The sequence below is a fragment of the Danio aesculapii genome, chromosome 21 (genome assembly GCF_903798145.1).
Source record: "Danio aesculapii chromosome 21, fDanAes4.1, whole genome shotgun sequence".
Taxonomy (NCBI): domain Eukaryota; kingdom Metazoa; phylum Chordata; class Actinopteri; order Cypriniformes; family Danionidae; genus Danio; species Danio aesculapii.
The window spans coordinates 46,192,928-46,337,106 of NC_079455.1; the positions used below are offsets into that span (position 1 = coordinate 46,192,928).

The window sequence follows — 144,179 nt, forward strand, 5'->3', positions numbered from 1 at the left end:
CACACCAGCACCACACTCACAACACTACTGTCAGAACACCATAATTGCAACACCAACACCACAATCACACCAGCACCAGCCCAATCACACCAACAACTCAATCACAACAACAATGCCACAATCAGACCAACACCACAATCACACCAGCACCATCGTTACACCAACACCACAATCGCACTAACAGCATAATCATACCAATGGCACAATCACACCAACACCACAATCACAACACCACAACAAAACCACAATCAGAACATCTCAACTCCACCAATACCACCAGTTACACCAACACCACAATCACATCAGAATCAGAATCAGTTTTATTGCCAAGTGTGCTTCACACACACAAGGAATTTGTTTTGGCTACAGAAGCTTCCAGTGTACATAAAGTGACAAGTGACAACACAAAATAAATATGAAAAAAAAAAGATGAACATTAAACAGATGCGGTTAGTCAAGAAACCTGGATGTTGAGTTGTATGTACAGATTGTTATAAATATACAGGTTATAAGGTGCTGTGTACAAGTGCGAATGTAGAAAGTATTGCATTGTATATTGATATAAGGTGCTGTGTACAAGTGCGTGTGAGAAAGTATTGCACATATTTATTGCACAGTAGGGGAATATTTAACTGTTCATAAGGTAGACAGCCTGAGGAAAGAAACTTTTCCTGTGTCTGGCTGTTTTTGTGCTTGGTGCTCTGAAGCGCCGACCAGACGGTAACAGTTCAAACAGGTAGTGTGCTGGGTGTGAGGCATCCAGAGTGATTTTGCGAGCCCTTTTACTCACTCTGGAAGAGTACAGTTCTTGAAGTGTAGGAAGGGTTGTGCCAGTGATTCGTTCAGCAGTCCGGACTATTCGCTGTAGTCTACGGAGGTCGGTTTTGGCAGCTGAGGCGAACCAGACGGTGATTGAAGTGCAGAGGATGGATTGGACGACAGCTGAGTAGAACTGTATGAGTAGCTCCTGTGGCAGGTTGAACTTCCTCAGCTGACGAAGGAAGTACAGTCTCTGCTGGGCTTTCTTCACAATAGAGTCTATATGAATGTCCCACTTCAGATCCTGAGAGATGGTGGTGCCCAGGAACCTGAATGACTCTACTGCAGCCACAGTGCTGTTCATGATGGTGAGTGGGGGGAGTGCAGGGGGGTTTCTCCTGAAGTCCACTATCATCTCCACTGTTTTGAGCGTGTTCAGCTCCAGGTTGTTGTATCTGCACCATAACGCCAGCCGCTCCACCTCCTGTCTGTATGCAGACTCGTCACCGTTCTGGATGAGGCCGATAACAGTAGTGTCGTCTGCAAACTTAATGAGTTTGATGGAGGGGTCTTTTGCAGTGCAGTCGTTGGTGTACAGGGAGAAGAGCAGTGGAGAAAGAACACATCCCTGGGGGGCACCAGTGCTGATGGTGCTGCTGTCGCATGTGATTTTGCCCATTCTGACTAGCTGTTGTCTATCTGTCAGAAAGCTGGTGATCCATTGACAGACAGAGCTAGGAACAGAGAGCTGGGCCAGTTTGTACTCAAGCAGTGATGGGACGATGGTGTTAAAGGCAGAACTGAAGTCCACAAACAGAATCCTTGCGTAGTTCCCTGGTTTGTCCAGATGTTGTAGGGTATAATGCAGTCCCATGTTGACTGCATCATCCACAGACCGGTTTGCTCTATAGGCGAACTGCAGGGGGTCCAGCAGGGGTCCAGTGATGTCCTTCAGATATGCTAGCACCAGTCTTTCGAATGACTTCATGGCCACAGATGTTAAGGCCACAGGTCTGTAGTCATTGAGTCCTGTGATCTTTGGCTTCTTCGGGATTGGGATGATAGTAGAGCGCTTAAAGCAGGATGGAACTTTGCGCTGTTCCAGTGATCTATTGAAGATATGGGAGAAAATGGGAGTCAGCTGGTCAGCGCAGGTTCTCAGACAGGCTGGTGAGACACCATCTGGCCCTGGTGCTTTCCTTCTCTTCTGTTTACTGAAGATCTGACGCACATGATCCTCACTGATCTGAAGTGCAGGGGGGGAGAGGAAGATGGCTGGAGGTGTTGATGGCTGTGTAGGGAGACGGTCCGGGCTGTGTTGATGTGGTGTTGATGGCTGTGTAGGGAGATGGTCCGGGCTGTGTTGATGTGGTGTTGATGGCTGTGTAGGGAGATGGTCCGGGCTGTGTTGATGTGGTGTTGATGGCTGTGTATGGAGATGGTCCGGGCTGTGTTGATGTGGTGTTGATGGCTGTGTAGGGAGATGGTCCGGGCTGTGTTGATGTGGTGTTGATGGCCGTGTAGGGAGACGGTCCGGGCTGTGTTGATGTGGTGTTGATGGCTGTGTAGGGAGATGGTCCGGGCGGGTGTGAGGTGTCTGGTCATAGGTGTCAAACCTACAGTAGAACATATTCAGCTCGTTTGCAATATGTTTATTGCTGTCGATACTGGGGGACGGTGTCTTGTAATTAGTGAAATCTTTTAAGCCTCTCCACACTGATGCAGGGTCGTTAGCTGAAAACTGGTTTTGCAGCTTTTTGGCATAGCTTTTCTTAGCCACACCAATCTCCTTTGTCAATGTGTTCCTGGCCTGATTGTACAGGATCCTGTCACCACTCCTGTAAGCATCCTCTTTGGCCTGACGAAGCTGTCTGAGTTTTGGTGTGAACCATGGTTTATCATTGTTAAATGACAAGTAGGTCCTGGTAGGGATGCATAACTCCTCACAGAAACTCCTCACAGTTACACAAATACCACAATCACAACACCAAAACCACAATTACACCAACACCACAAACACAACAGCAAAACCAGTTACACAAATACCACAATCACAACACCTACATCACAGTTACACCAACACCACAAACACAACACCACAATCACACCAACACCACAAACACAACACAAAACCAGTTACACAAATACCACAATCACAACACCACAATCACACCAACACCACAAACACAACACAAAACCAGTTACACAAATACCACAATTACAACACCACAATCACAACACCACAATCACAACACCACAATCACACCAACAACACTATCACAACACCACAATCACAACACGCACACCAGTCACACCAACACCACAATCACACCACCAAAACCAGTGTTGGGTCATTGCATGTGCTTGACATTTAAAATGTGTGTGTAATGTGTGTAAAATGATTTTTAAGCGTCGTCTTAAGTGTTGTTGTTGTTGTTCTTGTGGTCCAGAAAGCTCTGGTTCATCCATATTGATCACACAAACACACACACATTCCCAGTGTTTCTGCAATGCGTCTAGTTTTTACAGCCACTTCCACTTTCTGTCAAAATACATCAGGACGCCTGGAGCACAAAGTCGCGCTTTTCATTGAAAAGATTTTAAATTGCATTCAAATTACACAGCAGGAGCCTCTTGTTGTGGGTTTTGTAATTTCTTTTTGATTTGTGTCTCACAGATTGTCAAAAGCGCGAGTCGCTCTCGAAATCAGCCGTCGTCAAAAGACCAAAACAGTCCCGAAGGCTGGTGGACGCCGGGCGTAATCTTCCTGTTGATTCCTCATCATAAATCATTTTTAAGAGGCCATTATGGATCCTCCAGCAGCTCTTAAACACACCGGCGCATTAGGAGCAAACACACGATGTATTCATCTCTACAGTCAGATTCAGCAGCAGATGAGAGTTATCCAGGTGAGTTACAGTAAATGGTGCAGTGATGTTTACCTCGTTACCGCTTGACCTGAGGTCAGAGGTCACTAATAATGTCTTCATTTATGAGTGCTGTCTTATTGTCAGCTTCTCTGATTGGCCAAATAAAGTCAGCATAATTCACAGTAATAAAGTGTTCATGTTGCAAAATTAATCAATTATTAAATCAATTCATTTCCCAGTGATGGGTTGCAGCTGGAAGGGTATCCACTGCATAAAACATGTACTGGAAAAGTTGGCGGTTCATTCTGCTGTGGCAACCCCAGATTAATAAAGGGACTAAGCCGAAAAGAAAATGAATGAATTAATCAATAAATCAATTCAGCTGCGCATCAATGCTGGTTATATTTTTTATAGGTGGTTTGTCAGGCCCACTCACCTGTGAGAAGCATGCCAAGAATTGCACAATGTTTTCCACAAACATGAAGTGCTTATAAGAAAGTTTCTGGTGCAAACGGGTAAGAGAAAGTGTTTCTATAAAAAACACTTGTGTGTTTGTGTGTGTGTGTGTGTGTGTGTGTTTACTGTGTATTGTGTGTATATTATGTATATACACTCTCCTGCCACTTTATTAGGTACACCTGTCTAACTGCTTGTTAACGCAGATTTCTAATCAGCCAATCACATGGCAGCAGCTCACTGTATTTAGGCATGTAGACATGGTCAAGACGATCTGCTGCAGGTCAAAGCGAGCATCAGAATGGGGAAGAAAGGGGATTTAAGTGACGCTGATCGTGGCATGGTTGTTGCTGCCAGACGGGCTGCTCTGAGTATTTCAGAAACTGCTGATCTACTGGGATTTTCACACACAACCATCTCTAGGGTTTACAGACAAAGTAACCATCCATCTCTAGGGTTTTTGGTCCGACAAAGAGGAAATATCCAGTATGCGGCAGTTCTGTGGGCGCAAATGTCTCGTTGATGCCAGAGGAGAATGGCCAGACTGGTTCCAGCTGATAGAAAGGCTCAAATAAGCACTCGTTACAAGCGAGGTCTGCAGAAGAGCATCTCTGAACACACAACACGTCCAACCTTGAGGCGGATGGGCTACAGCAGCAGAAGACCACACCGGGTGCCGCTCCTGTCAGCTAAGAACAGGAAACTGAGGCTACAATTCACACAGGCTCACCAAAACTGGACAATAGAAGATTGGAGAAACGTTGCCTGGTCTGATGAGTCTCCATTTCTGCTGCCACATTCGGATGCTTGACTCACAATTTTGCCTCAACATCATGAAAGCATGGATCCATCCTGCCTTGTATCAGCGGTTCAGGCTGCTGGTGGTGGTGTAATGGTGTTGGGGAGATTTTCTTTGGGTCCATTAGTACCAATTGAGCATGGTGTCAACACCACAGCCTACCTGAGTATTGTTCTGACCATGTCCATCCCTTTATGAGCACAGTGTCTCCATCTTCTGATGGCTACTTCCAGCAGGATAACACACCATGTCATAAAGCGCCGATCATCTCAGACTGGTTTCGTGAACATGACAATGAGTTCACTGTACTCAAATAGCCTCCACAGTCACCAGAGCTCCATCCAATAGAGCACCTTTGGGATGTGGTGTAACGGGAGATTGGCATCATGGATGTGCAGCCGACAAATCTGCAGCAACTGTGTGATGCTATCATGTCAATATGGAGCAAAATCTCTGAGGAATATTTCCAGTAGCTTGTTGAAGGGCAAAAGGGGGTCCGACCTAGTACTAGTAAGGTGTAGTGTGTATATATAATGTGTGTATGTTTTTTTATATATATATATATATATATATATATATATATATATATATATATATATATATATATATATATATATATATATATATACTGTATATCTGTGTATGCTTATTTATATTTTGTGTATGTGTATATTTATGTGTATGTATATACGTATATTGTGTGTTTGTGTGTGTGTGTGTGTGTGTGTGTGTGTGTGTGTGTGTGTGTGTGTGTGTGTGTGTGTTTGTGTGTGTGTGTGTGTGTGTGTGTGTCCTGCAGTGGGCTGAGCTGCTGCTGATGGATGAATTCTCTCTCTCTCTCTCTCTCTCTCTCTCTCTCTCTCTCTCTCTCTCTCTCTCTCTCTCTCTCTCTCTCTCTCTCTCTCTCTCTCTCTCTCTCTCTCTCTCTCTGTTGATTCAGCATTTGGATTCAGCAGTTTCAGGAAAATGAGCTCGTCTTCAGGATGGATGAAAGCAGACCATCAGTCCAGCATTCCCACAACACTCTCTCTAACGGTGTGTAAAGATTAAACATGCACAAAAATCATACACCTGCACAATGTTCTTATTAAGGTAAACCCAGCAAACAGGGAACATCTTTAGTGCATTAAGTAAAGGTTATGTCAGGGTTATGAACAAATGATCTTTCATTATCATTACAAGAGCGTCTTCTTCAAAGCTGATGTTCTCCAGAAGTAGCTGTACGATAAAAATGTAATATTTTTAACATTTAAAAAAGTGTATGTTTTAAATATACAGAGCCCATTCAAATATAATGTTGTCATAATTTAACTTGATCATAGGCAAAGTGTGTTTACTTCATAAACATTCTCATAACATTGAGAAAACATTTTGTGGACATTCCTGGAACGCTCTTATGATGTTATTGCTGAAAGTAAAGAAATTTGTACTATTTAAAGAGTGTAAACTTTAAGTAATCACATCATAAAAGCGTTCCAGAATGTTCAAAGAATGTTAAAGTATGAGTAAAAATAAGTTTAGAAAGCTGTTGTTCTAATGCTGTTCTAAAAACCTTTTATAAACATTTCACCAATGTTACTACAGTGCATCTGGAAAGTACTGATAGAGCTTGACTTTTTCCACATTTGTTTATGTTCCAGTTTTATTCCTAAATGTATTAAATTGATTTATTTCCTCAACATTCTACACACTATCCCCCATAATGACAATGTGAAAAAAAGAGTTTTGAAATTGTTGCACATTTATTAAAAATAAAAAAGCTGTAAAGTCACATGTACATCAGTATTCACAGCCTTTGTCGTGAAGCTCTAACTTTATCTCAGGTCCATTCTGTTTCCTCTGATCATTCTTGAAATGTTTCAGCAGCTTCATTGGAGTTCACCTGTGGTCAATTCAGTTGATTGGACATGATCTGAAAAGGCATACACCTGTCTATATAAGGTCCCAGGGTTGACAGTGCATGTCAAAGCACAAACCAAGCATGAAGACAAAGGAACTGTCTGTAGACCTCCGAGACAGGATTGTCTGGAGGCACAAGGCTGGGGAAGGTTACAGAAACATTTCTGCAGCTCTGACAGTTCCACTGAGCACAGCGGCCTCCATCATCCGTAAGTGGAAGATGTTTGAACCAGCAGGACTTTTCCTAGAGCTGGCCGGCCATCTAAGCTGAATGATTGAGGGAGAAGGGCCTTAGTCAGGGAGGTGATCAATAACCCGATGGTCACTCTGTCTGAGCTCCAGTGTTCTTCTGTGGAGAGAGGAGAACCTTACAGAAGGACAACCATCAGTGCAGCAATCCACCAACCAGGCCTGTATGGTAGAGTGGCCAGACGGAAGACGGAATCTGTCAAAAGGCGTCTGAAGGACTCTCAGACCATCAGAAACTAAACTCTCTGCTCTGATGAGACTCAAACTGAACTCTTTGGAGTAAATGCCAGGCGTTACTTTTGGAGAAAACCAGGCAGCACTCATCACCAGGCTAATACCATACCTAATGTCATTGAGTGGCCCAGTCAGAGCCCAGATCTAAATCTTATTGAACATCTCTGGAGAGATCTGAAAATGGCTGTACACCGTCGCTTCCCATCCAACCTGATAGAGCTTGAGAGTTACTGCAAAGAGAAACGGGCAAACATTCCCAAAGACAGGTGTGCCGAGCTTGTGGCATTATATTCAAGAGGACTTGAGGCTGTAATCGCTGCCAAAGGTGCATCAACAAAGAATTGAGCAAAGGCTGTGAATACTGATGGACATGTGATTTTACAGCCTTTTTATTTGTTTCAGCTTTTTTATTACTCTTTTTCACATTGTCATTATGGAGGATTGTGTGTAGAATGTTGAGGAAATAAATGAATTTAATCTATTTTGGAATAAGGCTATAGCATAAAAAAAATGTGGAAAAAGTGAAGCGCTATCAATACTTTCCGGATGCACTGTAAATGTCCCCACAAGTATAGCAATACCAGTGTGTTTTTTACCTTTGTGGGGAAATTTTTGGTCCGCATGAGGAAAACGGCTCATAAATGACAGAGAATTTAATATTTTTAAAATGCTGATTATTTCCTGTAAGGGTTGATTTTAGGGTAGGATTAGTGTGTGTTTGTGTGTGTTTTAATAAATGATGAAGTCTTGTATTAGACGTACAGTAAAATGAAATGTATTGGTTCGTGTCTGAGATTTTTGAACTTGAGACTGAAGGATCATTTCATTCAGTGAGATCAGATGCTTTATGCTTTAAGTTTCATTTAAAAGCAGATCGCTCCATTAAATGACTCTCAGACAGAGTGTGTGTCTGTGAGTGTGTGTGTGTGTGCGTGTGTGTGTGTGTGCGTGTGTGCGTGTGTGTGTGTGAGTGTGTGTGTGTCCTGTAAATCGATCTGGCCACTGAAAGACTGTGAGCGTCACATGTAGTGCTGACGGAGGTGCAGTGAATATATTTGCATCCTCGTGTGCTTTTATTTTCTGTCTTCTTGAAGTCCAGAACCTGCAGACCAGCCCCAGCAGGACCATCTGAGTGTCTGACGTGTGTTTGTCTGTTTTTAGCTGCTCTGGAGGAGAATCTGGCTGGGTTTCCCCGGTGCAGTCTGTCCTGCTCTCCCGAATTAATCAGATTTAGTGAGCCGGCCATATGTCGAGCAGCGTGTGTCACCTGGCCAGCCTGATCCCAGAACAGCTCTTTAGAGACAGCAGCACTGGCTCAGATCAGCCCAAACAGAGCTGAAGAACACAGATCTCAGATCAGCTCAGAGCTGAAGAACACAGCTCTCAGATCAGATCAAACAAACCTGAAGAACACAGATCTCAGATCAGCTCAGAGCTGAAGAACACAGATCTCAGATCAGCCCAAACAGAGCTGAAGAACACAGATCTTAGATCAGCTCAGAGCTGAAGAACACAGCTCTCAGATCAGATCAAACAAACCTGAAGAACACAGATCTCAGATCAGCCCAAAACAGATCAGCCCAAAACATCTGACCCACACAGATCTCAGATCAGCCTAAAACATCTGACCCATACAGATCTCAGATCAGCCCAAAATATCTGACCCACACAGATCTCAGATCAGCCTAAAACATCTGACCCACACAGATCTCAGATCAGCCAAAAACATTTGCCCCACACAGGTCTCAGATCAGCCCAAAACATCTCCGATCAGGTCAAAACATCTGACCCACATAGATCTCAGATCAATAAGCCCAAAACATTTGACCCACACAGATCTCAGATCAGCCCAAAACACCTTAGATCAGCCAAAAACATCTCAGATCAGGTCAAAACATCTGACCCATACAAATCTCAGATCATCCCAAAATATCTGACCCATACAGGTCTCAGATCAGCCCAAAACATCTCCGATCAGGTCAAAACATCTGACCCACACAGATCTCAGATCAGCCCAAAACATCTGACCCATACAGATCTCAGATCAGCCCAAAACATCTGACCCATACAGATCTCAGATCGGCCCAAAATATCTCAGATCAGCCCAAAACATCTGACCCACACAGATCTCAGATCAGCCAAAAACATTTGACCCACACAGGTCTCAGATCAGCCCAAAACATCTTTGATCAGGTCAAAACATCTGACCCACACAGATCTCAGATCAGCCCAAAACATCTGACCCATACAGATCTCAGATCAGCCCAAAATATCTCAGATCAGCCCAAAACATCTGACCCACACAGATCTCAGATCATCCCAAAACATCTGACCCACACAGATCTCAGATCATCCCAAAACATCTGACCCACACAGATCTCAGATCAGCCCAAAACATCTGACCCACACAGATCTCAGATCAGCCCAAAACATCTGACCCATACAGATCTCAGATCAGCCCAAAACATCTCCGATCAGGTCAAAACATCTGACCCACACAGATCTCAGATCAGCCTAAAACATCTGACCCACACAGATCTCATATCAGCCCAAAACATCTGACCCATACAGATCTCAGATCAGCCTAAAACATCTGACCCACACAGATCTCAGATCAGCCTAAAACATCTGACCCACACAGATCTCAGATCAGCCCAAAACATCTGACCCATACAGATCTCAGATCAGCCCAAAATATCTCAGATCAGCCCCAAATATCTGACCCATACAGATCTCAGATCAGCCAAAACATCTGACCCACACAGATCTCAAATCAGCCTAAAACATCTGACCCATACAGATCTCAGATCAGCCCAAAACATCTGACCCACACAGATCTCAGATCAGCCCAAAATATCTCAGATCAGCCCAAAACATCTGACCCATACAGATCTCAGATCAGATCAAAACATCTGAACAACACAGATATCAGATCAGCCCAAAACATCTGACCCACACAGATCTCAGATCAGCCCAAAATATCTCAGATCAGGTCAAAACATCTGACCCACACAGATATCAGATCAGCCCAAAATATCTCAGATCAGGTCAAAACGTCTGACCCACACAGATATCAGATCAGCCCAAAAACATTTGACCCACACAGGTCTCAGATCAGCCCAAAACATCTCAGATCAGGTCAAAACGTCTGACCCATACAGATCTCAGATCAGCCCAAAACATCTGACCCACACAGATCTCATATCAGCCCAAAACATCTGACCCATATAGATCTCAGATCAGCCTAAAACATCTCAGATCAGGTCAAAACATCTGACCCACACAGATCTCAGATCCGCCCAGAACACCTTAGATCAGGTCAAAACATCTGACCCACACAGATCTCAGATCAGCCCAGAACACCTTAGATCAGGTCAAAACATATGACCCACACAAATCTCAGATCAGCCCAAAAGATCCTACCCACACAGGTCTCAGATCAGCCCAAAACATCTCAGATCAGGTCAAAACATCTGACCCACACAGATCTAAGATCAGCCCAAAACATCTGACCCATACAGATCTCAGATCGGCCCAAAATATCTCAGATCAGCCCAAAACATCTGACCCACACAGATCTCAGATCAGCCAAAAACATTTGACCCACACAGGTCTCAGATCAGCCCAAAACATCTTTGATCAGGTCAAAACATCTGACCCACACAGATCTCAGATCAGCCCAAAACATCTGACCCATACAGATCTCAGATCAGCCCAAAATATCTCAGATCAGCCCAAAACATCTGACCCACACAGATCTCAGATCATCCCAAAACATCTGACCCACACAGATCTCAGATCATCCCAAAACATCTGACCCACACAGATCTCAGATCAGCCCAAAACATCTGACCCACACAGATCTCATATCAGCCCAAAACATCTGACCCATATAGATCTCAGATCAGCCTAAAACATCTCCGATCAGGTCAAAACATCTGACCCACACAGATCTCAGATCCGCCCAGAACACCTTAGATCAGGTCAAAACATCTGACCCACACAGATCTCAGATCAGCCCAGAACACCTTAGATCAGGTCAAAACATATGACCCACACAAATCTCAGATCAGCCCAAAAGATCCTACCCACACAGGTCTCAGATCAGCCCAAAACATCTCAGATCAGGTCAAAACATCTGACCCACACAGATCTAAGATCAGCCCAAAACATCTGACCCACACAGATCTAAGATCAGCCCAAAACATCTGACCCACACATGTCTCAGATCAGCCCAAAACATCTCAGATCAGGTCAAAACATCGGACCCACACAGGTCTCAGATCAGCCCAAAACATCTCAGATCAGGTCAAAACATCTGACCTACACAGATCTCAGATCACCCCATAACCTCTGATCCATACAGATCTCAGATCAGCTTAAAAAATCTGACCCACACAGATCCCAGATCAGCCCAAAACATCTCGTATCAGCAAAGAAAATCTGACTCACACAGTTCCCAGATCAGCCTAATATATCTGACCCACACAGATTTCAGTTCAAACTCAGCAAATCTCTTCCACAGTCCAGAGTTAATCTCAAACCCAGAGTTAACAGAGAAGATTTAAACCCCTCACTGTGAACCCACTGACCCTGATCTTACCCAGGATGACTTCATTTGTGTGGTTTTGTCCACCCCAATCTTACTCCGTGACCCAGAGTTTGTTGAATTCACTTTGTGCCACGGTTCTGAACGCATCGTCATGCAGCTCTTCAGGTGTAAATGCAGTAATCTGTGTATGTGTTTACTGTAGATCTGCTGTTGAAGAAACACATTTAATGAGATGAAACTGAGAGTCCTGAGGGGAAATACTACAGTAAGTCATCATCATCCTCTCACAAGGCCAGCGCTCGGTTACACCTGCCATTGTGTCCTAATATTTACCTGAAACATGAAGCGGAGAAGTCCAGCAGATAATGAAGATTTACAGCTCACCTGAGACTCGACGCTAACAGCTCTCATTCGCTTCATTTACAGACACTGGACACTGTTTTCTGATGATTTAACCCTTTATCGGGTGAAGAGTCTTATATGGAAACTTCAGTGACAATAATAATATTGACAGTATTTTTATATGTGCATGGATCTCAGATCAGCACATGTCCAACCTTGATGCGGATGGGCTACAGCAGCAGAAGACCACACCGGGTGTTGCTGATCATGTCCATCCCTCTATGAGCACAGTGTCTCCATCTTCTGATGGCTACTTCCAGCAGGATAACGCACCATGTCATAAAGCACCAATCATCTCAGACTGGTTTCTTGAACATGACAATGAGTTCACTGTACTCAAACGGCCTCCACAGTCACCAGAGCTCAACCCAATAGAGCACCTTTGGGATGTGGTGGAACGGGAGATTGGTATCATGGATGTGCAGCAACTGTGTGATGCTATCATGTCAATATGGAGCAAAATCTCTGAGGAATATTTCCAGTAGCTTGCTGAATCTCTGCCATGGAGGATTAAGACAGTTCTGAAGGCAAAAGGGGGTCCGACCTGGTACTAGTAAGGTGTACCTAATAAAGTGGCCGGTGAGTGTATACTATATGAACAAACCCACATTGACAACTTTTATTCTTAATATTCTTCAGACCTCAATGTATTTCTGCCATAGATTTCTGTTTGCATGTGGTATGATATGAAATCCAAATGTAAAACTGTAAATAAATAAATAGCTTAATTAATAATAGGAACCAAGATTGGTTCTTCTGGCATCAAAACATTAAAAATGTTTATATGCTGGAAGTGGTGTTAGTGAGACCAGCTCAACCTGCGGTCTGTGTGAGTCCTAACACCCCAGTATATTAAAGGGGACTCTATACTGTTCAGTGAGCGCTGTCTTTCAGATGAGACGTTAAACTGAGGTCCTGACTCTCTGTGGTCATTATTAATCCTATAATGTCCTTGGAAGATGAGTAGGGGTTTAACCCCGGCATCCTGGCCAAATTTGCTCACTGGCCTCTGTCCATCATGGCCTCCAAACATTCCCATATCATAATTGGCTTCATCACACTGTCTCCTCTCCACCAATCAGCTGGTGTGTGGTGTGCGGTCTGCTGCAATATGGCTGCCGTCGCATCATCCAGGTGGATGCTGCACACTGGTGGTGGATGAGGAGATTCCCCCCCCAAAAAAAATGTGTGTAAAGCACTTTGAGTGTCCAGAAAAGCGCTTGATGTGAGAAATTATTATTATTATTAATTCTCAGAATGTTCTGTAGAGGTTTGAAGAATAGCACACTTTTTAAAAATGCTGGGTTCTATTAATCCAATGCTGGGTCAAATATAGTAAAACTAACTTTAATTTATATTCACATATTCTTCATCGCTTTTGCATTTATGCATTTGGTATGATATGAAACCGATATCTATGATGTTTAATCACATTCAAGGCAAAAAAAAAATTATAATAATAATGACTGAACGTTTCTTTGGGAACCAGAAACAGTTCTTCTAAAGCAGTGTTTCCCAACCCTGTTCCTGAAGGCACACCAACAGCACACATTTTCAACCTCTCCCTAATCAAACACACCTGAATCAACTCAGCAGAACATTAGAAAAGACCCCAAAACCTGACAGGAATGGGTCAGATAAGGGAGACATACAAAATATGTACTGTTGGTGTGCCTCCAGGAACAGGGTTGGGAAACACTGTTCTAAAGCATAGTACAAATAAAATGCTTGGTTGTATTAATCCAATGCTGCAACTTGATGTCTTTATTCACGTATTCTTCATAGCTTTTCCATGCATTTGGTATGATATGAAATTCAAACCAATATCTGTGATGTTTAATGACTTTTACAGCAACACTAAAACTATTAATATAAATAAATGACTGAAAATGGTTCTTCTAAGGCATCAATACATATGTAAATAAAAATATATAAATAAATAATCTAAAAACATTCAAATAAATGCAAAACATATTCTCAGAATGTTGTGAAGAGGTTTAAAAAACAAAACACTTAAAAACAAATACACACAAAACCAACTTTATAACTTTTACTCATATTCTTCATAGCGCAGTGTATTTCTGCCTTTGCTTTTGCATGCATTTGATACAATATTAAATGTTGAAATGTGATGTTTAATGACCAAAAATCCTTCGAAGGCATCAATATAAAAAGAAAATGCTGGATTATAGTAATCCAAAACTGCCACCTTATTACTATATTCACATATACTTCACAGCTCAACATATTTCTGCCATAGCTTTTGCATGCTTTTGATATTATATGAAATTCAAACCAATATCTGTGATGTTTAATGACATTCACAGCAAAACTAAAACTAAATAAATCAATTAAATTTAATTAATAAATGACTGACCGTGTCTTTGGGAAACAGTTGTTCTAAGGATTCAGTACAAAAAATTGCTTCCAGTGCTGCAACTTGATATCTTTATTCACATATTCTTTAAAGCTTTTGCATGCACTTGGGATTAAAAGAAATTCAATATCTGTGATGTTTAATGACATTCACAGCAAAACTGAAAACAATTATTATAAAAAATGACTGAAAATTGCTATTCTAATCCAAGGCATCAGTAAATAAATAAATAAATATTCTCAGAATGTCGTGACGAGGTTTAAAAAAATAAAACGCTTCCAAATATGGACAAATCAACTTTATAACTTTTACTCACATATACTTCATAGCTCAGTATATTTCTGCCATTGCTTTTGCATGCATTTGGTACAATATTAATAATAAATAAAATAAAATAAGTAAATAAATAAATACATACATAAATTAAATTAAATTAAATTAAATTAAATTAAATTAAATTAAATTAAATTAAATTAAATTAATTAATTAATTAATTAATTAATTAATTAAAACTAAATTAAATAAATAAATAAATAAATAAATAATTAAATTAAATTAAATTAAATTAAATTAAATTAAATTAAATTAATACATGCATACGTACATACATTAATTTATTTAATTTAATTTAATTTAATTTAATTTAATTTAATTTAGTTTAGTTTAGTTTAGTTTAGTTTAGTTTAGTTTAGTTTAGTTTTATTTAATTTAATTTAATTTAATTTAATTTAATTTAATTTAATTTAATTTAATTTAATGTAATTTAATAAATAAATAAATTAATTAATGAAATAATTATTTAATTAAAATAAAATAATAAAATAAAATAATAAAATTAAATAAATACATACATACATACATACATACATACATACATACATACATACATACATTAATTTAATTTAATTTAATACTTAAATAAATATTATTTAATAATTAATTAAAAAATAAATTAAATTAATGAAATAAATGAAATAAATAAACAAATAAATAAATACATAAATAAATAAACAAATAAATAAATACATAAATAAATAAATAAATAAATAAATAAATAAATAAATAAATAAATAAATAAATAAATAAATAAATAAATAAATAAATAAAATTATTTTAAATAAATAAATGATTGACTGAACGTTTTTTGGGAACCATAAACAGTTCTTCCAAGGCATCAACACTTGCATTAATCCAATGCTGAAACTTTATATCTTGATTCACATATTCTTCAAAGCTTTTGCATGCTGGTATTATATGAAACCAAACCAATATCTGTGATGTTTAATGACATCCACAGCAAAACTGAAACACACACACACACACACACACACACACACACACACACACACACATACAGCAGACGAATCACGCGTCGATGATTTATGATTCTGTCGTGCTTTATTGGTGTTGGGTGTCACTCAGACTCATTGACTTATGATTTATGAATTAGTGTTTAAGAGCAGCTCTGAATGTAATTAAGCACAGTGTCGAGCGTCTGCAGATGGAGAGACGACGCGAGAAAACAAGTGTGTGTCTTTCAGAAATACAGAGATGCGTCTCAGCATGCAGAGGGAATGAGAATGAAGCTCCGTCTATAAATGTGTGTTCATTCTTCATCAGCTCACATACACTGATAACGGCGGATTAATGTTCTCTCAATGCTCCACAGAGGGGTAGAGAATACCACGTTGTTCAATGATCTTCATAGTTGAGTCCAGAGCTGCACAATATATCAGTTCAGCATTGATATCGCAATGTACACATCCAGTTACGGTTTAACCCTCTACTGCACGCATTATGAAAAATTTATTAAAAAAAAAAAAAAAATATATATATATATATATATATGACTATTTTTCTTAAAATGGCTTAACTTGAAGTGCTGTAAACAAAAAAAATTGGAAAATTTTAATTTTTTCAGGTACTTTATGATATGTTGACATATGGCAACAACGTCCAACAGTGGATCTAACTTAGAAATTTCTAATTTAGAATTTTCCTCCTAATTAACCTCCTAGGGGCCCTATTTTGACGATCCATGCGCAAAGTCCAAAGGATAGGGCACAAACGCATTAGGGGCGTGTCAGAATCCACTTCTGCTATTCTAAGGACGACTTTAAAAAATCCGCTCTGCACCATGGTGCACGGTCTAACAGGGTTGAGCTTATTCTCTTAATGAGTTATAGGTGTGTTTTGAGAATAAACCAATCAGAGAATCATCCTCCATTCCCTTTAAGAGCCAGATGCACTGCGCCATGGTGCATTTGCTATTTACATGGCGAACTTTGTAAGTGGGAAAACTGAACGCATCACAAGAGAGAAAACAGTTAAACAGAGCATCTACAGCGCCAGAATGAGAGATGAGCCTCCTCATTCTTTACTTTCACTTTCACTCTTGTGGATAGGGAAACGTGTTGTACACACAGATATCCATTAGCCTATTCATAATTAATTTAGTTTATTAAGTGCAAACATTTGTGTCAAAACTATTTCTAAATTCAGTTCTACTCTAGCAAACGAATTAATGAACAATAATAATAAAGTGTGGTCAAAACACTGAGTTATATCCTAATACACATGCTGTGCCCCATATGGTCTAAAACCTGACAGGTGGGCAAATCTAAGCTAGTTTTTAATAAAACAAATATGCCAATAATGAATAATACTGCTAATAATAATAACATTATACAGATGCAGATCGTCATAAATAAACTGAAAAAACCCCCCGAGATGAAGAAGACATGAAAGTATGGCTTTTATATTTATGCAGGCGAGAAAATAAGGATTAAAAAAATAATATGAAAAAAAATGAGAAAATAATATGTTTTGTAATATTTTAATCCTTTAATTCTTTGTCATTTGTAAAGATATTTGCGTATTGCTCTACATTCTGTGTGTATTAAGCAATGTGTAAGCGAGGCACACAGCTAACACGCTCTGCACTGTCTATAGACCTGCTTTGATCTGATCTATTGAACCGTCTATTTAAGTTCCTCAAAATAGCATCGCGCCAGCAATGTGCCTCAACACACCTCCTTTTTTAGACCAGAACGCCTATGGGTGCACATATAAGCACAAATGCATTTGCTATTTAAACAGCGTGGTGTAAAACGTCAAAACAACTCTTGTGCCGAGCTGAAACTAGCAAACAACAATTGTGTCGCGCCTTGCGCCGCATTGCACCGGGTGTATGATAGGGCCCCAGGGCTTAGTGGCCACATACGTGGACAGCACATTTGAGCTCTTAAAGGGCACCTAGGTTACCCCTTTTTCCAGATTTTATATAAGTCTTTTGCGTCTCCAGAATGTGTCTGTAAAGATCCCATCAGATTATTTAGTATACCTTTTATAAGTTTCTATTTTATAGCTCTGAGCAGCAGGTAGTGTTTTTTTTTTGTACTGCGTCTTTAAGGCTAGTCCTTGACGCCCACCGTTTCCACGTGCCTGTCAGCGTGCCTTAATCTCCTCCCTCGGCTGCTTCAGACAACAGACAGACATGAAGAAGCAGATCTCACGTAAAGTTTGTGAGAAATACTACAGTAAGAACTTTACTAATGATTGAAGCGTCTTCTTTTATAATTGCTCTGACACGTGGCTATAGTGATAAACAGTGATACTCAAGTAAATCTGAAGTGAATCGCTGTAATTCATTACACACGTGCTCTGTTTTAAAACATGTTAAACTTGTGAAACTTATTCTTGATCACATTTGATGATGATTGATGATCCTAGTGAACTGAACAGATCTTTTATTCCCGGTTGCTTTGCGCACGTCCTGTCTTGTTGATATGTTACTACGGAGAGATATTAATACGCTGCTATCAATCAATTCGGTGGGCGGGGGGACCGCTCTCCTATGTCAAGTTGCGGTCGGTCTGAAAACCGCTCCAATTGGTCCAGCGTTTTTATGTTGTTAAATTGAAAAAAAAAAGGACTGGGTGTGTTTATATCACCCCAATATGACGCTCTATATACTATATCTACACATATGTCTGTCCAAACAGCTTGAAAAGTAGATTTTTCACCATAGGTGCCCTTTAAGTGGCTATTTAAAACACTTTGAATGGTTTATATTTTGTTACAGACATACAGTGTCATCCTGCAACTGTTTTGCAGCATATCAAATGTCCCAACACTATTTTTAACTGTCCAAAATGGCCAAAAAATGTTGTTTTTACTCTCTGATATGTGTGAAAAATATGTATGTGTTATCAATGCATTAAAAACAGTCAGGAAAAAGTGTTTCATGTAAATTCGGACCACGAGTCCACATATATGGACATCATTTTTCTCCAAAAACACATCAAATGAAAAGATCATACTTAGGTTTTTATTCTAATTAGGTTCTAATAAGCCTAAATAGCAAAGAGAAATAAAAAAAACATGGAAAAAACACCTTGGGCCTTAAGGGGTTAATTATTTTGTTGTTTGAAATGATTTAATTGGTGTTGCAGTATTATAAACTTTAACACAGAACTTATAAATGACACCTTATGCATGCTTTCAAACAACTAATATTCCAACCGCTTCCATTTATTCCATTGTTTCTGCTGAATATTGTTGAAAACAATCATAATATCGTATTATCATGTATACAATATACCATAAATATTATAACAATTAAATAACAAGTCTGCTATATCCGGATGCATCAGAATAATGTTGCTACTAGCTGACAATGTTTATATATTGTACTATATACTAGGCTTGGGCGATAATACGGTAATGTGGTATACTGCGGTACCTAAAAATAGCAATGGTATCAGTTTCAATACCGTTATACCGTCATAAAAGCAATGCACTGATATAGGAGATGAGAATTAAATATTAAATATAATTTATTTAATGCCTAAATATGCGTATGCGTGGTTGTTATCAGCATGGAGGAGAAGGAGAGAGATGGGGAAAGATGGTGGGTCGAGCACCAAGTGACCTAGTCTCGATAAAGAACTCAAGTTCTTAGGCATGGGACGATAATCGTTATCAAGGTATACTGCGGTTTGGAAAAGTCTAAATTTTCTGCATTACTGTTCCAGTGGTATATGTAAGATTATTTCATTACTTTATTTTGTATTTTAGGACAACAGTATCTCCAGCAGAAAAGATATGCGAAGATGCCATTTTAAGTTGTAAAGAAATCAGAGTTTTGAAACTAATGAAGACAGCAGAAGTCAATGATGGATTTTAAATTAAGCCTAATATGTTTACTGCTCCAAGATATTATAAATGTTCCTAAAAATGAAACAAATTGTGTTCAAAGAGGAAAAAAGTTTTAGTTTTGTACCCAGACATTTAAACAGAATATGTTTTAGAGCAGTAATCACAATACCGTGAAACCCTGATATTCTTATCCAAGGTGATCATACCGTCAGAAACCGTGAAACCGGCCCATACCTACTATATACTACCCTACGCCTGTCTAATCTGCCTCAGAGCTAACTTAATTGAACAGTCTCCATCACTGCTCTTATCAAATGTGAAATCTGCATCATTCTCATGGTCGCTATAACCCATCTCATCCTCACTTTCACCAGCAGGAAGAGCCAGGTCTGTTCATTTCTTCCTTCACTTACCCCAACATGGTGGTGCTCGCTAATACACTGTTCCCTGTATTCATTTCTATTCAAAAGAAGTATTGCCAATAAGACTAGATTTTATCCATAATGCAAATGCCATTAACACAAGACTAATCAACATTATATTATTAGCATTCATGTTGTTATTGTTACAACCTAAAAGTTCACAGCTGACCTTGCTAGCTATCTAACCTATTGCAATATTGCACGTTTCACTATTGCACAATGTTGCCATCTGGCAACACATACATACGATCGATGTACAAAAAACAATTTAATAAAAAAATGAGTTGTGAATATGTCATTTACATTTAGTCATTTAGCAGACGCTTTTATCCAAAGCAACTTACAAATGAGGACAAGGAAGCAATTTACACAACTATAAGAGCAACAGTGAATACGTGCTGTAGACAAGTTTCAGGTGTGTAAAGTCTAAGAAGCAAAGCATTAGTAATGTGTGTTTTTTGAGAGAGAGAGTACAGTTAGTGGTATAGCCAGAAAGGCAGCTAAGATTAGGAAGGAAAGTGGAGACTAAACAGTTGAGTTTTTAGTCGTTTCTTGAAGACAGCAAGTGACTCTGCTGTTCTGATGTAGTTAGGGAGTTCATTCCACCAACTGGGCAGATTGAATGTGAGAGTTCGGGAAAGTGATTTCTTCCCTCTTTGGGATGGAACAACGAGGCGACGTTCATTCACAGAACGCAAGTTTCTGGAGGGCACATATATCTGCAGAAGTGAGAGCAGATAAGAAGGAGCACAGCCAGAGGTCGCTTTGTAAGCAAACATCAGAGCTTTGAATTTGATGCGGGCAGCAACTGGCAGCCAGTGCAAACGGGTGAGTAGCGGAGTGACATGTGCTCTTTTGGGTTCATCAAAGACCACTCGTGCTGCTGCGTTCTGAAGCAGTTGAAGAGGTTTGATAGAGTTAGCTGGTAGCCCGGCTAGCAGAGAGTTGCAATAGTCCAGTTTGGAGAGGACAAGAGCTTGAACAATGAGTTGAGCAGTATGTTCAGATAGGAAGGGTCGGACCTTTCTGATGTTGTAGAGTGCGAATCTGCAAGATCGAGCAGTTCTAGAAATGTGCTCAGAGAAGTTCAGTTGGTCATCAATCGTTACTCCAAGGCTTTTCACCATTTTGGATGCAGTGATGGTTGCTCCATCCATCTGGATTGAAAAGTTATGGTGAAGAGTCGGGTTGGCAGAAACTTCAAGCATTTCCGTTTCCGTTCCGCATGTCATCATAACTTACTGGAGGTGATTTTTTTTGTGGATCTGACATCATTTGATCCTTTGTTTTTAATGACGTTTTTACATTTGCATTCAGCAACTACTCACAATAAACACCTGTCTGTCAGAAATCACACTACAGAAAAACACTGCATGTCATGTGACTTAACCAAAGCACATCATTGGCTACACTAAGGTCTTCTCTTTCCAACAACAACAAAAATCAATGTTGGTCTTAAAGAAGCAGTGGCAGAGAAATGAACATAAATATCATGTTGCCATATGGCAACACCATGCAGTAGAGGGTTAAGTCAGAGTTATTCACCCTCCTGTGATTGTTTTTTTTTCTCAAATATTTTCCATGTTTAACAGATTCAGGAAATGTTGACAGTATGTCTGATAATATTTGTTCTTCTGGAGAAAGTCTTATCTGTTTTATTTCGGCTAGAATGAAAGCAGTTTTTAATAGTTTTAAAGCCATTTTAATGTCAATATTATTAGCCCCTTCAGCAATATTAGTTTTGGATTGTCTCCAGAACAAACCATCATTATACAATGACTTGCCTAATTACCCTAACTTTACCCTAATTAACCTAGTTAAGCCTTTAAATGTGACTGTAAGCTGTATAGAAGTGTCTTGAAGAATATCTAGTCTAATATTATTTACTGTCATCATGACAAAGAGAAAATAAATCAGTTATTAGAGATGAGTTATTAACACTATGATGATTAGAAATGTGTTGAGGAAATCTGCTCTCTGATAAACAGAAATTGAGGCTATAATTTTGACCTCAACATCGTAGCATGTGTGCAGTATCCATTATAGCTGATCAGGTACAATAGTTTTGTCATTGCAAAGTAAATCCACAACATAATGAAAGTTTATCATGTGCATGTTTTTAGACCTGTGACTATTCATCCATCCATTCATTCATTTTCCTTAGACATGCAGTCTAAATACTCTCTGGGTCATTGCATGTAAAGTTTGATGCATTTATTAAGGTAGTTCAGTATGATGCAAGAGTTTTACGGTGGCGCAGTGGGTAGCATGATCACCTCACAGCAAAAAGGTTGCTGGTTCGAGTTGGCGTTTCTGTGTGGAGTATGCATGTTCTCCCCGTGTTGGCGTGGGTTTCCTCCGGGTGCTCCGGTTTCCCCCACAGTCCAAACACATGCGCTATAGGGGTATTGATAAACTACATTGGCAGTAGTGTATAAGTATGTGTGTATGGGTGTTTCCCAGTACTGGGTTGCGGCTGGAAGTGCATCCGCTGTGTAAAGCATATGCTGGAACAGTTGGTGGTTCATTCCACTGTGGCGACCCCCGATAAATAAAGGGACTAAGCCAAAGGAAATGAATGAATGAATATGCAATATTAACTTTTTTCCAATATTGTGTAGCCCTAGTTGTGTCAACACTTGTGAAATATTCCTCAGAGTTTGCTGTTACATCAAATCTCCTTCTAGTTCAATCTTAAAAATTAAACTTGTTTATTTTACTGCAAAAACAATTCTTTTCTTACTGAGGTTTTTTTCTTGTTTCTTGTCCAAATATCTAAAGATTCATAAATCAAGAAGCATTTTCTAGACAAGTGATAAATATTGTTTTAATATTTAGAAATTATTAATTCATTTATTCATTTTCCTTCAACTTAGTCCCATATTTATTAATGAACCACCAACTATTCCAGCATATGATTTACGCTGCAGATGCCCTTCCAGCCACAACCCAGTACTGGGAAACAGCCACACACTCATTCACACACACACACACACACACACATACACTACGGCGAATTTAGTTAAACAATTCCCCTATAGTGCGTGTGTTTGGACTGTGCGGGAAACCCACGCCAACACGGGGAGAAAATGCAAACTCCACACAGAAACGCCAACTGACCCAGCCGGGACTCGAACCAGCGACCTTCTTGCTGTGAGGCCACAGTGTGACACCACTGAGACACAGTGCTGCATGTTTTCCGAAATAATGAATTTAAATTAAGTGAGTTTTTCTTTAAAATAAACTAAATAATCTAAAATATTCTTATTTCAGAGTGAAAACAAGATTTTCATGACAGGATTCACACAGAAAGTGCAAATAACAGTAATTCAGAATGATCTGGCTTTGATAGATTGTAAAAATCTCAGCACAAAAATGTCATTTTTACATCACAGCAGGTTTTATTCATCTTACATTTTATATTTAAAGATAAAGATGAAGTGCATGTTATTTTAAAGGAACAGTTAAATAATAATAAATCTTAAAAAGTTAGATATTTTGAAACCGGTAACCATTGACTTCAATAGTAGGAAAAACAATGGGAGTCAATGGTTACCGGTTCAAGCGTTTGTCAGTATATCATCCTTTGTGTTCAATGGAATAAACTCAGACATGTTAGAGACTAGAGTGAGTAAATGATGACAGAGAATGTTTTGAGTGAACTGTCCCTTTAATGTTTACAGAAACGTTGGAGAAATGTTTATACAACGTATTATCAAGCAGCAGAAATGTCATCATGTTTATGGAGCCGACCTGCAGCACCTCATGAACTGTTCCCAGAACTGGACAAGATTCACACAGAAGGTACAAATGTTTACATTAATTCAGAATGATCTGGCCTTTGATTAGACTCTTAAAATGTCACCAAAAAGTATATTTTTTACATCAGAAGGTTTATTCATTCATTCATTTTCCTTTTGCCAAGTCCCTTTACTTATCAGGGGTCGCCACAGTGGAATGAACCGCCAGAATGTTTTACTATTCTGACTTTTCAAATATAAAATTTTTAAATATAAAAATGAATTTGCATGTTCTTTTAACCCTCACCCTCAAGAGTGCTTCAACACCTTGAGTTTCCTTTTTCTATTAAACACACACAAATATACATTTTTAACCCGGTAACCATTGACTTCAATAGTAGGAAAAACAATGGAAGTCAATAGTTACCGGATTCCAGCATTTTTACCCTACTTTGTGTTCAACAGAGGAAACTCAGACATGTTTGAGACTAGAGTGAGTGAATTATATTTAGTTTTAGGTGAACTGTCCCTTTAATGTTTACAGGAACGTTGGGGAAACATTATTACAACGTATTAAGCAATGCCACCATGAGTATGTGTTTATGGAGCCGATCTCCAGCACACGAGCGCAGATTAATGAATGCTCCTCGGTGATGGAGAAGTGTGCGCGCGCGGGAGGGTCTATAATGAAGCAGTAATGACGCGTCTGCTCATATGCTCATCATAACGTGTCATAAGCGCCGCCAGGGGCTCCATGTCTGATCTCCATTACTGCTGGAGTCATGAGCGGCTCTGTGGACCTTCCTCCTGTCTCACTGTCTCATCGCAAACTCTTGTGCACCCTCTGGTGCTTGCTAGACTCCAAAACTTCTTTGTGTTGCCAGCTTAGCAGATTGTCTTCCTTGTCTCTGAGGCTGCTCATTATTCAGAGACAGCCGGAGCTCAGGTCATCTGCAGCTGCCGTACTGAAGAAGAAGAAGAAGAAGAGGAGGAAGAAGAAGAAGAAGGAGGAGGAGGAGAAGAAGAAGGAGCAGCGAAGATGGCGAATATACTGCAGATCTAGACCGGGAACAACTTCGCAGAAGATCCAGGATCCAGCCGTGAGTATTCGGTTTCAGCAGATATATTGACGCTTCACGATCGCGGTTTTTTTCTAATGGAGAGCCGACCTGCATGGTAACAAGCGCTCGCGTTTCCACGGAATCCTTCAGAAAACGCGCGGCTCCTCCAGAGCTTTCGAGGGCGTTTGAGGGACGCGTTGTGCGGCGAGCTGGAAGCCATTGCGCGGATTTGGAGCTCCATTAGTCAGCCAGACAGACTGACGCGACGCGCGCTACGCTCTCGTGACGTGACGCGCTACAAATGTGGGCGACGCGAGGAAAATCGGGTTGTTTTTCTTTTCCCGCGCCGGGCTCCAGGTGCTGCTCCCCGCAGGTGTAGAATGACACGGACGGTTCCTCCAGATAAAAATGGAGTCTCGCTGGAGAACAAAGGTTGAGTTTCTCCTGCTGGCCGCTGCATGGAGCTGGACGCGTCGCGAGCGAGGCGTCGGCGACACACTCCGCGTTTATGCTGCACTTTTATCTCCTTCTCTGGTAGTTTGAGGCGGTGTGTGTGTTTATATTGTGGTGTTTGTGAAGCTTTAGCTGGAGCTTAGAGTTTGTTGAGTGTGTGTGTGTGTGTGTGTGTGTGTGTGGAGCTTCAACAGTGCTGGCCTACAGTCAGATCCTCCACTCTTTTTGGAGATCTTTATTATTATTGTTTCATGCATTCAGAGTCATTTCAGTATTGACAAATGCTGGTGTCTATCACCAAACTCGTGCATTTATCAATACTCAACTTTTTTAGTTGTCTTTATTCACTTCCCTTTATGCACCTGTGTGTGTGTGTGTGTGTGTGTGTGTGTGTGTGTGTGTGTGTGTGTGTGTGTGTGCGTGTGTGTGTGTGTGTGTGTTTGTGGATCTGCTGGTTTGGAAGTGAAAGTGATTTTCTGATCTTGTCTGGATTTTAAGATTAATAATCTGACATGCCTTGTGACGTGTTGCACACCATCAGAGCTTTTTTGGTGTGTGTGTGTGTGTGTGTGTGTGTGTGTGTGTCCTTCTGCAATCGCTCTGGCCACTGTGAAATCCTGCTGACAAAGACAGCGCACCACACACACACACACACACACTCTCTCAATGCGACAGACGCAGGCCAGAGGAGCTCAAAATGGTGGCACGTCTCCCATGTCAGGGCAAACAGGTTCCCTCAGATGAAGGTTACTGCAGTTTTAAGACTCCGTCTGCTGGTTCTCTGAGGTTTCTGAGAACATTCCTCCTCATGTTTTACTCTAATAAAACACGTGCATGACTTCTGGTGGATTTGCATCAGCGCATATATATATCCAGAGTTCCTCTAAAGGCATCTCCTTCAGTGGTGTTTCTGCTGTAGTTTCAGTCTAATGATCTGCTGGAGTGTCTGACCTGGAAAAGCTGAAAGCCGTCTTATGCAACTGTTGAGCACACAGCGATGGCTCATGGTCCAAGCTCACCGCTGACCCACTTTCATGAAGATCCACACCACAGTGTTGCAGGAGACAGGCTCTGAACTGATTGGGTGTTTTTAATGAGATCTATGTTTAAAAATGAATGAAAATGCACTACAGCTTTTACAGTTAGTCTGATAGAGCTGTTATTGTCACGCTAACACAAACCTAACCATTGTTTGACCATATTTGACCCAAAGAATATTGAAATGCTCCACTTTATGGGTGTTTAATAAGATTTATGTTGAAGAATGTATGTAAACTCTCATCTTCTCCAGTCAGTGTGATAGAGCTGTAGTGTTTTCATCTGGATGTTTAGTTTAGAGCTGGGTTAAATGCATTATATGCTGTTTATTAGCGTTTAGCATGGCTGAGTGTAGTAGTGTGTGTTTTTGTGCTGAAACTAGTGTATAATATTGTTATTATATTGGTTTTATTTATTTTTATTATGGAATATTTAAGCAATTAAAATGCATTTATCTGTTATCAAGTGTGATTGCAACTCAATTATATATAGTTTATATTGAATTTCAGTATCAAAAGTGCTGGGTTGTTTTAACTCAGTATTGGGTCAAATATGGATGGCTAAGTTTGTCCATATTTGACCCAATAGATTTTGAAACGCTAAACTTTATGGGTGTTTTTGATGAGATTTATGTTTAGAAATGTATGTAAATGTAGCATGGCTGAGTGTAGTAGTGTGTGTTTTTGTGCTGAAACTAGTGTATAATATTGTTATTATATTGGTTTTATTTTTATTATGGAATATTTAAGCAATTAAAATGGATTTATCTGTTATCAAGTGTGATTGCAATTATTATATTATATATAGATTTTAGAGTTAAATTTAGTATCAAAAATGCTGGGCTGTTTTAACTCAATGTTGGGTCAAATATCGACAAACCTAACCATTGTTTTTCCATATTTGACCCAACACATTTTGAAACGCTCAACTTTTTGGGTGTTTTTAGTAAGATTCGTGTTTAAAATGAATAAAAATGCACTACATCTTCTCCAGTCAGTGTGATAGAGCTGTAGTGTTTTCATCTGGATGTTTAGTTTAGAGCTGGGTTAAATGCATTATATGCTGTTCATTAGCGTTTAGCATGGCTGAGTGTAGTAGTGTGTGTTTTTGTGCTGAAACTAGAGTATAAAATTGTTATTATATTGGTTTTATTTATTTTTATTATGGAATATTTAAGCAATTAAAATGCATTTTTCTGTTAGCAAGTGTGATTGCAACTCAATTATCATTTTTATTAGTCTTACATTTCAGTATCAAAAATGCTGGGTTAATTTAAATCAGTGTTGGGCCAAATACGGATGGTTACGTTTGTCCATATTTGGTCCAATAGATTTTGAAATGCTCCACTTTTTAATAAGATTCATGTTTAAAATGAATAAAAATGCACTACGTCTTCTCCAGTCAGTGTGATAGAGCTGTAGTGTTTTCATCTGGATGTTTAGTTTGGAGCTGGGTTATATGCTGTTTAGTACGGTTGAGTATAGTAGTGTGTGTTTTTGTTGTGAAACTGCTGTTCAAGTGTGATTTGCAGTTCAATTTTCAATTGCAGTTCTATTTTTTTTTTGTTTTATTTCAGTAAATCATGATGATATTTAATACACTAAAGAAAGCTGGGTTGTTTTAACTCAATGTTGGGTCAAACATGGACAAACCTAACCATTGTTTGTTCATATTTGACGCAACACATTTTGAAATGTTCAACTTATTGGATGTTTTTATTGAAAATTATGTTTAAAAATATATGAAAATGCACTTTAGCTGCTTTTACAGTTAGTTTGCTGTTATTTTGATGCTAACCATTGTTTGAGACAAACCTAACTATTGTTTTAATGAGACTTATGTTTAAAAGTGTGATAGAGCTGTAGTGTTTTCATCTGGATGTTGATGTTCAGTTTTGGAGCTGGGTTATATGCTGTTTATTAGCGTTGAGTATAGTAGTGTGTGTTTTTGTTGTGAAACTGCTGTTCAAGTGGGTTTTTTTTCAGTTCAATTGTATTTTTTTTATTATACAATAATAAAATGATGCAAACCTAACTATTGTTTGTACATATCTGAACCAAAACATCCGTATTTGACCCAACATATTTTGAAATTCTCAACTTATTGTTTTTAATGAGATTTATGTTTAAAAGTGTGATAGAGCTGTAGTGTTTTCATCTGCATGTTGATGTTCAGTTTTGGAGATGGGTTATATGCATTATATGCTGGTCATTAGCGTTGAGTATAATAGTGTGTGTGTTGCTGTGAAACTGCTGTTCACTAGTGCGTACAATTGTGATCATTTTTATTATGCAATTAAAATGCATTTTCTGGTTGCAGGTGTGTATGCAACTCCATTTTATTTGACATATATACAAATATGGACAAACTTAACCATTGTTTCTCTATCTTCTGTGTGCTTTTAATCATATTTATGTTTAAAAATGAATGAAATGCATTACAGATTTTACAGTTAATTTAATAGAGCTGTAGTGCTTTCATGCTAATACAAAGCTAACCGTTGTTTGTCCATATTTGACCCAACTTTTAGGTGAGATTTATGTTTAAAATATGAAAACTCTTACAGTCAGTTTGATTAAATGTTAAGTATAGTAGAGAGTTTTAAAGTGAAACTGCTGTTCACTAGTGCATAAAATTGTAATGATTTTATTGTGTAATTACATAGCATGTGCGATTGCTACTCTATTATATTTTTATTTTTTATTGACATTTAATACACCAAAAATGCTGGGTTATTTTAACTCAATGTTGTGTCAAATATGGATAAACCCAGTCATTGTTTGTCCATATCTGACCTAACAAATTTTGAAATGCTCCACTTTTTGGCTGCTTTTAATGAAATTGATATTTGAAAGTTGATGATCTGTAGTGTTCTCATCTGGATGTTCAGTTCTGGAGCTGGGTTATATGGATCATATGCTGTAGTGTGGGTTTTTGCTGTCAAACTGCTGTTCACTAGTGTAAAGTTATGATTTTACTTTTATTATGGAATTCGTAAGTAATTAAATAGCATTGTGTCTGTTAGCAAGTGTGATTTGCAACTCAATTATGTTTTTATTAGTATTATATTTCAGTAAAACATAATGAGATTACACTAAAAATGCTGGGTTGTTTTACTCAATGTTGTGTCAAATATGGACAAACCTAACCATTGCATGGGTTAAAAAGTGTATTTTAAACTTAATTGGTAAAATGACTTGTCCATATTTGACCCAACACATTGTGAAATGCTCCACTTTTTGGGCGTTTAGCTGTAGTGTTAGAGCTGTCAAACGATATGATTATATTAGTTAATTTGTTGTTATTACTATGGAATGTTTATTTTTTAAAAGTATTATATTTTGTTATCAAAAATGCTGGGTTGTTTTAACTCAATGTTAACTCAATTATGGGCAAAACTAACCATTCCTAGTCCATTTTGAAACGCTCCACTTTTGGGGTGTTTTTAATGAGATTTACAAGTGTATGAAAACTTTAATAGAGCTGTAGGGTCTTCATCTGGATGTTGATGTTCAGTTTTGGAGCTGGGTTATATGCATTATATGCTGTTTATTAGCGTTTAGTATGGCTGAGTATAGTATATTTATCTTTATAGTGGAATTTTTAAGCAATTAAAAATGCATGTATGTTAGCAAGTGTGACTGAAACTCACAGTAGGATTATATTTTCAGTATGGCTTGATTTAACTCAATGTTGGATCAAATATGGATGGCTAAGTTTGACCCAATAGATTTTGAAACGCTAAACTTTATGTTTTTTTTTTTATAAGATTTATGTTTAGAAATGTATATAAACTCTCATCTTCTCCAGTCAGTGTGATAGAGCTGTAGTGTTTTCATCTGGATGTTAAGTTTAGAGCTGGGTTAAATGCATTATATGCTGTTTATTAGCGTTTAGCATGGCTGAGTGTAGTAGTGTGTGTTTTTGTGCTGAAACTAGTGTATAACATTGTTATTATATTGGTTTTATTTTATTATGGAATATTTAAGCAATTAAAATGCATTTATCTGTTATCAAGTGTGATTGCAACTCAATTATATATAGTTTAGTGTTGAATTTTAGTATCAAAAATGCTGGGCTGTTTTAACTCAGTATTGGGTCAAATATGGATGGCTAAGTTTGTCCATATTTGACTGAGTCCATTTTGAAACGCTCCACTTTTGGGGTGTTTTTAATGAGATTTACAAGTGTATGAAAACTTTAATAGAGCTGTAGGGTTTTCATCTGGATGTTGATGTTCAGTTTTGGAGCTGGGTTATATGCATTATATGCTGTTTATTAGCGTTTAGTATGGCTGAGTATAGTATATTTATTTTTATAGTGGAATTTTTAAGCAATTAAAAATGCATGTATGTTAGCAAGTGTGACTGAAACTCACAGTAGGATTATATTTCAGTATCAAAAATGCTGGCTTGATTTAACTCAATGTTGGGTCAAATATGGATGTCTAAGTTTGTCCATATTTGACCCAATAGATTTTGAAACGCTCAACTTTATGGGGGTTTTTGATGAGATTTATGTTTAGAAATGTATATAAACTCTCATCTTCTCCAGTCAGTGTGATAGAGCTGTAGTGTTTTCATCTGGATGTTTAGTTTAGAACTGGGTTAAATGCATTATATGCTGTTTATTAGCGTTTAGCATGGCTGAGTGTAGTAGTGTGTGGTTTTGTGCTGAAACTAGTGTATAAAATTGTTATTATATTGGTTTTATTTTATTATGGAATATTTAAGCAAATAAAATGCATTTATCTGTTATCAAGTGTGATTGCAAATCAGTTATATATAGTTTAGTGTTGAATTTTAGTATCAAAAATGCTGGGCTGTTTTAACTCAGTATTGGGTCAAACATGGATGGCTAAGTTTGTCCATATTTGACCGAGTAAATTTGGAAACACTCCACGTTTTGGGTGTTTATGATGAGATTTATGTTTAGAAATGTATATAAACTCTCATCTTCTCCAGTCAGTGTGATAGAGCTGTAGTGTTTTCATCTGGATGTTTAGTTTAGAGCTGGGTTAAAAGCATCAAATCTCTTACTGCACATCATTTTTGTCTCTTTATTCTGTCGAACACAGAAAATGACTGAACGCACACAAAGATTTAATTTACTTTTAATGCTAGACCAATGAGGGTAAAGTTAAACAGTGTATACATGAGCTCTGTTCCTAACCCTATATGAAGACTTGAGAAATGTGCTAAAACTGCTGGGTTTTTGAAGCTTTTTGCACAAAACTATTGAGTGTTTTCATGATGCATCAGCAGGCGGCCATATTGGAGGCACAGAATGTAAACAAAGCCCCTGAACTCACTGAAGCTTGACTGCTTTATTGATTATTGCTGGTGAAAATGATCAATTATTGTCATGTTTTTGGCTGTACTGTTCAGAAAACACATTTAGACTATTATAGATTGGCAAATGTTAAGCAGAAGAAAGAAAAAACTAGCAAATGGTGAAACTGAATCAGGATATTCTAATTTCCAGATCATTTGTCCTCAAATATTGGACTATTATCTGTATTAATGCTGATTATGTGTGTTTAACCACTTGTTAAGTTCAGTTTGTTAACATACCCTGCATAATAATTCATCTCTATATGATTTATCAGTCGTTTTCTGTGGTTTAAACAGTATAAATAGGCCGAATAATATATTTATTAGTACACTAACTGCTTAATGCATGCTATTGTTTACATCCGAGTTTTGCCAGTATTCATTGTTGGGTAAAAAAGTTAAGCTGATCTATCTATACTCATAAACATACTTTCATATTACTTTCCTTAATTAACACTTTTAGTTACTTGGCTAAGAACTGACTTTATATTGTAATATTACTCTTTAAATCTCACTTCAACTATAGGGCTCTTTAGTCGCTCCCTAGTCAGTGAAATAAAATATAAAGTACTTCATGTTTATTTCTTGCTGTTGTTTACATGCCAAGATCAGCAGTATGGACATGCATACAGGGAATTGAGCACAAGTTAACAGTTCTGTCATACATTAGTGTGTTGTGTTTGATTTATTATAGTTTTGTTAGTTAAATGATGTGTTGAAATTGTTGAGTTGAGTCTCACTTGAGGTGTAGCGCTCTTCAGTAGTGGGTGCCTATGTAGTGGGTGAGCATAGATATTTACATTAGATGTCGCCTACCCTTGTCTATTGAAAGGAATGCGTCAATAGAGCCGCCATTTTAGTACAGGGTAGCGCTCGTTTGAAATGAATGTGAGACCAAGCTGCAGTGGAGGACTGGCCATCCAGAGCCAGAGATACACACATATTCACATATGATTGGGAGTTTTCCCGCTGGTCAGTATGCAAATATTTATTTAAATTCTGAAATCTTTAATTTGACATCACTTTTCTACATGGATGGATCAGTGACCGCACAGGCACTACCAACAAAGAGTGTGTGTTTGTGTGCATGGAAATGTATTATCCTCCCTATACCTGTTAAATTTGGTCTAATCCGTGTCCTGAAACACCCCCCCCCCCCTCTCCTGCTTTCTTACGGAGCGATTTGTTTGTGAATGAATCTCTGTTATGAACGACTCGTTCACTGAGCCAACAATAATACAAGTTTCTAGTACTGCAGCATCTTGTGTTCATATTTCTTTTACGTTGTTTGCTGATTTTATTCTACTAAACTAGCATAAGCCGAGTGTTTAGTGTGAGTTGGTGCTGCTTTGTCTTATGATCAGTGCAGTAAGAGACTGTATTATCATCAATAACGTGACTTGTTGAGCACAAAAGTTCGTAACATACAAAAACGTAAAAAAAAGACCTAAATCTTTCCTATGAAATGTTCTGCTTTGTTTTCTGTGTTTGCTTGTTACACCCGTGCACAGCGCTAAAGTCCAGCATCTCACATTGGCTTTAGTCTTGACTAGTTGAATGACTTTTGTCCTGGGAGCACTGTACAAACGTGGCGGCGCTATTGACGCATGCTCAGGGTCCCTATGCGATATCTAGTGTATATATATATATGGTGGGTGAGATGCACACTAGGGGTCAGATAAAAACAGCTGCTGGGTTAAAGAAACTCATGTTTGTATACCAGTGGATTTTTATTTTATTACTATTTTATTTCATTTACTTATTAACTTTATTTAATTTTATTAATATTAAAATTTATTATTATTTTTATTATTTTTAATTTAAAAAATCTTTTAATAACTTTTATAATAAACTTTATTATTATTTTAATTTATTATTATTGTTATTTTGCTAGATTTTTTTAAACATTTATTTTATTTTATTTTTTTATTCATCTTATTATTATTATTATTATTATTATTATTATATAACTTTTATTATTTTAATTTATTATTGTTGTTATTTTAATACTTTTTTACATAAATTTTTATTTTTTATTTATATTATTATTATTATTATTATTTAACTTTATTATTATTAATTTTTATTATTTTTATTATTTTAATTACATTTTTTACTTTAATTTATTTTTATTTTTTATTTATATTATCATTATTACTATTATTATTATTATAATTATTATTATTGAACTTTTTTAAATTATTTATTTAATTTTTACATTGATTTGTTTATTTATTATTTTTATTATTATTAGCTTATTATTATCATTTTTGTTGCTGTTGTTATTTAATCATATTTTAATAATGATCTTTTTTTTTAAATTTATTTTCAAAAATTATAATTTTTTTTATTTAATTGGCAAACAAAATGAACCCAATTGTTGAATCGCCCAGCATGTTTAATGTACTCGTAGTTTTATTTGGTTTTATTTGTTTTGTTGATTTTATATATTTATTATTTTTACATATTCCATTATTATTATTATTATTATTAGTATTATTATTATTATAAGTAGTAGTATTTGTAGTAGTAGTAGTCTAAAAAAGACTTTAAAATAATGGTTCATTAGTTAATGTTTTATATACACATTATATACACATCTAAACATTCTTGTACAGCATTTATAAATAAAGTTCAACATTTACTAATGTATTATTAAAAATCGAGAGTTTACATAACATTAGGTAATGCACTCACCGACAACATTAACAAAGATGAATCAATACTATAGTAAATGTGTTGTTCACTCATTCATAGTGTTTTAAAGACTGAATGTTTGCACCTTGACACATTTCTTTGTCAGAATTAGAATTAATTAGATCTGATTTTTTTTTTACCTGTTTATTTTAATTTCATTAAATGATGAATGAACATGGCTAATTATATCATTGGAGAATGTTATGTCGTAAGAAATATCGTTATTGCAGAGCTCAACAATATCACATATTTTTGCTTATCATGCACGCCTAATATATACTGCATAAATCCAAATTTTCTAAAATCTACACATGTCTTATGACTGGTTTTGTGGTCCAGTAATTGTTTAACAGTATATTTTTATTTAATCTGTGATGCATTCTGTGCATCTGATGGATCGAAGGCCACGTCTGAGTGTGTGTGTTTGTGCGCGGAGTAATGTGGTGATTTAATTTGAATAATTCTGGATGTCAAAGGCTTGCTTGTGTTATTAATAAGAGCGTCTGGAGGCGTCACCTGAATCGCCTCTTTGTCCAGCTTGGGTTTCCGTCTCAGATGTTTCTCCTGCATCTGCAGACGTGATGATTTAAAGATCTGCTCTGCGTCTCTGAGTGTTTTTAAAGGACGCTGCGTTTCCAGGCCGCTTCCATTTTGATGGTCGAGTGATCCGAGATACAAAATGGACCTTTCAGAGCGACGGCTGCGGAGGCAGAAACTCACAGAAGCGCTGAAGTTTGGAGCTGTTCCTCAGGCAGGGAGAAAGCACACACAAAAGCCAATTCAAATGCTCCAGTGGACGCTTTCTTGACATGATGCATTGGCCTCTCTCACACACACATGCGCGCGCACACACAGATGAGAAGAGTGTATTCTCTCCAGAACTATTTTTGAAGCCCTTATCTGAAGGAGCTGTGGGTTATATAATGTTCTGCTGGACATTAAAAACAGACCCTCAAGTTAAAGATGTGCGTTTTGAGTTTTCTAAAGCATAAAAATAAGCGTAAATATATTTGTGGATATTAACGAAACATGCTACCTGAACATGCTTGTTGCGTATATTATTAAATTACAATTTTTCTACAAAGTTCTTAAATTAAGTCTTTTCCTCCTATCCCTACACAAGTAATCATAAGCTCAATGACCGTAACGGTCCAAAATTAGTTAGTGTATTTTGTTTTGTTTGTTGTTTTGGCCTTTAATTCCCTTGCAAGCTTGTAAATTTGAAACCCTTTTTACAACTTGGCGTGTGTGTGTGTGTGTGTGAGTGCTTTGGGAGCAGGAAAGGAGACTCCAGGTGACCTCTTTTAATAGGAATTTATCCTTATTTTAATTGCGTAGGGCAGTGCTTCCGCTATGTAACATAATTAGGGGCTCGTCCGGGATATAAACCCAGGATCTCTCATACCCCAAGTGAGAGTCATACCCATAGACCAAACCGGTGTTCCTAAAGGCTCAGAATTGGGCCCAATACTCTTCACTGTGTAAATATAATTATTTACTTACGATGTGTCAACCGTGTAATATTTAGATTTTAAATTGTTAAAATGTTAACGAGGTTTCAAAAAGTAATAGCGTGGCTTGATTAGGGTTACCTAAAATTAAATGTTCGTCTCTAAAGGAAAAGGTGTTGATTTTAAAGCATGTAGCCCTTATCTGAAGGGGAAAATTATCTTTATTTTATGTGCGTATCGCGATGCTTTCACTACGTAACATAGTTGGGGGCTCGTCCGGGATATGTACCCATACCCCAAGTGAGAATCATACCCCTTGACCAAACTGGTGTTCCTCATGGCTCAGTATTGGGTCCCACACTCTTCATTGTGTACATTGAATGATTTACTTATGATGTGTCAACATTGTAATATTGTTATGTATGCTGATGATAGTCATTTTCACTCCTGGTTAAAATGTTAACGAGGTTAAATTGTGTGGCTTTATCAGGGTTACCTCAAATTAAATGTTCATTTCTAAAGGACAAAGTGTTAATTTTAAAGCATGCAGCCCTTATCTGAAGGAGTAAGTCATCCTTATTTTATGTGCGTAGTGCGGTGCATTCACTATGTTACATAATTGGGGGCTCATCCGGGATATGAACCCAGAATCTCTCGTACCCCGATTGAGAGTCATACCCCTAGACGAAATCGGTGTTCCTCAAGGCTCAGAATTGGACCCAATACTCTTCAGTGTGTAAATATAATGATTTACTTACGATGTGTCAACAGTGTATTATTGTTATGTATGCTGATGATACAGTCATTCTCACGCATTGTTAAAATGTTAACGAGGTTACAAAAAGTAATAGCGTGGCTTGATTAGGGTTACCTAAAATTAAATGTTCGTCTCTAAAGGAAAAGGTGTTGATTTTAAAGCATGTAGCCCTTACCTGAAGGAGAAAATTATCTTTATTTTATGTGCGTATCCCGATGCTTCCACTACGTAACATAATTGGGGGCTCGTCCGGGATATGTACCCATACCACAAGTAAGAATCATACCCCTAGACCAAACCGGTCTTCCTCAAGGCTCAGTATTGGGCCCAATCCTTTTCATTGTGTAAATTTATTGATTTGCTTACGATGTGTCAACAGTGTAATATTGTTTTGAATGCTGATGATACAGTCATTCTCACGCATGGTTAAAATGTTAATGAGGTTACAAAAAATAATAGGGTGGCTTGATTAGGGTTACCTAAAATTAAATGTTCATCTCTAAAGGAAAAAGTGTTGTTTTTAAAAAATGTAGCCCTTACCTGAAGGAGAAAGTAATCCTTATTTTATGTGCGTATCGCGATGCTTCCACTACGTAACATAATTGGGGGCTCGTCCGGGATATGTACTCATACCCCAAGTGAGAATCATACCCCTAGACCAAACAGGTGTTTCTCGAAGCTCAGGATTGGGCACAGTACTCTTCATTGTGTACAATTTAATGATTTAAATATGATGTGTCAAGAGTGTAACAGTGTGTATGCTGATGATATAGTCATTTTCACACATGGTTAAAATGTCAACGAGGTTACAAAAAATAATGGCATGGCTTGATTAGAGTTACCTCAAAATAAATGTTCATCTCTAAAGGATAAAGTGTTGATTTTTAAATCATAACACCATAATAAGTTTGTGGATATAAAAGAGAACATGCTAATAGTAATCATACTTGTTGCATAACTAATTAAATTTACGTTTGGGTTGATAGGGTGTTCCTGTTGGTTGGTTGCTTGCAATGGTGTCCTTGTCTGATCTTATTGGTTGCTAGGGTGTTTTTTTTGATTGCTTGGACGTCCTTGTTAGTTGATTGGTTTCTAGGACTTCTTTGTTGGTTGGTTGCTAGGCTGCCCCTGTTAGTTGGTTGGTTGCAAGGCTGTCCTGGTTCAATTTAGGAATTTTTTATTTGTTCCTGAGGTCTTGCTTGGTTGGTTACTAGGGGGTCCTTGCTTTCTTGCTAGGTGGTTGCAAGTGTTTCCTTGTTGGTTGCTGTGGTGTTTTTGTTTGTTGCTAGGGTGGTCTTATTAGTTGCTAGGGTGTTATTTTTGGTTGCTAGGCTGCTCTTGTTTGTTGGTTGCTAGGGTTTCTCTGTTTGTTGCTAGGTAGTTTCTCACTGGTTCAAGAAGTGAAGGTCATCCATCTTGAAGTCTTGAGTTTTTTACTGTCAGTAATAGTGATGGGGGTTGTGTTTGGTTCAGCCAGGTAGAAATAATTCAACACAAAGCTCATGAAAGTACTTCTGATTAAGGCAAGATTCATAATGATAGGCTAATTAAATTGGATTATCAGCCCTTTTAGTTCTTCTGACAGCATTCGGACACACTGTAGAAGCATGGATCTTCTGACATATTTCTAATAAGCTGCACCGAAACCAATGCCAACACTTCAGAGTTATTTATGCTGTAGATCAGGTGTGTTATGTATGTTCATTCCTGTAGAATCACTGATCTTCCGCCTGGTTCTGCTGTGACTGCAGTTTGACCCACTGATGTCTATGAGCGTCTGAGATCCGAGTTTCTTGATTCTGATGGATCCAGAAGTTGCATGTGGTCATGTGCGTTCTGCTGGCACCTCAGACCACAGATCATATCTGAGATGTCATCCAGGACACTGCTTTTATTCTGAGACACACACACACACACACATCACTGAAGAGAGTTTATTTTCAGACTGTCTTACCACAAGATGATCTTTTTCCTCTCGTCAGGGTGACTGAGCTTCAGTCTGTGAGAAACTCTTAAACCTGCTCGCCCAGACACATACACACACATACACACACACACACACACCAGTTGTTTTGGTGTCATCATGATGCTGCTTGTGAGTCTTACAGCACAGTGTGAGTCATTTTATATCAGTGGTTATCAACAAGTAGAAACTGAATTAACCATGTTTGAATTAAAGTAAAAATATATAGTTTCATTTAAATTAGGTTTTTAAATACCATAAACATTGTATATTTCAGTATTTTATCAAAATAATCTTGAAAATAACAGTAAAGTTAATTGTGCTTATGATCTTTCTTTTAATGTATGAATCCTGAAAAATAAAATGCATCACAGTTTCCACAAATATATGTTATTTCAACGGTTTTAAACTCTAATAATGATCAGAAATGTCTTGATCATCATATTAGAATATTTAATGAGAATGTGAGTCCACCATCTCTATTTGAGAGCTGGCATTGTCAGTAGATACTCAAGAGTCAGCCCTTGGTGTTTGTTTGGTTGTCATTGGCTGTTCTGTTTTCTTTGGTGTAGTTGGGTGGTGTTGCTGCTGCTTATGTCTGTGATGCTTCTGCAGATGTCTGGAAACAGTCAGCGTTCAATGGACTATTGTGTTTGGGTGTTGTAGAGATCTAATTGGGTGGTGTTGGCTGTAGTTTGGTGATGTTGGGTATAATAGGATGGTGTTGGGTGAAATTAGGTGGAGTTGGGTGTAATTAGGTTGTGTTTGGTGTAGCTTGGTGGTATTGGCTGTAGTTTGGTGATCTTGGGTATAATCAGGTGTAGTTGGGTGATGTTGGGTGTAATAGGATGGTGTTTGGTGTGATTGGATATAATAGGATATTGTTGGGTGTAGTTTGGTTGTATTGCTGTAGTTTGATGTTGGGTATAATTGGGTGTAGTTGGGTATATTTGTATATTGTTGGATAAATAGGGTGTAATTGGATGGTGTCGGATATAATTAGGTTGTGTTAGGTATAGTTTGGTGGTATTGGCTGTAGTTTGGAGATGTTGGGTATAATTGGGTGTAGTTGGGTATATTTGAATATTGTTGGATATAATAGTATGGTCTTTGGTGTAGTTGATGTAATAGGGTGGTGTTGGGTATAATTGGGTTGTGTTGGGTGTAGTTTGGTGGTATTGCTGTAGTTTGATGATGTTGGGTAAATTTGGATATTGTTGGGTAAATAAGGTGTAATTGGATGGTGTTGGATATAATTAGGTTGTGTTAGGTGTCGTTTGGTGGTATTGGCTGTAGTTTGGAGATGTTGGGTATAATTGGGTGTAGTTGGGTATATTTGAATATTGTTGGGTATAATAGTATGGCCTTTGGTGTGATTGATGTAATAGGATGGTGTTGGGTATAACTGGGTTGTGTTGGGTGTAGTTTGGTGGTATTGCTGTAGTTTGATGTTGGGTATAATTGGGTGTAGTTGGGTATATTTGTATATTGTTGGATAAATAGGGTGTAATTGGATGGTGTTGGATATAATTAGGTTGTGTTAGGTATAGTTTGGTGGTATTGGCTGTAGTTTGGAGATGTTGGGTATAATTGGGTGTAGTTGGGTATATTTGAATATTGTTGGGTATAATAGTATTGTCTTTGGTGTAATTGATGTAATAGGGTGGTGTTGGGTATAATTGGGTTGTGTTGGGTGTAGTTTGGTGGTATTGCTGTAGTTTGATGATGTTGGGTAAATTTGGATATTGTTGGGTAAATAAGGTGTAATTGGGTGGTGTTGAATATAATTAGGTTATGTTAGGTGTCGTTTGGTGGTATTGGCTGTAGTTTGGAGATGTTGGGTATAATTGGGTGTAGTTGGGTATATTTGAATATTGTTGGGTATAATAGTATGGCCTTTGGTGTGATTGATGTAATAGGATGGTGTTGGGTATAACTGGGTTGTGTTGGGTGTAGTTTGGTGGTATTGCTGTAGTTTGATGTTGGGTATAATTGGGTGTAGTTGGGTATATTTGTATATTGTTGGATAAATAGGGTGTAATTGGATGGTGTTGGATATAATTAGGTTGTGTTAGGTATAGTTTGGTGGTATTGGCTGTAGTTTGGAGATGTTGGGTATAATTGGGTGTAGTTGGGTATATTTGAATATTGTTGGGTATAATAGTATTGTCTTTGGTGTAATTGATGTAATAGGGTGGTGTTGGGTATAATTGGGTTGTGTTGGGTGTAGTTTGGTGGTATTGCTTTAGTTTGATGATGTTGGGTAAATTTGGATATTGTTGGGTAAATAAGGTGTAATTGGGTGGTGTTGAATATAATTAGGTTATGTTAGGTGTCGTTTGGTGGTATTGGCTGTAGTTTGGAGATGTTGGGTATAATTGGGTGTAGTTGGGTATATTTGAATATTGTTGGGTATAATAGTATGGCCTTTGGTGTGATTGATGTAATAGGATGGTGTTGGGTATAACTGGGTTGTGTTGGGTGTAGTTTGGTGGTATTGCTGTAGTTTGATGTTGGGTATAATTGGGTGTAGTTGGGTATATTTGTATATTGTTGGATAAATAGGGTGTAATTGGATGGTGTTGGATATAATTAGGTTGTGTTAGGTATAGTTTGGTGGTATTGGCTGTAGTTTGGAGATGTTGGGTATAATTGGGTGTAGTTGGGTATATTTGAATATTGTTGGGTATAATAGTATTGTCTTTGGTGTAATTGATGTAATAGGGTGGTGTTGGGTATAATTGGGTTGTGTTGGGTGTAGTTTGGTGGTATTGCTTTAGTTTGATGATGTTGGGTAAATTTGGATATTGTTGGGTAAATAAGGTGTAATTGGGTGGTGTTGAATATAATTAGGTTATGTTAGGTGTCGTTTGGTGGTATTGGCTGTAGTTTGGAGATGTTGGGTATAATTGGGTGTAGTTGGGTATATTTGAATATTGTTGGGTATAATAGTATGGCCTTTGGTGTGATTGATGTAATAGGATGGTGTTGGGTATAACTGGGTTGTGTTGGGTGTAGTTTGGTGGTATTGCTGTAGTTTGATGTTGGGTATAATTGGGTGTAGTTGGGTATATTTGTATATTGTTGGATAAATAGGGTGTAATTGGATGGTGTTGGATATAATTAGGTTGTGTTAGGTATAGTTTGGTGGTATTGGCTGTAGTTTGGAGATGTTGGGTATAATTGGGTGTAGTTGGGTATATTTGAATATTGTTGGGTATAATAGTATTGTCTTTGGTGTAATTGATGTAATAGGGTGGTGTTGGGTATAATTGGGTTGTGTTGGGTGTAGTTTGGTGGTATTGCTTTAGTTTGATGATGTTGGGTAAATTTGGATATTGTTGGGTAAATAAGGTGTAATTGGGTGGTGTTGAATATAATTAGGTTATGTTAGGTGTCGTTTGGTGGTATTGGCTGTAGTTTGGAGATGTTGGGTATAATTGGGTGTAGTTGGGTATATTTGAATATTGTTGGGTATAATAGTATGGCCTTTGGTGTGATTGATGTAATAGGATGGTGTTGGGTATAACTGGGGTTGTGTTGGGTGTAGTTTGGTGGTATTGCTGTAGTTTGATGTTGGGTATAATTGGGTGTAGTTGGGTATATTTGTATATTGTTGGATAAATAGGGTGTAATTGGATGGTGTTGGATATAATTAGGTTGTGTTAGGTATAGTTTGGTGGTATTGGCTGTAGTTTGGAGATGTTGGGTATAATTGGGTGTAGTTGGGTATATTTGAATATTGTTGGGTATAATAGTATTGTCTTTGGTGTAATTGATGTAATAGGGTGGTGTTGGGTATAATTGGGTTGTGTTGGGTGTAGTTTGGTGGTATTGCTGTAGTTTGATGATGTTGGGTATATTTGGATATTGTTGGGTAAATAAGGTGTAATTGGATGGTGTTGGATATAATTAGGTTGTGTTAGGTGTCGTTTGGTGGTATTGGCTGTAGTTTGGAGATGTTGGGTATAATTGGGTGTAGTTGGGTATATTTGAATATTGTTGGGTATAATAGTATGGCCTTTGGTGTGATTGATGTAATAGGATGGTGTTGGGTATAACTGGGTTGTGTTGGGTGTAGTTTGGTGGTATTGCTGTAGTTTGATGATGTTGGGTATAATTGGGTGTAGTTGGGTATATTTGGATATTGTTGGGTAAATAGGGTGTAATTGGGTGGTGTTGGATATAATTAGGTTGTGTTAGCTGTCGTTTGGTGGTATCGGCTGTAGTTTGGAGATATTGGGTATAATTGGGTGTAGTTGGGTATATTTGAATATTGTTGGGTATAATAGGATGGTCTTTGGTGTAATTGATGTAATAGGATGGTGTTGGGTATAATTGGGTTGTGTTGGGTGTAGTTTGGTGGTATTGCTGTAGTTAGATGATGTTGGGTGTAATTGGGTGTAGTTGGGTATATTTGGATATTGTTGGGTAAATAGGGTGTAATTGGGTGGTGTTAGGTATTATTAGGTTGTGTAGGGTCTAGTTTGGTGGTATTGGCTGTAGTTTGGTGATGTTGGTATAATTGGGTGTAGTTGGATTTATTTGGATGTTGGTATAATAGCATGGTGTTAGGTGTAATTGGGTAGTGTTGGGTGTAGTTTAGTGGTATTGGGTGTAGTTTGGTGATGTTGGGTATAATTTGGTGTAGTTGGGTATATTTGGATATTTTGGGGTATAATAGGATGGTGTTTGGTGTGATTAGATATAATAGGATGGTGTTGGGTGAAGTTTGGTGATATTGGCTGTAGTTTGATGATGTGTATAATTGGGTGTAGTTGGGTATATTTTGAAATTGTTAGGTGATGTTGGTTATAATTGGGTGTAGTTTAGTGTTGTTGGGTAGTGTAGGGTGTAGTTGGGTGTTGTAGCATGTAGTTAGGTGGTGTTGGCACTGCAGGTGCTCCAGCAGGGTTCATTGGTCTCCTGTATTTGGGTGTTGTTGGATGAATATGGGTGTAGTTGTGTTTAGGTGTAGTTGGGTGGTGTCAGTGCTGCAGATGTCCGCCGTGCATAGTGTCTGAGCAGCACAAGACCTCCTCTGAGCTGAACAGTGGTGTGTTTCGGATCTCATGCTCTTCTAGAAGCTGCCAGTGTCCACGTCTGATTAAATATTGAAGGAGCTGGAAGGAAGGAAGTTAATATTAATGGATCTCTCGTCTTTCTGACGGGTCACTGGAACACAGTTTGGGTTGGAGACGTATAGACGGACTAAGAAGGAAGTGTGTGTGTGTGTGTGTGTGTGTGTGGATGCTGGACATGGCATGTGTGTTTCTATTTATAGAAGAGAGTTTGAAGTCCTTGAGCTCCATGTTGAGATCTCTGACTTCTGGAGTTTGTGCTGCAGGAGTCTTCATAATCCGATCTTCTGCAGATTGGGCTTTCTTTCATTTTCTGCCATTTTCTTGTTTTGGGAAGAAGTGTGTCAGCTAGTGCCGGGTGACATGACAACAATCTCAAAGTAATCTCATATCCTAATAACCAAATATATCACGATATAGTAGCATTTCTGTAAATTCAGTCCATTAATAGTTTATATATATTGACCACATTTACATTTTTACAAGTGTATATACTCATAAATGTTCTCATTCATTTGTGATCATATTTCTCACTTTATCAGTCATTCCAGTAGGTCTATATATATATATATATATATATATATATATATATATATATATATCTATATCCAAGTTTTAGGAACACAAATAATAACTGGACTTCTAGTTTATGATTTGGTATCAGAAGTGTCTTATATGAAAGGTAAAGGCCTCTAGATGAGGCTTATTTGAGCACAATATAATCTGATCATGTCTTGATGTTGACTGATTTGATTAGGACAGTAAGGTCTGACTCTGCTTAGACTAAAGTCTGCTCACTGAACCTTCAATAATGTCCAGTATAGAATATGTGCTCATGCTGCAGTGGAAACAGAATGAATATTGTGTCTGACTCCATCATGAGCTTGGAGGACTGCATCCATACATCTCTGACATGACTCAAATCACTGATTAATAAAGTCATCTGGAATGGCAAAGAACTCCCAGAGTTCATCAAGATCCTTTGGATTCATTTCAATGCCTCCTCCTTCATCTTACCCCAGACTTGCTCAATAATGTTCATGTCTGGTGACTGGGCTGGCCAATCCTGGAGCACCTTGACCTTCTTTGCTTTCAGGAGCTTTGATGTGGAGGCTGAAGTATGAGAAGGAGCGCTATCCTGCTGGAGAATTTGCCCTCTCCTGTGGTTTGTAATGTAATGGGCAGCACAAATGTCTTGATACCTCAGGCTGTTGATGTTGATCATCCACTCTGCAGATCTCTCGCACACCCCCATACTGAATATAACCCCAAACCATGATCTCTCTTTCACCAAACTTGACTGATTTCTGTGAGAATCTTGGCTCCATGCTGGTTCCAGTAGGTCTTCTGCAGTATTGGTGATGATTGGGATGCAGATCAACAGATGATTCAGCAGAGAAATCCACCTTCTGACACTTAAACAGAGGATCAACTAGAAGTCGAGTTATTATTTATTGCTCTTACAACTGGGATCAAGACAAGACTTTTGTCAGGTAGAGTGTATGTAATTATTTTTAAAGAAACATTTAGTTTAATAATTAACACCCAATATAATTGGATGCTGTAGAAGTATTGACTGTTGTTGCATGTTTATTAAAGTAAACAAATATAATCTCATAGTAAAGTGTTTTTATATTGACTCTTTTGCTGTATTATTAGTGTACAGTCTGCTGTTAAATTGGCAGAGACGTATCTTCAGATGTAATGATTGGCTAAAATATCTGGAATCATCAACCGTCTGTAAAGGTTTCAGGTCCTGCTGGTTGTTGAATGGGTTGGTAACTGGTTTTTCCTGTATTACCTTTACTGTACTACAGTTTCAGCAGATGACTTAATGAATTGCACTATGATGATTTGGCAGATTCTGAATCTTCTAATCTTGATGGCTGATCCATATATATATATATTTGACTCTTCAAACATTAGATCTACATTTATGCATTTAGCAGACGCTTTTATCTCAAGCAACTTACACCCGTGCGCAAACACCCAGAGTAGTGGGCAAGGGAATCTCTATCCAAATCTGTTCTACTTCCAGATACATTCAGACAATCTTAGAATGCCTATACTGTTATTTTGATGTGGGTCACACTCAATATCTCATTCACTCCTTATCTCATATCTCATGTGCCTCATACAGGTGAGTGGGCCTGACAAACCACCTGTAGAAAGCATACTATATAATCTCTGTCATTTTAACTGACACTTGCACCAGTTTTGCACCAGTTTTGTGCCACTTTCACCATTTAGAACAGCTTAAGCAAAGCAAATAAAATAACTCAGTACAAAACAAATTGAACTGGGTGTTTCGCAGTACTGGAAGGGCATCCGCTGCGTAAAACATATGCTGGAATAGTTGGCGGTTCTTTCCGCTGTGGCGACCCCTGATAATTGTGGACTAAGCCAAAGCAAAATGAATGAATGAATGAATGAAAAGGAACTGGAAGAAGAAGCATATGCTTATTTAATCCAACCCCTTCTCCAATCTACAGCAATGATAAATAGCAGTCCATGACAATATAAATAATAACTAATAATAACATACTAATATTAAATAATAAATAATAATAATAAATTAGACTATAAATAATAACAAGTAAACAATATAAATTATTTACAATAAATAATAATCCACAAAATAATCGTTAAATTAACTGCATAATTCGTCGTCTCATTCTTTTCGAATCATTTTTTTATAACTAAATAAACAGTAGAAACCACAAACAAATTTGCTCTTCTTCCAGATACATTCAGAGAATCTTATAGTGCTTACTTGTGGTATTACTGAAGAAGGTCACTGTGGGAATCACTCCATATCTCATTTATAAGGTGTGCTTCATACAGGTGAGTGGGCTTGACAAACCACCTGTAGAAACACACTGTCAAACCCAAAAAGTTAAGGTAACTCAAACCATTTGAGGAAACCGAGTGTAACAAACCATTTAAGTTCAAAAACTAATCCTAATGAGTACTGTGAACTTAATCCAGTTGAGTAAACGAAGCATTTTGAGCACAGTAAAACCCACTAAATGAAGAGAACTCAAAAAAACGGAGTACTTTAAAACCCAATGAGTTAAGGCAACTCAAACCGTTTGAGGAAACCGATTGCATCAAACCATTTGAGTTAAAAAAACGAATCTATGCGAGTACTGTGAACTTACTTTAAGTTGACTCGATTTAAGTTGAAGTAATGAGGTATTTAATTCATTCATTATCTTCAATGCTGAGTTCAAAACTCTTTTCAAATGAGTAGAATTAAATTTCAGTAAATTTTGAGTTAACTACACTCATTTCTTTCCCAATGATGGGTTGCGGCTGGAAGGGCATCCGCTGCGTAAAACATATGCTGGAATAGTTGGCGGTTCATTCCGCTGTGGCGACCCCTGATTAATAAAGAGACTAAGCTGAAAAGAAAATGAATGAATGAATGAACACACTTATTTCATTTGATAAAGTTGACTGTTGGGTTTTACAGTGCACTTGTCTTGTGTGTATCGCCTCTTGTTGATTTTGGACAAACCAAAAATCTGCTAAATGTAAAGTGTTTATAGATCACAACTTTTACCTGATAAGTGGCGTACGCAGATGTCCGGCCCTGTTTTGTGCGTACGCCATGTTTCTAAACGAGAGCCGTGGTGTCCTGCAGTTCATGATGATACTGTGGTGTAAAGGAACGAAGCTCCAGTAGGGTTGTTTTCAGCCACGCTTGTTGTTTCTCCAGTAAACTCTTGATTTGCAGTCCGCTCAGTGTTTACTGTGGTCCGGCTGGGAATAGAGCTTCATTAAGAGATCCAGCAGTATAAACGCAGGAACATCTCTTGTCTTTGGCCAAACGCGTCTCTGCGCTTTGATCTGCTATGCGGTTTGATGCTAACACTCATTGGCTTGAGAAAACGGCCCGAATCAGGCCAAAGACAGAAAGAGAACAGCAGAACTGGAACTGAAGCTTTCCTGAGGGAGAATGCTTCCTGGTTATTTTCCAGTGTTTTGGTGCGGAGCGTCTCATTCTTTTCCTCTTACAGTCGCTCCCAAAGCTCTGATGGCCTCGTTGGATGCTGGAGCGGCAACATTTGTACTCTAACTTTCTTTAATGACACTCTTTGTGGCTTCTTGCCCCTTTCTGTACCCTCAGTTTCATCTGTTCCAGTGTAGCATGTAGTACAGTGTAGTATACTGTACAGTGCATTATACAGAACTCCTAGTTTTTCACTTTTTTTGTGATTATTATTATTATTTTTTTCTGAAAAGGACTTATTGTGGTGGTATTTTTCTGAAATTTGTGGTAGATTGTGCAATTAAAAAAAAATTATAATAAAAAAAAAAAAAATATATATATATATATATATATATATATGTGTAAATGTAAATTAATGTAAACTTAAGACAAAGAAACTATTCGGCTTTGTTTATTCAAATTTTTGTTTAACTTGTAACAGATTTCTTCATGTAAACAACATACATGCAATAAACCATCAAGATACTTGAAAGCCACATTTATTACATAAATTAGAAACATTTATAAATTATTACATTTATTAGAAATAAAAACACCGGCATGTAAGCGCCATTTGTGTTTCAAAACATTCATTCATTCGTTTTCTTTTTCAGCTTAGTCCCTTTATTAATTAGGCATCGCCACAGCAAAATGAAGCACCAACTATTCCAGCATATGTTTTACACAGCAGATGCCCTTCCCGCTGCAACCCAGTACTGGGAAACACCCATACACACTTATTCACATACACACACGCACACTCATACACTACGGCCAATTTAGCTCATCAGTTCCCCTATAGCGCATGTGTTTGGACTGTGGGGGAAACCGGAGCACCCGGAGGAAACCCACACCAACACGGGGAGAACATGCAAACTCCACACAGAAACACCAACTGACCCAGCCGAGACTCGAACCATTCAATTAATATTATCAAGCCATTCAAGTGTGCTTGAATGGATGCTGGTCATGTGTGTGTGTGTTTGTTTTAGAGATGCATTGAGAATGTACTTTTTAAGGGTTATTTATTCCAGGACAGTCACTGATTTAATTATCAACCGTATGTGAGCAATGCAGTGTGCTGATGTCCAATAACGCAGCGTTTCTCTTAATCGCAGCACAGTTTTAAAGGCACAGTTCACCCAAAACTGAGAATTTACTCAGTGTTTACTCTCCCTCAAGTGGTTCCAGACTTTGAGCTTCTTTATTCTGTTGAGCACTAAAGAAGATGTTTTGAAGAATGTTGAAAACCTGTAACCACTGACTTCAATATTATTTGTTTTTTCTAGTATCAAGTCAATGGTTACAGGTTTTCAGCTTTCTGCAAAACATCTTATTTTGTGCTTAACAGAAGAAAGAAATGGTGGTTCATTCCGCTGTGGCGACCCCAGATTAATAAAGGGACTAAGCTGAAAAGAAAATGAATAAATTAATGAAGAAACGAACTCAAACAGTTTTGGAACACATAAAGGGTGAGTAAATGATGACAGAATGTTGGGTTTCGTGTGAACTGCCCCTTGAAGTGCAGGAGCGAGTGTGTTTCATCAGCAGATTGAGTAAACTCTGATGGTTTTAGGGCAGAGAATACACCAGACTCTAAAGAGTTTACTGTAATCCAGCATATCTGTGAGTTTCTGTGGAGATCCCACTGATGTTCAAGTGCATGTGTAAAGCGTGATCCTGAGTCGAGGATCTCCAAGAGTTTCATCCATCATCATTAGACGAAACATTCCCACGCCTGAGGCCCACAATTAGTGGAGCGCAGTGAGGGAGAAATATGTCTATTTCAATATCGCACAGCTCAGATTGTGTTTTATACACTTCACTTCTGTGTGTGTGTGTGTGTGTGTGTGTGCGTGTGTGTGTGTGTGTGTGTGTGTGTGTATGAAGTAGAAGTTTTCATTAGAGGACATTAGTTTGACAGGGTGTCTGTGTAGTCTTATAATGTCTTATATTTCAGTAACAGAATAGGGTAAATGCAGAAGAACTTTGAATTCGTCAGTAACCTGGGTCAAGCGCTTCCAGTGAACTGCATGCTGTTACAAAACCAGCATGTTTAAGATGTGTTTTCTTTAAAAATCTGCAATCTTCACTGCCTAAATGAAATACGATATAAAGTGGGTCTCAGAATGTACAAGACACACTGCAGTAAACTACATTGTTCCACACCATTTCTTTAAAGTATTTCAATTTCTTTTACTCCGGTATTTCCGATGGTTTTCTGCACTCGTCTGCTGTGTAAACGGCTTTTCATCTCGGTTTACACTTTAACAACTAAATAAAGCTGAAGTCTATTTAACTGATTGTATTTGAATTACATTAACATCGATGGTGTTAAAGAAACTTTATTAAATTGAAAAAAATCTCAATAACCATTCTCCAGATGTATATCAGTATGGAAAGAAACACTAGCTCTGCACGTAGGCTACGTTCACACTGCCAGGCTTAGTCCTTAAATCTGCTGTTTTCTCAGATCTGATGGTTCTGCATGGCTGTTCACACTGCTCTTATAAATGTGGCCAGTATCAGATTTGCAGTGTGAACAGATCCTGTTCCTAAACTGACCCGCATGCGCAAAAGTAGAGTTACGGACAGCACAACATGTCTAATTATGCACACAGTGTGTATACTGTATGAAGTAAGCACGTTATCAGATCATGCTTATATGATTATTACTCTTTTCACAGACAACCGTAGTGTATTTCATCAACTGTAAAGGATTCTTCTGCTACTACTAATGTGTATTTCAGCATTTGAGACCTAAAGTAAGTCACTTGTGATTGAAGACACTGATCATTTGTGATTTATGACAGCCGTGGCGCTCTGAACTCATCAAGGGTTAATGAGCAGCCGCAGAGTGAACTGTGAAGGTGGAGTTGCTTTATCTCCGTGTGCAGAGTTATTTCATTTTACTTCGTTATAAACAGCGGAGACGTACAGAAGGGGGGTTTGGGTGCTCGAGCACCTGCTTTTTTTTCTCTCTGAGAGAAAGTTCCCCCTCTTTTGCACACGGATCCCCTATCCACAACACCCACGACGCTCTGCAGCTTCACGATCAACCCGTGCCCCAATCGTTAACAAGCATCAGTTTTGCCTTCAAAATCTTTTTCAACATGAACAACCCGCTCTCTGTGGTCCAGTACTCACCCTGTGTGCTGTTCTACTGTGATGCTGAGGAGTGGAGGATGTCTGGAGCACAGGATGATGACGCATGAATAAATGTCACATGAAATCCGACATAAGCGTTCACACTGCGGTCGCACTGCAGAACATCAGATCTGTGTCTGATTTCAGACTACATATGAAAGTGCCACAGATCTGAGCCGAAAAGATCAGATTCCATTCGGTTTGGGCTGTTCACACTGTCATCACCTGAGTCACATGAGGGGGGGGAAATCAGAGTCGGGCCACATTTGGCTGCAGTGTGAACGTAGCCATAGACCTTTTCAATGTGGTCATGTCATTGGCTCATGAACATTTCCTGCTTGTTATCAAACTATTTCACTGTTTCTGTAACAAGAAGCAATTCAATCATGGCTTGATGTTAAAACAGCTATCATAACATTATTTATCAATGTGTGGCACTTTTTGGATTCTCGGAAGCTGTAGAAATCCAAAACAGGAATATTTCTAAAAACCATTGTTTTTGTTTACAGCCCTCAAAGTGGTCTATACACTATTGCAGTGATTCCCAACCCTGTTCCTGGAGGCACACCAACAGTACATATTTTGGATGTCTCCTTTATCTGACTCATTCAGTTCAGGTTTTGGAGTCTCTTCTGTTATGATGAGATGATTCAGGTGTGTTTGATTAGGAAGAGGTTGAAAACCTGTACTGTTGGTGTGTCTTCAGGAACAGGGCTGGGAAACACTGCACTATTGCACTCCTTAAGTCTTAAACTTGCTGAAATATGGTTTTGAGGGTCTTAAATCATTTTAAGCAGGTTTTAATTTTCCTTTGTCCACATAGAGGATCGACTCATCCAATCACCAACAATCCAGCTGAATTAAACTATTAACCAGTTATATTTATTAACTCTTACCGATGTGCTTTAATTATCTTGCTTACATCTTTACAATAACATGTGTTTAAAAGCTCTCCATGTATTTAGAGATACCTGGCAAACTGTTATGCATTCATCTAGTTTATTATAGTTTACATCTTCTTTAAAATGATGCTAAAAATAATATATATATAATATATTTCCTCTAGGATGTTTTCCAGCTGTAGCGGCAGGCCTTTTACACAGGTCTACTAACTACCTGTGACTATTTCAATGACAAATGTCGTGAGCGCAGTATTAGAAGTCGAGATCGCATTATGTAATAGCCTACGAGCATGCGGATCTCTTAGCTTGCGCACCGATTGTTTCTGCTCGTGCACAAAACTTCTTGCACGCTCCCCAAATATAAGCCGCTTTAAGAGCGCGCAGATCTTCTTGTGCGCTCTCAAATAAACGCTGCTGAGGTGTGATTTAGTGCGTTTGTGTGTGTCTCCAGCATTTATTAGATTTGCTATGAATATTTATGAATGCCTCCGGTATTAATGCATCCTGAAGTAAAGTGAAATGGCTATACGTTGTGTTTGCTGGCCTCACGCATCACACACCTGTCGTGATGCGTGAGGCCAGGTAATAAAGATGATAAAGATGATAAAGGTGATGAAGATGATGATGATGTTGATGTTAATGATAAGGGTGATGAAGATGATGGTGATGATGAAGATGATGGTGATGTTAGTGATAAAGGTGATAAAGATGATGGTGGTGATGAAGATGATGGTGATGTTAATGATAAAGATGATGGTGATGTTAATGATAAAGGTGATGAAGACGATGGTGATGTTAATGATGATGATGATGATGAAGATGATGGTGATGTTGATGATAAAGATGATGAAGATGATGGTGATGATGAAGATGATGATGGTGATGTTAATGATAAAGGTGATGAAGATGATGGTGGTGATGAAGATGATGGTGATGTTAATGATAAAGGTGATGAAGATGATGATGATGATGAAGATGATGGTGATGATGAAGATGATGGCGATGTTAGTGTTAAAGATGATGAAGATGATGGTGATGTTAATGATAAAGGTGATGAAGATGATGGTGGTGATGAAGATGATAGTGATGTTAATGATAAAGATGATGAAGATGATGATGATGATGAAGATGATGGTGATGATGAAGATGATGGCGATGTTAGTGTTAAAGATGATGAAGATGATGGTGATGTTAATGATAAAGGTGATGAAGATGATGGTGATGTTAATGATGATGATGATGATGAAGATGACGGTGATGTTAATGATAAAGGTGATGAAGACGATGGTGATGTTAATGATGATGATGAAGATGATGGTGATGATGTTGATGATAAAGATGATGATGATGAAGATGATGGTGATGTTAGTGATAAAGGTGATGAAGATGATGGTGATGTTAATGATAAAGGTGATGAAGACGATGGTGATGTTAATGATGATGATGAAGATGATGGTGATGATGTTAATGATAAAGATGATGATGATGAAGATGATGGTGATGAAGATGATGGTGATGTTAGTGATAAAGGTGATGAAGATGATGGTGATGTTAATGATGAAGATGATGGTGATGTTAATGATAAAGGTGATGAAGATGATGGTGATGATGAAGATGATGGCGATGTTAGTGATAAAGATGATGAAGATGATGGTGATGTTAATGATGATGATGATGAAGATGATGGTGATGTTAATGATAAAGGTGATGAAGATGATGGTGATGATGAAGATGATGGTGATGTTAGTGATAAAGATGATGAAGATGATGGTGATGATGAAGATGATGGTGATGTTAATGATAAAGGTGATGAAGATGATGGTGATGATGAAGATGATGGTGATGTTAGTGATAAAGATGATGAAGATGATGGTGATGTTAATGATGAAGATGATGGTGATGTTAATGATAAAGGTGATGAAGATGATGGTGATGATGAAGATGATGGTGATGTTAGTGATAAAGATGATGAAGATGATGGTGATGTTAATGATGAAGATGATGGTGATGTTAATGATAAAGGTGATGAAGATGATGGTGGTGATGAAGATGATAGTGATGTTAGTGATAAAGATGATGAAGATGATGGTGATGATGAAGATGATGGCGATGCTAGTGATAAAGATGATGAAGATGATGGTGGCGATGAAGATGATGGTGATGTTAATGATAAAGATGATGAAGATGATAGTGATGTTAATGATAAAGATGATGAAGATGATGGTGATGTTGATGATAAAGATGATGAAGATGATGGTGATGTTGATGATAAAGATGATGAAGATGATGGCGATGTTGATGATAAAGATGATGAAGATGATGGCGATGTTGATGATAAAGGTGATGAAGATGATGGCGATGTTGATGATAAAGGTGATGAAGATGATGGCGATGTTAGTGATAAAGATGATGAAGATGATGGTGGTGATGAAGATGATGGTGATGATGGCGATGTTAATGATAAAGATGATGAAGATGATGGTGATGATGGCGATGTTAATGATAAAGATGATGAAGATGATGGCGATGTTAATGATAAAGATGATGAAGATGATGGTGATGTTGATGATGAAGATGATGGTGATGTTGATGATAAAGATGATGAAGATGATGGTGATGTTGATGATAAAGGTGATGAAGATGATGGTGATGTTGATGATAAAGATGATGAAGATGATGGTGATGTTGATGATAAAGGTGATGAAGATGAAGATGATGGTGATGATGAAGATGATGGTGATGTTAGTGATAAAGGTGATGAAGATGGTGATGTTAATGATGATGATGATGATGAAGATGATGGTGATGTTAATGATAAAGGTGATGAAGATGATGGTGATGATGAAGATGATGGCGATGTTAGTGATAAAGATGATGAAGATGATGGTGGTGATGAAGATGATAGTGATGTTAATGATAAAGATGATGAAGATGATGAAGATGATGGTGATGTTAATGATAAAGATGATGAAGATGATGGTGATGATGAAGATGATGGTAATGATGAAGATGATGGTGATGATGAAGATGATGGTGATGATGAAGATGATAGTGATGTTAATGATAAGGGTGATGAAGATGATGGTGATGATGAAGATGATGGTGATGATGAAGATGATGAAGATGATGGTGGTGATGAAGATGATAGTGATGTTAATGATAAGGGTGATGAAGATGATGGTGATGATGAAGATGATGGTGATGATAAAGATGATGAAGATGATGGTGATGATGGCGATGTTAGTGATAAAGATGATGAAGATGATGGTGATGTTGATGATAAAGATGATGAAGATGATGGTGATGTTGATGATAAAGGTGATGAAGATGATGGCGATGTTAGTGATAAAGATGATGAAGATGATGGTGGTGATGAAGATGATAGTGATGTTAATGATAAGGGTGATGAAGATGATGGTGATGATGAAGATGATGGTGATGATAAAGATGATGAAGATGATGGTGATGATGGCGATGTTAGTGATAAAGATGATGAAGATGATGGTGATGTTGATGATAAAGATGATGAAGATGATGGTGATGTTGATGATAAAGATGATGAAGATGATGGCGATGTTAGTGATAAAGATGATGAAGATGATGGTGATGTTGATGATAAAGATGATGAAGATGATGGTGATGTTGATGATAAAGATGATGAAGATGATGGCGATGTTAGTGATAAAGATGATGAAGATGATGGTGATGTTGATGATAAAGATGATGAAGATGATGGTGATGTTGATGATAAAGATGATGAAGATGATGGCGATGTAGTGATAAAGATGATGAAGATGATGGTGATGTTGATGATAAAGATGATGAAGATGATGGTGGTGATGAAGATGATAGTGATGTTAATGATAAAGATGATGAAGATGATGGTGATGATGAAGATGATGGTAATGTTAATGATAAGGGTGATGAAGATGATGGTGATGATGAAGATTATAGTGGTGATGAATATGATGGTGGTGATGAAGATGATGGTGGTGATGTTAATGATAAAGATGTTGAAGATGATGATGGTGATGTTAATGATAAAGGTGATGAAGATGATGATGGTGATGTTAATGATGAATATGATGGTAATGAAGAAGCTGAAGATGTTGGTGAAGATGATGATGGTGATGTTAACAGTAAAAGTGATGAAGATGATGATAGTGATGATGATGATGGTGGCATTAACGATAAAAGTGATGGACGTGATGATGAAGATTATAATGTAAACAATTAAGATGATGGTGATGTTAATGATGAAGGTGATGGTAATGATGAAGCTGAAGATGATGATGGTGGTGATGTTGGTGATAAAGAGGATGTTCTTGATGATGGTAAAGATGATGCATTTTATGATGAAGATGATGTGATGATGATAAGTTTGATGTAATGATAATGGTGATAATGATGAAGCTGATGATGATGATGATAATTTGGATGATGGTAATGATAATGACGGTGATGAAGATGTTGAAGAGTAACTGTCAGTGTGAGATGTTTAGCAGACCTCTGATGGTGTACAGATGCAGATGGTGCTGTTTCCTCTGCCAGTGTTTGCTCTGCTGAGTAAAGGCCAGTGTCAGGAAGATCTGCACGCTTTCCTTCAGGAGCACAAAATGGAGGATGACCAGAGTCAGCAGCTGCGGTGTGAAATGGAGTCTGCAGTGCTGATGCAGGAGATGATGATGAAGATGCAGATGCAGTGGAGCGACGCTTCTGCTGACAGACACTCGCTCCACTCAACAACTGTCTCTGCTTGAGGGATTATTGAGGGATCTCTGACTCACTCTCTCCAGCTGAAAGAAGAGCTTTTGTAGAGGAAAGGCTTTGTGGAGGTTCAAGGTCCTTCATGGTGTTATCAATGCTCGAAAAGAAGCTCAAAGCATCTTCAAATGCACTGTGAAAACAAGCCCAGGGACATTACAGTAGAATAGAGTTTGAAGAATGTTCAGTTGTAATTGCTTTATGCAGCGTACTCTATTAAAATAGGTGCATTTCACTCAGATATTGCTCATAGAGATTTACACTGTGCTATCTTGAATATCTCAATACAGTAATTAGTTTTCATGTGGAGACTTCTAATAATTTACTGATTGTAATTACAGATTAAATATTCATATTAAACATTTAAATATTAAAGATGATGCATATTAAGAATCTACAAATATGTTTCCTAAATACAGTAATAAAATTAGAATATTTGATGAATACAATCTCATTCATTCATTCATTTTCTTGTCAGCTTAGTCCCTTTATTAATCCGGGGTCGCCACAGCGGAATGAACCGCCAACTTATCCAGCACATGTTTTACACAGCGGATGCCCTTCCAGCTGCAACCCATCTCTGGGAAACATCCATACACACTCAGTCACACTATGGACAATTTAGCCTACCCAGTTCTTCTATAGCGCATGTGTTTGGACTGTGGGGGAAACCGGAGCACCCGGAGGAAACCCACGCCAACACGGGGAGAACATGCAAACACCACACAGAAATGCCAACTGATCCAGCCGAGACTCGAACCAGCAACCTTCTTACTGTGAGGTGACAGCACTACCTACTGCGCCACTGCATCGCCTTGAATACAATTTCGTTCATGCATATTATGCATGATGTGTAATATTACTGCTCCTGCTGGATTCATGGTATGGCAGCAAACTTCCTTAATCATTACGCCGTGATGAGAGAGTTACAGCGATATGAGCCTAGAAAAGAACAACTTTTGATTTTCCCTCAGTCTTAGTGCACGATGAAGCTACAGAAGAGTCCAGCTTTAAATAGGAAAAATCATTGAAACTCTTTGATCATTTGTGAGTGAGATGCTAACGGTCTAATCCGATTCAATGATCTATGCTAAGCTAAGCTGACAGTGCTCCCGCCAGACCTGGAGATCGACTGATGATGAATTCAACAATGGTAAAATTCGTCCATTTAACATTTAGCATTTAGCATAGCCATGTAGCAGACGCAGGGTGGCATGGTGGCTCAGTGGTTAGCACTGTGGTCTCACAGCAAAAAGGTGAGGTGCTCCGGTTTCCCCCACAGTCCAATCACATGCGCTATAGGGGAATTGATAAACTGAATTGGTCATAGTGTATGAGTGTGTGTATGGGTGCTTCCCAGTACTGGGTTGCAGTTGTAAGGGCATCCGCTGCATAAAATATATGCTGGAATAGTTGGCGGTTTATTCTGCTGTGGCGACCCCTGAAATATAAGGGACTAAGCTGAAGGAAAATTGATGAATGAATTTCGCAGGCTCTTTCGTCTAAAGTGACTTACATTTGAGGAGGAATTAAACAAGAAGAGGCGATACACACTAGAAGGGCTGATTATACAGAGCAACTGTTTGTGCTATTACTTTAGTTTAAACATTGAAGAACTGTGAAATGAGTTACAGTTTAAGAAAGTTCCTTTAATGATGTCTCCTAGCAGTGGCAAATGCAATGGAAAAAGCAGCGGACCTAGAACCGAGCCTTGTGGTACCTCATATAATACTCTTCATTGGAATGATGCTTGTTTATCAACTGCTACAGATTGATTTTGGCACAGTTGGGTTTATTTGAAACATTAAGATAACCATCACATAACCTGAGTGTGTCTAAGGGATGAATCGCTTAATCCGTACATCTTTATAGAGCTCAAAATCAGTTTTAGTACACGATGTAGCTACAGAAGAGTCCAGCTTTAATTAGGAAAAATGATTGAAACTCTGATCATTTTTGAGAGAGATGCTAACGGTCTAATCCGATTCAATGATCTATGCTAAGCTAAGCTAAAAGTGCTCCCGTCAGACTTGGAGATCGACTGAATGGATTCAACAATGGTAAAATGAATCTCTTTAACCCTCTGAAAGCTGTTAAATGAGCCTATTACCAAAAAAGTGGAGTGTTCCTTTAGTGATATCTCCTAGCAGTGCTAAATCCAATGGAAAAAGCGATGGACCTATGAGACTTGCGGTACTTCATATGATACTCTTCATTGATATGATGATGCTTTTATTAACTGATACACATTGATTATGGTCTGCTTTGGTTTTATTTGAACTATCACATAACCTGAGGGTGTCTGAGTGGTGAATCGCTCCATTCTTACAGAAATTTCGAGCTCTGAATCAGCCGGTGTTGTTCAGAAGGTTTGCGTTTCTTAACTCGGCTCTCGGGAAGGGCTTGTGTTGGAAGCGTCTCAGAAGCTTCATGTTGGTTTGTTAATGGCTGACCTATTTCTGCTGCCATATGCTTCCTGGAAGGGATTTGCTTTGAAACATGAAAGCCAGTGATTTGGATGAGGCAGAAGATTATGAGCACATCGCTGCAGAAGATCTCACATCTGTTGACATGTGCGTCAGATCCTTCATATTCCGGTTTCCACATTTGTCATCTTCAATAAGACAGTTTCTGTATTCTTCAGTCCAGTTCAGTTCTTGATTATGTTTATAAAAATCAGCATTTTGGTTTGATGGTCGTCATTTTTGCTTCTCTCAGCAATATTTGCGGCGCTTTTTTATATAATATATACAAACGTTAATTTTGACAAACAAATGAACAAACATTCTATTATAATTGGTTTTTATTTAAAATATTTAGATTTAAAATACTTTACTTTTTTAACTATTTGAAAGTATAAAAATTTGTGAAATTCATAAAAACATTTTTGATATTTGTAAAATAACCCAACCTTGATTTCATTGTTGTGGTTATTTTTACCCATGTGGAAGTGCAATTATTCTAATGAAATTAATCACAGTGTGCAAAATTATTAGTTAAAACTTGAAATATTTATATAAAATTTTGGGTAAAATAACCCAAACCTGGATTATTATTATTATTATTATTATTATTATATATATATATATATATATATATATATATATATATATATATATATATATATATATATATTATATATATATATATATATATATATATATATTTGTAATTGACTTATTAATCGTTTATTATTACTACCTATGTGAAATTGCAATTATTCTAAAGAATGCAAAGATATTTAAATATTTAATGCAACTTAATTGCAATGTGCAAAATGATAATTGAAGCTTTTATATGCATATGATATTTTGTGTAAAAAAAAACTTTAAACCTTTATTATTAGTAGTATTAGTATTATTATTATTAGTAGTACACTACCTGATAAAAGTCTGGTGGATCCCAGTTGTAGAGCAAGCAAATAATACTGGACTTCTAGTTGATCCTCTGTTAAGTGTCAGAAGGGTGGATTTCTCTGCTGAATCATCGTTGATCTGCATCCCAATCATCACTAATACTGCAGAAGACCTACTGGAACCAGCATGGAGCCAAGATTCTCACAGAATCAGTCAAGTTTGGTGAAGGAGAAATCATGGTTTGGGGTTGCATTCAGTATGGGGGCGTGCGAGAGATCTGCAGCATCAACAGCCTGAGGTATCAAGACATTTGTGCTGCCCATTACATTACAAACCACAGGAGAGGGCAATTCTCCAGCAGGATAGCGCTCCTTCTCATACTTCAGCCTCCACATCAAAGCTCCTGAAAGCAAAGAAGGTGAAGGTGCTCCAGGATTGGCCAGCCCAGTCACCAGACATCAACATTATTGAGCACGTCTGGGGTAAGATGAAGGAGGAGGCGTTGAAGATGAACACAAAGACTCTTGATGAACTCTGGGAGTCCTGCAAGAAGGCTTTCTTCACCATTCCAGATGACTTTATTAATCAGTGATTTGAGTCATGTCAGAGATGTATGGATGCAGTCCTCCAAGCTCATGATGGAGTCAGACACAATATTCATTCTGTTTCCACTGCAGCATGAGCACATATTCTATACTGGACATTATTGAAGGTTCAGTGAGCAGACTTTAGTCTAAGCAGAGTCAGAGCTTACTGTCCTAATCAAATCAGTCAACATCAAGACATGATCAGATTATATTGTGCTCAAATAAGCAAAATCTAGAGGCCTTTACCTTTCATATAAGACACTTCTGACACCAAATCATCAACTAGAAGTCCAGTTATTATTTACTGCTCCTAAAACATGGATAGGCCACAAGACTTCTGTCAGGTAGTGTAGTACAGTAGTGGAAGTGAACGTCCAATTATTCTAATTGAATTAAAAAAGTTATAAGTGTCCAGAAATATAAAAGCTAGTGTGTGTGTATTTAAACAGAAGCTGAACTGGGAGTGTGAGTGTGGTGATGTGGAAGTGAAATAAACTCTAGGATGAATAAGAGGAAAAGCCGTTCACAGTGTTAAAGATGAGGTCTGGATGAGGGAGACGGTTACGGAGTGGTTTACTCTGGTATTCAATCCAGTCAATCAGGAAACTCCAGTGAGAACAGGAACTGTGTTTGTGTTTGTGTGTGTGTGTGTCTTTGTCTGTGTCTGTGTCTGTGTATGTATATACATTTAAAGTCAGAATTATTAACCCCCCTTTGAATTTTTACTTCTCTTTTAATTATTTCCCAAATGATGTTGAACTGATTCAGGAAATGTTCACAGTATGTCTGATAATATTTGTTCTTCTGGAGAAAGTCTTATTGTTTTATTTCGGCTAGAATAAAAGCAGTTTTAAATTTTTTAAAATCCATTTTAAGGTCAATATTATTAGCCCCTTTAAGCTATACTTTGTTTTCAATAGTCTACAGAACAAACCATCATTATATAATAACTTGCCTAATTACCCTAACCTGCCTGGTTACCCTTATTACCCTAGTCAAGCCTTTAAATGTCACTTTAAGCTGTATAGAAGTGTCTTGAAGAATATCTAGTCTAATATTATTTACTGTCATCATGACAAAGAGAAAATAAATCAGTTATTAGAGACGAGTTATTAACACTATTATGATTAGAAATGTGTTGGAGAAATCTGCTCTCTGATAAACAGAAATTGGGAAAAAAATTAACTGGGGGCGAATAATTCAGGGGGGCTAATAAGTCTGACTTCAACTGTGTGTTATATATGTTGTGTATGTTTGTATATGTGTGTATATGTATGTATACTTAGGGTTAGTGTTAAGGGTGTCAATGATCCTCCAAACCCTCGATTCGATTATATTTTCGATTCTAAAGTCCATGGTTCGATTCTCGATTTAAAAAAGAAAAATTTGAAAGCACAGTGAGATGCGTTCTGCTTGGGATTTCGTAACGTGGTTCTCGCACGCTAATTAAATGCCTAAAACTGAAGTTTTAAGTCTACGGTCGCATGTCTGCGGCTATAAATACTCCTACTGTGCTTGTAATTGTCTTTGTATGTGTTGAGTTACTTTAAAGTTTTATTCTAAATGAAGACGGGAGAGTAGTTTGTGTTACACTTGTCGGTTAGAACAATAAATCTGTTTTTGTGGTGCCTGTGGAGATGCCCTGCCATGTTAGTCGTGCTGCTAGTGGAGCTTACAAACTGTGTTTTTCTTGTTGACAACACAACTTTGTCAACATAACTCACTGAAAATCCAAAATACTTCCACACCGGCGACTTCAGTGAAACAGGACTGGGTTCAAGTTCTGTCGACAGGTCTCCTGCATCTGCAGTTGCCATGCTATCTTTTGGCTATTTGTTGTAGCTGTTAGGTTGACATGACATAGGGGCATGGCAGCATTGACGATTTTATTTTTGATTTGGATAATTGAGATAGAGCAAGAATTTCGATCGATTTCGATTTAAAATTTAAATCGTGACACCACAGTGTGTGTATGTATGTAGCATGTATGTATACAGTTTGGGAAATAAGTATTGAACACGTCACCATTTTCTTAGTAAACATAATTTCTAAATGTGGCTGTTTGATTTGAAATGTTCAGCCAGATATTAGTAACAACCAAGAAATCCATATATGCAGAGAAAACAAATCTGATTAGTTTACTAATGAAGTTATGGCATAATAAATGAAATGATCCAGGAAAACAGTATTGAACACATGAAAGGGAGAGTAGTCCAGCAGTGGAAGCCCAGACAGCAGCCTGAAATCTCTCAGTAGTTCTTCTGCAACCCTCTGCCCTTCCTCAGTGCAAATGAACATCAGCTGCTTCAGTCCAACATCTACATTAGCGGGGATGATGAAGATGAACCCAGGGTGGACATTTCAGCAAGACAATGATCCAAAACACAGCCGAGGAGACTCTCAAAATGCTTACGGAGAAAGAAATCAAGCTTAATAATGGCCCAGCCAATCATCTGAACCGAACACAATAGAGAATACAGGATAAAGCTCAGATTTGATAGACGAGACCCACAGAACCCATCAAGATTTACCACTCTGTTGAAGTCTGAGAGAAAACTCCACACCTGAGGCAGTGCATGAGGCTTCATTCTCCATATGAGCGGCGGCTTTAAGCACCTATGGAAATATGTTTTCTGAGAAAAATTGTGATTTTATGTATTATTGTGAAATTAATTTCCCCCGCTGTGTGTGTGTGTGTGTGTGTGGTGTGTATACAGTAGTGTATGCGTGTGTTTATATGGCTTTATGTGTCTGTATTTATGTGTCTGTCAGATCAGATCAGACTGTGAGAATCATCACACACTTCCTCATCTGAGACACACACATGCACACACACGACGAGCGCTTTGAGGAACTGTGAAACTGAGCGTCTGCATTTCCTCTTCTGCTCTTCATCTCCATCTTCTGGGGCTCTGTGTGTGTGTGTGTGTGTGTGTTTGTTTCTCCAGATCATCACTTCAGCCTTATTTCAGCAGCATTGTGTGTCTATGAGGGCAGAGTTTCTAATCTAACCCAGAATAACTCATGAGGAAACTCTGGCTCAGGTCGAGACGCTGGTGAATAAACCCTGCAGTGAATTGACGGATCACTCAGAGATATCATGAGTTATATCTGCATAGATCATGGTGGAGAGATATGATGATGCTTCAGTGAATATGGAGTAAAGTGTATGACCGTATTATTTACACTTATTTTTTAAGCAGATGCTTTTATTCAGAGTGACTGAAGTGTTGTTGTTGTTTTTGTTGTTGTTGCAATAAGGGCTGAAGCTTTTTTCACAAAATATACAGGGTTTCAATATTGGCACTAACTACAATAAAGGTAAGGTATTATAATAATAATAATAGTTGTGTTACCGTAGCAACTGTAGAATCAGCACAACAGATCAATCACTAATGTTGTGGTACCATAGCAACTTTAGAACCACAGCAACAGATCAATCACTGTAGTTGTTGTTGTTGTTGTTGTTACCATAGCAACTGTAGAATAACCACAACAGATCAATCACTGTAGTTGTTGTTACCATAGCAACTGTAGAATCACCACAACAGATCAATCACTGTAGTTGTTGTGTTACCATAGCAACTGTAGAATCACCACAACAGATCAATTACTAGATGTTGTGTTACCATAGCAACTGTAGAATCACCACAACATAAAAATCACTGTAGTTGTTGTGTTACCATAGCAACTGAAGAATCACCACAACAGATCAATTACTAGATGTTGTGTTACCATAGCAACTTTAGAACCACAGCAACAGATCAATCACTGTAGTTGTTGTTGTTGTTACCATAGCAACTGTAGAATCACCACAATATATCAATCTCTGTAGTTGTTGTGTTACCATAGAAACTGTAGAATCACCACAACAGATCAATCACTAGATGTTGTGTTACCATAGCAACTGTAGAATCACCACAGCAGATTCATTCAAGTGCTTCACTGTAGTGTAGTTCAAAAACACTACAGTAGTTACTATAAATTACTATAGTATTTTTTCCTGAGGGATCTCAATGCAGATTTGAGTAAATGTTGAGTATCGGCTTGTTTGGCGTCTCTGTCTGCTTCTCCAGAAGGACATTGGTGTGGCAGGAGTCTGTCCATCGACCCTGTCCTGTGTTTTACATAATGTGTTCCATAAGCTTATATAACAGCGAAAAGGCTGAGCTCAGACATACACACACACACACACACACAATCCCAAACCACACGCTGAAGATTCCTGTTCCTCCATCTGACTGACACTGACCGAAACAACCTGATCTTCCCTTCCTGAAGCTCCAGACGCTGTAAAAGCAGAAACACACGTTCACTGAGAGCATGTTCATTTATTCTGGTACATACATCTGGCATAAATTAAAGTATTTGAAAAATGAAAAGATTAATACTGACACAATTGTGAACTATAATTCAAACTAGAGTCACAGTTATCACATAAATATAAAGCAGCACATCAGTTTTTGACACTGATGATACTTTAATAAACAGAAATTCTCACTGTTTCCAAGTCAGAAAGTTTTATGGTTGAAATTAGTGAACCAAATTTACAATTATACCTGTCATGAACACCAGCTCATTCTCCATCAGAAGGCGGCTTAATCATCTTCGACAAAGACTTTTTGCTAAATCCTTTGCTAAAGTTTTAAATTGCAGTACTAATAAATCATATTACAAATTTACAGTATTAATACTTTGACATTAATTAAGTGAAAGCAACTTTGGTTAATATAAAACTCTTTTCTAAAGCAAACAAAAATCTCAATTATTCCATTGGTAGTACATTTTTGTAACATGAAACCCTAAGATGTTATTTAAAGGCAAAGTTCACCCAAAAATAAAAGCTCTGTCATCATTTCCTCATCCTCCACTTGTTCCAAACCTGTTTGAGTTTTTCTTCTAAGAAACGCAAAGGAAGATATGCTGAAGATGCTGGACAAACCCTTCCTTTTTTGCAACATTCTTCAGAATATCTCATTTGCATTCCACAGAAAAACTAAAACTCTGATTTGTAATCACTGGAGAGTGAGTAAAGGGCAAGCAAATTTCATTCTTTGGGTGAACTGTCCCTTTAAGCATGTGTATTAAAGAATTCACATTATTTTTGGGCTCTAAAACAGCATTTAAATAGTCCTTTTTTAAAACTCTATTAAGTTACTCAATTATTTTTCAGTTTACTCTTCTTAACCAAATAAAATCACCATCTGGTGTGACCACACTGTACTTTGGCCAAAGATGCACCTTTGCAACACCATTTTTGAGAAAGTTTGAAGGGAGTTTGTTCATCTTGGAGAAGTTTTCAGGTTTCTGGATCAAGAAAAGTGGTACAATTTTAAAAACGGATTTTAGTATGAGCAGTGCTTAATTTGTGAATTACGAGGTCCTGGAACAAAATCGGTGGTACCAAATCCGGCATGTTACTTGAGGATTGAGAGGTCTCATGCACAAAAGTGTAGAGGAGGGGGTGGCAGTGTATGGTGGAGGGTGTACTAGTTTTTGACTGTTTGGTTTGGTGTCATGTGTGATTGGTTGTTAGTGTGCTCCAAATTTGTTAATCGCCGCATCGATGAGAGCTGCTCATAGGTGTGTGGTCAATCAGAATGTGAATATTCCTGTGGTGGAGGATCAAACCACTGGTGTTGGCTTGTTCAGCTCTTTTAACGGCCGGTTCGATCAGCCGTTGGAGATTAACAAACGTCTGTAGACTTGGAATCTGCAGAGTGGGCCACGGACACGGAAAAGTCTTGCAGGTGTCCAGGTGTTGTTGTTTTTTTCTCTCTCCCCTTTGCTCGTCTTCCTCGTTCTTTCCTCAAGGCTGCAGATGTTTCTGAGCTCTGAAAGAGGGAAGTTCAGGCATGCTTCACATTTTTAGAGCTCTTTGTGTGAAGCTTTAGTTCCTCAAAGGCTGTTTTCAGGTCGTGAGAGACTCTTGAGTCAGTCCTGCTGAACTGCTTGTGTTCAGAGTCTACAGTTAGTGGTTAAACAGGGTCAGATACACATATAATGGAGGAACATGTTATCATGACTTGTTTTTAGTTGCGTCACAAATAACACTTTATATGCTATTTTGAGTTTAGTGGCATCACAAATGAAACACTTGTGTTATATTCAATAAATAGAATTTCAAACCATTTCCAAATTGGTGTTTAACGTTTGCTTAATGAGTGAAATAAATGACCAATGACCTGATTCACCATCAGAAGATGGCATCACCTCTATTAGATCATTTTTACACAATCAAAATAAATACAACTTTAGCAGTCGATAGCCCCTCCCATAATCTGTAGAGCCATGTTTTTATCATCAGCTCCTCCTCTTCATCAAAAGCTCCTCATTTCTTCTATAGCCCCACCCTTTGTCATCAGCCTCTTCCCTTCATCCACAGCTCCTTGCTTTATCTATAGCTCATCCGTTCCAATTGTAGCTGCGGTCACACTGGACTTTTCTCCCCATAGACTTCCATTCATATGCACACAAATGCGTCAGACCAGAAACACAAGCTTGTGCGACAAGTTTCGCAGTTCGCTGCGAAAGATCAAGCTTGGTGAACTCTAAAACTCTAAAAAGAAATTTAAAATATTGACCAATCGCTCGCTTTTTAAAATATCTAATCATCTTGTATAATCCCACCCCTTTTTGCAGCGCCATACTACAGAATTTCACAAGCTCAAACTCTAGTGTGACCGCAACTTTACCCAAAGCTCCTTGCTTTATCTGTAACTCCTCCCCTTCTTCAACAGCTCCTTGCTTCATCTGTTGTCCCTCCTCTTCTTTTGCAACTCCTCCCATTCTTATCTAGGCCATCCTTTTCATGCACAGCTCCTCCCAATTGTCTGTAGCCCCTCCCCTACCTCAACAGATCCTCTCTTCACCTGGAGCTTCTCTGCCTCTCCTGCAGCTCCTCCAATTCATCTAAAGCTCCTCCCCTTTATATGTAGTCCCTCCCCTTCATCTGCAACTCCTCCCATTCACCTGTAGCTCCTCTCTTTCATTCACAGCCCCACCCTCCATACATAGCTCCTCACTTAATCTCTAGCTCCTTCCTCTTTCTATATAGTGAGAATGGTGTCAAAAATAACGCTTTAAGCTATTCTTTTTGCAGTTTACTCTTGTTAACTAAATAAAATCATTATTTGGTGTGACCATGCTGTACTTTAGCCAAAGATCCGCCTTTGCACCATTTTTGAGAAGGTTTCCTTGTAGTATGTTCATCTTGGAGAAGTTTCTACATTGGCTCTAAAGTGTAAACTTCTAAGATGCATTTTAGGATAAGGGATTCATGATGCATCTAGTCTCTAGCAGACCACTGTACATAATGTCGGTTTGGGTGAAAACTTCTACCAAATCTGGTATGTTGTGGTTGTTGTTGTTGTTCTTTTGGCAAAAGTTCTTATTTGGTAATCTAGATATAGTGTGCAGGTAGAGGTTTGGAACAACAGACCTGTGAAGACCTGTTAGGAATTTTAGGTAGTGCTCTACAGTGAAAATATAACAAATGATGCTTTAAACATTATATTTTATTCAGTTAGCAATGGTTCGCTAAATAAAATCACCATGTGGTGTGACCACGCTTTACTCTGGTCAAAGACAGACCTTTGCACCATTTTTGAGAAAGTTTGAGAGGAGTTTGTTCATCCTGGAGAAGTTTCAACATTTTATCAAGAATCAATCATTTCAGCATCTTCAGCACAGCACTGTCACAACTACTGTAAATATCATTGGATGAAAGCTTCTTCCAGATGTAAAATGATGATATGTTGTGTACTTTAAGTCACAAAAAAGCCCTATGTCTGAATGCCTTTTTTAAAAAATGTTCTAAGATTTAATCTTGTTTATGCAAATTAAGAAAAGTTGCTTGAGATCAGTTTGTCAATCTTAGAGAAGTGTTCAACATTGAATGGACTCTCAATCCAAAGTATTTCAATGTCATGTCAGTTTCACCACTTATTTGGGGGCCGGGGGTTGCGGGGGGCAGCAGTCCTTAGGAGAGAACTCCAGACATCCCTCTCCCCAGACACTTCCTTCCAGCTCCTAAGGGTAAATCCTGAGGCATTCCAAGGCCACCCTAGAGAGCATAGTCCCCCTCCAGCGTGTCCTGGGTCTTCCCCGAGGCCTCCTCCTTTGGGACATGCCTGGGAACACTCGCCCTAGAAGGCGTCCAGGAGGCATCCGAAACAGATACCCGAGCCACCTCAGCTGACTTCTGTAGATGTGGAGGAGCAGTGGGCTCTACCTCGGAGCTCCTCCCAGGTGACAGAGCTCCTCACCCTGTCTATAAGGGTGTGCCCCTGCCACCCTGCGAAGGAAACTCATTTCGCTGCTTGTATCTGAGATCTTGTCCTTTCAGTCATGACCCAAAGCTCTGATCATAGGTGAGAGTAGGAATGTAGAGTTGAGCGGTAAATTGAGAGCTTTGGCCATTCGGCTCAGCTTCATCTTTACCACAACAGACCGGTACACATCGACTGCATTACTGCTGAACCAATCCGCCTGTCAATCTCACGTTCCATCTTTCCCTCACTCGGTGAAAAAAAAAAAACCCAAGATACTTGAACTCCTCCTCTTAGGGTAAGGACTAAGATGTAGCCAAAGATGTGAAATAAAAACAACTTTAAAACAAGCATTTTAATAGAGAATCAACTATTCCAGCATCTTCACTCATACTCAGTACCACACCTACTGCAAATGACATTAGGTGTGCTGGGTGTAAATATGTGATGTTTTTAATCCCCTAAGAAAGTTTTATTTCTGAATGTCCTGCTATTTTAAAATGTTGTGTGCATAGCAAATATTTAAGAAGTTTGAGGAGAGTTTGTCCATCTTAGAGAAGTTTCATCATCATTGATGGCACTTCAAGCCAAATAATCTAAAAAAAAAAGCCCGTTAAACAAGCATTTTATCAATAATCATCCAGTCCAGCATCTCTTTCTGCACATGCTCCAGTCCCACACCTCCTGTAAATGACATTGAGTGAAATCTTCTGCTGGATGTACAAAAAATCTGATCTGTTTTTTGAAACCCCAAGATGTTGAAAATATGAGGAGCTGAGCTCGGACAGGCATGCAGAAGAGTTTTCCTTTTTTCCCTCCTGTGGTTGTGGCTGAGTCGGTGCAGGCTGAAGGGTTTGGGTGCGTTACCATCTGCTAGATAGATTCCTGTCAGCTGCTTCTCCAGTGGCAGCGAGAGGATCATATTCTGCGAGTCCATGTTACGCTCTGCCTGAACACCTCGGCACACGCTGCTGCTGCTGCTGCTGCTCTTAAAATGGCTGCCCTTGAAGCTCAGAGGATCTGTGGCATTCGCTGGCTGCCAGAGCACATCAAACACTCACAGATTTCAGCCATTAGTCCAGCCGGCCACTAAAGGACCTGCCGCTCAGAGCCATGCACTACTGCAGGCAGTTTGTGTTGTCTTATGTGTCCTGTTTTTATATTTGTGTGCATCCCTGTTGCACACATCACTAGTTGCTAACACAAACATGCTGCTGTCAAGTTCTGAAAGCTTGATTTCTGAATGTTCTGTTCTGTTAACAATGTTTTTATCATGGTTATTAAAAATATGAAGGGAAGGTTCTGTTTTATGATTTTGGTGACATTTCAAAACATGACTTTTGAATGTTCTCTGAACGTGTTGTGACATTTAGAAAGAATAGTTCAGATGTTAAGATAAAAACAGGAGGATTATTATGCAGACATGTTTGGGAAACTTGCTACAATAAAATCCAAAATGCTTGGAACAGCTGATCAAAGTGTATGTAGTGGGCTATAGTGAAAATATAAAATAAATAATAATGCTTTAAGCAGTTATTTTCAGTTTAACTCTTGTGAAGGAATTAAAATCAGCTTTTGGTGTGACAGCACATTACTTTAGGCCAAAGATCCACTTTTGCACCAATTTTGAGGAAGTTTCCTTGTATTTTATTTGTTGTGGAGAAGTTTATACATTGATGGCTTAAAAGTGTAATCTCTAGATAACGCAAACTTGTCAACTTCTGAAAGCTTTATTTCTGAATGTTCTTTTCTTTTAGCAATGCTTTTATTATGGCAATGAAAATATTAAGGGAAGATTTCATTTTATGATTTTGGTGACATTTCAGAACATGACTTTTAAATGTTCCTATGTCACAATGTGTTTAGAGAAGGAAGAAAGAATAGTTAAGCTAAAATTTATTTAGTAAAAAGGTTATTTTTTAATGTGAGGATTGTAATGCAAACTGTTTGACATAAATTATACAAAATGCTTGGAAAAACCGACCTGTGAGGTCCTGTGAGAAGTTTTATGTAGTGCTTTATAGAGAGAATACCAAAAGAATAACGCTTTAAGCAATTTCTCTTTCAGTTTACTCTTGTTAACTAAATAAAGTCATCATCTAGTGTGACCACACTTTACTTTGGCCAAAAATGCACCTTTGCACCATTTTGAGAAAGTTTCTTTGTATTTATTGGTCCTGGAGAAATTTCTACATTGATGGCTCAAAAGTCAAAACATGCTGCTGTCAACTCTGAAAGCTTTATTTCTGAATGTTCTGTTCTTTTAGCAATGCTTTTATTATGGTAATGAAAATATTAAGGGAAGATTTTATTTTATGATTTTGGGTGACATTTCAGAACACGAACTTTTAAATGTTCTATAAACACATTGTGACATTAAAAAAGGAAGAAAGAATAGTTAAGCTAAAATGTTTCAGGGGAAAAAGGGTATTTTTAAAGAAGAGGATTGACATGCAAACATATTTGACAAACTTGCCAGAAAATTCTACAAAAATGCTTCAAAGAACTGATCTGTGAGGTCCTGTGAGAAGTTTTATGTAGTGCTCTATAGAGAGAATATGAAAAATAATCCTTTAAGCAGTTATTTTGCAATTTTCTCTTGTTAGCTAAATAAAAATCAATCATCTGATGTGACCACACTTTACTTTAGCCAAAGATCCACCTTTGCACCATTTTGAGAAAGTTTCCTTGTTGTTTGTTCATCTTGGAGAAGTTTCTACATTGATGGCTCAAATGTGTGATTCCCAGCTAGACATGGGATGATAACCGGTTTCAAGGTTCACCGAGGCTTGGAAAAGTCAAGGTTTTAAAGCATTAAAATTTTCTGTTATACCATTCCTACGGTATATGTACGTTTTGGTTTTCTGTGTTTTTTTTACAACTATTTTACTTAGTTTATTAGGGGCAACATTATATTTAGCAGAAAATGACCATCCACATCAACAGCTACTGTTCCAAAAATATTTTCAATCTTTCTTAAAATAAAATATATTGTGTATACAATGGGGAAAAAGTTGTTGTTTTTTACCCAAACATTTAAAAGAACTTATTTCCACAGCAGTAATCACAAATACCAAGATACCGTGATGTTTTATCCAAGGTTATCATACCGTCAGAATCTAATAACGGCTAACTGTTCCCAGCTAACACAAACATGCTGCTGTCAAGTTCTGAAAGCTTGATTTCTGAATGTTCTGATCATTTAAGAATGTTTTGATTACGCTAATGAAAGGCATTAAGGCAAGATTCTATTTTATGATTTTGGGGGCGTTTGGGAACATGACTTTAAAATTGTTCTTTAAACACATTGTGACATTGAAAAATAAAGAATAGTTAAGCCAAATGTTCCAGGAAAAATGTAATTTTTTAAGAAGAGGATTGTTATGCAACATGTTTGGTAACTTGCTAGAAAAAAATGCTTGGAACAACCGAGTCCTGTGAGAAGTTTTATAAAGCGCTGTATAGTGAGAATATCAAAAAAAATAATGCTGAATTATTTGTCAGTTTACCTTTGTAACTAAACAAAATCAGCTTTTGGTGTGACCACACTTTTCTTTGGCCAATGATCCACCTTTGCACCATTTTTGAGAAAGTTTCTAGGTAGTTTGTTCATCTGGAGAAGTTTCAGCATTGATGGCTCAAAGTGTATAATTTCAAAGCATTTTAGAATAAGGGATTTGTGAAGCATCTATTTATCATCAGACCACTGTACGTACTGTACATCACTTTGGGTGAAATGTGCTATGTTTTTGTTGTTGTCGTTGTTTTGGCAAAAAAGTTTTTATTTGGCAAGCATGCTTTGGTTTTCCAGTAGGAAAATCTCCAAAAATGCTTGGAACAACCAGTTTTAGGTACTCTTTTATAGTGAGAATGGTGTCAAAAATAATGCTTTAAAATGGTTATTTTTCCGTTTACCCTTACTAACTAGATGAAATCAGCTTTTGGTGTTACCACACTGTACTTTGGCTAAAGATGCACATTTGCACCATTTTTGAGAAAGTTTCCTTGTAGTTTGTTTGTCTTGGAGAAGTTTCTACATTGGCTCAAAAGCATTTTAGAATAAGTGATTCAAGAAGCGTCTAGTCTTTAGCAGACCGCTGTACATGCTGTACATCACGCTTCCATACTGTACAAAATCTTCTTCCAAATGCGTTATGTTGTTGTCGTTGTTTTATTTATTTTTTGATTAAAAAGTTTTCATTTGGCAAGCTTGCTTTGGTTGCCAGTAGGAAAGTTCTCCAAAACGCTTGGAACAACCAACCCATGGGAAGTTTCAGCTACTTCTCTATAGTGAGAATGGTGTCAAAATAATGCTTTATTATTTTTCGTCTTTATTCTTGTAACTAAATAAAATCAGCTTTTGGTGTGACCACACTTTACTTTGGCTAAAGATCCACATTTTTGAGAAAGTTGTCCTGTTAGTTTGTTAATCTTGGAGAAAGTTTCAACAATGATGGCTTGATGGTGCAATGTTTTTTTTTGTAACAATCTAGTCTTTAGCAGACTACTGTACATACTGCACATCTCTTTGAGTGAAGACTTTTGCCAAATCTAAAACGTGAAATTTTTTTTTTTTTTTTTTAGGTGTTACTTTTGAACATTCTCTTTTTAAAATCTCTTTTATTGTGTTTATGGGTGCAAATATTAATGGAAGACTCCATTGTAAGATTTTGCTGACATTTCGGTACATGATTTTCAATGTGCTCTTGAAAACACCAACAACTAAGAGTTTTTTTTTGTCTTGTTTCTAGTCCAAATATCTAAAAATGAAGTGAGTTTTATTTAAACAAGCTAAATAATGTTGTTTTGCTTTGAAATAACATCATTTAGCCTCCCCATTTGGCAGATTATTTTGCTTGTTTTAAGGAGAAACATAATTATGACTCTGAAAACAAGACAATATTTGTTGCCTTGTCTTGAAAATGCTTCTTGATTTAAGAATTTGGACTAGAAACAAGATACAAACTCTAAGTATGAAAGGCGTTTTTTAAAGTCTGCTTAAGTGAATGTCCAAATAAAGTGTATTAGGAAGTTATTCTTAAAGATTTATGCAATCATTCTAGTAGTTTTTTCTGCAGAACTTTATCAGAACTTCCCCAATGGTTCTCAGTTCCCTTAGGAGGATCCAGATGATAGTATTTGTGTTAGAGTTGCTCTAAAATGTGGGATCAGATCCGGGCGCAGCTGAAACTGGAGCTCCAGACACAATGGAGGATCTGCCCTGGGACACTGGCGGTGTTGTTCAGCAGGAGGCCTGAAACCGGTGTCTGATTTTACACTTTCAGGCCACAGGTGATAAGCAGAGGTGTGAGAGAGCTCCGGTGTCTTCATTTCCTTCTCATCTAGCAGAAATTCCTGCCGTTCAGCCATCAAACCTGTTCTTCTCTGCTGTTGTGAGATCAGTGTAGCGTCAGGATGAATACTGCTTCAGCATATTTGGTGATTTTGGCAAACACTGGAGTGTTAAACATCCGTGCATCATCTGTGGTTAAAAGAGTCCTGAAGAATGTACTCAAGTAAAAGCACCATTACTTGAGTTAAAGTATGCTACTCAAAATACAGTGCTCTGCTAAAATGAGTACACCACCTTTTGGAGATGAGTCTTGTTATAATTCTTCTTTTGAGTGTGAGTGGTGTTTGGCTGTTGCTTTTGGATGTTCTTCTAAGTAGTTGCTAAGGTGTTCTGAGAGGTCATTAGGGTGTTCTGAGTGGTTGCTAGGTGGTTGCTAAGGTGTTTTGAGAAGTTCATAGATGTTTCCTAAGTTGTTAGGTGTTTGCCAGATTGTAGGTGGTTGCTAGGGTGTTCTGAATGGTTTCTAGGCAGTTGCTAGGGAGTTGTGAGGGATTGCTAAAATGTGTTGAGAGGTGGCTTAGGTGGTGTGAGTGGTTGGTAGGCAGTTGCTAAGGTGTTCTGAAAGGTTGGTAGATGGTTGCTAAGTTGTTAGGTGTTTGCCAGGGTTTAGGTGGTTGCTAGGGTGTTCTGAGTGGTTTCTAGGCAGTTGCTACGGTGTTCTGAGTGATTGCTAAGATGTTCTAAGAGGTGGCTAGGGTGTCCTGAGTGGTTGCTAGGCAGTTGCTAAGGTGTTTTGAGAGGTTGATAGATGGTTCCTATGTTGTTAGGTGGTTGCTAGGGTGTTCTGAGTGATTTCTAAGATGTGTTGAAAGGTGGTTTGAGTGGTGGACGACGGTTGCTAAGGTATCCTGAATGTTTGCTAGATGGTTGGTAAGTTGTTGTTAGGTGTTTCCCAGATTGTATGCAGTTGCTAAGGTGTTTTGAGAGGTTGATAGGCAGTTGCTACAGTGTTCTGAGTGATTGCTAAGATGTGCTGAGAGATCACTTGGGTGGTTACTAGATGGTTGCTAAATTGTTGTTAGGTAGTTGCTAGGGTGTTTTGAGAGGTGGCTTGGGTAGTTGCTAGGCGATTGGTAAGATATTTTGAGAGGTTGCTAGATGGTTTCTAAGTTGTTAGGTGTTTGCCAGATTGTAGGTGGTTGCTAGGATGTTTTGGGTGGTTTCTAGGCAGTTGCTAGGTTGTTTTTGAATGTTTGCTAAGATGTTTTGAGAGGTGACTCGGGTGGTTGGAGGGCAATTCCCAAGGTATTCGGAGAGATTGTTAGATGGTTGCCAAGAAGTTTTTAGGTGTTTGCCGGGGTGTAGGTAGTTGCTAGGGTTTTCTGAGTGGTTTCTAGGCAGTTGCTAGGATGTTCTGAGAGGTGGCTTGAGTGGTTGCTAGGTGGTTGCTAAGGTGTTTTGAGAGGTTGCTAGTAAGTTCCTAAGTTGTTAGGTGTTTGCCAGATTGTAGGTGGTTGCTAGGGTGTTCTGAGTGGTTTCTAGGCAGTTGCATCTGTGTTCTGAGTGATTTCTAAGATGTTTTGAGAGGTGACTTGGATGGTTTGAGTGGTTGCTAGACGGTTCCTAAGGTGTTCTGAAAAGTTTCTAGATGGTTGCTAAATTGTTGTTAAGGTGTTTACCAGGGTTTAGGCGTTTCCTAGGGTGTTTTGAGTAGTTGCTAAGATGTTTTGAGAGGTGTCTTTGGTGGTTTGAGTGGTTCCTAAGGTGTTATGAGAAGTTGTTAGATGGTTGCTAAATTGTTGTTAGGTGTTTTCCAGGGTTTAGGTGGTTGCTAGGGTGTTCTGAGTGGTTTCTTGGCAGTTGCTAGGTTGTTGTGAGTGATTGCTAAGATGTTTTGATGTGTCTTGGGTGGTTTGAGTGGTTGCTAAGCAGATGTTAGTAGTTGTTGCTAGATTGATTGCCATGGTGCAGGTAGTTGCTAGGGTGTTGATGGTTGCTAGAGTATTCTGAGTGGCCTTTAGGCAGTTGCTACAGTGTTCTGAGTGGTTGCTGAGGTGTTCGGAGTGATTCACACTATAATAATGGTTGGTGTGAATTTTAGCTAGCAGGATTTGATTGGACGATGCACAGAAGGCTCTGGAATATTATTTTTTCCCACATGCAAGTCAAGTGAAGTGAGTACTGTCAATCATATTTTTATAATCACATGATCTGTTAAAGTAAAGTCACATGCTGGAATTTATTCAGTAAGTGTGTTTGCATCTTTTTTTCTTATCTGATATAATGTTTATTCCACTCAGTTCTGCACATCAAATCTTATGTGCAATTTTCAGAATTGATGCACATCTTGGTGTTTCCGTCAAGCATTTTTTGATGTGATATTGCAAAAATGCACATAAAATAGGTGGATGGTAACTTAGCTGCTGATATTTATTCCAGATATGAACATTTAGGCATTACATTTTTAACATATTCATATTGTATTATCATGCTGTGCAGGTCAAGTCTGCGCTAATCTTGTTCTTGGCAGTGTTTTAGTCTCCTTTACTGCTAAATTGATTGATTTAGTTTGAAACACCAGTAGAGCAGTGTTGTGTACAGCGGAGTGTGTTCTGTGTGTGTTTTTACACTCTTCAAGGTTTGCAATAATGTGTCGCTCTGCTCTAAACACATCAACACTGGCCTTGACTCTGGCCTTTAGCAGAAATCAGCCACAGAACCTGTGAGCCCTGATGAATGAAGGATCTGTGTTGTTGATTTCTGTCAGATCTGCAGCTATAGTCACTCATATTTCTGTCCTTGCCACACAGATCAGATGGAGAATAAACTGATGAAAGAAAAGCAGGTTTACACTCTGTCCATTCACTGCGAGAGGAGCTGTTGTGTGTATAGAGAGAGAAAAGAGAAAGATATGAGACTTGGCAGTGCTGGAGGTTTATTATATGAGTTGACCCCTCACACATCTCTCTTTTACATTGAATATTTCCTACAGGATGCTTCACAGTGAGATAAAAAACTGAAGCTCACACGCTACTCACAAATTAACATGTCAGGGGGAAAAATATTAAATACAACTTTAATAGAGAGAAATAATTAAGACAAAACATTTAACATATATGATTTAGTTGAAATTTTGTAGCTAGTTTATATAAATTGTATTATTTATTTACATTTAAATGTACTCTCTTTCAATTCCTAAAGATGTTCATTGACCAAACTCCTATTTTAATAGATATATCTGCTTAATAAAACTATTCTGTTTAAATGCACCACAATATATTGCCTATATTCACAGAGAAATTGATGAAAATATTGTACTGAGCACTTTATTTATATAATAAGAATATATGATATGATTGAAGCTTTTGTGAACCTTATCTCCAAATATATGCAGCTGAATTATTTTCCAAGTGGTGTTTAACACCGTTTTCAGTGCAGGTTTAAATTTGCTATTTAAAAAAAGCCAATAGCTTTAGAAAGTCTGGAGCTCTTTACTGAAATATTTTAAAGAGATGCCAATAATCAAAGCATTCAATCATTCAGTTATTTATTCATTCATTCAGGTATTTGTTCAATCACTCATTCAATTATGTCATGATTACCAGCGATCTAACCACCAGAGGTCGCTGGTAAACACTCACATTCACATGGACTACATCTTATGAACTACATATTCAGTCATGCCACACACACACACCTGCTCCAAGTCTCCACTGATTGGACTTCCACAGCTGATGCTGCTTCTGGACTAATCACACACACTACTTTAGCAGCACACACACTCACTTCCTGGCCAAGTCTTGTTTGCCTGTAAAGTGACAATTCAACGCGGTTTCCTTAGTCTTGTTTCTCAGTGTTTTGACCCTTGCCAAGTTTGTCTGTTTATCCATGTTCACTGCCTGCCTTCTGACCTCTCGCCTGTTATAATGACTACGATTCTGGATTTGCCTTTATTCATCTGTTTGCACCTGTGTTGACCCTTGCTTGCCTGACTACCGAATAAACCTGCACTTGGATCCTAATGTTGTCTCTGTCATCCACGTGTTACAGAAGACTCTGCCAGGAAGTGAGTGTGTGTGCTGCTAAAGTAGTGTGTGTGTGATTAGTACAGAAGCAGCGTCAGCTGTGGAAGTCCAATCAGTGGAGACTTGGAGCAGGTGTGTGTGTGTGGCATGACTGAATTTGTAGTTCATAAGATGTAGTCTATGTGAATGTGAGTGTTTACCAGCGACCTCTGGTGGTTAGATCGCTGGTAATCATGACAAATTAAGAATTTATGAAATCATTAATTTGGTTATTCATTCATTCATTAATTCATTAACTCGTTCAATTGTGTATTTATTGATTCAATTATTCATTTATTAAATCATTCTTATTCAATCGTTTATTCGTTAATTCATTCAGTTATTTGTTCATTCATTCAATTATTCAGTAATTTAATAAATCATTTATTCAATGATTATTTGTTCATTCATTTGTATGACTGTATTAATGAAAAGGTATTTAAAAGTGCTTATTTTTAAAGCATTCATTTATTCAATCATTCATTCAATTATTCAGTCATTTATTCAATCATTGGTTCAATTATACATTCATTCATTTATTAAATTATTCATTCATTCAATTATACATTCATTCATTAATTTATTCAATTATTCATTCATTCAATTATACATTAATTTATTAATTTATTCAATCATTCATTTATTCAACTATTCATTCATTCAATTATACATTTATTTATTCAATTATTCATTCTTTCAAATATTCATTCATTCATTAATTTATTCAATTATTCATTCATTCAATTATACATGCATTCATTCATTTATTCAATTATTCATTCATTCAATTATACATGCATTCATTCATTTATTCAATTATTCATTCTTTCAATTATACATGCATTCATTCATTTATTCAATTATTCATTCTTTCAAATATACATTCATTCATTAATTTATTCAATCAATTATTCAATTATACATTCATTCATTTATTTATTCAATTGTTCATTCATTCAGTTATTCATGTGTTCATTCAATTATTCATTCATTCAGTTATACATTAATTTATTTATTCAATTATTCATTCAGTTATTCATGTGTTCATTCAATTATTCATTCATTCATTTATACATTCCTTTATTATTCAATTATTCATTCATTCAGTTATTCATTTGTTCGTTTAATTATTCATTTAATTATAATTCATACAATTTTTCCATTTATTCATTCATTTAATTAATCATTAAGTTATTTTGGTTAATTCATCATTCATTTATTCAATTCTGCAGCAGATTTTCACTGAAACATTTTTATTGTTTTTTGCAATACAATACAATGTGGCAGAGTTCCCATTTAATAGGATGAGCATTAGTTTTTGGCTGCTATCTGTGTGTGTGTGCGGTGTGTGTATTAATGAAAAAAGTATTGATCAGGGAGCGAATGGTCCTTGTGTTTCAAGCTGATTGATTGCACGGTCTGCTCTCAGCTGTTCTCGGGTCACAGATATAATAATGCCACACATCCCATAATCCAGCATCTCTGAGCGTTCCTCATCCCTCGGCGGATTCACTCAATCTTATTTCAGAAGAACTCGATGCAATCTGATGAACATGCGGATGTAAAATACCGGCCCGGCCCGCGGGGTGTGTGTGCTCCAAACCAGGCTTATCCCCACTGCATCAAAAAATGGAACAATCAGCCCATAATCCCTCCTCAGCTATTGTTCCTCAAGCAGACTGACCACTGCACTGAAATGCAGACTGAGATTCTTCTGTTGTGTCCCGTTTTCAGATGGCCTTTGTCTTGCTGGGAAATGCTGTGCTATGAAGCGTTATTTTTAAATGTCCTGTTTGGGCTACAGTTGTTTCTCATAAGAGACTTCTGATTTTATTTTATTAAATTAAATTTTATAATTTTTTATTATTATTTATTTATTTAAAATTAATTAACTTTTATTTTATTTAATTTTTTTGTTAGTTTTTATATACAATTTTATGTGTATGGCATATTTGGCTATCATTCACTTATGGTGGCGCTGTCAGTCAATTAGGAACTATCAGTCCTTTAGGGCGGAGCTATCAGTCATTTAGCGGGCTGAGCTATCAGTACTTAGGGGGGTTGTGATATCGGTCCTTTAGAGGGCAGAGCTATCAGTGCTCTAGGGCGAGGCTATCAGTACTTAAGGTGGTGGTGCCATCAGCCCTTTAGGGGCGGAGCTATCAGCCCTTTTGGAGGTGAGGCTATCAGTCATTTAGGGGCGGAGTTATCAGTCGTTTAGGTTGGAGATTTCAGTCCTTTAGGGCGGAGCTATCAGTCCTTTAGGGTGGTGCAATCAGTCCTTTAGGGGGCAAAACTATCAGTCCTTTAAGGGGCGGGGCTATCAGTTCTTTAGGGGCGGAGCTATCAGTCCTTAATTTTGGAGCTATCAGTCCCCTAGGGTGGAGCTATCAATCCTGTAGGGTGGTGCAATCAGTCCTTTAAGGGCAAAGCTATCACTCTTTTAGGGCGGAACTATCAGTCCCTTAGGTCGGAGCTATCAGTAACATAGGTTGGTGCATTCAGTCCTTTAGGGCAAAGCTATCAGTCCTTTCGGGTGGTGCAATCAGTCCTATAGGGTGAAGCTATCAGTCCTGAAGAGCGGTGCTATCAGTCCTTTAGAGGGTGGACCGGACCTATCAGTCCTTTAGGGCGGACCTATCAGTTCTTTAGGGCTGAGGTATCAGTCCTGTAGGGCAGTGCAATCAGTCTTTTAGGAGGCAGAACTATCAGTCCTTTAGAGGGCGGAGCTATCAGTCTTTTAGGTTAGCGCTATTAGTCTTGTTGGGTGGTGCAATCAGTCCTTTAGGGGGCTAAACTATCAGTCCTTTAGGGGGCGGTCATTTAGGAGGCGGAGCTATTTATCTTTTAGGGCATCTTTTCAGTCATTTAGGGCGGAGCTGTCAGTCTTTGGGGGGATGCAATCAGTCCTTAAAGGGGCTAAGCTATCCATTTTTTATGGTGTAGCTATCAGTGTAGCGATCAGAGCTATCAGTACTGTAAGGCGGTGCAATCAGTCCTTTATCAGACCTTTAGAGGGCGGAGCTATATATTTTAGGGCGAAGCTATCAGTCCTGAAGGGCGGTGCTATCAGTCTTTTAGAGTGGAGCTATCTGTACTGTAGGGTGGTGCAATCAGTCCTTTAGGGTGAGGCTAAAAGGGCTTGTCTTGTTTCTGCTTGTTTCATCTGTTTGTCAATTTTTCTCAATTCCTGATATATTTTTTTCTAATTTTTAAAACCCTTTCGAGTGGATGTACTTCACGATAGAGGAAAAAAGGACAATCTTAACTTCCATGTCATGCTGACGTTTTATGCAGACTTTAAACATTAGGATTTACTTTATAGTTGTACTCATCCAGCGTTCTCTCCTTGTGTCTCTCTCCAGGTTTCCCTGATTCTCCAGGGAGTGTTGAGCGATGGAAGGGCTGCAGTGCGATGGCTGTGATTTTCGTGCAGAGTCGTATGAGGAGCTGAAGGCTCACATCCGGGACATCCACACGGCCTTCCTGCAGCCCGCAGAGGTGCAAGACGGAGACGAGACCCCGAAACGCTCCAGATCCACATCACTGAGCCAAACTGAGGATGAGGAGGAATTCACCAACCAGGAAAGAGACCCGCTGAAGGAGGAAACAGGTTACCACTAGATTTATTAAAGTCAGGGTGACAATTACGGGGTGGTGGGGGGGTTGGTTAGGGGGGGTTTGACTACCATACATAATGCTTGAACTCCTTTTAAGGATGTCTAAATTAGATGTGGGGGTGGGGGGAGTCTGAAAAAATGGTGTGCACTGATCTGTATCTGAAATAATAATAAATTAATATTATTATAAGATGCCTTTTTTGCATGTTGCTGCATCGTCTGTTGGTAGGACACAGTTTTAACACTCTGGAAGTACAGAAACTACATCAGAAGAAAGTCTTGTTGCACTTCAATCTTGTGTGAAATTGAAGCACTCAACAATTTTCTTTGTCTGTTCATGTTTCAGGTGTCCCCTCCTTTAACAAAGACCTTGGCCACTTCTCCGGTTCAAAGCTAGCCAAACACAACCAGTCAGCAAAACCTACAAACAAAACCACAGCGCCGTTTTTTCAGTGCAAGTTCTGTGTGCGCTACTTCAGATCCAGCTCTCTTCTCAGTGAGCACACCAGGAAGGTTCATGGAGAAGCAAGCGACGAAAGATCCCTCAAAACTCCCAAGCAAGCCAGTGCTTCAGTGCACAATGCAGTAGGAACAGTCTTTTCTTGCCAATATTGCACGTATAAATCCCCACACAGAGCACGGATTCTGAAACACCATAAGGTGCATCATAAAGAAGCTCCAACAGGCCTCTCGGCTCCCCCTGCTGATGCGGAGGTTTTGGATTTGGACTCTGATGTCTCCTCAATTGAAGATCAAAGTGAAGATTCACCAGGGGATGTAGAACGGCATGTACTGGAGTCTATGATTAAACCCCAATCAAAAGGAGGCTTTAACTGTGAATGGTGTGGCTTTCAGACTTCACAAAGGCAGCAGCTAGCTGATCACATGATGAAGAAACACCGTAACATGGTAAAGATCATGGTGTCTTTGCAACAACCTAAAGTGCAAGATGGAAGTGCAGGCTCCAGCAAATCAGATTCCGCTTCATCCAGGAGAAGCACTCCAACCTCCAATTTAAACCTGAATGATATAGCGGGCACTGAAAGTTCTTCAGCAAATGCCTCTTCAGTCAAAGGATCTGGCAACGCATCACTAAAGGGCAGTTCAGGGATATCAAGTTTTCAGTACTCACAGCTCACATCAAAAATACCTAACAGCACAGGATCTTCCATACTGTCAGAGAGATCGACTTTCACCATGTCAGATATATCCAGGTCTGGCATGGATCTCGATGCCAGTGTGCTGAATGATTCCAGAAGCAGTTCAGATGATGAACTCTGTGACATGGATGATCCTAATAACACAGAGTCCGCTGAGGATTCTGCTAAGCTGCTTCTGTCTGAGGAGGATAATGACTTGCTTGAAACAAAAGGAGTTCCATTCAGAAGACACATGAACCGGTTCCAGTGTCCTTTCTGCTCCTTTTTGACCATGCACCGGCGTAGTATTTCTCGTCACATAGAAAACATACACTTATCTGGCAAAGCCACAGTGTATAAATGCGATTCATGCCCCTTTCTTTGCACCAACCCACTGAAACTTGACGCGCACAAACAATGTCACAGTGGGTCTTCCGAATGGGACACCATGGACCTGACCAGTGGAAGTCCTGATGATCAAGCCGAATGCTCCGAGCCGGTGAATGGAGGAAACAGCAGCTCCAAAATCAATGGGAAAAAGTCCAGTGGAGTGGAGGAGCAGCAGGGTCCTCATCGGTGCTCACTGTGCAACTTTTCCACCATCACGCTTAAAGGTCTACGTGTCCACCAGCAACACAAACACTCATACTGTGATGGAACACAAGTCCCTGGTCAAGAGGGTTTATCCAATGAGCAGCAAGATTCTGAATCCGAGTCCTGTGGTTCCTCAAGCTTTGTACAAAAAACTCAAACCTCAATTCTTGGATTTTCAACCAAAAAGCACCTTATTGGGAAGACCGCAAGAAAGTCCATAAATGATTTGCCCTTAGATCTCTCTCCCGTAAAAAAACGGACAAGGATTGATGAAATTGCAAATAATCTCCAAAGCAAGATTAGTAAAAGCCAGCAACATGAAGATGTGATTAATCTCGAGGAGATGGATGATGATGTTGAGGAGAATGGCAATCACATTGATGCAGAAGCAAGCAAAGATAGAGATTTGTCTAATGCTCGAAACCAGCACTACATGTTCCACGGTCAGCACCTTCATGGTAGGAATTCTGGAGGTCTTCCAACAGAACGTGGTGTTGGGAAAAGAAAGCGAAGCCTGCAGTCCAAACTCAGCTCGAGAAACCTTCCTGTTCAGTTAACCATTTCTGATGATGAAGAGAATTACAGTGGCTCCTTGGAATCTAAACATGCTCAAGATCAAAGCAGTCAAGATGGCAGAGAAATGCACCAGGAAAATGTTGAATACACTGCGGAACCTGGGAACCTGTTCTACTGCAAACACTGCGAGTACCAAAACAAGTCTGCTCGCAGCGTCAGCACACACTACCAGAGGATGCACCCGTACATCAAGTTTAGCTTCAGATACATTCTGGACCCAGAGGATCAGAGCGCAGTCTTCCGTTGTCTCGAGTGCTTCATTGAATATAACAACTTTAATGATTTGCACCAGCACTATATGACTCATCATCCAGAAGCAAGTAACGTCTTAAACTTTAACCAGCCAGATCTTGTGTATATGTGCCGTTTTTGTTCCTACACAAGTCCAAATGTGCGTAGCCTGATGCCCCATTATCAAAGGATGCACCCTTCGGTGAAGATCAACAATGCTATGATCTTCTCAAGCTATATGGTCGATCAGCCTCATAAGGGTGCGACTGAGTCGCAAACACTGAGAGAAATCTTAAATTCTGGGCCAAAGAGTTTTAGCTCCACCTCATCTGGGTCCAGATCGTCATCCAGTCCGGCTCTCAAAAGCATTTCCAAAACGCCAGAGGCAAATGCAGAGGTTGAAACACTTCGAGAGGGCCTAGGGGGCAATGTGGTGGTGTATGACTGTGATGTCTGTTCTTTCTCAAGTCCCAACATGCACTCGGTGCTGGTCCATTATCAAAAGAAGCATCCCGAGCAAAAGGCCTCATACTTCCGCATACAGAAGACCATGCGGGTCATTTCTGTCGAGCGAGCACAGATGGCCAGCAATTCAACCTACAGCCTGACCAGCACCCCAAAGTCTTCAAACCCCATCCTGCCTGTGCCTCTGGATGAAGATGTTTACTACTGCAAACACTGTGTCTACAACAACCGCTCTGTCGTGGGCGTTCTGGTCCACTACCAAAAGAGACATCCGGAGATTAAAGTAACAGCAAAGTACATAAAGCAGGCACCCCCAACCCCTGGACTGCTGAAACTCATGGATGAGCTACAGATCGCTCCACCTAAGCAATTTCTAAAGCAGTTTAGCAACAATGGCATTGAAGGGTCTGGTAATTCCAACACTAAAGGAGCATCCGACAAGGGGGAACCAGAAATGCTGTTTTTCTGTCAGCACTGCGACTACGGGAACCGCACTGTGAAGGGAGTGTTGATTCACTACCAGAAGAAACATAGAGATGTAAAGGCCAATGCAGACCTCGTCCGCAGACACACCGCTGTGGTCCAGAGTCAGAGAGAGCGAGCGCAGATGATCCAAGCGGGAAGTTCTACGGCTACTTCTACTGTAGCTGCTGAAGCTGAAAAATCCAGGTCGTTGCGATCTTTGAAGTGTAGACACTGTCCGTACACTTCTCCTTATGTGTATGCCTTGAAGAAGCATCTGAAGAAGGATCATCCTACTGTGAAGGCCACAGCTATGACTATCTTACACTGGGCTTATCAGGACGGCGTGCTGGAGGCTGGTTATCACTGTGAGTGGTGCATATATTCCCACGCTGAACCAAGTGGGCTGCTCATGCATTACCAAAGACGCCACCCTGAGCACAATGTGGACTACACGTACATGGCCAGCAAGCTGTGGGCTGGTCCTGATTCTTCCACTAGCAGGCAAGCTGGGAATTCTGAAACAAAGCATTATCAGTGTAGAGATTGTGCCTTTGAGGCATGCTCCATTTGGGACATTACTAACCATTATCAAGCAGTGCACCCTTGGGCCATCAAAGGTGACGAGTCTGTTCTCATTGACATTATCAAAGGAAACAAAGCACCTGATAAGCAGCTCCCACAACAATCCAAAGCACATGCTTCGATGTCCAGTCCGTTCAATAGTCACCATCAGGAAGAGGTTGCAGTTGAAATTAATCGGTCACCTCTAGAGCGGCAGCCGAATCTCTCTCTGTCTGCCACCTCGTCGATCTCAAACAACCCTTACCAGTGCACCGTCTGCTTGTCTGAGTACAATAGTCTTCATGGACTTCTGACCCACTATGGCAAGAAACACCCAGGCATGAAAGTGAAAGCGGCTGACTTTGCTCAGGAAGCGGACATCAACCCTAGCTCGGTTTACAAGTGCAGACACTGTCCGTACGTGAACTCTCGAATCCACGGGGTTCTCACACACTACCAGAAACGCCATCCATCAATCAAAGTCACTGCTGAAGACTTTGTTGATGATGTTGAGCAAGTAAACGAGGCATCGAGTGAGAACGAAGAGCGATCTAAAACCCAGAGGCAAGGCTACGGCGCATACCGCTGCAAGATGTGTCCTTACACACATGGCACTTTAGAAAAACTCAAAATACACTATGAGAAATACCATAATCAGCCTGCTGCAGACATGTTTAAAGCAACTAACATACAGTCGCCGGTCGGAAGGGATGATTTAGTGGCAGAATGCAGCACTAGCAGTCAGCCCGAAGTCCCGGAGGTGTGTGACTATAGCGTACCAATTTCCGAAGTCGCAAAAAGTGATAAGCATGCAGTGTTTAAATGTCAGCTGTGCAAATACTTTTGCTCCACCAGGAAGGGCATTGCCCGCCACTACCGTATCAAGCATAATAATGTCCGAGCACAGCCAGAAGGGAAGAATAACGTCTTTAAATGCGCTCTCTGCTCCTACACCAACCCCATCCGCAAAGGCCTCGCAGCACACTATCAAAAACGCCACGACATTGATGCATACTACACACATTGCTTGGCAGCTTCCAAGACTGTGACTGAGAAACCAAATAAAGTGATGTTGCCCCTGGTGTCAGAAGCTGATGGTTCGGGGATGAGCGAGGAGTTACGGCAAGCGGTGGACCGAAGGAAATGTTCGCTCTGCTCCTTCCAGGCTTTCAGCAAAAAGAGTATAGTTTCTCATTACATAAAGCGCCACCCAGGAGTCTTTCCCAAAAAGCAGGCCGCCAGCAAACTGGGCCGATACTTCACTATGATCTACCCTAAGGAGGTGGAGGAATCTCCTATAATGGAGAACGTGGAGATAGTTGAAGTGAAGGATGAGGTGGAACCTGAAGGTGAGGTCGACTGGCTGCCTTTTAAATGTCTGAAATGCTTCAAACTCTCGTTCAATGCGGAGGAGCTGCTGGTGATGCATTACAACGACTGTCACGACAAGGAACTGAAGCGGGATTTCGTCGCCGTCACGAGCCCTGCAGAAGATGGCACTGAGCTCTACCAATGCACACACTGTGAAATCAAGTTCTTGACTCTTCCAGAACTCAGCATCCATCTCATGAACCACAACGAGGACTTTCAGAAAAAAGCCATGCGGCTGGAAAGAAGAAAACAGCTTCAGAGCAAGCAGAAGACGGTCGAGCCGCCAGAAGTCAAACCAGAGATTAAGGTGAGCTTGAACAGAGAGAGTTGATATATTAGGCAATTTGTAGAATTACTTGGAGATTATTACAATTGTTTGTAGAAGTCACGAAAAGTCATGATAAGTGCTGCCCAGTGATTTCCAGGGTGCATCTTAATGCCTAAACAACATAAAACAACAACAAAACTGCTAATTGATTTGATGTCCAAACCTTAAAGTCAATTTGACACACATTGATGACCACCAAAATAATGACAAAAAAGTATAATAACATAAGGAATATTTTATAATCATCTGAGAGTTCTGAAGCTGGAGCTAAAATCTGCAGGATATCAGCCCTCCAGGAATGAGTTTGGGCACCACTGGTATAGGTGAAATCTATTTTGGATTTTGCATTACTACAATGCATGTAAACTACATTGATGCCAAAAGTTACATCAAATTGATATCTAACATACAGTAGGCATAAACAAATGTTAAAAATCAATTACGCGACATTCTTTTAATAGATTTTTTATGTGTTTTTTTAACACCAATGTTATGTAAATTTGATGTTTCAAAGTAGTTTACATGCATTGCAGTAATGCAAAATCCAGTGTAACAATAAGTTGTTCTGACATCAAGGTAGTCAATTGACATCAAGTTTTTGACGTGTTTTTTAATGTCATTTTCTCGTGGAATAATCATTGAAAACGGTCCATTTGTGTATTTTGGAAACACTGGGTCGGTAGTTCTGCATATCTTACGTAATGTTGTTTAACTTTGGTTAAAAAGTATACACATGATTATTATTGTAAGAAAATGGCCAATCGTTTCATGATATAGTGTATCCAGAAAGTATTGATGACGCTTCACTTTTTAACATATTTTTATGTTCCAGCCTTATTCCAAAATAGATTAAATTGATTTATTTCCTCAACATTCTACACACAATCCCCCATAATGACAATGTGGACAAAGAGTTTTTGAAATTGTTGCAAATTTATTAAAAATAAAAAAGCTGATAAATCACATGTACATCAGTATTCACAGCCATTGCTCAATACTTTGATGATGGACCGTTTGCAGCGATTACAGCCTCGTCTTTTTGAATATGATGCCACAAGCTTGGCACACCGGTCTTTGGGAATTTTTGCCCGTTCCTTCTTGCAGTACCTCTCAAGCTCTATCAGGTTGTATGGGAAACGACAGCCATTTTTCAGATCTCTCCAGAGATGTTTAATAGGATTTAGATCTGGGCTCTGGCTGGGCCACTCAAGGACATTCACAGAGTTGTAGTGAAGCCACTCCATTGATATTTCGGCGGTGTGCTTTGGGTCATTGTCCTGCTGGAAGATGAAGCATCGCCCCAGTCTGAGGCCGCTGTGCTCATTGGAACTTTCAGAGCAGAATCTTCCCCAGCCTTGTGCCTCCAGACAATCCTGTCTCGGAGGTCTACAGACAGTTCCTTTGTCTTCATGCTTGGTTTGTGCTTTGACATGCACTATAAACCCTGGGAGCATATATAGACAGGTGTATGCCTTTTCAGATCATGTCCAATCAACTGAATTGAACACAGGTGAACTCCAATAAAGCTGCTGAAACATCTCAAGAATGATCAGAGGAAAAAGAATGGACCTGAGCTCAGTTTAGAGCTTCACGCCAAAGGCTGTGAATACTGATGTACATGTGATATTTAATAAATTTGCAACAATTTCTAAAACACTTTTTTCACATTGTCATTATGGGGGGGTTGTGTGTAGAATGTTGAGGAAATAAATAAATTTAATACATTTTACAATAAGACTGTGACATAAAAACATGTGGAAAAGTGAAGCGCTATCAATACTTTGCGCATGCACTGTACATAAGACCCATATATCGTGTCTGGTATAGTGTCCCTGATAGTGTGCTGTTGTGTATGTCTGTTCCAGCAGGTGGACAGCACATCTGGTAAGACCCCCGTTGGCTACAAGTGTAACTTCTGCGTGGAGATCCATCCCAGCCTAAGGTCCATCTGCAACCACCTGAGGAAACACGTGCAGTACCGTGAGGCCAAGGATGCACATCTGAAGGTACAATCACCATCAAATCTACATCATATTTTACCACAGCGCTTCTCAATCCTCATCCTCGTAGTCATAATTTGGCCACAGCTTTCTCTGTTTCAGCAAATGGGATGAATTTTGGTGACAAATCTGATTTTGACACTTTGATATTTTGGGAATATGCTTTGAAAAATGTTCAAAAACTCAACAATACACTTAGTTAACACAGTAAGTGTATTTTAGCACACACTATAATCTGCTGCCAGAAACGAGCACAGGTCGATCTAGTGCTGAGTTCAGACTGCGTGATTTTAGCCCAGATTTTGACTTGCTGACAGATTTTGAGAAATCACAGACAAATGCCTGAAATCACAGGCAAACCGGTGCTCGTTCACGTGAGTAACAATCAGACGCCATCTGAGAGACTCGAGACACCCGTCAGATATTTGGCGTGCTGAATATCTGGAGCTCCCGGTGATTAAAAAAACAACAACTTTTGACTGTCTAGATATTAATAAAACATTCTCTAAAGAATGCTCTCATTATTCTGGCATTTAGCAAATGTAAATCATTTAGGTAATCCTGACGGACCTAAAATAGTAAACCTTTAGCATGATTTACCATCAGACATTTTTTCTAAATGGTTCCTTTTTAAGAGTGTATGTAAACTTCTGGTTTCAACTGTATATTGCGGACCGAGACAAAGTTGTCGGCGATTCTTCCTATTATAAAGTCATGAAGAGTAAAACCTCCTGTTGCCGATCCATCCTACAGTATACCAACACAGCACTGACAGAACGCTCCCCCAGATAGTCATGCAGTGTGAAAACATGAGTGACGCCACTACTATGAAAATCCTGCAGGATCCGGCATAAAGGTTAATGCTGCCAACTGATGATCAATAGTAAAATGACAAATTATAGTAAAAATATCAAATAACCCAAACAGAGAAGCTTAAAGTCAAAAGAGCTCCACGTCTATATCTGCATGTCCTGTATTCTCATCTCCATCACATACCTGTCAACCCTCCCGTATTTTACAGTTCTATCCCTCTATCATCCCGTATCCCGTATTTCTCCTGTATTTTCAGTCTTTCTCTGAAGGGTGGCAAATAAACATTAAAGAGCCGAGACTCCCTATACGCAACCCATACCGCCAAACCACCAGGGGCCGCCCTTTTGCTATTAAATGTGAGTCTGTTCTGTGCTTTCGCTTTGTTTAGGCATGAAAACAGCATGGCTGCATCTGAAACCGCCTACTACTCAGTAGGTACTGCATTTGAATTTAAACGCACTACTCGGCCATTAGAAAAGTGCGTTCTATACAGTATGAATGTGAAAAGGATGAATGGAATTCGGACGTACTACATCCGCCATTTTGTCATGGTGACTTGACCTACCTCCGTCAGTTGCGTCGATTTACTCCCATTCATGAATTTGCTAGCAGGGCATCATGGGATAGCGCAGCATGCATGTGATGCGCACTTCAGAATCTCGCCGGAAGTAGTAAGTCATGCGGGTACTTCTCGCATACTGATTTTCCAATTTATGAATTCCGACATACTACTCGTCTCGCATACTGATTTTAGCGTACTGTATAGTATAGAAGTATTCGGTTTCGTACGCAGCCTTTGAAATAAATATAAAAACGGTGGGATTCCCTTTCCTTTTACAGGTGCCGTCTCCCCTTCATATGCAATCCTCAAAACAGTAATATAGCGGTGCGTGACTGTCAGCTGACGCGCTCCATAGTGATTAATAGACGCTGTTTCCCAAACGGATTCTGTACAGGTGATTTGAAGCGGAGCGAGAGTCTGGGTTTTGTGTGTGTGTTTGAACAGACATATATACACTTAATTAATAATAATAACATCTAAAGATGTCGACCTTGGTGGGGTTTTTTTTTTTCAAATACAACTAATTTCGTCCTAAATAAGCATAAAAAGTCAGGAAAGCAATGGAAAGCTTTCATTATAACGTCAGATCTGTGCAGTTTTAAAGTGACGCCTGTTATTAAATGTAATGAAGTAAAAAATCTAAATAAATAAGAGATTCATTCACTGCTCTTTAATCAGAATGTGTGAGTTATACAGTGAAGAAACGGCTGATGAGATTTGATAGCTTGATTCTGTTTCATTATAATAGCTATTCATTTTAATAAGCTGAACTGTTTGCTAATGGATTTGCTGCTAATGTATACTATTTAATTTCTCTTTTGTAAATAATAATAATAATAAAACATATTACTGACCATTTAACTGTTTATTTACAGAGAAACAGCTCCAAATGAACAGATTTAGTAATTTAGGGATTTTTTAAAGGAGGGAATCGGGGTAGTCCCCTTATAATGGTGGGCATATCCCTTATTTTCACATCCCAGTGTTGACAGGTATGCTCCATCCTCATCTACTCTGCATCTACAGGTCATTTCTTCTGACTCCAGCGCTGTTCTCCTGTTTCTGCTGGTTCTGTTTCAGCTGCAGATTGACTGAAGTAAAGGAATATATCAAACCCTTGAGTATAAAGCAGGAGTGTGGCGTCCTGACGTGTGTTCATTACAGCTGGAGTGTGTTGTGGACGCTCATGAAGACCTTGAACTCTCTCTACAGTTGATGGTGTAGTTAAATCAGCTGTCCTTGTGTTTAGCGTAGAGAGAAGCTCGGTGTTCATGTTTCTGGAGCTCTGAGTGTGACGCCGCTCAGCACAGGGTCTGTCATTCTGCTGCCCTCAGGAGGACTTGGAGAGCTTTCTGAGTAGAGCATCAACCAGGAATAAAGGACATTAGGGTAGTGTGTGTGTGTGTGTGTGTGTGTGTGTGTGTGTGTGTGTGTGTGTGTGTGTGTGTGTGTGTGTGTGTAGGAGTGCGTGAGTGCGCATGTGTGCATGCATGTGTGTGTGAATGTGCGTTCATCTGAGTGTGTGTGAGTGTTTGTGTGTTTGAGTGCGCAAGTGAGAGTGTGCACATGCATGAGAACGTGCGTGTGTTTGCGTGTGCGTATGAGAGTCAGTGTATGCATGTGTGATCGTGTGTGTGAGAGCATGTGTGCGTGTTTGTGTGAGTGTGTGTTTGTGTGTGTGTGTCTGTCTGTTTGTTTATTTGTGAGTGTGTGTAAGCGTGCGTAAGTGCGCATGTGAAAGTGTGCATGCATGTGTGTGTGAATGCATGGGAATGTGTGTGTGTGTGTGACTGTGTGCATGTGAGAGTGTGTCCATGCATGTGTGTTTGTGTGTGAAAGTACGTGTGCGTGTTTATGTGAGTGTGTGCGTGTGCATGTGTACTTGTGTGTGTAAGACTGCATGAGTGTGCTTGTGTGTGTGTGTGTGTCTGCATGTGTATGCGCATCTGTTTGTGTGTGTGTGCTTGTGTTTGTGCATATGTAAGAGTGTGACAATGTGCATGTGAGTATGTGTGTGTTTGCATATGTATGAATGCGTGTGTGTGTGTGTGTCCATATCCGAGAGTGTGACAATGTGTGTGTGTGTTAGAGTGTGTGCAAATGTATGAATGTGTGTATGTGTGCATATGTAAGAGTGTGGCTGTGTGTGTGTGTGTGTGTGTGTGTGTGTGTGTGTGTGTGTGTGTGTGTGTGTGTGTGTGTGTGTGTGTGTGTGTGTGTGTGTGTGTGTGTGTGTGTGTGTTCGTGTGTGTAAGCGCATTAGTGTTAGTATTCCTCTGAGAGTCCCGGACGCAGGATTTGAACACAAGCCCAGTGTGGATCAGCAGAGGTCGAACACTCGCACACTAGAGGGCAGCACACACTAAACACACACACTTGCTCGCACTCCTTCTATAACTAAAACACACACTAGAACTCTCTCACTCACACATACACAGTTGTACACACTCACACACACACACATTAACACCCACACATTACCACATACACAAACACTAAAGACACACACTCTCTCTCTCATACACACACACACACTCAGTCCACATTCATTTTCTTTTCAGCTTAGTCCCTTTATTAATCCAGGGGGATGCCCTGCCACCTGCAACCCATAAGTGGGAAACCCCCATACACACACACACACTCACAATGGACAATTAGCTCACCCAGTTCCCCTATAGCGCATGTGTTTGGACTGTGTTTGGAGAACATCCAAACTCCACACAGACACACCAACTGACCCAGACGAGACTCGAACCAGAGACCTTCTTGCTGTGAGGACACAGTTCTAACCATTGTGCCACCGTGCTGCCCTCACTCCACATATACACATATTAAATATGCACAAGAGCACCACTAGGGTGGAAAAGGATGATTCTAAGGGGCCATGCCGTTTTGGGGCCCCCAGAGTTCCTATTACGGGCCCCCCTCCAGCATATGAATGTATTTGAATGACATTTCCAGCATCGATGCTGTAGAAGGAGCCGTATGAAACTGAAGCTCTCTCATCTGATGGAGGTGTATCGGTAGGGGATATAGCCTGTTGTACAGTACATGATGGTGATGTGTGTGTGTGTGTGTGTGTCAGCAGGAGTCCGCGGAGGCACCGGTCACTCCAGCAGGGGTCAGCAATGGAGATGTGCTGTCGGGGCCCGCCGAGGCTCCAGCGGGGGTCAGTGTGTCGGAGCCGGAGCCGCCGGAGGGTCTGGAGCCGCTGGAGAAGAGCCGTCTGCTGCCCGGACACCCCTGCGGACTCTGCGACCGCATGTTCATGTCCATGCAGGGCCTGCGCTCACACGAGAGGAGCCACTCGGCCGTCACACTGCTCAACCGCAGCGACAAACACAACTGCCAGTACTGCCAGTTCTCCTCGCCGTTCAGACACAAGTGAGTCTCCGTCTGCACTACAGGGTTTAACACTAGCTGTGTTTCCATCCAAATATTCAATCACTTCCTTATCAGCTGAGTCCCTTTATTAATCAGGGGACGCCACAGTGGAATGAACCGCCAACTTTTCCAGCATATGTTTTACGCAGCAGCCACATCCCAGTACTGGGAAACACCATACACACTCATTCACACACACACACACACAAACACACACACACACACACACTCATACACTACGGCCAATGTAGTTCATCAATTCCCCTATAGCGCACCGGAGCACCCGGAGGAACAAGCCACAACCCTAGAAAAAAAAAGAGTTCAGTATTTTGCTGACAGCTTTTCCACAGGTTAGTAGTCAGCTAATGTAATTTCATAATGCAAATCTTAAATTCACGCTAACAAACAAATGATCAAGGGAAATATATTCATGTGATTCAAATCTATAAAATATGAGTTGATCTTTACTTTAAACTTTAATTATAATGTTCTATTCTAATTATTTTTTAAAAGATTTTGTCAAATAAAAGATTTTTCTAGAGTCATCCAGCATAATCTTGTGGCTCAAAAGTATCAGTTCAGGCACCGTTTTGGCACCGGTATCGTTTTAAAAGTACTGATTTACCGAAGTAACCCCAAACGATACCCAATGCAAATTTTAAGTGGTTTAAATGTGGCCCCCTTTGCCTCTGAACTTGAATACCCCAGAATGCATTTAGGAAATAGTTTTGTATTAGTGTAAGTCAGGATTGTTGAACTGAGTAAATTCATAAAAATAGGAACATAAAAAAACTTCAACACACTGAACCACTACAGCCTTCATTGTAGTATTTAGATTTTCTGCAGAATTCTGCAGAATTTTAGCCCATCATTAATTCTGTTTATTTACTTGAGTAAATGTGTGTAAATCTAAATTTATTATTACTTTTTTATTAATTACAGTAATATTATTGACTAATATGAACATGTTGATCTGATTTATATACAGTGCAGTTTGTACAGTCATATTCTCTGTCTTTTAGTAGAGATATTATATGAGAGACTTGCTTTGTTTACCAAATAAAGTGAATCTAATTGCATTTGCATTGTAAACATTAAATAAAAGTTTAAAAGGAATTACTTTTTATTTCATATATTCAGGTTTTAGTTTTGATACTCCTAAAATAATTCAGAAATCTGCAGATTTTACCAAAATTTTCAGCAGAAATAGCTAAAAACATCTGCAGGTTGCGTCTGGCCCTGGTCATGAGCATGCTGATGAATGACAAAACTCTTTAAAACTGATCAATCTTTAGATAAATTTAGACTCTCATCTGAAAGAGTTAATGCAGAAGAGCTTAGCATGAAAAACAAAACGCTATAAATGTGAAGACTCGTACACACAATATGGCTTGATGGAATCCAGTGAGAGCAGACCGCAGTGAACACTGTTCATGAAGACTTGATGGATTAATTGAAGCACTGAAACTCAGCTGACATCTCACAAGCATTAATCCAGAGCGTGAATAGCACAATTTAAAATGCTTTCAGTAAAGTTTTTCATTTGAGGATTTTTTTGCATCATTTTTATTTTTTGGGGGCCCAAAAGGATTCGCCCTACACAAAGTGGCCCTCGGCTGACAAAGATTGAGAACTGCTGCTCTAGATTAGGGGTTCTCTACCTTTTTCACTTCGAGCCCACTTATTTTTACAATCAAATTTTGAAGGCCCACCTGTCTGACATTTCCTCTACAATGTTTGCATGAAATGCTCATTTAAACCTTTATTTATTAACATATTAGAGTTCACACTTAGCTGATGATCGGCGTATTTGGCATGCTGTCCCGGGAGAGAGCCCTGAGCTCGTAATATCCTCGAGTCTGGGGCTCCCTCCCGTTAGAAGGGGGAGAGGGGAGTTTGAGCTCAGGTAGGTCTCGAGAACTCCCCTGCTGTCGCTGTGTGAGAAGTGTAAAATAAAATGGTTTTAGGTGATAATTTGGTTTAGTCGATTGGCTGTGGTTTGTTTTTGGATGGTGGGAGGAAACCGGGGAAACCCACGCAAACACGTGGAGAACATGTAAACTCTGCACTGAAACACCAACCAGCCCGATAAGAGGTTAGACCAGCGGTGTTCTTACTGTGAGGCAACAGTGCTAGCCACTGGGCCACGGTGTCACCCTATCGGAAAAAAGGGGAGGAAGTAGGGGTGGAAGGGGGGAAGCTTCAAGACGAAGATAACTGGAGTGAAAAGCTCTGGTTATTTATAATGCATCAGTGATCATCCTATGGGTCAGATTACGGAGCTAATAATGAGCCAGTCATGTTGATCATAAGCACGTGATCCTCTCGAAATGAGTTTATAAATAAACCACACAAAAACATACACAGATTCAACAACAGGTCAACTGGGAGAGTGTAAAAGACCAGCTGCTGCTTTAAACTGGACTGACTGAATATCTATTATTAAATATCTACTATTCACAGATATACAGATGAATGTAAAATACAGTAAAACACCCGACATCCAGCCTGATCTCACGAGGAAACGTAAGTATTTCAGGTTTTGTCAGTTTAGTGGCTAATTCGCACAAGTTCAGTCGTACGAAAATGTAGGATTTTAAAAAGGAGGCGTGGCTCCTAACCCCACCCCTAACCCCAACCATCGTTGGGTGATGAGCAAATCATACTAACTTGTACGAATTAGATCTTACGAATTCATACGAATTAGCCACTAAATCATAAAGTTACGAATTGCCGTGAGATTGTGTTGAAACACGTGGATCTGATGGCGGTTGAGTTTGCTGCTGGATATGATTGAGAGATCGCTGACAGGAACAGTGAACAGCTCTGCCAGAGCGCGTCTGATCCTCATATACAGGTTTATTTTACATTCTTTGACAGAGACATCCTTGAGCCTCGCTAGATCCTCCTGTATGGGCACGCGTCCATTATAAAACACTCCCAGCACAATGTGAGGACAATTATGTGGATATATTAAATGGTTCACTCAAAAATACACAATGAGAGACTTTCACTTTCGCTTCACACAGTTTATAACTGTACAGATGACCTGTGCCAGTTGCAGACGCGATCATGAGGCTGTTTTTGCACAGAGTTTGCAGTAATCAACCAGAGAACAGGAGAAAGTGCATTACTTCCACCATTTTAATATGTCATATTAATAAGGAAATCCCCAAAAAATGATAGTATAATATTGAGAGTTAATTTTAATCTCGCAGCTTACCTGCAGGATCACTGAGGCCCACTGGTTGAGAATCCCTGTTCTAGATGAGGCTTATTTGAGCACAATATAATCTGATCATGTCTTGATGTTGACTGATTTCATTAGGACAGTAAGGTCTGACTCCCAGAGTTCATCAAGAGTCTTCGTGTTCATCTTCAACGCCTCCTCCTTCATCTTACCCCAGACATGCTCAATAATGTTCATGTCTGGTGACTGGGCTGGCCAATCCTGGAGCACCTTGACCTTCTCTGCTTTCAGGAGCTTTGATGTGGAGGCTGAAGTATGAGAAGGAGCGCTATCCTGCTGGAGAATTGTCCCTCTCCTGTGGTTTGTAATGTAATGGGCAGCACAAATGTCTTGATACCTCAGGCTGTTGATGTTGATCATCCACTCTGCAGATCTCTCGCACGCCCCCATACTGAATGGAACCCCAAACCATGATTTCTCCTTCACCAAACTTGACTGGTTTATCACAGTTTGTGCATGAATGTAATTTGCATATTTAGATGGAAACACAGCTACTATCACTTCAGCTTTTTATGGTTATAGTTTTCATTTTAAATGTGTGTGTGTGTGTGTGTGTGTGTGTGTTTTCTCTGTCTTCAGTCTGGACCGACACGTTCAGTCTCATCATGGACACCAGAAACCCTTCCGCTGCAAGATCTGTCCCTTTAAATCCTCATACATGAGCCGCTTGAAGAGCCACATGCACAAAACACATGCCGGTGAGAGACACACACACACACACACACACACACACACACACGCACGCACACACGCACGCACACACACACACGTAGAATGTTCTCTCAGTGGAGTGTGAATATCAGCAAATGGCAGTGTGTGTGTGTATGTGTGTGTGTGTGTGTGTGTGTGTGTGTGGTCTCCTGTCCGCCGTTACCCATCAGCCCCTCTGCAGACGTTCAGACAGACTCTGAGAGAAGGACAGCTTTAATCTGAGCTGATGAAACACACACCATGAAGAGAATTACATCAGACGGAGCAGTGTGTGTGTGTGTGTGTGTCTATCTGTCTGTGTGTGTGAGTGAGTGTGTGCATAACCCTGTGTATCTGTGTGTTCTCCACTGTATAGGGTTGAACACTAAATAAATCAAGAATGTAGGTTTTCCTGGAGGTTTACCAGGCTGTGTGTGTGTTGCAGGAGAGCACCCGTATAAGTGTGTGTCGTGTGTGTTTTCCGCCGTGAGCATCAGTCAGCTGAAGGAGCACTCGCTGCAGGAGCACGGAGAGACGCTGACGCTGCACCGACTCAAAGCTGCAGCTCCGAGAAACACACAACCTGCAGACGAGGAGGAGGAAGAGGAGGAGGAGGAAGAGGAGGAGAAACCAGAGCACAGCGGTGAGACACACACACACACACACACACACACACACACACATGAACTTCACATGTCAAGTGAGTGGTTTTGATTGGTTAGTTGTGTGAAATGAGTGGTTTCGATTGGTTAGTTGTCTGAAGTGAGTGGTTTTGATTGGTTAGTTGTGTGAAATGAGTGGTTTCGATTGGTTAGTTGTGTGAAATGAGTGGTTTTGATTGGTTAGTTGTGTGAAATGAGTGGTTTCGATTGGTTAGTTGTCTGAAGTGAGTGGTTTTGATTGGTTAGTTGTGTGAAATGAGTGGTTTTGATTGGTTGGTTGTGTGAAATGAGTGGTTTTGATTGGTTAGTTGTCTGAAATGAGTGGTTTTGATTGGTTAGGTGTCTGAAATGAGTGGTTTTGATTGGTTAGTTGTCTGAAATGAGTGGTTTTGATTGGTTAGTTGTCTGAAATGAGTTGTTTCGATTGGTTAGTTGTCTGAAATGAGTGGTTTTGATTGGTTAGTTGTCTGAAATGAGTGGTTTTGATTGGTTAGTTGTCTGAAATGAGTGGTTTCGATTGGTTAGTTGTCTGAAATGAGTGGTTTTGATTGGTTAGTTGTCTGAAATGAGTGGTTTTGATTGGTTAGTTGTGTGAAATGAGTGGTTTTGATTGGTTAGTTGTCTGAAATGAGTTGTTTCGATTGGTTAGTTGTCTGAAATGAGTGGTTTTGATTGGTTAGTTGTCTGAAATGAGTGGTTTTGATTGGTTAGTTGTCTGAAATGAGTGGTTTTGATTGGTTAGTTGTCTGAAATGAGTTGTTTCGATTGGTTAGTTGTCTGAAATGAGTGGTTTCGATTGGTTAGTTGTCTGAAATGAGTGGTTTTGATTGGTTAGTTGTCTGAAATGAGTGGTTTTGATTGGTTAGTTGTCTGAAATGAGTGGTTTTGATTGGTTAGGTGTCTAAAATGAGTGGTTTTGATTGGTTAGTTGTCTGAAATGAGTTGTTTCGATTGGTTAGTTGTCTGAAATGAGTGGTTTTGATTGGTTAGTTGTCTGAAATGAGTGGTTTTGATTGGTTAGTTGTCTGAAATTAGTGGTTTTGATTGGTTAGTTGTCTGAAATGAGTGGTTTTGATTGGTTAGTTGTCTGAAATGAGTTGTTTCGATTGGTTAGTTGTCTGAAATGAGTGGTTTCGATTGGTTAGTTGTGTGAAATGAGTGGTTTTGATTGGTTAGTTGTCTGAAATGAGTTGTTTCGATTGGTTAGTTGTCTGAAATGAGTGGTTTTGATTGGTTAGTTGTCTGAAATGAGTGGTTTTGATTGGTTAGTTGTCTGAAATGAGTGGTTTTGATTGGTTAGTTGTCTGAAATGAGTGGTTTTGATTGGTTAGTTGTCTGAAATGAGTGGTTTCGATTGGTTACTTGTCTGAAATGAGTGGTTTCGATTGGTTAGTTGTGTGAAATGAGTGGTTTTTATGGGTTAGTTGTCTGAAATGAGTGGTTTTGATTGGTTAGTTGTCTGAAATGAGTGGTTTTGATGGGTTAGTTGTCTGAAATGAGTGGTTTTGATTGGTTAGTTGTGTGAAATGAGTGGTTTTGATTGGTTAGTTGTCTGAAATGAGTGGTTTTGATTGGTTACTTGTCTGAAATGAGTGGTTTCGATTGGTTACTTGTCTGAAATGAGTGGTTTCAATTGGTTAGTTGTGTGAAATGAGTGGTTTCGATTGGTTAGTTGTGTGAAATGAGTGGTTTCGATTGGTTAGTTGTGTGAAATGAGTGGTTTTGATCGGTTAGTTGTCTGAAATGAGTGGTTTTGATTGGTTAGTTGTGGGAAATGAGTGGTTTTGATTGGTTAGTTGTGTGAAATGAGTGGTTTCGATTGGTTAGTTGTGTGAAATGAGTGGTTTTGATCGGTTGTCTGAAATAAGTGGTTTTGATTGGTTAGTTGTCTGAAGTGAGTGGTTTCGATTGGTTAGTTGTCTGAAATGAGTGGTTTTGATTGGTTAGTTGTCTGAAATGAGTGGTTTTGATTGGTTACTTGTCTGAAATGAGTGGTTTTGATTGGTTAGTTGTCTGAAATGAGTGGTTTTGATTGGTTGGTTGTGTGAAATGAGTGGTTTTGATTGGTTAGTTGTTCGAAATGAGTGGTTTTGATTGATTAGTTGTCTGAAATGAGTGGTTTTGATTGGTTAGTTGTGTGAAATGAGTGGTTTTGATTGGTTAGTTGTTCGAAATGAGTGGTTTTGATTGGTTAGGTGTCTGAAATGAGTGGTTTTGATTGGTTACTTGTCTGAAATGAGTGGTTTTGATTGGTTACTTGTCTGAAATGAGTGGTTTTGATTGGTTAGTTGTGTGAATGAGTGGTTTTTATTGGTTAGTTGTCTGAAATGAGTGGTTTTGATTGGTTAGTTGTCTGAAATGAGTGGTTTTGATTGGTTAGTTGTGTGAATGAGTGGTTTTGATTGGTTAGTTGTGTGAATGAGTGGTTTTTATTGGTTAGTTGTCTGAAATGAGTGGTTTTGATTGGTTAGTTGTCTGAAATGAGTGGTTTTGATTGGTGAGTTGTCTGAAATTAGTGGTTTTGATTTATTAGTTGTCTGAAATGAGTGGTTTCGATTGGTTAGTTGTCTGAAATTAGTGGTTTTGATTGATTAGTTGTCTGAAATGAGTGGTTTTGATTGGTTAGTTGTCTGAAATGAGTGGTTTCGATTGGTTAGTTGTCTGAAATTAGTGGTTTTGATTGATTAGTTGTCTGAAATGAGTGGTTTTGATTGGTTAGTTGTCTGAAATGAGTGGTTTTGATTGATTAGTTGTCTGAAATGAGTGGTTTTGATTGGTTAGTTGTCTGAAATGAGTGGTTTTGATTGGTTAGTTGTCTGAAATTAGTGGTTTTGATTGATTAGTTGTCTGAAATGAGTGGTTTTGATTGGTTAGTTGTCTGAAATGAGTGGTTTTGATTGGTTAGTTGTCTGAAATGAGTGGTTTTGATTGGTTGTTTTTATATCATTATGTTAAATGTGTGCTTCTGTTAGTTGTGTTTGTGTGTGTGTATAGTGGTTTGGTTAGCTGTTTGTGTGTATAGTTGTGTGTTTGTTGGCTCCAGAACAGGTGTTTACAGCAGGTGTTCAGCATCTGAATCTGACCGTGATGTCTCTGTCTCTCTCTCTCAGAGTCTGCGTATCTGGAGCCGGCAGATGTGCAGCAGCAGTTGAGTCATTTCCAGCTGTCGTCTCGTGTTCAGAGCGATGTTTCCTCCAGTCCATCTGACGCTGCGGTCCCCCAGGCCCGGCCTGAATCCATCCTCACCTGCGAGTTCTGCGAGTTCAGCTCTGGATACATGCAGAGTCTGCGCAGACACTACAGAGACCGGCACGGCGGAAAGAAGCTCTTCAAGTGCAAAGACTGCACCTTCTTCACCTGCAACAAGTGAGAACTGCCTCAATCCAGTCCTGACTGCGTATTTACACGTTCAGCCCAAGTAGTGCACTATTGACGCAAATTATTATTAATTGCTATTGATAATTACTATTGAAATATTAACTTCTGCTATACCTACTATAGTGTCCCTATTATTCAGCTAAAGCCTCATATTCATTACTTTTGTGTTTCCCCTTAACATATGCAAATTGTGAAAATATATGCAAAACTTGTATTATTTGTATTTTCGGTAATAAATAAAACACATTTAGTGTGTGTCTCTATGTTCTGGTCAACTCTGTTATATCAGAGATTCAATTCTGTCAGCCCAACAACAGAATCTGATGAATGTTCGAAGGTTAAATGCATGTAAGTCTTTTCTAGCGCTTCTGAAAATAATTGTGTTTTTCATTATCAGAATTTATTTATATTTGTTTTCAACTCCGAATTTAATCTGACACCAATTTTAAGTAAACATCAAATTTAGACTGTATTTCTAATTAGGAATGGGTCACATTTGTCGTTCTGAAACAATTTAGAGTTTCGATTTGTATCTGATCCCATACTCTTCAGTTATACGTTCATTACAAGCGGCAACCTTCTGCTGTCCCTCGGGAAGCCAATACGGAAGTAACTGAAATTCATCAACTTGCCTCTGGGGACTGGCTCCAGGAAATCCAAATGATTTCTGATTGCGTTGGTAAATTGGCCAGTTTAACAGCTGATAAAACATGTTTACAGCCTGGTACAAAAGATAGTTTTGGTGTGTATAGCTAATATTACCCTTCATGACAATTGTGAGTGCCTTTATTAGTCAGGGGTCTACACAGCGGAATGAACCATCAACTTATCCAACATATGTTTTACACAGCGGCCCTTCCCGGTACTGGGAAACACCCATACACACTCATTCACACACAAACTCATACACAACGGCCAATTTAGTTCATCAGTTCCCCTATAGCGCATGTGTTTGGACTGTGGGGGAAACTGGAGCACCCGGAGGAAACCCACACCAACACGGGGAGAACATGAAAACTCCACACAGAAACACCAACTGACCCAGCCGAGACTCGAACCAGTGTGATTGTTGTTTAACTTAATGTTAAACCTTTAAATCCATAACAGAGTTGATATGTTCCACCATGTTCTGCTTTAGCTCCAGATGCTAACCTCAGAGCAGACTCCACACGGCCAGATTATAGTTTATAAACAGTGAATTGACTGAAACATCACAGTAACAGAGTCGACACATTATTAATGTTCTATTGGTTGATCCTAAACATTTTGCACAAATTAAAAAAGCATAGACTTTGACACACTCTTGCCCTCTTTCCTGAACTCTCCTTCCCCTCTGGTATTGATAAATACTCAACTGTGACTGGTCACAATGTTTTTGATAGCTTTTGATTCAATCCCAGCAGATGAGTAAATCTGTAAGTCCCTGGTTAACTTTGGCAAAAGAACCATTCATTCCACTTATAAGGTATTTAAAGAGAAGGATGAAACGTCTCTGGGTCGCAAGTCTGTATCCAGACCGGGCCTAGTGCAGAGCACTCAAGCCCAACACTATGTGTAATCTTTAATCTGGAAAATAAAGTGTTAAGTTTTGATGCAGGGCGGCACGGTGGCGCAGTGGGTAGCACAATCGCCTCACAGCAAGAAGGTCGCTGGTTTGAATCCCAGCTGGGTCAGTTGGTGTTTCTGTGTGGAGTTTGCATGTTCTCCCCGTGTTGGCGTGGGTTTCCTCCGAGTGTTCAGGTTTCCCCCACAGTCCAAACACATGCGCTATAGGGGAACTGATGAACTAAACTGGCCGTAGTGTATGAGTGTGTGTGTGTAAGAATGAGTGTGTATGAGTGTGTTTCCCAGTACTGGGTTGCAGCAGGAAGGTCATGTGCTGTGTAAAACATATGCTGGAATAGTTGGCGGTTCATTCCACTGTGGTGACCCCTGGAAAAATAAGGAACTAAGCTGAAGGATTTTGCATTTAGCATTATTTAACATTAATAATGGATTCAGTTTATTGTAAATACATTTGTTGTCTTTCCTTCCAGCTACAGGAAAATGCAGTTCTGTTCTAAACTTAAGTATTATATGTCATAAATCTGAACTTTACCTGATATAAACACAGTAAATTTTCTCATCAGCATATTTGCCTGTGCATATAGCGCATATTGTGTGTGTTTCTTTTGTTAATCTTCAGTCTTGCAGATTTAGAATCTGCTGTGTGTTGTGTGTTTGTTTGCTCTTCATTACTCTCCATGTGTCGTGTTTTCAGGTCCACGTTCACGCTGCATGTTGAAGGTGGTCACAGCAGCAGCAGCACCACCGCCGCCGCCGCCGAGGAGCCACAGAAAGAGTTACGATGTCCGTTCTGTCTGTATCACACCAAACACAAGAGCAGCATGATCGACCACATCGTCCTGCACAGAGGTCAGCATTCAATCTATCCTGCTCCACAAAGGAGGATTCACACTTACTCATATAGCAGACTCCTTACTCATATCTCTAATGCAACTTACAAGCGAGGATAAATGGCCCACTTCAAAACATCTAAGAGTAGCGGTCCAAACTATTCTTCCTTTTCCAATAATTCCCAAATGACAGATTCAGGAATTTCTCACAGTATTTCCTCTAATATTTGTTCTTCTGCAGAAAGTCTTATTTGTTTTATTTCAGCTAGAATAAAAGCAGATTTTAATTTTTTTAACTAATTTTAAGGTCAATATTATAAGCCCCTTAAACAATATTAGTTTTGGATAGTCTCCAGAACAAACCACTGTTATACAATGACTTGCCTAATTACCCTAACTTTACCCTAATTACCCTAGTGAAGCCTTTAAATGTCACTTTAAGCTGAATACTAGTGTCTTGAAGAATATCTAGTCTAATATTATATGCTGTCATCATGGCAAAGAGAAAATAAATCAGTGATTAGGTGAATTTATAAACTAATTTCGAGAGGAGCACATGCTTATGATTGACCACAGCTAGTCCTGCATTAGTTAACACATTCACCATTCAGACGATTGAAGAATACACTCTTCCACCCCTACTCCTCCTCCCTTTTCCTTGATAGGGTGACACGGTAGCCCAGTGGTTAGCAGTGTTGCCTCACAGCAAGATTATAACTAGTTCAAGTCCTTACCAGGCCAGTCAATGTTTCTGTAGGAGATTACATGTTCTCCCCGTGCTCGCGTTGGTTTCCCCCGAGCTCTCCAGTTTCCCCCACAGTCCAAAAATGTGTGAGATGGGTGAATTGACCAACCAAATTGGCACCATAGATGAGCTCTTAATCAACAGTATATCAGAAGAAGCTTTATTGCCAGGTTTGTTCACACATACGAGGAATTTGTTTTCGTGACAGAGCTTCTACAGTGCAACAGCATTACAGAGACAGGACAAAAAACAGATCATAAATATATTTTTAAAAAATACAAGTAGTGAATGCATGATATTTCTCGATAGTAGATTTCTCGATACTATCTCTCGATAGTAATCCCTAATTGTCATTAGGCATAAATAAGCAGAGGAGTTCTCCAGATCTACCTGAGCTCAAACTCCCCACTCTCTCTGCAAACAGGAGGGAGCCCTGTGCTCGAGGATTATATGAGTGTTCTCCCGGGACAGCATGCCAAACACGATTCATTATCAATCATTAGCTAAGTGTGAACTCTTGAAAAATGAGTTATTAAAACGATTATGTTTATCAATGTGTTAATATCTTCTCTCTGTTAATCAGAAATAAACAGGAGGCAGGGCTTGACATTAACACCTGCCAAATGCGGGTAGATTTCAGCTGTGGAGAGTTAGACAGACACCCTCACTAGCCACTTTGGCTGGTTGAAAATAATTTTTAAGTTGTAGTGCTGGCTCATGACTAAAGATTAGAGCTTTAGTTTAAGACTGTTTGTCAACATGTGTTCAAATGTGATCTTAGAATCAAGCAGCACGACTGACAAAATAACTGCGTGAGCAAAAAAAAAGCAGGTGAGTAACGAATGAGAGCACGGTGAGACATAGACGATCCTCGCTCACTGACGAGAACTTTAGTGTCACGCGCACAGCTGATGTAATGTGCGTGAGTGTTTTAAAAGCTTGCGCGCTCTCGGCGGCACCAATAACCTAGTGGTACTGTGCGCTGACATATAGCACAGACGTGCTCACGGCGACCTGAGTTCGATACCCGGCTTGAGGTCCTTTGCCGGTCCTTCCCCTCTTTCTGCTCCCAATACTTTCTGTATTGGGAGCTTCTGAGTAGGCTTCGTTTATCGAGTATGCTCTCGTTTCCTTGCACAAAGCAACCGTGCCTGGAAACGCAACTGGTGTCGTTGGTTCTCTTTGAAATACACTGAAAAAAATGTGATGCTCGTGGACACACAGTCCTGCTACTTTCAGGAGTTCGAGATTCTTTCGAGATTCTAAGCAGCAGTGGATGCCTCTTACGCTTTAACCATTCTTTGAACAGATTATTATTAATGTTAACGGTGTGTGCGTGATCATCCTTTCACTATCACACACAGAATGTTTTTCACCAGCTTAGTTATTTTTGTTAATGGTCTAATTATCAGCCTTTACAATAACATTACTTTAATAGGAGATGGCCCTGGCCCGGTTGGAAGAGGTGTGACAGAGCGCGGTTCACTTGGGCTTTGGCGCGGTACACTTGTACTCTGAGCCCGAAACTGAAGACGCAACATGACTTTTAAGGGACTGTTTGATATGTGTTTATTTAATTAATTTTCAATGAACACAAACTGTCGTAGATTATTAAAGACGTAAGCCCCACACTGCACGTCAGCTGCACCTTCAGCAAACCTCCTAATACCTGCAGCACCAGGACTTTCATGATAGTTTATGAGCGTCAAAAGTGGCTGATCTGTTCAGCAAAGTGTTTGACTGTGTGTCACTGCATCCCAAACCACTAAACATAATACAAAACCATATAACTAAAGCAATGTCCAATGTGCTGAGCAAGAGCGCTTCTGTTAAACTGAACAGTCGCATCATTGATGATGTAAGTGTGCTCAGGTCCGGTAGGTAAAAATGAAATGTGAGTGCAGGCCGAGGGGGAGAGGGGATGGGGGACAATCACGCATGGTTCAAGGCATCTGTACCTAATGTAAGTGTGCCCTTAGTTAACTGGTGATCTGAGACCTTTAGCCAGGACAGACTACTGTGCATTTTAGATACATGACCATCATTTTTTAAGTGTCTATTGTTTTTGTTGAATAAAACGTGTATGTTTACTGCTATATTTAGCTTCTTTTGACACATTAATTAAAATTTCTGGCAAGGAAATAATTAGTTTGTTGTGGCCAGAGAAAAAAAGGTAAATCCTTAGTGTTGAGCCTTAAAAAAGTCACGAAATAAAACTAATTGCAATGCGACAAAACCACAACGCAATTGCTAATCCTCATTGAGCAAGCTCATACACAACACACACAAAAAAAGTGAACCGAATGAGGAGGCATGTGGACATAACAATATCTAAATCAAGTCATTTTAGCATGCCAAAGTCAAAAGTGTGCATATACAATAGATTTCCTCAACAACAAAACTGTGGCTAGTGAAAATGCAGAGTGGCTAGTAACACTGGAAAACTACTAGCCACAGTGGCTGGTGATCAAAAAAGGTAATGTCAAGTCCTGACCGGAGGGTTAATAATTCTGACTTCAGCTGTAAATGCTCTGACAAGTGTAAATTATTATTATTAATTTTTATTTAATTCTGCGTTCAGAAGGTAATGTCCAAACCTGTCTTTATTGTTCACTTTATTGTTGCAGATTGAAATGTAAGAGGGAAACGTGATTTGAATTTGGTCTGTCGGCTGTGTGTGTGTTCTCAGAGGAGCGTGTGGTGCCGCTGGAGGTCTCGCGCTCGAAGCTGTCTCGTCATCTGGAGGGTCTGGTGTTCAGATGCCATAAATGCACCTTCACCTGTTCCAGCGAGCAGAACCTGCAGCAGCACATCCAGAAGCACGAGGAGCTGAAGCCGTATCAGTGTCAGCTCTGCTATTACGACAGCAAACTCCTGCACGAGCTGGAGACGCACCTGCAGGACCAGCACAAGGTCAGCGCTCTTCATCTTCTCCATCATCAACTCTGCTCTCTGTTCTGTCTTTTTCATCTCTCCACCGTCTCTCCCTCATCTCTCCAGTCTCTCCACTCTCTTTGTCGTGGTTCCATTTCAGTAATTAATCAAGCTCAGTCTGGATGTTTTCAGTGCCAGAAGACAGACTTTATTACTGGATACATGCTTGATAATAAAGCCGAGATGGTCATAAGCAGACCGTCCAAACCATCTGACGTGTTTTCAATCCGCAGTCTTTATAGCTGAGCCTCGGACATTATCGGGAAAGCTATTCCAGAGTTTAGGAGCCATAAATGAGGAGGCTCGACCTCCTTTAGTAGACTTTGCTATTCTGGGTACTACTCTCGTCTCTTCTGTTTCTCGTTTCTCTCTCGTCTCTTCTGTTTCTCGTTTCTCTCTCTCGTCTCTTCTGTTTCTCGTTTTTCTCTCTCTCGTCTCTTCTGTTTCTCGTTTTTTCTCTCTCGTCTCTTCTGTTTCTCGTTTTCCTTTCTCTCTCGTCTCTTCTGTTTCTCGTTTTTCTCTCTCTCGTCTCATCTGTTTCTCATTTCTTTCTAGTCTCTTCTGTTTCTCGTTTTCCTCACTCTCTCGTCTCTTCTGTTTCTCGTTTTCCTCACTCTCTCGTCTCTTCTATTTCTCGTTTTTCTCTCTCTCATCTCTTCTGTTTCTCGTTTTTCTCTCTCGTCTCTTCTATTTCTCGTTTTTCTCTCTCTCGTCTCTTCTGTTTCTCGTTTCTCTCTCTCGTCTCTTCTGTTTCTCGTTTTTCTCTCTCTCGTCTCTTCTGTTTCTCGTTTTTCTCTCTCTCGTCTCTTCTGTTTCTCGTTTTTTCTCTCTCGTCTCTTCTGTTTCTCGTTTTCCTTTCTCTCTCGTCTCTTCTGTTTCTCGTTTTCCTTTCTCTCTCGTCTCTTCTGTTTCTCGTTTTCCTCACTCTCTCGTCTCTTCTGTTTCTCGTTTTCCTCACTCTCTCGTCTCTTCTATTTCTCGTTTTTCTCTCTCTCATCTCTTCTGTTTCTCGTTTTTCTCTCTCGTCTCTTCTATTTCTCGTTTTTCTCTCTCTCATCTCTTCTGTTTCTCGTTTTTCTCTCTCTCGTCTCTTCTGTTTCACGTTTTTCTCTCTCGTCTCTTCTATTTCTCGTTTTTCTCTCTCTCATCTCTTCTGTTTCTCGTTTTTCTCTTTCTCGTCTCTCCATTATCTCTCGCTCACTCATGTACTGTTGGTCTGCAGGTGATCCGCAACTATGAGCTGGTGGGTCGGGTAAACCTGGACCAGCTGGACCTCCTGAAGGACAAGATGAAGGACATGAGCAGCAGTGAGGAAGAGGAGCGAGAGGAAGCAGAGCCTGTGGAGGAGGAAGCGGAGGAAGAGGAAGAGCTGCCGATGGAGGAGGAAGAGGAGGAGAAGCTGCCGGAGGACAGACAGGAGGAGACCAGCTGCCAGACTGAGGATGCAGGTAACAGATAAACTTCGTCTGCTGATAAACATCCTCATTCCTGTTTCAGGAAATGCCACTAGTGTGTCAAATTTAATTCAGTGTTGTAGACTACAATTCCAGAATAAAAATAAAGCCAGATTTAAAATGTTGTTTACACACTAGAGTTAAAAGTTTAAAGGTGACTTTTAGATTCTCTAACTAATAAATAAAAATCTCTCATCAGAATAAAAATAATAATAACATTGTATTGGGTGAAGTGAAAGATACAGTGAAGTGAAAGATAGATAGGAATATAGAAAGTATTATATAGAAATGAATGTAACTGCAGGGTTTGCTATATGTGATTGTAGAATGCAGTCACCATCCACTTTATTAGGTACACCTGTCCAACACGTTAACGCAGATTTCTAATCAGCCAATCAGATGGCAGCAGCTCACTGCATTTAGGCATGTAGACATGGTCAAGACTATCTGCTGCAGGTCAAAGCGAGCATCAGAATGGGGAATAAAGGGGATTTAAGAGACTTTGAATGTGGCATGGTCGTTGCTGCCAGACGGGCTGCTCTGAGTATTTCAGAAACTGCTGATCTACTGGGATTTTCACGCACAACCATCTCTAGGGTTTACAGAGAATGGTACGACAAAGAGGAAATATCCAGTGAGCGGCAGTTCTGTGGGCACAAATGCCTTGTTGATGCCAGAGGTCAGAGGAGAATGGCCAGACTAGTTCCAGCTGATAGAAAGGCAACAGTAACTCAAATAAGCACTCGTTACAACCGAGGTCTGCAGAAGAGCATCTCTGAACACACAACACGTCCAACCTTGAGGCGGATGGGCTACAGCAGCAGGAGACCACACCGGGTGCCACTCCTGTCAGCTAAGAACAGGAAACTGAGGCTACAATTCACACAGGCTCACCAAAACTGGACAATAGAAGATTTGAGAAACGTTGCCTGGTCTGATGAGTCTCCATTTCTGCTGACACATTCGGATGCTCGGCTCACAATTTGGCCTCAACAACATGAAAGCATGGATCCATCCTGCCTTGTATCAGCGGTTCAGGCTGCTGGTGGTGGTGTAATGGTGTGGGGGAGATTTTCTTTGGGTCCATTAGTACCAATTGAGCATGGTGTCAACACCACAGCCTACCACAGTATTGTTTGCTGACCATGTCCATCCCTTTATGAGCACAGTGTCTCCATCTTCTGATGGCTACTTCCAGCAGGATAACGCACCATGTCATAAAGCGCCAATCATCTCAGACTGGTTTCTTGAACATGACAATGAGTTGACTGGACTCAAATGGCCTCCACAGTCACCAGAGCTCAACCCAATAGAGCACCTTTGGGATGTGGTGGAACGGGAGATTGGCATCATGGATGTGCAGCCGACAAATCTGCAGCAACTGTATGATAATATATCAAATACTGTCTTCAGACCAAAATCAAACTGAGCAACATAATGTTTTTGGGAATATAATGAAGTGAAATGAACATATATATTGATAGTAAAATATAACTATGAATATGACTGCATGGTTTGGTGTGTGTGATCAGAATATAGCGCTGAATATATCAAACGTTTAGCTTGTATTCAAAACACTTTAGATGAGCATCTCATAATTGTGATAATGACTGCTGAAGTGTACTGGTTGTCTAGGAATGAATTCTTTCACAGATCTTATGTCTGGTCTTGTTGTTATAGACGCTGCAGATGTTGCGTCTCCTGAATCTCCCGGCAGCGCTGCAGTGAAGCGTTTTCCATGCGAGTTCTGCGGCCGCACGTTCACACTGAGCACAGAATGGGAACGACACGTCCTCCGACACGGCATGTGAGTTCACACACCACTCTTCCTGTTTGCTTACTCATTGGTTGATTGGGGTGATTATTGCAGGTGTGGTGTGTAGAGTTTAACTATAGCTGTGTCCCAAATAGCACCCTATACACTATGCTCTTATGCACTATGTACTTATGCACCTACACACTCAAAAGCATAGTATATGTATGTAGTGTCGTCCCAAATGGAGCACTAATGTTTTTTTACTAAACAGATATTCAAACCGTTTCCCTGATGACGTTTGACGGTCGCCAAATTAGTGAAATAAATATCCAAATAACATTTAGTGGCTGCTGTGTCTTTAATGTGGTGTAAAGATTATTATGAGTTATTGAAACATCAAGGAGGAGGCAGCACAGAAATATCGCTAATTAAATTAAAACTACTTTATTATTTTATGCAGCAGCCTCACATTTAAAAGAGAAACAAAGTGTTTAATATCTTAAACTTGGCAGCTCGATGTTTTTCCTTCCCTTTTGTATTTATTTATTTATTTTGGCGCATGTGCTCCTGTACAATCAAAAAACTAGTGCGCACACCATCAATACCAAACTCGGGCAAACTCCGCCTCTCCTTTCACTCCGCCCCCAAAGCCCCAGCTGGCCCTCTTTGGCCCAAGGTATTCGGCTGAAAAAGCCGGCCCCGAGGAAGCCCTGATTTGGCCTGGTCAGGCCCCGGAAGTGACATTAGAAACACGACTGGCCCTGGCCCTGGCTCGACCTTGCTCGCTTGCTTCAGGCGCGATAGTGGAAACGCGGCTATTGGTGTACATACAATAAAGCTGCCTGTGTTTTCAGGAACATAAGCCATATTTTTTCATACTTTTGACAGTATTTGTAAAGTAGACATTAAATTCTAAAGTAGTATGGGCAGGTTGGTGGTATTTAAATGAATTTAGCTTCTAAAAAACAGGTTACATGCTGATTGCTGTAGCAAAGCAATGCTTTACTCTGAGTATCCTTATTGCAGATTATCAAATAACTGCTGCTCAGTAATATTTATTAAAATTCAGTCCCCAAATAAGTAAACTAGAAATGTTCAGCTTTCAAATGATAATCAGTTTATTATGATTGCTTGCATGATTTGGTTCATTATCATGAACGAAAATAGTCCCGCAGGTTGTAGAGTGAAATTATATGTGTTTTAATCTATCACACTTTCTACGCAACATAAAACAGCAGTAAAATATGTATTCAGAAGAGTTAGACCTTTCCAACGATATATAGTTTGTCCTGATTAGATTTGGCTGTAATTGCAGTAAAAAAGTGATGTAAACGCTGACCTTCATTCATGTTTTCAGGACTGTTAACGGCAGCAAGACAGAGGGCAGTCCTGTTCCCTCCTCAGCGCTGCCTCTGATTAGTCCCCTGGCTGTGATTGACAGAGAGCTGGACCAATCCAGCGACACCGAAGATCAATCAGACCTATCCAAGTGTCCGATTCTGAACGAAGAAGAAAAAATGACGCTGGAGACCAAAAACGACCCATAGGAGCAGAAGAAACGCTGTAGAGAAAGTGGCGCTCGAGAATGTCGTACGTTTGTGGTTTTCGTCTGTCCGTTTTCTCATTGATTTGGTTGCAGATCAACATTTGGCTGCTTCATGATTGTTTGGGTGTCTCGGCTCGGAGGTTCGCTAGATGTTCCATGTTTGTTCAGTTGCTGAATCTTACACTGAATTTTACAAAGTGTGACTTGGTCCCTCAGGACAGATGTTGATATATTGGTAACCAATAGTGAATGAAACTGTGAGTCTGATGCTGCGCTGGAATCTCGAGTCCCTCCGCCCAGAGATTTCCCATGATCCTTCATTCCAAAGCCCCCTTTTTTCACTTCCCATGCACTTTTAAGAGTAAAAATCCTGAACCGTACCAATCGAATGTCTTCCGCGCACACACACTGATAGTCTTGAAGACGGTGTGTCGGCGCTTCAGAAGCTTCTTCAGGAGGGACTCGGATTCTCTCCAGATGTCGCCTGACAGTTTCACTTTTTTTACATTTTAGCCTTGTGTTAATCTTCCTGTAGCTGAATTCCTTGAGGAATAGTTGTCATCTTATTTATCTAGATTTATCAGAGGTTTGATTCTTTTAGACGTGATTTTAGAGAGAGTGTGTGTGTGTGTGTGTCCAGCTCCCCTAAACAAACTGAAAAGAGGAACGCGTAGCAAGTTGCTACTGGTGAAAGATTTCTTGCACTTCCGCTTGACTTTAATAACGGCTGATGCTCTTCGTCTATTGGTCCAGAGACGTTCCTGATGGATCTTATTGGTCGATTATCCTACCGTTCTGCATCTGATTGGCTGGTTCAGATTAAACTCTTCCCGAATCTTCAGAACGTTTAAACAGCGTTTGTTTATAAATGTCATGTTTTTTTAATGAATGTTTTCAGATCGATAATCTATCGAAAATAATGCAGCCATACAGTTTCCAAGACAAAAACAAATCATTAAAACATTTGAAAAGGGATGTTCTGAACACTTCTGTGGTCATTCTGGAGTAATGTTCTGCTCAGTGTTCTTTATTTGTTATTAGCTGTGTGAAACGCTTAAATATAACATTATGATCAAATATTCTTCCAGGAGCGTTAGGAGAACGTTTGTTCAGCGTTTTCTGGCCTTTAATAATGTTCATAACACTTTCAGACATCTTTCATTGATTCCTAAATGCTTATCTTTTGGTTTAGAAAGCATTTAAAAGAAATGTTCCCCTAATATTACTAAAACAATGTAAACAGGGGCAGTTTGAAACCTCTATTTTAGTAGATATTTGTGTTTGTTAAGTTGAATTGAGATGCATTTGAGCATTACTTTAAGCAAAGTTCTTCCAGTAATAAGGCCGGATTACACTGAATGATCCTTCTTTTAATGTTCTCTAAATGTTTTTCCTTTATCCATGATGCAGTTGTGGACATAATTATTAATAATAATAACTAATAATATTGGCCTTAGCAGTTTTTACATTTAAATTATATTAATATATATATATATTCCATCAAAACAGAAGAAAAATACAGGAAAACACTGTGGCGGACAAATGTCTTATTAGAAACATTAGAAAAGCTTGCATCATTTTTTTCTTCAACTTTATGTTTTTCTAAAAGTCTTCTGTTGGACGTTAATGTAACATTTAAAAAATAACAATATTAATATTATAATTAGTGCAGGGCAAAAATGAATTGCAATCAATCGCATCCAAAATAAACGTTTGTTTTGACATATGTGTGTATATTATATATAGATAAATTTATTATCTATTTATATAAGGGCTGCATGGTGGCACAGTGGGTAGCACGAACACGTACACCTCACAGCAAGAAGGTCACTGGTTCGAGCCTCGGCTGGGTCAGTTGGTGTTTCTGTGTGGAGTTTGCATGTTCTCCCCATGTTGGTGTGGGTTTCCTCTGGGTGCTCCGGTTTCCCCCACAGTCCAAACACATGCGCTATAGGGGAACTGATCAACTAAATTAGTGTGTATGAGTGTGAATGGATGTTTCCCAGTGATGGGTTGCAGCTGGAAGGGCATCCGCTGTGTAAAACATATACTGGATAAGTTGGCGGTTCATTCCGCTGTGGCGACCCCGGATTAATAAACAGACTAAGCCGAAAAGAAAATGAATGAATAAATAAATACACACATGCATGCATATATTTGAGAAAATGTTTATTTATATTTTATTATATAAAATAAATATGAATATGATACAAATTATATATAAACTGAAATATATATGTGGCAAAATAGTTTTGTGTATTTTATGTATGTGTGTGTATCACATATATAAATATATAATAACAAACTTTTATTTTGGATGCGATTAATCATGATTAATCTTTGCCCAGCACTAATTATTATAGGTAATCATTTTTCAAAAGTAACGTTCCAATAATGTTCGGATATCCAATAATGTTCAATATGATCAAATTGTTCCGTTAGCACATGCAGAACCCAGAAGAAATGCTTTTAAAATGTTGTGAGGACGTTCAGGGATAATGTTTTCATAACGTTTGCAACACCTCTATATGAAAGAGTGTATTTCATGTCTCCTGTTGTGCTGTTTCTACACTGGACTAGTGCTGTCAGGCCTCGTGCACACTGGGATGATGTTTACTTGTTTATATCCAGCATTTTTGAGAGATTTTTGGCATTCATTCCCAGGGCATTTTCACTGATTTTCCAAGTGAGTGAATGTGCAAAATCACTGCCTGACACTAGATGGCGCCTAATGCAAAACAGAAATACTTCAGAACACAAGGTGGCGCTGTGCTTCTTTACGCTTCAGACTTCATTTGTTACACAGAAGTCGTCATCCCTTCAGTTTTTATTTAGGTGCTTTTTTCCATTTTGTGCTTGAGCGCCACCAAGTGGTATCTACCATAACTTCATGAACAAAACCTCCAATCTCATTGGTCAGACAGTTTTAATGTGGCGCTTCATAACAAAAAATAAATAAATCTGAGGCATTTAACAAATATTTTAATAAAAAGAGCTGCATAAAAAACAGAATTGAGTACATTTGTTGACTAATCTCATTGGGAAAATTTTAAACGCAGTGTGTCATACCAAAAACACGAATCGGAGGTGTGTTTTTATGCATATCGGTGCATGTTTTGCGTATCACACTCGTGTTAACTCTCTTAGTTTAGTCATGAGGTGTGAAATGTCATTTTAGAAATGTAATTTAATATAAAGAGCATTTATTTATAGCTGCTTAAAAACTTTGGTAATTACCTTTCAGAATGAGGTAAATTATTTAGAGCGTAAAAAACTGTCGATAAGTGTGCACGGATAATTGTCCCAGTGTACATGAGACCGTTACCAGCAGGCACATGACGTCAGATTGATGTTGTAGCCCAATGTCGTGGGATGTTGCATTTTGTTTGGAAATGAAAATCGAGCTGACATCAGAACCCAACGTCAGGCTGACGTCAATGTCTAATGTTGGACAGACGTTGCATTTTGGTTACTTTCCAACGCAACCTAAAATCAACCAAATATCAACGTCTAATGACGGTACAGCTTGATGTTGTGTGGACGTTACCAATATGACGTCTATCAGATGTTGTATTTTGGTTGCTATACCTGACGAATAAATGTCAGTATCTGACATTAATATGACACTGGGTTAAGATGTTAGCTCGATGTTGGATTTTGGTCACTTTCTAACAACCTAAAATCAACCAAATATCAACGTCATTTCATGATGTAATTGGACATAACAATAACGTTGTCTTTAGACGCTGGCAACCTAAATCTAACCTATTATTAACGTCTTATGTCAATGTGTGTCTGCTGGGTTTTTAGTTTCTATAAGGACGAATGAAAAAGCGATTGCGCGACTGTTCCTCTAAGCAAACGTTCTCCTACTTTAAATACAAGACGCGGTTATCTTTCAGAATGAAGTAAACTTCTTCACCAATCTCATTGGTCGGATTTTTTAACGTGATGCATCATACCAAAAGAACCAACACCAGAATTGTTTTTAAATTGTCGCTCACATCAGCGCCCTTTATTTACAGTGTAAAACATTTATTTAGGCGTAAAAGGTTGGTTTATTGCCGTTTTAAGTGCACATGATTGTCATTCCAGTGTGCACGAGACTTTTTGACTTTATATTAGTTACGAATGAAAGCGATTCCTCCGTATAGATTCTAGCTGCTTAAGTACATTTCATCACCAGTCCATTTTAACATGGCACGTCATACAATAAAACATTTGAGCCATTTTATTTATTTTTTTGTTTACATTCGCTTTTGCTCCTCCCATTTTACACACGCTCACATCAGCCCCCTTTATTTGGAGCATTAAAAATTGTCGATAAGTGCGCACCATAATCGCCCCAGTGTGCAAGAGACTAGTTCATATGAGCTGAAAAAGTTCTGGACTGTTCCTCCAAACGAACGTTCTCCTCCTTTAAATGCGAGATGCGATTACCTTTAAAAATTAAGCACATTTCTTTACCAATCCCATTGGTCAGACCATTTTTAACGTAACGTCATACCAAAAAATCTACATGAGCCGTTTTTTTTAATTAATGCTGATATTGTGCCTGCCATTTTACACAAGCTCACGTTAGCGTTCTTTATTTACAGCGTAAAAGACTTTATTAGAGTCTAAAATGCTTATTTAGTCATAAAAATGTTGGTTTAGTCGTAAAGCACTGCTGTCATCCCAGTGTTGATATAAGCTACGAATGAACGTGATTCCTGCTTATAGATTATAGCTGCTTAGAACACTGAGCATTAAGGAAATTTCATCACCAATCTCATTGGTCGGACCATTTTAAAGTGGCGCGTCATACCAAAAAATAATTTGAAAATAATTTTATTTCGATTTTGCATTTGCCGTTTTACACAAGCTCACATTAGCCTCCATTACTTAAAGCATTAAAATTCATCGATAAGTGCGCACGATAATCGCCCCGGTGTGCATGAGACTATTTTTAGTTCATATAAGCTGAAGGACGAATGAAAAAGTGATCGCGCGGCCGTTCTCGTCTGTTCCTCCAAACGAACGTTCTCCTCCTTTAAATGCGAGACGCGTGAAGTCGTCGTACCGTAAGGCTCAGATTGTTGAACGTGAAAAAATAAAAAAAAGAAGAAGCTGCTGGAAAACCCTGAAGCCTTACAGACACTTGTGTTTCTGCGGGGCCCGGCGGCTCCTCCAGGGGCCAAACCTGTATAAAGTCAGTGTTTGAGAAGAGCTCTGTTCCTTTAAGTGTCGTTCTCATATTTAACTTAAACAAAAGCTGAAGAATAGAAAGAGAAAATACCAATCGATAGCTACGTTTTTATTTCATTTCTAGCTCTCCACTGTTGTAAATCGTCTGGTTAAGAAACAAGTACTTTAAAAATAAAAAAAGAGTTGTTTTTGTAGCCGTTGAGGGGCGCAGATGAGGGTCTGTCCATCCGTCTGTCCGTCTGTCTGTCTGTGGTAACACACTGGATCTATACTGTACATATATTACGCTTGATTGGGTTTCTTCCCTTTAATCCTCTGCTAGATCCTCCTGTACTCCTGATGAGTTCTGATAGTGGCTTGTGACGTCGACTAGACTGGTTGTTTACAGTTTTATTCCTTTTGATTTCTCTATATTCTGTACATATTGTAATTCATTGTCTTTTTTTAACTTGGTAATAAAGTTATCAGATAACCTAAACGCCTGCGCTGTTGTCCCATTTTCTTTTCGGTTGGGGGGGCGGGGGGTGTTTGATGATAAGCATTGCCTTTTTAATAATTTATTTTAATTTTTATTTTTATTGATGTATTTTGTTTTGTTTTTATTTAACTATCAATTTATTTAATTAATTAAATTATTTATTCATTAATTTTCCTTCGACTTAGTGCTTTTATTCATCGATAATGATCCGTCAACTATTCCAGCATTTGTTATACACAGCGGATGTCCTTCCAGCTGCAACCCAGTACTGGGAAACACCCACTTACTCACACACACACTCATACACTACGGCCAATTTAGTTGATCAATTCCCCTATAGTGCATGTGTTTGGACTGTGGGGGAAACCGGAGCACCCGGAGGAAACTCACACCAACACGAGGAGAACATGCAAACTCCACACAGACACACCAACTGACCCAGCCGGGACTCAAACCAGTGACCTTCTTGCTGTGAGACCACAGTGTGACAACACTGAGCCACCGTGTTGCCCCATTTATTCATTGTTACTTTTATTTATTTTTGGATTATTGTGTTTTATTTTTATTTGGTTATCTTCATTTGTAATTCTTTATTTAATTCATTTTTATCATTTTTTTTAATTATCAATTTATTAATTAATTTACTTTTTTTAATTGATGAGTTTTGTTTTTATGTCAATTTATTTGTTTGTTTGTTTATTTATTGTTTTTTTTTTTATTTTATTCATTTTTATTGATTTGTTTTTATTTGGTTATCAATTTATTTATTTAATAATTTATACATTTTTTACTTTTAGTTATTTTGTTTATAATTGTGAATTTTTTTTGTTTGTTTATTTATTTATTGTTATTTTTTATTCTTTATTTTATTCATTTTTATAGATTTTTTGTTTTTATTTGATTATCAATTTATTTGTTAATTAACTCTTTCATTTTTTTATTTTTTATTTTTATTGATGTGTTTTGTTTATGTCAGTTTATTTGTTTGTTTATTTATTGTTTTTATTCTTTATTTTATTCGTTTTAATTGATTTTTTTATTTGATTATCAATTTATTTGTTAAGTAATTTATCATTTTTTTACTTTTATTGATTTTTTTTATTTTTTGTCAATTTGTTTGTTTATTTATTTATTGTTTTTTATTCTTTATTTTAATTATTTTTATTGATTTGTTTTTATTTGGTTATCTATCAATTTGTTTGTTAATTAATTAATTTATTTGTATTTATTTTTATTGATGTGTTTTATTTTTATTTGTTAAGTCAGTTTGTTTGTTTGTTTATTTATTTATTGTTATTTTTCTGTTCTGTATTTTATTCATTTTTATTGATTTATTTTATTTTGTTTAGTTTTTATTTGGTTATCTATCATTTTATTTGTTTGTCAATTAATTATTAATTTCATTCATTCATTTTCATCTGCTTTTCCGGTGCCGGGTCCAGCAGGAGTCTTAGGAGAGAACCCAAGACCTCCCTCTCCCCAGACAATTCCTCCAGATCCCAAGGCCGCAGATAAGAGACATAGTTCCTTCAGCATGTCCTGGGTGTTCCCCGAGGCCTCCTCCTGGTGGGAACATGCCTGGAACAGCTCCCTATAGGTAGGCGTCCAGGAGGCATCCGAAACAGTTACTGCTGCCATTGCACCAATCCGCCTGATTGATTTTAAAGCTCCAGGTTAAACTTTCTGACACCTTTATGGCAATCAAATACATTAAACATGAACACAGGCCACAACTGAACATTGAGGATGATCTCTGAGTGGTGGGCCACAAAATGAACCCAAGAATAGACTTGTGCTGAAAACATTTTCCCCAGCAGTCTCATTAGATGAGGGTAATATTAAATTAAACACATTAATAAATGACTATAGAAATTATATGGTTAGTAGACTGTTGCCCTTTTTTGTGTTGTCATTATGCTTGTGTTCATATATTGTCGTGTGCATATTTATAACCACCTGTGTGGGTTGTGAGTCACTGGCATTGTTATTTTGGGGGTCGCAGGCTAAAACGTTTGGGAACCCCTGAACTAAAAATGCCTTGAAATAATAAATATGTAATCAAATAATTTTTAGACAATAAAACAACAAGAACAACAGTTATAGAATAGTTTTAGAGGGAATAAACACTGAAACACATCAGATGAGTGTCTACATAACCGCTGCGGATGAGAATAATTATCATATTCAGGTCTGAGAATATTTTAGATATTATTAATATTACTTTGATCTGTTTATTAATATTATAACATTGAATTTTCTGTTTAACCACAGCAGATGAAAATAATTATCATATTTTTGTCTGATGTTTTTTATTATGTTTAGTATTTCTGTCTGATCATTTAAAGTATATATATATATTATTAATATTACCTTGAGCAGTTTGTTAATATTATTAACATTTATTTTTCCCTTTAACCTCAGCGGTTATGTCTGATGCTATTTTTTTCATTCATTCATTTTCGACTTACTCCCTTTATTAATTAGGGGTCGCCACAGTGGAATGAATCGCCAACTTATCCAGCACATATTTTACGCAGCGGATGCCCTTCCAGCTGCAACCCATCTTTGGGAAACATCCATACACACTCACACAATCTGGACAATTTAGCCTACCCAATACACCTGTACCGCATGTGTTTGGACTGTGGGGGAAACCGAAGCACCCGGAGGAAACCCACGCGAACGCAGGGAGAACATGCAAACTCCACACAGAAACACCCACTGACCCAGCCGAGGCTCAAACCAGAGACCTTCTTGCTGTGAGGCGACAGCACTAACTACTGCTCCACTGCATCGCCTTGCTATTTTTTAATTATGTTTAACATTTCTGTCTGATAATTAAAAGAAAATAAATATTATTAATATTACCTTGAGCAGTTTATTAATATTATTAGTGCACAACCACTGCGAAAATAATTATGTAATATATATGTAATTAATAATTTAATAATCATATTTCTGTCTGAAATGTAAAATATATGATTCATATTCCCTCGAGCAGTTTATTAATATGATTATGGTGTATTTGTGTGTTTGGTCAGATGATTGAGATGATAAAGAGGTCAGGTCTGAATCTGGAGTGTGTGCGTGTGTGTGTGTGTGTGTGTGTGTGTGTGTGTGAAGCTGCTCAGAGTGCTTGATTTCACAGATATAACATCATCTTTTAAGAATATCTGCCAGACATGAGGGATCAGCGGATCAGAGCTTCACACACACACACACACACACACACACACCAGTGTTTCTGCAGAAAAAAACCCCGGAGAGTCTTCAGAGCTTCAAACAGCACAGAAACGGATGATCAGACGTGAAAACACACACCGAAAACACACACCAGCACCAGACAGAGTTACTGATTACATACATTCTGATAGATTACACGTTTATGGTAAAGTAATCTGATACTTTTGGATTACATTTAGATTACTTTTGTGGTAACACTTATTTGGCATCACATATAGTGAAGCAGGATAATGTTGTGCTATTGAGACACACACATACTCACACACAACCCCACCATCACTGACAAACACACGCTTACATACACACTCTTTCTCTCTCTCTATCACACACACACACACAGAAAACCACACCATTGACCTGATTACAAGTTAAAGCAGTGAGTGTGAATTCACTAATATAATCTGATTAAGGGCGTTAGGGTGCCTCAGTGGTGTTGCAGCAAGAAGGTCGCTGGTTCGAGTCCCAGCTGCCTCAGTTGGTGTTTCTGTGTGGAGTTTGCATGTTCTCCTCATGTTGGCGTGAGTTTCCTCCGGGTGCTCCGGTTTCCCCCACAGTAACACATGCGCTATAGGGGAATTGATTAACTAAATTGGCTGTAGTGTATGAGTGTGTGTGTGTGAGAATGAGTGTGTATGGGTGTTTCCCAGTACTGGGTTGCAGCTGAAAGGGCATCCGCTGTGTAAAACATATGCTGGAATGGTTGGTGGTTCATTCCGCTGTGGCGACCCCTGATAAATAAGGGACTAAGCTGAAGGATTCAGATTACTTTCGTGGTAACGTTTATTTGACGTCACATATAGTAAGGCAAAGGTAATCCTGTGTTATTTGACACACTCTTATTCTCTCACACACAAACACAACTCAAACCATCACACACAACTGTTGTTTCAGCTCATTTTAAATAAGTAGCTTGAACAAACCGCACAGGTCATGTTCTGAGTGTGTGTTATTAGCTGAGCTTGTCCATTTTCTGTTGGCATGATCATGGGTAGTGTGTGCTCCTGCAGGGCTGCTGACGTACACAGGAGATTCTGTGGGAGCGCGGGCCTCGCCGGCCCCTACTGTTCCTGCATCTGTTGCGTTTCCACTCGCTCCGTTTGCTGGAGGAGCTGCAATAGAAAGGAGAAAACATTGGAGAGGGGTCTGGCTGCAGATCAGCTGTACATGCACATGTCTCAGGCCATGTCCACATAGGTATTATTGTAAATAGAGTTTTCCCTGTGTTCGTTAAAAATCCACATGGAAACACAAAAATGCACCGTGATGCATGCTAACTGTGGGTGTAGCCTCCACATGACCATGCTGTACCCAGAGTTACAGAAAATCTTCACCCAGACTGGAGTTTTCTGAAAATTATATACACCCACTTTATTAGGTACACCTGCCCAACTGCTTTTTAACACAGATTTCTAATCAGCCAATCACATGTCAGCAGCTCAGTGCATTTAGGCATGTAGACATGGTCAGGACGATCTGCTGCAGGTCAAAGCGAGCATCAGAATGGGGAAGAAAGGGGATTTAAGTGACTGTGACCGTGCCATGGTTGTTGCTGCCAGACGAGCTGATCTGAGTATTTCAGAAACTGCTGATCTACTGGGATTTTCACGCACAACCATCTCTAGGGTTTACAGAGAATGGTCCGACAAAGAGGAAATATCCAGTGAGCGGCAGTTCTGTGAGCGCAAATGCCTTGTTGATGCCAGAGGTCAGAGGAGAATGGCCAGACTGGTTCCAGCTGATAGAAAGGCAACAGTAACTCAAATAAGCACTCGTTACAACCGAGGTCTGCAGAAGAGCATCTCTGAACACACAACACGTCCAACCTTGAGGCGGATGGGCTACAGCAGCAGAAGACCACACCGGGTGCCGCTCCTGTCAGCTAAGAACAGGAAACTGAGGCTACAATTCACACAGGCTCACCAAAACTGGACAACAGAAGATTGGAGAAACGTTGCCTGGTCTGATGAGTCTCCATTTCTGCTGCCACATTCGGATGCTCGACTCAGAATTTGGCCTCAACAACATGAAAGCATGGATCCATCCTGCCTTGTATCAGCGGTTCAGGCTGCTGGTGGTGGTGTAATGGTGTGGGGGAGATTTTCTTTGGGTCCATTAGTACCAATTGAGCATGGTGTCAACACCACAGCCTACCTGAGTATTGTTGCTGACCATGTCCATCCCTTTATGACCACAGTGTCTCCATCTTCTGATGGCTACTTCCAGCAGGATAACGCACCATGTCATAAAGCCCCAATCATCTCAGACTGGTTTCTTGAACATGACAATGAGTTCGCTGTACTCAAATGGCCTCCACAGTCACCAGAGCTCAATCCAATAGAGCACCTTTGGGATGAGGTGGAACGGGAGATTGGTGCGTGATGCTATCATGTCAATATGGAGCAAAATCTCTGAGGAATATTTCCAGTAGCTTGTTGAATCTCTGCCACCAAGGATTAAGGCAGTTCTGAAGGCAAAAGGAGTCCAATTTATAGGCTACAAATTCCTTTATGAAAACGATTAGATTGTATGCCTTTATCAGTTTGTTTTGCATGTAAACGCAACTGAATGAAAATAATAAACAAACAAATTAATTAATCAATGCAATTGTAACTTTTATACTTTGTTAAAAGCCTTTAGAAACTTTTAATATCTGCATTTTCCGTCATCTCGCGATCTCTGCGTTTTATACGCGCGCAGTGACGCAAGCACGTCAGAGCGCGGCGCATGCGCAGTGTGGCGAAAGGGGGGACGGGCCGTGGAGTGTTTATGCACGTAATGGCGGCGGACAGGCTGTGATGAACCACGGCCAAAAACCCACAGTCAGCGATCCAGCCCTCGGTCACTTTCCACACCGGCGACACGGAAGAACGCGAAAATGCAGATCACGCTGAAAACCCTCCAGCAGCAGACGTTTAAAATCGACATCGACGCGGAGGAGACGGTGAGAACCGACCGCGAGGAGCACGGCTAATGCTGCTGCTAAAGCCAACACAGTCTGTCAGCAGAGTCGAGAAAACAAGCACGATAAACTCCCGTCACACACACACACACACCTACATACACACCGTCGGTCTGTGTGGGAACGAGAACGCGCTCGGGTTCACGCGCTTCGATGAGGCGGTTAGCATTAGCATGTTAGCCGCCATGAGTGAGTTTTTACTTTCCGCCAAACAGCAGGAAAGTTTCGTAAATGAGACGTAAAAGTGTCGCAGTTGCTCCGGAATGGCCTCAAACATCATCTGGCCGTCAGTGTGATCCTTTAGTCGTGTCTGATCTACACTTAAAGGACAGCTAGTGTGTTTTAGCAAGTCATGCTGTGTGCTGTCGAGGTTTTCATGTGTGTTAGTTGTGTTAAATACACGAACACGCTGTGTGAGTGTGTGTGATAATGGACTATGGCTCATGTGACAGAATATATAATATGTAAGTGACTGAAACTGTAATGAGCTGTAAAGTTGTTTGATAGTAATTGACACGTTGTTTTCAGACAGTTGATGTGTTATCAGGAGAGTTTTACTGTTTTATTTTAGATGGAAACTGTTCGTCATTCTCTCATTCAGCATTTGCTCTCATAAAATATCATAAAGACATTGAAGTAAGTTATATGTAGCTTCTCTGTAACCTCTCACTTCAGTGTTGTAAATGGTGTTTGTCAGGTTTTCTCATTGGTGTCATGTGGAATTTGCTCAGTGCCTTAGTTTCGTTTGTGTACAGAACTACTGTGTGCTGATTTAAGTTTCACACACACAAACAGCATTATTAGAAAAACACTCCTCATTTAGTCAGATGAGTGTGAGAGTGATTGAGGGAAAGTTGGTTTTAATTCGCACTCATTCAGTGACAACTCATGACAGTCCTTACATTTCCCATGGTACTTTGCATATTGGGTCTGAAACTGCGTGCAAGTATGACTTCAAAACAACATTAGCATTATTTACGTTAATTAACTGAGTGTGAACAGTGTTGTACTTTGATAGTCATTGGCTAAATATGGTTTTTTATTTATTTGTAATTTGCAATTAATACTTAGTAATTCAGAAAGTCTGAATTTACCTCAATGTGAGAGAGGTGTATTGCTGCTGTTGGTCAGTAGGTGGCGCTGTGTGTGTGCAGAAACTGTACTCTTGTTTACTTCTGTATTTCAGCAATGTTGATGACTATACTGATAGTGGGTGAGCATAGATATTTACATTAGATGTCACCTACGCTGTTGTTGTCTATTGGAAGGAATGCGTCAATAGAGCCGCCATTTTAGTACAGGGTAGTGCTCGTTTGAAATGAATGCGGGACCAAGCTGCAGTGGAGGACTGGACATACAGAGCCAGAGGTATACATATATCTATGATCAGAAGTTTTCCTGCTGGTCAGTTAGTCATGGGCCAGTATAAGACTCTGATAGTATGATAACCTTGAATAAAAATATCACGGTTTTGTGCTCACTGCTCTATAGTATATTCTTTTTAAATATCTGGGTAAAAAATCAAAAACTTTTCCTCTTTGAAATCAATATATTCTATTTTTTGAAAGATTTATGATATTTTAGAGCAGTAAACATGTCAGACTATATAATTCAAATGAATCTTTGACTTCTGCTGTCTTGATTTGTTTCAAAAACAGATTTCTTTAGCATTTAAAACGGCATCTTTGGATATTATGTTGTCCTAAAAAACAAAAAAATGTAAATAAAAAATCTTATACATACCTTAGGAACGGTATTACAGAACATACCTTGAAAACGGTTATCATCCCATGCCTATGGTCATTAGGCAAATATTTATTTAAATTCTGAAATCTATAATTTGACATCACTTTTCTACATGGATGGATCAGTGACCGCACGGGCATTACTGACAAAGAGTGCGTGTTTGTGTGCATGGAAATGTATTATCCTCCCTATACCTGTTAAATTTGGTCTAATCCGTGTCCTGAAACACCCCCCCTCTCCTGCTTTCACTTCTCATTCTAACAGAGGGAGTGATTCGTTTGTGAATGAATCTCTGTTATGAACGACTCGTTCACTGAGCCGACAATAATACACGTTTCTAGAACCGCAGCGTCTTGTGTTCATATTTCATTTACATTGTTTGCTGATTCTATTCTACTAAACTAGCATAAGCCGAGTGTTTAGTGCGAGTTGGTGCTGCTTTGTCTTATGATCAGTGCAGTAAGAGACTGTATTATCATCAATAATCTGACTTGTTGAGCACAAAAGTTCGTAACATACAAAAAAAATGTATGAAATGTTCTGCTTTGTTTTCTGTGTTTGCTCGTTACTACACCCGTACACAGCGCTAACGTCCAGCATCTTCATATTGGCTTTAGTCTTGACTAGTTGAATGACATTTGTCCTCTGTACAAATGTGGTGGCGCTATTGACGCATGCTCAGGGTCCGTATGTGATATCTAGTGTATTTATCTACGGTGGTGAGCGCATGAGGCTTCGTGAAACACTCAAAGCCAACATGTTGAGGCTTCGAAACATTTCGAAACCTGCTCCACAGTGACCCCAGTGGTTGTTTTATGTATTGCTCTGAACAGCTTCAGGAGAGAAACAGTTATGCAAATTGAGGAATGATAACTTGTGTTGTACCATCTAATGATCATGTGGTTTAGGAGAGTGGCTAGTGATCTGTGATCAAAACCAGCTTAAAGCAAGTATAGTTATTTAATTTGTGTTTTTATTGGTCTGTTCGTTTAACGTGACATCAGTCTGACATAAAAATCAACTCTTTGTGAATTAATGTCAGAATTTCTGAGTGTTTGTACAAGCTGGGATTCGAACTCAGGACTCCCGCAGCCCAGTTGCACTGTATTTGGTGAATGGGGTACATGCACACAATTAATTTTCAGCCTGCCAGCCCGAGTGCTTCAGCCCCAGTCTTTCCATTATAAAATCGGCACGTTTAACCCCTGATCTCTTTAAAAATCACTGATCTTCACTGCCTGATGGATATAGGATATGACGTGCGTCTCAGACCAGACAAGAAGCACTGCATTAAATACCATTTTCCCCTGCCATGTCTGTAAAATATGAACATTTATTTTACCCCAGCATTTTCAATGGAGTTTCTGTGCTTGTCTGCTGCTCCATTGGTTACATGGTCTTTCGCCTCGTTTTACGCTTGAACATATAAATGAATGCTTAACTCTATATTTAACTGATTTGTTTAATAACTGATGTATTTTAATGGCATTACAACATTGATGCTGTAAAAGGAACCTTATAAAATTGAAAATAGTAAGTAAAGGTTTATTTATATAGCACCTTTCCCAGACATTGAGTCACAAAGAGCTTTACTATAAGAGAAAACTAGTAAAAGAACACATATCAGTAAAAGAAAACATGCCAAAACATATTAAAACTAATTAAAAATCCAAATACAGAATCACTAATACTGTTAATTAAAAGCTTGACCAAAAGGTGCATCTTTAAATGCGTTTTAGAAAGTTCAACTGATCCCAGAGTTCTCAGTGCTTTCGGGAGAGAGTTCCAGAGCCGTGGGGCCACCACACAGAAGGCACGCTCACCTTTAGTCTTAAGACGAGTTCTGGGAATGGCTAACAGGTCTTTGCCTAAAGACCTCAGAGACCGGCTACATGAGTGACTGCTTAAAAGATCTTGAATATACAGGGGTGCTTGACCAGCAGAGCTCTATATGTAATGACCAGAATCTTAACATTTACTCTAAAACTGATAGGAAGCCAGTGAAGTGCCTTAAGCACAGGTGTAATGTGTGACCTTTTACTGGTGTTGGTTAAAAGCCTCGCCGCTGCATTCTGCTCAACTTGCAATCGATCCATGGTGGATTTGTTCAGACAAGTGAACAGAACATTACAATAGTCCAATCTAGAAGAGATGAAGGCATGAACAAGCTCCTCCATCTCTTCCTTTGACACAATATCTCTTATTTTTGCAATGTTCCTAAGGTGAAAAAAATAGTCACATTAAGCTTTCACCCGAGGTTTATTATTGACTGAAAAACACTAGCTGTGCATATAGCCCATTGGGGTAAAATTGGTTTGATATTCGCACATTTTTTGTATATATAATATCATTTCAGAAAGGTATTGTTTGCAAATTCTAAATAGTTAAATCATCATATCAGCAGCCAACGACTATCAAAGCACAACATTGTTTACAGTCAATGAAATAGTGCTAATGTTGTTTTGAAGTCATTCTTACATGCTAATTCAGACCCAATACTCAGAGTAGTGGTAAACGATATCGGGATTGTGTCACTGTTAAAAAATGAACGAATGTGTGAATATAAAACCAACTTTACTGTAATATTCAGTGATCTGTCCACTAGGCTATGAGCAATGTGGTATATGCACAGCTAGTGTTTTTCAGCCAATGATGAACTTCCAGTGAATGGTTTATGTGACTATTTTCAGCTTCTTACGGCTCCTTTTACAGCATCAACGAAATGTAATTAAAATATAATCTGTTAAATAGATTTGTGCATCCACTTGTTTGAGCGTAAAAAGAGACGCAAGACCATTTAAATGCAGGCGTCATCATAAGCAGCAGGCTAGCACAGAAACTGCATTGAAAATACTGGGGTGAAATTCATTTCCATAATATAAAGACATGGCGCGCATATATATATATATATATATATATATATATATAATTTAATGCAGTGCTTCTTGTTTGGTCTCATACTCACTGTATGGGATGACAATTGACCGGAAGTCCTGGGGCTGGCTGACTGAAAATTTAAAGTCCATGTGCATATACCCATGTGCATATACCCCGATATGAGTTTTGTTTTAAACCCTGTCAAACTCAGATATGCCATGTCTCAAATCACACATGCACTCAATCACACTTCTGAGTTTACACCGAGAATACAGCAGTGTCGCTTTCAGAAACTGCTGCATTGGAGTTTTTAAAACTTTCCGTTTTAAGTCCCCAAAATTGTGTAGTCCTCATAGAAATAAACTCGCTCATCCCACTGCTTGTTCTCCAGGATGATCTGCAAACTGCTGGGGCTCATGCTAGTGTTTTGGCTGTTTTCTAAACTGACACATTAGGTTTTATTTTTGCTCATCTATCCATTAAAGGCATTATTTCATCTTTTTTTGTTGTTAAAGCCACAGTTCACCCAAAACATGTAAATTCTGCCATTTACTCTTGTTCTGAACCTGTTTGAGTTTTTTTCTCCTGTTCAACACAAATGAAGATTTTCTGATGAATGCTGGAATAAAAACAAAGCCACTGACTTCAATAGTGTTTTTTATTCTTACTATGGATGCCAATGTCTGCTTTTTTCCAGCATTCTTCAGTTAATCTTCCTTTGTGTTCAGCAGAAGAATGAAGTCCCACACTTTAGAAAACTATATGATCAATTAGTCCTGACAGCACATGTTTTAGTTCATTTGTAACTTATTAAACTAAGTTAATCATGTTCTAACTTAATTTTATAAGTTACGCATGCAGGTTTAAGTCAGTTTAACTTAATACAAGTTCAGTGGACTCGGAAGATTAATTTGATTCAGCTTTAAAATGTAAGGCAAGCAGTATTTCTGCAGTGTATGTTTAGAACCACGTGAGTGTGAGTAGATGAAGATGGTTTTTTTATTTTACTGTGAACTGTCCCTTTAATACCACTTTTGTCAGTTTAATCAAACATGCGCAGCTCCAGTGGAGGTAAACCACAGGTCTGAAATCTGCTGGAGCTTCAGGAAGGAAGACACTCGGTCAGTTTTAGTCCACACTTCCTGTTTATCAGACCTGCTGTCATTCAAGAGCAGCTTATTCTTAGACGTTTTAGGACCTAAAACCTACAGTATGTTAATTAGGGCTGCATAGTATATTCTTGGGTGATATGGCTTAATGTTTATTGGAGGATTTACCCTGGAATATTCTCAAGCGGTGGACTTCTACATTCTGATAGGTTACTATCTTAACTCATTACCATAAAGCTGACCTCATTATTTCCCAGTATTGGTGTTTATTTGAGTTAACTGCACCTATAGATTCTTCAAACCATTTTTACAGGCATTAGAGTCAGTCACACCAGGACGACACAAGCAAATTCTCAGAAATGTGTTTTCCTGTAAATCTGGCGATGATATGCTTTTTTTTTTTGTAGAGCAAACATGCTTCAGACTCGGTTCAGTATAAAACATTTGCATATTTACTGACATCTCAGACTGAATTTACCCTTTGTTAGTCAAGTCTTAGCTTTTTAGTTATTACAGATAGATAATGCATTCTGCAGCTCTTCAGAAAACAGTCTTGTCATTATTCAGATCAAATGTTGATTCAGTGCAGATCAATAAATGTTTAAAGTTCATCAGTTTTCCAACAAGTTCTGTTTTAGCTCTTTATCAGTTCTGCAGAAGATAATAGTCTCATTGTTCAGTCGAGTATTGATTAATTCAATTCAATAACAGGGTTAATCTAGCAAAAATCTGCTGTTTTAGTGTCTTAATTCACTATTTCAGAAGTTTTGTTCTTCTTATGGAAGTGTTTAGGGCTGCCTGATATTGGTAAAATCTGACATGGCAATATTTAGTTTTTCTGTGATTTTATTTATATATATATATATATATATATATATATATATATATATATATATATATATATATATATATATATATATATATATATATATACAAAAACTAATTAAAAGCAAAGATAAAAGTGTGAAAAACACTTGTTTTATGGTTTTCATGGCAGTCAAATAGTATTCAGGTACGGAATTTGAATAATCAAATCTAAAATTACACTGCAAAACCCTTTTCTGTATAAATTAAATAATTTTCATTATTAAAGTTACAAATGCTAAAATGTGGCTGAATACTTTATAATCTGGCCTTAAAAACCTGCAAACTAAACTTTCATCTCATTTTTTAAACTTTATTGGATGACTTTAGTTTACCCTAGAAATGTTGTATGGTTAGGGTCAGCATTTGTTTTCATAAAAACCTGTTACCATTGACTTCCATCATTCATAGGAAAAAGAAACACTATTGAAGTCAATGGTTACCGGGTCCCAACATTTTTCAAAATATATTCTTTTGTGTTCAACAGAAGAAAAAAACTCTTTAAGGTTTTAAATAAGTAAAGAGCGAGTAAATGATGTCAGAATTTTTAGATTTTTAAGTGAAATGTCCCTGTTAATCTTGGAAGAAAAAAGGAATATTTTTTTTAAGATTATTTAAGTATTTTTATAAACATTCTTTTCAAGACTTGGAATAAAAAGAAGAATTTAATTTATTAGGAATACAAACTATTCTTAACATTTTCCTGAGTTGAGGAAAATATTCTTGAGGTAGATAATCTTATTGTTTGTATATTTGTAATATGAATATTGCTGAATATTTCTGAAAACAAAATATTCTTAATTTTTCTTAACAAGAATCTGGCTCCAGATGTTGGTGTGTGTGTGTGTGTTTGCTCTCTCCTGATCAGACTTTGGTTTGTGTTTGTGTCATTCACAGGTAAAAGCCTTAAAGGAAAAAATCGAGAATGAAAAGGGAAAAGACGGGTTTCCAGTGGCAGGACAGAAGTTGATATACGCAGGTGAGTCTTCTTTTGGCCCGTTTCCACTGAGTGGTACGGTACGGGTCACTTTTATCAAGCTTGCGTTTCCACTGCCAAAAGGCTACCAAAGGTGAGTGTGGTGTACGACAAAGTTTCAGTCGACATCATTCTTGCTCCAAGAAAATGTCTACAGTAAAGCTGTACGGGTCGTTCACATCATATGAGCAGCACTTCTCACAACACGGATGCTTTACACACATAAATACTGTATAAATGTTAATTACTAACTCTTCTATGAACATGAGTTGATTATAACTGCTCTACAATGATAGTGTGAAATAGCCTACTGTAACATTTGTAATAATATAAAATAAATAAATAAATAAATGAACATATATAAACACACACAGACCCTTACAGTCCCCAATATGTTATCAATTACAGAAAAACTACACACAGCAGACATTTACTCCTTATTTGGGTTCAAAAGCAACACACAACATATAGCCCCCAGTCAGAGCAAACCTTTCATCTGTGTCTGTAATCTTCAGCAGCACATGTAGCCTCTGTTAGAGAGTAACTCTTCATTCCCAGTTTATAATAGGCTTCTCCTTTGTTTTTTCGCGCTTCTCTCTCGCGTTTGTCCATTTCTGAAAGGATCAGGTGTCAGAAGCACTTAAATCATGCGCATGTTATTATCATCAGCTCAAGAAGTTTCTTATTTCAAATATAGACATGCGGTGAGCGTAAGTGAGAAAGTGAAACCGCTCATGCTTTAGACGGCCTTGTAAACAACTATGGGGCACAGGGTAGTTCTGCTGTTCTTCTTGGCTTTGTGGCTGTTCATCAAGACGATGACAAGGTTTGTTTGAGCCCGGGTCGGCCATGGCTCGTTATTATATGTATATATTATTATTATTATTACGGTGTAATGTCTCGGATTTTAAAAATCCTTTGTTTTCGTTCTCCTGACTTGTTGCACGAGTGAATGACGAATCTCTGTAAACCATCCGAAAGGGTACCCAAAAAGTGGTACGGTACAGTTTGCTTTTAGGTAACTTTTGACTGTGGAAACGGCCATAAAAGCACAGGGCCTTTTCTTCCATTGTTTGATTGGACGGCTGTTGCCAGCTGGTAAAGATGTGTCCTACTGTTACAGAGGATTTCTCTAGATTCTGCATTTTAGTTCTTATACCCCTTGTATTGGAAAAATCAGACATTGTGATGGTTTGTTCTTCAGCGATTCTATATTATAATATTATGGGTGTGTAAATATAATAACGATATTACTATAAGATTTCACCTGATAGCTCTATTTGAAAAGAATTCATTAGTTTAGATTGATTGGGATGATTTTGCATGCGTGTGCATCTGTGTAAATATAATAATGACATTAAAAGCATATAAATACAATATAGCACAGATAAAATGAAATAAACAATCAAGTCAAACAGTACAGTAAGTCAATATTTAAATTTAAAATAACCCCGTATAGTCTTCAGTGTGTGATCAAATCATCGTTAAAGCTACAAATGTTATAATTTCTTGTGCCTAAATGATATAAATTAGCTTGTAATTTTACACAGGTCTTAACATATGAAATGAACATCTCTCATTCTGTTAGGGTTAAAATCTACAAATCTCATGTGTCCTGAACTGTGTTATTATAATGCCATTTTAACATTGCAGATCCTGCATTGTGACTCTTGCAGATTCACACAATCTGCTATCGATGCTAAAGCAATATCAAGGTTTCTGCAGGGTCTTAATCTTAATATCTTAAATCTCAAAATCCAAATTTTAGACCTTAAAAAGTCTTACATTTACTGAAATATTGTGTTTCAGGTCTTAAATCTTTTTTTAAACCGCTTTTATTTTTCCTTTGTTCATGTATTGCTGCCAAAACCCATACAACCAAAACTTTAAACTTTTAATATTTAAACAGGTAATTTTTAACTCTATTTATCATAATTGTTTAATTATTTTCCTCACAGTAACATTTGTTTAAAAGTTCTCCATGTATTTACTGCTGAAGACACTGACCTGGACAGATTGTTGTGCATTTATTGTTTTTATTATGGTTTTTAAAACTTTTAAAACATTTGTTCATTTTTTATTTTAAAGAAAGTTTATGTTAGAAAAAATGTATGGATACAAGTAGAGCTTGCTTGTTTTTACACCATATTTAAATATTTAGTTAAGAAATACAATCTAAAATATTTACATTTTTTATTATTAATGTATTATTGTATTATTTAATTATAATATTTTTTTGGAAAGGGCAAATAAAAATCTTAAAATTCATTAGCTTTTAGCTCTTTATGGGTCTAAAATTTCATTCATAATGGTCTTAATGTCATAAATTTAACTTGGTGAAACCTGCAGAAACCCTGCATATATTGTTTAGCCCTATTATTGTATCTTATTCTTTTAATCTTCTTGCTTATGCAAAGCACTTTGAATTACCATTGCATATGAAATGTGCTATATAAATAAACTTGCCTTGCTTATAATTCAGTGAAATGCTGTGATATATAATGTCTGTTTATGCAGAGGTGGAGTTTGACAGATGATTGACAGCTGTCAGGTTGAGAGTTGATGAGTCATGTGGTGTTTACTTGACTTATTCCTGCAGGCAAAATCCTGAGCGATGACACGGCGCTCAAGGAGTACAAGATAGACGAGAAGAACTTTGTGGTGGTTATGGTCACAAAGGTGAGGCTTTATCAGTGTGTGATTGTGCAGAGGTATTTATGATGCGTTTGGGTGGTGACCTCAAATATTAAAGATTATAAAACATACACAAGTATAATTTCATGGAGTAATACATTTTATTGTTTAGAGATTGAAGCTGTATATAAAGGGGAACTCTGTGCACAGATGACTTTTATAAGGGGTTTAAAAACAGTTGTGCATTTATATTAATTATGTGTATGTGATGCACACACATAGAAACAAATCCACCCAGCCCTAGCTGGTAATAGCTGAGCGAACACTGAGTAGATCTTATGTATGTGTAAACGGTGATGTGTTAATGAGCCTGTGTGTGTGTGTGCAGCCTAAATCAGCGTCTGCACCGGCTCCTCCTTCCTCGTCCTCTTCCTCCTCCAGCACTACAGCATCAGCGGCTCCGGCTGCAGCTCCAGCATCTGAGAGTCCGTCTGAAGAAGAGAAGAAACCAAGTGAGGAGAAACCCAGCAGTGACCCAGCACCCGCCACTACACCTGTCAGGTACACACACACCCAGAAGTGACCCAGCACCCGCCACTACACCTGTCAGGTACACACACACACAGAAGTGACCCAGCACCTGCCACCACACCTGTCAGGTACACACACACCCAGCAGTTACCCAGCAGCCGCCACTACATCTGTCAGGTACACACACACACCCAGCAGTTACCCAGCACCCGCCACTACACCTGTCAGGTACACACACACACACCCAACAGTGACCCAGCACCCGCCACCACACCTGTCAGGTGCACACACACCCAGAAGTGACCCTGCACCTGCCACTACATCTGTCAGGTACACACACACACCCAGAAGTGACCCAGCACCCACCACCACATCTGTCAGGTACACACACCCAGAAGTGACCCAGCACCCACCACCACATCTGTCAGGTACACACACCCAGAAGTGACCCAGCACCCACCACCACATCTGTCAGGTACACACACCCAGAAGTGACCCAGCACCCACCACCACATCTGTCAGGTACACACACCCAGAAGTGACCCAGCACCCACCACTACATCTGTCAGGTACACACAAACACCCAGAAGTGACCCAGCACCCGCCTCTACATCTGTCAGGTACACACACACACCCAGAAGTGACCCAGCACCCGCCTCTACATCTGTCAGGTACACACACACACCCGGAAGTGACCCAGCACCCACCACCACATCTGTCAAGTACACACACAGACACACACACTGACCCAGCACCCACCACCACATCTGTCAGATACACACACAGACACACACACACTGACCCAGCACCCACCACTATACCTATCAGGTACACTAATACGCACACACACTCGTTCAAACTCAATCACAGACACACACACACTGACTTCCTCAAACACGTGCACACACACTTATTCAAACTCACACACATACTCGCACTCACTCACTCAGACACATTCAAGCGCACACACACACACACACACACACACACACTCATTTTAACTCACGCACGCACACCACACTTACTAACTCAAACATGCATGTGCTCACACACACTCTAATAGAGTGGGGGAACTATGACGTTACCTTGTAGGCTAATCGGCTGCTAGCATAAAACTGGTTCCCTAGATAAAATCCCCATAGGATTTTCCCATAGGCTTTTGGAAGATTGCGAATAATAAGCGCCGTGTTCAAACAGAGTTCATTACACCTACAGGTTTTGTCCAGCCGGATAATCCTCACACCAAAATACAACTTTGAGCACTTTTGGGTCTTAAATGCAAACACAAGAACAGAAAAGCTAACATTAGGCTATAAACGGACTACAGAGCCCTTGGGGCGCTCGCCTGTGACGTCAGCACCACCCTGCTACAGACAACTTTTCTAGCTTATTTTAATAAATAATGTCCATGACAAAGAGTTAATCTCTGTTTATTATATCATGATGCACGCTATATATTAAACAAATAAACACGCAAAAACACCTACGTGCCTTCTGGACCGCTTATACGTGGGAGATGCGTCTGTTTTACTGTACGGTTGTTCTAAATGTTTTAAAACTGTGTGTATTAATGTGCCTACATTATCACAAGACATGTTTAAATAAGTGTATCGCTCGCGTGCACACAGCCCGCTTACCTTAACAGAGGACAGAAATGAGGCGTGAGGAAGTCTTTTAAATGCCTGCAAGTTCCATCAGAGATTGAGAACAACATTCAATATTCATGTAATGTCACGAAGTACAGCGAAAAGCAGCCCATACAGTCACATCTGCTTTACATTTTATAGAGGAGTGTAAATATTGCAGTTATGATGGAGTTAAATGTGTTCAGATGAAGAAAAAAACTGAAAAATCACATGATCACTTTAAAATGGCAGTTAATATGTGTGTACTTTTACACATTTATTCACTGGTTTGCATTACTGAGAGCAGGACCGAGACAGACTGCACTGGTGAGCAGTATCTACATAATATAGTTTAATTAAAATAAACGATCAACAAATTAATCTGTCTCGACAGCCTGTACAAGTGAAGGAATTATCTACACACAATATGAAATCCCAATTAGAAAAACACCTCAAACTATAAAATACCATTCATGAAAATACCTAAATAACAGACAAACCCAAATGCTCAACACAAGCGAGCTGCTCTCCAGACCAGTTCAGCTCGATGATGTATAATGTCTCCGACACCGCCTGCAGTCCCCTTTAGCTACTTGATAGCAAGCGTCTTATTAAAGAAGCGTAACCGATTTAAAAACTCAAGAGTGTGCTGTAGCTGATGTGTTTTATGTCGTAGAACAAACGTGGAAGTATCTTGAGTTTGTGTTAGCCACGAACCTTATTTAAGCGATTTTACTGAAATCCCATTGAAAAAAGCCATTGACTTTGGGATGAGGGTACTGGATCTGCTAAAATGCTAACTCGCTTAAGGGTTTTTGCATACAAATTGACGTCATAGCTCCTCCACTCTATACACACACAACAAATGTGCACAAACACACTCATTTTAACACTCTCACTGACTCCCTCAAAAACACACGTTCAAGCGCGCGCACACACATAAACAGCACATGCTCTCTTTCACACTTTAAAAGATGAATGAAGGTAATGACATCAATAAACGGAGCTCGTCTAATGCTGCTAAACTCCTGTGACAGCACATGCTTATACTCATTCTCATCTCAATCTGAGCTTTGCAGAGGAGAGAATGTGCACCGCTGGAATATGATGCAATAATCGACGAGCGTACTGAAAACATTGATGACATTTCAGAACAGTAAACCTCTCACTGCTGTGTCCATTGCTTCATGTTGACTTTTAACATCTTCCTTTGGTTTCTTTTCTTGCAGTTCTGGTTCTTTACCCAATGCAAACATATTTGAAGAGGCGACGTCTGCGCTGGGTAAATACACACACATTTACAGCTCCAACACTGAATGCGGTGGTAGCGCTTTCCTGTTTGTTTGTTTTTTGTAGGCGTAGTTCAGTTGCACAATTCTGATTGGGCAGAACAAAAGTGTGCTCACTCAATTGGCTAGTAAGACTGTCACACACAGACGACTGTCACGCATTTGCTCTGGGTGGGGGAAATTAAATTATAATTATTATATTACATTATATTACATTATATACATACAGTTGTGGGCGGCGCAGTAGGTGGTGCTGTCGCCTCACAGCAAGAAAGTCGCTGGTTCGAGCCTCGGCTGGGTCAGTTGCCGTTTTATATATATAAGTATATATTATTTTATTTTATATTTTATATTATATTATATATTATATTTTATATTATATTATAATATATTGCAGTCTCCTGCAATTTAACTGATGGACACATGGCTGTTGGTGTCTCAGGCTAAATTATCATTTGTTGTGTTACCCGCAGAAGATGATCTTGTCTTGTCTTGCGTTTGCAGTGACGGGTCAGTCCTATGAGAACATGGTGACGGAGATCATGTTGATGGGATACGAGCGAGACCGCGTGGTGGCGGCACTAAGGGCCAGTTTCAACAATCCTGACCGAGCGGTGGAGTATTTGCTCACGGTGAGACCATTTATACAGGCAGACACACTAAACAGCAGAGAATATAGGAGCAATTCCATGCAAATATCAACCTTGCCATGAACAAAATTAAGTTTCCACCAAAATAACGAAACCCTTTCTTGGATGTTTAGGTTGGCTTGTATTGTACAATACCGTAAAAATACTCAAATACTCAAATGTATCTGTCAGTGTTTTCAAAATATTATATTTGATTTACCAAAGAAGAACTCGGAGTTCCTCAAGGAAGTATACTCTCTGTCACACTCTTCAGCATCAAGATAAATAGCATTGTGGAAATCATTGGACCAAACATGTTCTGCAGCCTTTATGTTGATCTTTGTATCTGCTACAGAGGGAAGAATATAAGCACAATTGAAAGGCAGCTACAGCTATGTATTCACAAAATTGGTCTGTGGAAAATGGTTTTCAGTTCTCTAGAACAAAAACAGTTTGTACACCTGTTTGCATTCAGCGATCTCTTTATCATGATCCAGAACTTTTCATCAATGGAGATCCGATCAAAGTTGTTAAAGAAATCAAGGTTTTAGGTCTTCTTTTTGACTACAAAATGACTTTTATTCATTATCTAAAGTTTTTGAAAAGCAAGTGCCTGAAAACTATGAACATAATCAAAGTGTTGGCAAAAACTAAATGGGGAGCAGATATAACTGTACTTTAGCGACTTTATAGAGTTCTCATTCGATCCCGTTTGGATTATGGGAGTATAATTTATGATTCTGCCAGGATCTCGTATAAAAACATCCTCAATACAGTACACCATCAAGGATTACGGCTTGCTTTTGGAGCATTCAGAACATCATCCGTACAGAGTTTGTACATTGAAGCCAATGAACCTTCACTCCAAAACAGACGGCTAATTAATAGTAATAATTATTTATATGTATATATATATATGTATACACACACACACACACAAAACTTGTGAAGCCTTTTAAATTTAACTCAACAACTTCATTTTTCTTGCATGATTACACGGACTTTAAATAACACAAGTCAATAAAATAACCACATTATATAGACAGGATGTTGAGTGCCATGACCGCTCAGTTCACAGTATTCATTGGTTCTATTCAACGGTTCACATATAGATTTGAAATGTATTTATTTATCAGGGACAATGCTCATTAATCAACAGTAAAACTGTAAATAAGCCAGAGTTGGCCACAAGGGCTAATTTTCATCTCTTTGCCCCCTGCCAGATTTGAAAAAGGCAACCTAAAATCATCACACATACAGTAACAGTAAAGTTACAGACAACAAAAGGATAAAACTTATAATAAAAATTTCAATAAGTTAAAGAAAAGAATTACACATGATTACAAACTTGATTTGCTTTTAGCCATTTCTTTAACATATATTTAAATGTTGAATAATTTGTAACACCCCTTAAATAAATAGGAAGTGTGCTCCAAAGATGACTGGCTCTAACTGAGAAGACTGACCTTGCACAAGTTGTCCGTCTAAACTGCACAGCACAGTCTCCTGAAGTAACAGATTGTGTTGCTCAACCATTATTCAGACCCCCTAGTTTTTCACAATTTATTTTTATTTATTTATTTATTTTTTGTGATTAAAAGCGACCGATTTTGTGACGGTAATTCACAGAAATTTGTGGTCCATTTTGTGATTAAATAAATGTAAATCTAAAAAATTATATGTATTTGCCATATTGAGTAGCCTACTATGTTAGGTGTGCAATCCTACACAATGTCAAGGTCACAGATCAAAAAACTGAAGCTTCTTTTTTTGGTCTCTTGTTAAGACAAGATCTAAAACGGTAGGGATTAAGCTAAAGGAAGGTTGTATAACTCTTATTTTTATCCAGGATCTTTCTCTCAGATTTCACTCTCTGGAGCATCTGACATGGTCACACATAGGACATGTTAGGACTTCCCCTACCGTAATGAACCTAAAACATGGATTGCTGTAAAACTTATCAATGGCAGGGAAGCGTTTTCTCTCATTAACTGTGGAGAAAGAGTTAAAGAAAATAATTTATCCATTTCATGCTGAACATCATAATACCAGCCATACACGTAAAGCACAAATAAAGTCCTTCAATTGGGTCACGTCCAGCAGCCGTCATCCTTAAATCTCATCTCCTGTCTGCATCATTGCTCAGTTTGCACCAACTTTCTTTTGCAGTCTGAAGAGATATCTAATCTTCGCATATGACCATGTAAATCACTCGCACTTCATCTGCTTACTGCACAAGCTGACAACTCCATCAGCCCCCTCTATGTAACGTAATGATTGTGAGGACGCAGGTGAGACGTCATTTTTTGAGAGACACTCAAATACATCACATGCGCTGCATATGCAACGTCTAAAAGACGTCTAAAACAATTCACTGCAAACTGAACTAAATATATAATTTGATTATATGGTTTGGTCACACTTTACAATAAGGTTCATTAGTTAATGTTAATTAATGCATTTACTAACATGAACAAACAATGAACAATACATTTACTACAGTATTTGTTCATGTTAGATAATGAAAATACAGTTGTTAATTATTAGTTCATGTTAACTCACGGTGCATTAACTAATGTTAGCAAGCATGGACTTGGATGTTAATAATGCATTAGTAAATGTTCAATTATGATTAATAAATGCTGTACAAGTGTTGTTCATGTTAGTAAATGCATTAACTAATCAACCTTATTGTAAAGTGTTACTATTTTTGTAATTATTTTGTGTTTAATTAAGAATTTTGAATTAATTTTTTGTTGATTTTTGCGTTGGATTCAGCGATCGCAGAATCATGAAAAACCAGCGGGACTGATTATTATTATTATTATTATTATTATTATTATTATTATTATTATTGTTGTGTGTCACAAACTCGCATAATGGAGGAGCATATCCATTTAAGATTTAAAAAATCATACAAGCATCAGCCAAATATTTCATATTCTCAAAGCTCAATAAATAATGTTTTTGTATTATATTACAATGATGCTACCTAATAAACTTCTGATTTAATACTTTGAGTGCCTGTTTATAAAGTGATTCAATGGATTTTAAAACAGTTTTACTGCTGTGTGACCAACTAGTAAGAGGATATGTAACATGAGGAAAACATCATGGAGTGCATTAATAGTTGTGCTGCTTCATTAGTCAAGTAAGGTCGTAAATGCCTGAAGTTGGCCAGATTAAATTTACCATGTTAGTGACCTTCATGGCATGCTTTCGAATGTCAATTGTGAATCTAAAATTAGACCTAAATATTAAAAATCAGAGACAACCCTGAACTTTTCTCCTTTAATAAATACATCAGGATGATGGGTGAACCGTCAGTGATTGTGAAAAACATACAAACTAAGAACCACACAACCAGTCAGAGACCTGAACCAATGCCTCAGTTAAATAATTTACTGCCAGTTGTTTGTTTTTTGCGCGCACATATAGTCATTAGCATACATCTGAATATTTATTAGTACATGTTCATGAACAGAATTACCTCAGAGCATAATATTGAGCTGTTTATAACTTGTTCTCACATCTGTGTGTGTGTGTCTGTGTGTGTTCAGGGTATCCCAGCTGAGGGCGAGGGCAGTGTTGTGGGTGCAGTGGATGCAGTGTCTCCTTCAGGGGGCACTCCAGCTTCAGCTCCGGCTCCTGCTGTATCCACAGGTCTCTCCTCTCCGTCCAGCACAGCTCCAGCACAGCCCAGCTCAGCATCCGGAGGTCTGACACTCCCTCACACTCATCCCATAACACTGCTGGCTGTCAGGGCTTACACAGTAGCCACTCACTGTAATGACATTACTGTTTGTGTGCCTGCTTGTCTTTTGTGTGTGTGCAGCAAATCCTCTGGAGTTCCTGAGGAACCAGCCGCAGTTCCTGCAGATGAGGCAGATCATCCAGCAGAACCCGTCGCTGCTCCCGGCTCTACTGCAGCAGATCGGCAGAGAAAACCCACAGCTCCTGCAGGTGCTCAACACACACACTTAACCACATACACACACACACTTACACAGGCGTGCACACACTCTCACTCATGCATGCATATATATTTTTTAATTCCAACCTGTGTCTGTGCGTGCGTGCGTGCGTGTGCGTGTGTGTGTGTGTGTACGTACTCATTAGCTTTGCTCTGTCATCGTGGGGTCAGATCCTTATGAATGTGAAATGCATGTAATAAAGGTTTTTAATATGCGAGGTATTCGATTTGTCCTCTGAAATCTGTTTCCTGTTTAACAGCAAATCAGCAGCCACCAGGAGCAGTTCATCCAGATGTTGAATGAGCCGGTGCAGGAGGCGGGACAAGGGGGCGGAGCAGGGGGTGTGGCTGAGGCTGGGGGCGGGCACATGAACTACATCCAAGTCACACCCCAGGAGAAAGAAGCTATTGAGCGGGTAAAACGACACTGACAGTGGAATATTTGAGCTTGATTATTCGCCCTCTTTTTATTTTAAATATAATTTTAACCTTCATCTGTATTAAGTTTTTATTTTATTTATTTTTACAACACAAAACAACAAATGAAAAAAATACTAATTATTTGAAATTAATAATTAAAAGTGTTGATTTTATTGAAAAGTCTCTTAAATATTGAAATTTACATTCCTTTGTATTTAACAGTTTTTAATTTTACAACACAAAATTGCGGAGTTAAAACTACTCCAATACAAAAGTTATAGAGTTATTAAGTGTTGTTTAAATATGTAGAGCAAAATCTCCTTATAATAGTGTTAAAGTATTAAAATAATTACATTTTTGCCTTCAACTGTATTTATTCATTTATTTTAGAGCAAACTAAAAGAGTCTCAAAATACAAAATTAGTTATTGTTTACAAATGTTGAAATAAATCTCTCCTAAACGGCACCTGAAAAATATTAAATAATTAAACTTTTCCCTTCAACTTTATTTAGTATATTTAATTAATTTAATATATTTCAATTCACCTTGATTAGTATAGCGCTTTTACAATGTAGATTGTGTCAAAGC

At 38.9% G+C, this 144,179-nt stretch overlaps 3 protein-coding genes across 5 annotated transcripts in view; all 3 read left to right on the top strand.

The window, feature by feature from the left end:
• The first annotated feature begins 24,827 nt into the window (after window positions 1–24,827).
• znf462 (zinc finger protein 462) lies at window positions 24,828–118,715 on the top strand. 3 transcript variants are annotated; one of them, XM_056446043.1, is made up of 13 exons: window positions 24,828–25,019; window positions 81,496–81,743; window positions 82,097–87,459; window positions 89,346–89,486; window positions 93,941–94,239; window positions 98,069–98,187; window positions 98,625–98,822; window positions 101,952–102,207; window positions 104,480–104,634; window positions 108,050–108,273; window positions 109,517–109,742; window positions 111,429–111,555; window positions 112,862–118,715. In XM_056446043.1, the coding sequence occupies exons 2-13, from the start codon at window positions 81,527–81,529 to the stop codon at window positions 113,049–113,051; spliced, it is 7,515 nt and encodes a 2,504-aa protein (XP_056302018.1). In that variant the 5' UTR covers window positions 24,828–25,019; window positions 81,496–81,526; the 3' UTR covers window positions 113,052–118,715. The 3 variants fall into 3 exon arrangements, with proteins under 3 accessions (XP_056302018.1, XP_056302019.1, XP_056302020.1); XM_056446044.1 differs by having other exon boundaries at window positions 89,349–89,486; XM_056446045.1 differs by having other exon boundaries at window positions 24,829–25,019; window positions 93,944–94,239.
• LOC130214286 (serine-aspartate repeat-containing protein F-like) lies at window positions 50,861–56,556 on the top strand. The gene is made up of 7 exons (XM_056445884.1): window positions 50,861–50,912; window positions 52,379–55,198; window positions 55,319–55,498; window positions 55,693–55,824; window positions 55,894–55,992; window positions 56,059–56,162; window positions 56,320–56,556. Exons 1-7 carry the CDS (start codon window positions 50,861–50,863, stop codon window positions 56,554–56,556), a joined length of 3,624 nt encoding a protein of 1,207 aa, XP_056301859.1.
• A 5,967-nt stretch (window positions 118,716–124,682) lies between the features above and the next one.
• The window catches only part of rad23b (RAD23 homolog B, nucleotide excision repair protein), a 22,203-nt gene continuing 2,706 nt past the window's right edge, over window positions 124,683–144,179 (top strand). Inside the window, exons 1-9 of the mRNA XM_056446380.1 lie at window positions 124,683–124,899; window positions 132,411–132,492; window positions 135,089–135,168; window positions 135,512–135,684; window positions 138,509–138,561; window positions 139,073–139,200; window positions 142,758–142,914; window positions 143,033–143,160; window positions 143,431–143,586. Of these exons, the coding sequence (XP_056302355.1) occupies window positions 124,834–124,899; window positions 132,411–132,492; window positions 135,089–135,168; window positions 135,512–135,684; window positions 138,509–138,561; window positions 139,073–139,200; window positions 142,758–142,914; window positions 143,033–143,160; window positions 143,431–143,586 (1,023 nt within the window). The 5' untranslated portion in view covers window positions 124,683–124,833. The remainder of the gene's footprint in view (window positions 124,900–132,410; window positions 132,493–135,088; window positions 135,169–135,511; window positions 135,685–138,508; window positions 138,562–139,072; window positions 139,201–142,757; window positions 142,915–143,032; window positions 143,161–143,430; window positions 143,587–144,179) is intronic.

Coding starts and splice junctions, on each gene's coding strand:
- LOC130214286 (XM_056445884.1), top strand. CDS start 50,861: ATGAACAACCCGCTCTCTGTGGTCCAGTACTCACCCTGTGTGCTGTTC. Junction 50,913..52,378: donor ACCCTGTGTGCTGTTCTACT/GTGATGCTGAGG, acceptor GCGTGAGGCCAG/GTAATAAAGATGATAAAGAT. Junction 55,825..55,893: donor AGATGTTGAAGATGATGATG/GTGATGTTAATG, acceptor ATGGTAATGAAG/AAGCTGAAGATGTTGGTGAA.
- znf462 (XM_056446043.1), top strand. CDS start 81,527: ATGGAAGGGCTGCAGTGCGATGGCTGTGATTTTCGTGCAGAGTCGTAT. Junction 94,240..98,068: donor TCCTCGCCGTTCAGACACAA/GTGAGTCTCCGT, acceptor CTCTGTCTTCAG/TCTGGACCGACACGTTCAGT. Junction 111,556..112,861: donor CACGTCCTCCGACACGGCAT/GTGAGTTCACAC, acceptor TCATGTTTTCAG/GACTGTTAACGGCAGCAAGA.